The following is a 144,179-nucleotide window of genomic DNA, read 5'->3' on the forward strand; positions in this document are numbered from 1 at the left end:
CCCCTTTTTTATGAATCACAACATGGATATACATACAAATGTTTTGGAGCTATTCTAGGAAACTATTAAAAAAAGTCTAATTAATATTTTAGGATTTTTTTTAGCTAGCATATAAATACAAAAAGAAAAAAATGATAAAATTAGAATATCTAATGAATCCGAGAAAGAATGTCAATATTTCCCGATCGCCTAGAATAGACTTATACAAAGCTATCACGAATTTAGTTTGTATTTGATCATGTCCCGATCTATTTCTATGCATGTAGTATGATCTCCTGACTTGTTGTACTTGATAAATCTTTCTAGTTTTATCTCCACATATGAGAGAATCAATAGATTTTAGATCAGCTTATACATATATTGAGTCACTGATCTATATTCTACCACAGCACTTTCTCTAACGACTGCACATTGCTTGTTGCTTCTCCATGCAATTACTCTCAGCGAAGGTACAACATGCACTAGTGGATCTTTAGTTCATGATAAACCCAACCTGGTTTGCGTTGGACTTGATTTTTTCCTTCCATTTTCTCATTCATTTTCTGAAAAGGAAAACAAAGCAAAAAAACACCTTTGCCAAGGACTGACTATACTTAAGAATTTGGTATGCAAGTACATGCATAAATTGATTAATTAAGCTTGCTATTTACGCTATTTCTGGATAATAGTCATCCAAAAGCGTTGACATAAACGATGACATCATTATTTGAGGAAATATTCGTTGGACATTGCTTCAGCTTCTTAATCTCTTCTTCTTGAACATTTTATGTCATAACGTTGTAGTTGGAGCTTTCTGTTTCGTAAGAGTGGGTCACTATTATTATTTCTTTTCGTAAGAAATAAAATAATTAATTTCGCTGGAGGGAAGGAATGAACATAAAGAGTGTGTCATCACGACAAATTTTATCTATATCTGAACCTTACCATAACCTTTGATTGTATAGTGATTTTTTGAGATCACAGTCTTTTCCTTGTTGCTTTATTATTAAAACTAAGTGGAGTCTCCGTGTAGACTTCCCCTGTAGATCTCCGTATATACTAGCATTTCTTACACCAAACTATTACAAGGTCCAACCCACTTGAGTAGCAAGAGAAATCAAAATCCTTATTCTTAGTGCTATACAACTTGGCCTGTGGAGTAAAATGTTTGACTGTGACCATTAATCTAGCTTTATAAAATTTCAGAAAACTTCAGCTTTATGTTTGATTGTGATATCAAATCTATTATTCTTTTGGATATCGTGTGATAGTGTATAGTCTTTTCCCTTTTGTAAGTGCAGTAAGAATAGATAGAAATGAAATAGAAAGAAAAGATGGTATTGATTGAAACAATACATAATACTTTATATTTATACATATTTAGAAGGAAGAATTTTTCTCAACAAAAGAGGATTTTCCATTGTTGAGGTTGTTATCACGGTGCTTCTGTCAAGGACGTCGATCTTGGACCGATGTGATGAAAGTGATTTGCGGATGAGAAGCTTCATGAGGGAGTTCGCTAGTTGATTAGTCGTATATATGTGAGAAACAAATAGTTAATGTATGACAACTTGTTTTCGCATCGATGGCGATGTATTTCATGCGTGAGTGGAATACCAGATTGGTGCATAGATAAGTAGCTCTGACATTGTCACAATATATTATAGGAGTAGAGTTGATGTTGATGCCAAGTTTCTTGAGGAGATTCATGACCCAATTGAGTTCTGCAGTAGCAATAGTAATGGCACGGTATTCAGCTTCAGTTGCAGAACATGCAACTGTCCTTTGCTTCTTAGAACTCCAACTGATTGGATTAGGTCCAAGAAAGAGAATATATCCCGATGTGGATGTTCTGTCATCAAAATTCCCTACCCAATCAACATCAGCAAAAGCATGGAGATGAAGGGGAGAGTGTTTGCGAAAAAAGAGGCCATGATTGATAGTCCCGTGAAGATATCACAATATTCGTTTAACTGTTGACCAATGCATAGTAGATGGTCGATGCATGAATTGGGATAATTTATTGACCGCAAATGAGATATCTGGATGGGTGAGAGATAAGTACTGTAAGGAGCCAAGGACTTGACGGTATTGAGTTGGGTCTATAGTAGGGCTTCCATCACATAGTTTGAGCGACTCGCTAATAGATAGAGGTGTTGTAACTGCCTTTGCATCTTCCATGTTCGTTTTAGATAATAGATCTTGAATATACTTTCATTGTGATAGGAAGAGTCCGAAAGATGTCTATATTGCTTCCACTCCCAAAAAATAGCTCAAGGTTTCTACATCTTTAAGGGAGAATTGATCTACTAAATGCTTGAGGAATGCCTTGATTTTCATAGGATTGTTGCTTGTGACAATAATATCATTCACATATACCAGAAGATATAATATATTGCTACTTTGGTGACGAAAAAATAAGGAGGTATCAGACTTAGAGTTGATGAAGCCAATTGATGCAAAAAATGAGCCAAGTTCAATGTACCAAGCTTTTGGAGCCTGACAAAGTCCATAAATAGCTTTTTGTAGTTTACAAATATGCTTTGGATATTGAGGGTGGATGAAGCTAGGAGGCTGCTACATGAAGATATCATCAGTTAGGGTCCCCTGTAGAAAGGCATTGTTAACGTCGAGTTGATGTAAATGCCAGCCTTTTGAGATGGCCAAACTCAGAATAAGTCAGATTGTTATGGATTTAACAACAAGGCTGAATGTCTCTATGAAATCAATACTAGGTCGTTGATGAAACCCTTTGGCCACTGGATGCGCTTTATATCTGGCTACGAATCCATCTAGGTTCCGCTTAATTCGAAAGACCCACTTACACCCGATGATGTTTTGTATGGGATGAGAGGGTACAAGAGTCCATATAAAATTATGGATGAGTACATCATATTCTTCACACATAGCTTTACGCTAGTAGGGAGATTTTTGGGCTTGAGTAATTGTGATAGGTCAAGTGGTCTCTGACGAGGATGTTGTTATGGTATATAGGTCAAGGATTTGTCGTGATTTAAAAACACCACTTTTTGAGTATGTTGTCATTAGATGTCCAAGGGCTATAGAGGGTGTTGTAGGTATAGGCGGTGGAGGGGCACAAATTAGGGTAGGCTGAGAGACTTCAATGTTATTGGTCCCAGAAGAGGATAAGGTAGTGAATGTGATTCCGAGGGAATGCCTTCAGTCATAGGGGAATCTTGTGAAGAAGGGAGAGGCACAATGGAGGGAGTGAGGAGCTGTTGCACTGGGAGAAGGAGAGAGTGTGGATCATGAGGAGAAGGACTAGATGATATTATGGGAGACTCGGTTGACGGGATTGATGGCATACTCCAGTGATGTATATGTGATGGAGTAGGTCGCACGGTAGGAGACTCAGGGTTGTGAAACGGAAAAATAGTCTCTATAAAAATAATATGACGGGACGTAAAGACTTTTCGAGATTGGGGTTCATAGCATCAAAAAGTATTATGGTCAAGGGAGTATCCAATGAAAATGCAAGGTTTAGATTTTTATGTTAACTTATGTGAGGCATAGGGATGGAGCCATGAATAACATAAATATCCAAACACTTTGGGTTTTTGAAGGTTTAGGGATTTGTGAAATTTTTTTTCAAATGGTGACTCGTACTCAATGATAGGAGTGAGCATACGATTAATGAGGTAGACGACAGCTTGAAATGCTGCAGTCCAAAAAGTTGGTGGCATAGAGGCTTGGTGTAGGAGTGTGAGACTAATTTGAACTATATGTCGATGTTTGCGTTCAGTAAAGCCGACGAGTTGAGGAGTGTGTAGAGGTGACTTAAGGTGTTGTATACCACAAGCAGATAGGCAGGATGTGAGAGCTTGATATTCATCGTCACCATCGGAGTAAACAATTTTAATTTTATACTGAAAAAAATTCTCGACAAATCTTCGAAAGTTGGTAAAGACTGTTGAAACTTCAGATTTATGGTGAAGAGGGTATAACCATGTATATTTGGTAACATAGTCTATGAAAATAACATAAAATCTGAATTTGTGAAAGAAAGTGATTGGAGTGGGGCCCCAAACATCAGTGTAAATAACCTCAAGGGGTTTAGAGCAACATATGGAGGATTTTCCAAAGGAAATTCTATGACTTTTATTACTTAAACAAGCATCTAAGTTATGATGTTATTGGTTGTAGGCATAGGAAGAGAATAATGGGAAAATAATTTTTGCTGAATAAAAGTTTGACCAAGACGACGATGCCACACATCAGTTGAAGCTGCGACCGAAGAGTAGGCAGTGGGTTGGGTGATTTGTAGAACTGACGACCACTCGTAAATGTTGTCTTTGCTCTGGCCTTGGACCAAAGATGCCCCCGTGCTCAAATCCTTGACAAGAAAGGAGTTAAGGAAAGAATTCAATTAAGGTATGATTCTGTTTGCAGAATTGAGAAATAGAAATCAGGTTTCGTTTAATGTGGGGTGTACACAAAACATCATCTAGCGTAAATGAAGTGCTATGTGAATTAAGCATTGTGGAACCAGTATGAGTAACGAGGAGTCCATTACCATCATTGATGATGATGTCTTCGTTTTTGCCATAGTCGTTATGGATGGACAAGTTTTATAAATAAAAATTGATGTGATGAGATGCGCCAGAGTTCACAATCCAATTTTGATGACCAATAGTCGGAGTAGTTGTAAGATTTGTGCGAGGCCAATGCGAAGGAGGAAGTCTAGGTCGAGTTCTACAGACTTTTGCAAAGTGGCCAACTTTGTTACATAGTTGGCAGATAACTCTTTGTTAATTTGTGTGATCAGGATGCTAGGATTGAGGATAATTGAAGTAGACGCCTTGATGGTTGTAATTGAAATGTTGAAAAGGGGAGGTTTGTTTGGAGCCCACAAGTGCACGCATGCTGGCCAATTTGTTATATCGGTCGCTCATCTTCTTAGATTTTTGACTGACTTAAGCTGTGATGGATGGTCCTGGCAACTTGTCCTCACGCTTGAGATATATCTTATAATTAGTCAACTTGTCATAGAGTCCTTCAAATGATACTAGTGAATCACATACATATATTACTGCTGCCAATTCCTTGTACTCGTCTCCTAGGCCGTTGAGGATATGAACATTAACTTCTTCATCACTGAGAGAATGACCTGTCAAGTCCAAGTTATCGATGATAATCCTTATGTTATGTAGATAATCAGCAACAGTACTTCCCTCTTATTTTATCGTTATGAGACTGGATATGAGACTAAGCATACGAGTGTGAGAACAATTGGCTAGGGTGGTTTGCAACTTGCACCAAGCTTCGGCAGCAGTGTCACGTGAAGAAATGAGTAGGGCAATGGATCCAGTGACCGAGACTTGAATAGCTTGAAGGATGAGACGATCTTGATGTAACCATAATTTGTGGTCTGAATTTGGTACTGGACTAGGTACGCATGGAATGTTGAGCATTGCCAGTAGACAATGAAGAGAGCCATCGACATAGCCTAGAAGATCATAGCTAAATAGTAGATTAGAGAATTGAGCACACCAGGATGCGTAGTTGTTGGATAATTTGAAGGGGATGAGGGTTACTGCATTTATGGAGATAAGGCCTATATGTAGGAAAGTACTATGGTTCCCTGCCGGAACAGTAATGGGAGCATTAGAGATAGATGACGAGGACATATAGAGGATATGTACCAGGAGCAATTAGAAGTCTGCAGCGATGACAATGATCAGGGAGGAAGTGGTGTTGGTGGCAAATGGGGGGTTGTGGGTTATGGTGGCAAATAGGTTGTGGGTTATTGATCAATATTGACAATGATCAATATTGTGTAAAGTTGTAGATCTCTGTGCAGCTATAGTCTCTGTGCAGCAGTTCTGCAGTTGTGAACTTGGAAATGGTTCCGGATGCTGCTTGTCGAGGCGAAGAAGGTGGAGCAGGGGACAACAGCTTGGGAGAAGAGCAGATCACTACTGCTACAGCTACTGTGGCTACTGCAACTACTGTGGTAGAGAGGACTACTACGGTAGAGAGGGCTACTGTGGCTGCGAGGGTTGCTGCGGCAAGGACGACGGCAACGACACTTCTCGCTTGAGTGAGATGTGGGAACGAGGAGGAGAGGTCGCTGGTCGGGGAGCAGAGCAGTTCTGCTTCTGTAGGAAGAGGCAGAAGAAGGGCGACAGTAAAAAATGCCACAGGGATGAAATAGAAAAAAAAAAGATTGTATTAATTGAAACAATACATAATACTCCATATTTATAATGTTTAGAAGGGAGAATTTTCCTCAAGAATTTTCCTTCGATTTTTCTTGATTTATGATATCTCATCGTGTAGTTGAGGAGATCTACGTTATTATATCTTGACTGTTATCATGAAGTTATCATGAATGAACCGTAATTAAAAGAAAAAAAAAGGGGATGAATGATACCTACTTCTGGCTCAATTGATTGAGCATGCATGCATAGGGTCCACCGGTGACTTTTTCTTCCTTAAAAGTCCTCCAATGGAGATGGCCGAATTTGGTCTCCGGCTAATAAGTTTAATCGAACGAGTGCATGTTTAGATTCAAAAATGGGTCTCCAAATCGAATGTTCTCGAAGGAGAGAGGAATTAGGATTTGGTAAAGATTTTAATAATAATATAAGAATCATATTGATCATTTATGTCTGCATAGACATTTTTTCCAGTAGGATAATCATTTATGCCCCTCTTATATGCGGATGACTGGTCAAGAAAAATATATTTAAAGAGTTTTGAATTTTTTTTTATTGATCGAAGTTTCTTTTTCTTTTGAAAAAAAAAAAAGAAGAAGATATATTAGGAATTAAAAGTTTTAAGTTCAACATCATTAAATTCAAGACTTGAGAATGGGGAACGATGGTAGCTCATCTAAGGGCAAAAACATTCATTTCTCTACCAATATGCCTGCCTGAATTGACATACATCGATTTCCACCGCAAACAAACAGTAAAATATCATTAAAAAATGACACTCACGATTAGCAAATAGACGTATTGTTAAGACTCGGAAAGTGTCATGATGTTGCTAAAACCCATCCTTTTTTATCACAGGATAACCCTCCATACCAGTTGAAGGGTTAGCCGAAGCACGTCTATCACATCCTGCAACGACCAAATACTTTGCATGTCCATCAGAGGTGTGAAACAGGCCGTTGCATTCTAAGCTACTAACATCAAAGCAAGGAAGGAGAAGACACTTGGACACTCGTTGATTCAGAGATCATGAATTGATTAGGAGCGTGATCAATTACTTGGAACCAGGAGGAGGACCTTACGTTAGCTTGGTTGTTGCAAAAACAAGAGTCATTCTGATTAACCATAAAAGCCGTAAGGAATAATTAGTAGTGAGACTGTGTGTATCAACTCTGTAAAGTTACGTGTCATTATCGTTGGAAAAGTAGGACAAACTTAAATCTTCTATATTTCTCTCAAGAAAAATACTTTATGAATTCAGAAACTCTATCTATCATGACCCAACATATGGGATTTATATAGTTCCCAAAGATACATTACATTAATTGTATTCAAGAAGAATTATTCTCTTTCAAAAATCCTTTCAAAAACTAATAATCAATTTGACTTATCTTTTTATAAATTTTTAATCTATTTTTTCTTCTTGATACAGTGAATCTCCCTCTTGATACAATGAACCTATCTTTGATAAAATAAATCTCTTTATCATATTTAAATAAGTTTAATTCCAACAATTATTCCATAAGAAATTTTTGAAATCTTTCAAAGTAAAAGATCACTCAGACACAAAGAGTAATCTACTGATTAAATAAGTGGATTTAAAAAATAAAAAAGAAAATCTATTAATATATTATTACAATAACTTCCCGCATAATGTTTTTTGAGATTTCATTTGGTTAAAGTACATCTCTTACAAATTCAAGTATCAGTTTTTCTTTTTTAACGAGGAGTACTTGTACACGAGATCTATTATTAAACCATGTCAACATCAATTAGAGAGACAAACCATGAATTGTAATACATTTTCCTTTTACGTCGGTATGAGAAAGACGAAAATGTATTGAAAACCTTTTATTTGTCGAACGAAAATTAAATCAATGAATATAGTTTGCACAGTAAAGAATGAAGTATGCCAATGCCTTTTGTTTTTTTTTTTGGTTAAAGAATGAAATCAAATTCCTTAAGTGAACAAATCAGACTCGAAACAATGACATCTCCACTCGTTGTCTTAAGGTAGCAACGTCCATCTTTTTCTTTCTTTAGCATGCTCAATCGTCATTCTTTTCTTGATATCGTACAACGCTGTGAGAGGGAAAGAAAGACATTTAATGAACATTTTAGATCGTCGGTGAGGTTTATGATGGAGATCACATCACGTGTGCTATGAACATGTTCTGGTCATGCGAATTTAAGGTTGTACTCATCCTTGAATTTAAATGTAAATCATATTTGAATTTTGTGATGGAAGTTGCCTAATTAAAAAGCAACATCAGAGAAGTAGGTAATCTTTTAAAAATGTCCCTTCATTTATGTACCTGCATTAGGTACATAAAATGTCCCTTCGAAAAGGATGAAACAAACAATATGCATCTATTTTAGACCTATCCTTACAAATTGGACAATAGAGTGTTGACCCCTACCAATTTTGACATATACTCCAAGTTATAAGATCATCTTCCACACATATCCTCTTCAAATTATAAAACAGTAAATTTCCTAGAAACGCCTCACATTTCATTCTCTTTTTTTATTTTTTTTGCCGGTGTCACTTGGGTGCGATATAACTTCCTACAAAGAAAGTTGAAAAGTATATAAGATGTCAAACAAATGCCATGGAGATTGGAAGGACACAAAAGGATACAATGGAGTGGTTGCTGATCTCTAAGCAATCAAGCTAGCTCTTGTGGAGGGAATAAAAGATCCGTATTGAAGTCGACGAGCTCTTGCTGATCTCTGCGAATTTTGAACTAGCTGAGGACTCTTTTATGGTAGTAAAATAATTTATAAATTAATTATGTAACAAAATATAAAAGTACATGCAGCTGCTGCAGCTGTAGTTGTCTAACAATAAACTTCAGATGCACTCAAGAATAAGTATCTTTTTCTTGTCTATGTCTTAAGAAATGTTAAGGATATATATTTCTTAATAAATAGTCATACCTTTATAAGAACTAGACAAATAGGAATATCAAGGGAGGAAAAGAGATTGATTTCCCCATCTTAGTCCTTGTCTCATCTTCTATTTCCACCTCTCATTCCTCATTTAGACGGGGGTGGGGGCGAGGATGAAAAATCTCCATTTAGGATGGAGAACCGGTAGGTTCTTCGTATTATTTTAATTAATCTATTTTATTTTTTTAAAAAAATAAAATTATTATCAAAATTATTTATGAAATTATTTTGAGGGTGTTAGCTAGTTTAGCTACTAAAGACTTTGATAGTATAACGTAAGGTCCTAGGCTCAAATTTCGTTTTTGAGACTTATCTTTTATAAAATAAAATATATAAAAATAATATTATTAATATTTATAAAATTTATATGTAATAATAATATTCAAATATAAATATATCCAAATCTAACTAATAATAATTATTGATACTATTTCATTTGATTCAATCAAATCAAATAACTCGTAATTGATTTACAATCTACTCAATCAAAGCTTACTCCAATCTAATTTGAATCAGATAGGTTGGGCGTTTGGGCCCAACCTCTCGACCCATATATAGATGGATGGATAAGGGTATGGGATGAGAAATGTTTTACTCATCTCTGCCCTATAACTATATAGGTAATAAAAAATATTATATATTATTGATCTCATCCCCGTTTACACCCGTCGTACTTACCCATTAGAAATAAGTCACTACAGTTACTAATAACCGACACTTTTGTTAATTCAGTATAATTCATGAAATACCTAATGCATTATCCGTAATGATTTCATACATCATCAAAGTAATTTAAGACATTTTAAGTAACTTTCTTTTTTGTGACTAATAAAAACCATTTTATCTGGCTATTAATTTTATTTGACTATTAATGTTATATAACTTATATCATCATTATCATGATAATAATATAATTGAAATCAATAATTTGACATGTGGACCATCTATATTATGGGATTTCAATAATTTTTAAAAATTTTAATATTCTCTTACTTAGTCTATATGTCACAAATGAAAGTTAACATCTTTATATGACCAGAAAACTCTAGTCACTTAATGTAAAGGCTACTGTAATACATGAATGTTGTATCCAATTAACAAAATATTTTCTTCCTATATTATAATATATAATACCCTCTAAATGAACACTTTAAGAGTTAATTACTTATGAATGATCCTTAATCACTCAGGTCCAACAAACTTTATCCATGCATAACATAGAATACTTTATTATATAAATTTAGAAGTAATGTATCATATCAAATAGCAAATGAACTAATAATTCTCATATGCTTCACATTATCTTTATATTGTATTGCCAACAGACCCTTACTCATGGGATCCATAATCATTAGTTGGAAGCTATTACGATGAATATTTACTTCATGCATCTTTATGTAATCCCTAATAGTAAGATACTTTATATTAATATGCTTGTTATGACTTTCCCTTTTATCATTCTTAGAAATGCATATAGTGGTTGAGTTGTCACAATAGATCCTTATACGTTAAGTAATTGAATCGACAATATTTAACTATCAGATAAAGTTTCACAACCATAATGTTGTGTAATAGCTTCGTAACAATAGTAAATTTAACTTCAATAGTAAATGAAGCAACTATAATTTACTTATTGCTTCTCCGAGATATTACACATATAGGTAATAGAAAAATATATCTGGAGATAAATTTTCTTGTGTCTAGTATCCATCGAAATTTCAATCTGAATATTTGATCAACTCAAGTTGATTTGAATATCCAAAAGTCATTATATAACTTTTGATTTTGAATATCCAAAAGTCAATATATAACTTTTGATTTTTTATAAATATCTCATGACATTCTTTACAGCTTTCGAATGAATTATTCTTAAATTACTTTAATATCTGTTAAGTATCTTTACTATAAATGCTATATTAAGTCGTATGTAGACTTGTACATACATTAAGACCAATGGATATATATAACACATTTTTTATCTACTTGTTTTCTAAATCATTTTGTGGATATTAATTTTAACAGAATTTATCATCTTTCACAATGGGCGCTACTAAAGGAGAATAATTTTGTATTCAAAATCTTTATGATAAATTATTTTAAGATAATCTTAATGATCTTTAATATCTATCTTTATGAATCTCTGTATTAATAACATAAGAGGCTTCATCCAAATCTTTCATCTCAAAATTTTATGAAAGTAAATATTATGTTTCATGTAATACACTAAATTATTGCTTGCAAAATGTTATCAATATATAGGACTAAGAAAATTATTTTTCTCCCATTATTCTTAACATATACACATTAATCCATAATATTTCTAATAAAATAGAAAATAATAATAACATTATGAAGTTGGTGTACCACTATTGGGAAATCTATTTTAGTCCATATATTAACTTCTTTAACTCACATACTACATGAATTTAGTTCCAAAAACCTTTAGGCTAATCCACATGCACTTCTTTCTCAAGGTGTTCATTTAAAAATATTATTTTCACATCTATTTAATTTATATCTGAGTTAAAATAAACTATAAAAGCTATAATTGTTCTGAATAAGTCCATAGAAATATGAGAGAATGTGTCATAATAATTAATGTTTTCTTTCTAAGCAAACATTTAGCCACATGTCATTTTATATCTCTTGATATTATCATAGGCATCCTTTTTCATCTTATCAACCTATTGACGGCAAATGGTTATAGTTGTTTTTGGTGATTTGACAAGATCCTAAACTTGATTTTTAGTCATAAACTCTAATTCCACTTTTATGACATTATACCAAAGTTTAAAGTCATCTCTACTCATGGCTTATGAAAAAAATTAAGGATCATCCTTAAATCCAATATTAAAATTAGACATATGCAAGGGGACCATTTGACTCTGTTTGAAGCAGTTTCTCAATATAATAAAGTTGACTAATAGGAATTAAACCAATATTATCATTTGATTTCTTATATTAAGTCTTTATTTTCTTAAGAAATTTAGCAGTTTCAACAATTTTAGGTGTATGAGAGAGACAATAAAACCAATATCCTTTAGAGTTAAGAACATAACAAAAAACTATTGACTAGTTTAGGCTCCAAATTTTTTATATGAGGATTATAAATCTTCACTTCAATTGGACAATTGTAAATATATGAATAACTTAAATTTAGTTTTCACCCATGCAACTCAAAAGAGTCTTTTGAACAACTTTAGATGGAATCCTATTTAAGACATATATAATGATCTTTAATATTTTACTAAGAAAGGATAAATCTAAATTAGAATTACCTATCATACTAATTACCTATCATACTTCTTACCATATCCATAAGTATGTAGTTTCTTGTTTCAGCACCCCTATTTTATTGAGGTGTGTGTATATTACCCAATAATAACTTCTTCAAGAAACTTAGCAAATGAAATTATTATTTATTCTTTTTTTATATACCTTCCATAATACTCTCTGCATCTATCTAGTTGTATAATTTTAATCTTTTTTATCTATTTCTTTATTTTTGCTTTATAAGCATTAAAGGTGTTATGAGCCTCAACTTTCTCAAATATAAAATAGAGACACATATATCTTGTATGATCATCTATAAATTAAATAAAATATCTTTGACCTTTTAGGAATAGAGTAAAAGGCCCACATATATTAGTATGTATGATTTCTAAAATTTTAAATTTTCTCTTGGTATATTTAGTGGACTTTAGATAGCTTACGTTTTATACAATCCACACAAATTCCAATAAGATCTAGTGTTTTTAGAATATCATTTACTAATCTTTTTATTTATTTTTATGGAGATATGACATAATCTCATCTGTCATAAACTAGAGGAATGCTATGCTTAAGTCTTGTATTTTGACCATATATAGTAAAATAGTTAAGCTCAAATATTGAATCTAAATTAAATTTAAATAAACCATCAACTAAAGATCCAATTCTAATCTCTCTTTTACTCAGTGAAATATAAAAAATGAGATTTTAAAATGAAAAGAAAAGTCCACTTACATAAATATCGAAACTGAAACCAAATTTCTTGAAAATGATGAAACATAAACAGTATTTTTCAAGATCCAAAATATATTTGATTTTTAAAATTAGTTTAAGTATTCTTATGTCGTCTACATTAGAGCACATCTAAGTATCAGAATAAATGTTCTTTATTTTGTCCTTGACTTCCTTAGGTCAAAAAAGCTCTACCTAGTATTAACAATATAAATTTATAAATAAAAATCAATTCATCAAGTATTATCAATAAAAAATGATTCATAATTCATTAAAGATATATGAATACCTTTCTTTTAAAGCTAACTTCGGTACTTTTAACGATCCTTCTTTTATGTGTCCCTTTTTCTTATAAAAGGAATAATAAACTTTACTATCTTGATATTTTATTGGTAATTTTTTATTTTTTATTTTTTATTTTTTATTTTTTATTTTTCTGTACAAACACCTTTTCCCTTTCACTTATAAACCTTGTGAGTCCTTAGATGAGCACCATCTCTTTTTCATCAAGTTTCTCATATTTTAATTTTTTTCTCTTATACACACATAGTTAAAAGTTTATTAATTGATCATTTTTCTTTATATGTGTTGTAGAAAATTTTAAATGAGTCAAATTCTATAGGAAAAAATTTCAATATGAAATGGAAGAAAAGATTATGATATCTCACTCTCCAAGGGTTTAAGTAGGGTAACAATATTTCTTATTTGTATTATGTGCTCATGCATATCTTTGAAATTGTCAAACTTGGTGCTTGAAAATCTTTTTCGTTAGAGTGTTGCTAGCAAGTGTCTTATTTGAAGTTACAGATTATTTTTTAATAATTTTTATAAGATCTTTGATCTTGTTGCATTCAAGAATAAAACCTCAAGTGCTTTTATTTATTATCATGAGATCTAGTTAGCATTATACTTAAGTGATTTGATACCACTCATATATTGTTTTCTCGACAAATGTACTTGATTATGTAAAAATGGATGGTTCATCCACATGAAGCACCTAAGAGTTATAAGAACTTTTTATTTTCAATCAACATAATTATCACCACTTAAAATTAAGAATATCATTCATAAGAACAAAAAGAAAAAACTATGAAGCCAAGAAACATAATATACTTTATGCTATGAAACAAAATAATTCATATTAATACAAATTCTAACATTCCTATGGGTAGAGGTGCATCATACATAAAAATTTATTTCAAGCTTTAATTCTTTAATTAGTAAGACTGATAACCAGAGCATGAAAATAATTTTCCAAACCTATAAGTTTAGGAAAATTAAATACTTAAATCGTTATCTTATTCTACTTAACTAATAAAAGATAATTACTTTCCTGTACAACCAAGTGCTTACCCTTGTCATTTGTTCTTTTGTAGTCATCTTAATAAATATTTTATAATAGATGTGACTATCATCAATCGATATCCTATGATAACTTAAGATGTTATGACTACTCATTACAAATATAGAAATTTTATATGACATCTCATGATAAACTCATTAATAGATATTCATATGAATGCTTAAGACAAGAAATAATTGCAATCACCATAGAGCACATATATGTACTACAAGTCAAGTAATCACTTTTAAAAGAATCTCAACATTTGTAACACAACACGACTTTAATATGTGAAAAGAGACTTGTCAATTATGAATCATATATGAAAATCCATTCATTGTGCCTGAAAAAAAATTAATATCAATATATCTAAAATAATCCAAGACATAAAAGAATCCTTTTAATTTATATGCCCAAAACCAATTGATAGTTTCAATAATGATAGATATATTTCATAATACATATATACCATAAATTTGATTTTATCTTGATAAAACTAATAAATCCATTATATAATTATTATAATGAAAGAAAAAACATAAATATAAGAAACTAGTTTTGAAATAAGAGGAACGAAAATATATGTTAGAATAAAATTTACAATTGAATTAAATAAACAAATTCCATTAAAGAAACATCTCAAAATATGCACTTTATGTTCTGAACGTGGACTAATTACATTTTACCTATTATATTTAGGTCATGTTAGTATCTTAATCTCTATATTTAAAAATTTATATTGGGATCGTTATAGTTCTGAAAGTAAAATAAAGAATCCCATTTCCCATAACTATCATTTTAAATATCATGTTTGTAGTGTGAAAAATTAATAAGAACCATTTTCATGATATTTGCTAAAGAAGTTTGGAGTTGATTTTTTTGCATCACATTTCTTTTTTTAATCATAAAACTATTTTCTAATACAATCTACCATATAATTTCATCAAGACAATCTATCAAACATTTTTCATATTGGCTAGGATAGTATTCTTGCATTAACAAATTTGCTCCTTTTGGCACTAACTTTATTTATTTATGCATATGAATTTTCTTTTATAAAAGATAAATGATGAAGTTAGGATTTGAGCCTGGAACTTTATGATAAACTATCAAGATCTTTATTAGATAAACTAATCGATACCTTCATACATATAAATAATGTATTTCATACACTTGTTTATTTATTATCACAACTATTCATAAGAAGACAAATGTGAACGTAATATTATATCTTCATGTGCATGCATATAGAAAATCATTAAATTGATTTATCCAAATAGGATCGCAATAGTCCAACATAATTTCTATAATTGTTCAAGAGTTATCACTTATACGTGCTAAAACTTTGTTTTAGAGATAAAAATGAATGATTAAAGAAATCAAACTAATTTCTTTGTTTTACATGAAACTGTGAATCATCCAAACTTTTCGTTTTGGACTACGTTTTTAATGCATTACTTAAATTCATCAAATACAATAAAAGCAACAATCATTTTGATGACATTTCTCGTATATAATATAGAATATTTATCAATTCGAGATAAAGGAAAAAATCCCAAAAATAAAGAGATTTAATAAAAATAAATATTCGTACATATGATTATACATATAAATATTTTTTTTAGAAAATTTCTATTGCATATATTTGAATTCATTGAGTACAACGAAAATAATTACCATTTAAAAGGCTTAGTTTGTATTAAAATATAAAAAATAAGAAATATTGACGATGACAAAAAACAATTTTCATGATATCAATAAACAAAAAAGGTTGGGAGATGATTCTCTTATTTTTCAATACATTTCGTTGCTAATTAATCAACTCTTACCATGGCATCTTTACACCAACATAATTGCTCCTCATGTCAACTCAAAAGAACTGCAAGGCCTTGGATCTTTCCTTATCAAAATTCTTCTCTACGTTTCAAATGTAGTTGTTTATTACACATGAAGATCACAACAAGAGCAGGCACAAATAATTAGGTTGATGTGTTAATGCTCTTATTACTGTCTTTTTTTTATTCTCTCTTTTCTAATGAAAAGAGAATATTAACAATATGTTTAAAAAAAGGATTCATGAGATCAAGAGAGATGAAGCAAACTAGAAGATTGGACACTAAGGTAAGAGTTTAATATTATTATTATTATTTTGCAATGTCACTTAGAATCTTGTGTCTTTATTAATTTTCTTTTATATGTTATAATTTCAGCTGGAAAAATGTTCTTGAGATGATCTAAGTCAAGCTAATCAACACCATCCCCTTGGGTCAGCATCAAATGATACTTAACTTTCGCGTATTATGTAATAAATTTTGCAATGTCAATCCTATCAACGGATCAAATTCTTCTCTTTCTCTCTGTTTGTGAAATTTGAGGAAAGATTACATAAAATATTGGGTCACAATTAGGCATCTTGATTATTTTTTTTATTTTCTCATCGTAAATAACACTTTTTGACTTATCTATAAAATGTTTGATCACAAGACGAATCTAAATCACAAGATTTTGCATATGGAATATCAATATACATAATAACATCTTTTTAACTAGAAACAATATTTTTGTAAATTGAATTAATCACCTAGGTCAAAAAATTAAGCATGGTAGAAAAGTGGAGTATTAGGCAATGAAAAGTAAAATATGTAGGGATACTATGACGATTTTACGTGTGAGAGATGCTCTTATGTGGATTCAAATACTACAAGAAAATTATTTATTAGCCATGGATAAGAATCATCAAGATATGCAATGAATTGTCACTAAATGATTTAATAGCGAACGAAATGCCTATGTCTCATGGTTGAAAGATAGATTTATCACTGAATTACTATTTCCAGTGACAAATTATATCTATAATCAATTTATTAAAATTTCATCACTAGAAACATGTTATTTGACACAATAATAATGATGTTGAGGCAACATCTAATTTTGTAGCTATATTTTAATATGAAACTTTTAGTAACAGACTACTGAAGTTTGTCATTGAAAGATTCCAATTAGATACAAAAAAAAGTAATGATCACCATAAATGTAATTGATAAGACCATGCTGATGTTCACAAAAAAAATATATATATTAAAGAAAAAAAATTCAATACTATAAGCTCATAGAACACCACCACTACAATCAAATATTAACAAAACCCACACCATCAAGTTTATACAAGTTATGTTGTCTACAACATTTATATATATCTAAAGCCTATAATTTGGATGCTTTCATGCCATAGTTGAAACACGGAATCCACTGAACAAGTTGAAGGAGAAGCGGAATAACTCACTGTTCCCCTCCTCGAAACCATTAGTTGGCCACCAACTCGAACTCTCCTTTTCATCATGCATTTCCATAGGATTCTCTGTTTACAACATAAAGAACCAACTTTTGCCATCGAACATTTCATCACATTCACCTGTGTGTTCTTCGTTTGCACAAACTAAATCAAACAATATTATAAATGTCAAAGCTTTTTCTATTAGTAGCTACATCTTACAAAAATGAATTAGAAATTAAAACCAAACTCTAAATCAGTTCTCTAACAGTTTTACAAAGCTTATTTTGCATTATGGTGTTCATTATTACTACTAATACTCAAAGAGACGAATAAAAGGACTATTATATGTAACTTGGGATTTCTAGTCAAATCCATCCTAACATTGGAGTTGTATCGATAGAATTTCTTTACAGTTGAATAGCTTGACAAACTATCTTAGAAATTTGTTGGACAGGAGCCGCACCTCACAAAAATACAATGTTCCATGGGAAAAACCTAGAAGAGCAATCTTTTCCATAAGAATTCGAGATTAGCGCAAGCTAATACTCAACTATGATTTTTGTCTTCCCTTAGCATTTTTTATGAAGTCCACGTCTCGTAGCAAAAGAGAAAAAAGATCATACATTATTGTATAACTAAAAGGTAATATATATAATGCTCCTATTCGTCTACTTTGATTTCTAACATGAAAGCACATTTCCAAAGAAGAGAAACATGCAATTTTATAAATAAGCTTGATCAGTGCTAATTAATTTAACAGAGTCCATGCACAATAATTTATCTGTGTTTATTTTGGGTTGAATTCTAGTTGAAACATTCCATTTAATTATGGTTTAGGGTCTAAGGTAGAAATCTTCATAAGCTAATTAATGTAATATCCTACTCCTAATCCCATCGATACCCTTAAAAGTAAAACATACTAATTTACTAATCTTAAAAGTAAAACATACTTAAAAGTAAAACATTTACCCATAAAGTAAAATATATAGTTAATGATCACACAGTAAAATAAAGTTATAAGTCTTTATAACTTTATTTAGGTAAGCATGTGTTATGTCATATATACAATATTTTAAAATCATTGACATAAAATATTTAATAGTAAACACCTCGTCCTATGATTTTTTTAACAAACATAACCCTACAACATAGCATATGCAAAATAAAGAGACAAAATTCTACATAGAAATAATTCAAAAATATTTATATGCACATATAGAAAACACAACAAGTTCATGAATTTCTACATCTCATATCATAACATATATGTGCACTCTCACACCGCACGTCATTATAATATATACGTGTACTCTCATACCGTATGTCATAGTATATATGAGTATTACATATCGTAACATATATGTATACTTCCACACCATAAGTCATAGAAAACATATGCACTCTCACACTATACATCATCGTATATACATGCATATAATATATTTTTATGCTTATCAAATATATACATTCATATTTAGCTCATGTTTAGCTAATGACAATAATATCATTTGAAACATGTCTTGTAAAATATATTATGAATATGATAATTTATACAACCACTATTTTATAATAATTAAACTTATAATTACTTAATGTAACTCAAAAATAAAGATGATAGTGAAAGACTATATTCCTTAATATGATCGAGTATATTAGGGAGTAGTACACGTTATCATATATATACATGCATATACGTTATCTCAATTCATATAATTTTTATGCTTACAAAATATATACATTCATATTTAGCTCATGTCTAGCTAATGACAATCATATCATTTAAAACATATCTTTCAAAATATATTATGAATACAATAATTTATACAACCACTATTTTATAATAATTAAACTTATACTTGATTTAACTTAAAAATAAATATGATAGTGAAAGACTATATTCCTTAATGATCAAATGTGTTAGGGAATAGTACATCTATCAAATTAGGAACATATGATCATGAAATGCCTTGATTAAAAATCTACCTTTTGAATTATTGATTTATAATCCCTAATAAAATAGACTATATTTTTTAAAAAAATTATCTAAAATTTAATATTAATTTTTTAATAATTCACTCTATAATTAAATGAACTAGTTAGTATCACTCAAACCATTACATAATTCTATGAAGAAATTTTACTTCACTATTTTAGATGACTAAACGATATTAAATTATTATAAAATTTATAGGAAACTAAGAGACATATAAAATAAATACATAATAAGTTTTAGCTTTAAAAAATTATTTGGAGGTTAACTACTATGTTAATTTACTACCAACACTAATTCTATTATTCTGAAACTAGGTTGGGACTATAAGATCCTAGCTAAAATTTTGGCTAATAAAGTAAAATATTTTTTAAATTCTATGATATCTTAAACCTAATTAGCCTTTGTCCCAAGCCACAAAGGAAAATATGCTTTAACTTATATGAAACTTAACCTATCAAATGCATATGATAGTCTCCTAGACTATTATTATGGAGATTCTTACTAAAAGGGCTTTCCTAGGTGTATTTATGGATTGGATCAAAAAGTGTATAGCTTCCTCTAGATCCACTTATCCCGGTAGTCATAGGTAATTTGATTGATTCTAAGACCATCAAAGTATTAAACAATGGATTCTTTTATCGCCTTACATATTCATTCTTGTTTAACGAATACTATTTAATCTCATTAATGATTTGACGTGGAAAAATCTATTCAAATCTTTCAATATGAAAGGGCTTAAGGTTTCTCATTTGATTTTTGCTATGGACATTCTCATTATGTTTAGAGCCAACCATAAAACCTATGCTCTTTAAGAAATTTACTAGAATTTTATCCCTCTCTAGTAAATGTTAACATCGATAATTTTGAATTTAAATTATTTTGTTCTAAAATAGTGTAACCCATATGTTAAACATAGTATTTATGAATCTTTTGATATTAAGGAGTGGTTCTAACTTTTTAAGTACCTTGGAACCTACATATCCTATGGTAAAAGCCCTCTCCCTTTAACATGGCTTTGTAGACAAAATGTTGAACAAACTCTAGTGTTGACATTAAAATTACATATGCTAAGCCGGCAAACTGGTTTTTATCAACTCCGTTATCAATGTTATTCCCATATACTTCTTACTAAATTCTAAGGTCTCTGGTCAGATCCTTCAATGATTCTCTAAATATGCTAGAAAACCGTTTTAGGAAAAAAATTTTAATTCTAATGGGTCTAGCCTCCTAGAAAACCCTTTTAGGAAATTTTTTTTAAATATGCTAGAAAACTACATTTAGAGAATCCTTCAATGATTCTCTAAATGTAGTTTTAATTTTTTAAAACTACGAAGCCTTGAAGTTTGAGGTCTTACAGTAACTAGGGATTCTATTTGTATCAAGAGACTCTTATCATTCTTAAATAAGGAGAGTAATATGTTGACTAAGGTCCTTACCTCTAAGTATAGGGTAATGAACCCTTTGGCAAGTTGTTGCAAATCTAATGCATCTCTTAGTTGGAAAAAACTATGCTCCACTCGTATAAGTTTAAAAGAGGTATTTTGAAAGCTTATTGGTCCATTTATATAGCTTATGATCAAATAACTAGAGTTTGGGAGGATATATATTAAGAAAATATATATTTCTATAAATTGGCCACTTATGTCACTGCATATTATTTTGATAAAATTTAAGATTTAAGGTTCTTCTTGAAGTGGCATGATTTTAATTTATATTTTTATCCGTTTATAGTTTATACGATTTTTATCATTCATTTTTCTAATTATCCTAAGGAGGATTCTTAGATTTGGTATTTTACTTCAAGTGGTATAGCCATAATTATTAATGCTTATCGCATGTTGAGAGAGAAAGATAACAATGATGACAATTTTTGACCTGGTTTGTTATGGAATCTAAACATCCGACCCAAAATTAAAATCTTTTTCTGGAAACTGTTATGGCTATTCTATTTTATGATCTTATCTTTTTAAGTTCCTATATAGTTAATTATATTTATGTAATTTATTTTTTAACTCAGCTTTATATTTTTTTTTAATGTAAACTTATTTTGGAGTTATAGGATAAGAATTAGTGCTTTGTTGGGGTGAGTTTCATGTTCTTTCAAAATTCAACAATTGTGGCTTGAATTAACGAAAGGGTGAATCTAGGATGCTTATTACTATTTATCTATGACATCTTAGTGCAATGTCTTTATGGTATTTATGGTTAGCTCGAAATGATATTCATTGTTAGATTAGTATATACCTATTTGGAAGAAAATAGTAACCACTACTAATGACTAATTTTATTTAACTAAGCGTATTGAGGAGACTCAATAGAGCTTATGAAGTTAGAAATAATTGGTGTTGGAAATATTTCTTTCAGACTATAATAACCCTTATGACTTGGTTTCTAGTGTAAGTGTGGGCCATCCCCTAAGGAATGAATAAGTGTAACCGGTTACTGTAAGATTTGCAGTAAGATTTGCTGACAATTATGAATGATCACCCATTCAAGATAAGGGATAATATTTATAGTAAATTTAAATCATACAAAAGGGTTGAATCTATCTCACCTAAAGATATACTAAGATTATCATAATCTTATAAAAATTCTCAGGAGAGCTATATTTGTTTCTCGGATAATATTAGATAGTTGATTGATGGGATAACTCAACTGAATTTGGAGAGGCTATCTCTTGATAAGTTTCAGATTATTACCCTCTAAATTTTATTCAGTCTAATCTTCATGAGTGAGTAATCTATAGATATTTCCTTTAAAACATTATCTCTTGATAAGTTTCATGTAGAGATTATCACCCTCTAAATTTTATTCAAGTCTAATCTTCATGAGTGAATAATCTATAGATATTTCCTTTAAAACATTATCTCTTGAGAAGTTTTATGTAGAGATTATTACCCTCTAAATTTTATTCTGTCTAATCTTCGTGTGTGAATAATCTATAGATATTTTCTTAAAAAAAAAAACACTTGTACCTGTAGATTGGCACTTGGCCTGTTGAGAACTACTATCAAATTCCAAGAACATTGAAGAATTGCCTTTCGGAAGTAGGTAAAATTGTGGAAGGTACGATTCCATCCTTCCCCAAGTTCCTCGTTGCCCCATACTAAAAAAGATTTCATCTGTCACAATGATTCAGCATCTAAAAGTCTTCACAGTAAGTAGCCCAATATTTGGGTTAGGCAAAAGAGTGAGGAACTTACTAACTAAAGTGATTAAGAACTAACTCAAATATTTCAGCATAAGTGTTTTAGAAAATGCGCAACCTATTATTTAACAAGTTGCTCCAAGATGTAAGAAGGATGTCATCTTGGTTTTACTTCGTAGCTGAAAGAACCAAATCTGTATCCGAATTGACTTGTAACTCTTACACATTTGATGGATTTCATATAAATTCGAGTATATATAATGTCAAAGTCTAATCTGACTTGCACGTGAAAGGAAATGATAGATTTTAATATACATACGGTTTTTTACTTGTAGCTGAAAGCACCACATTTGTCTCCAACTCTTACTGTTAGGGTTCAATACACTTTGATGGATTTCATATTAATTCGAGTACATATAACGTCAAGTCTAATCTGACTTTCACGTAAAGGTTTTTCTGGGATCACTGGTCATCCAATCGAGATCAGTTTGCTTCCACCAAATGCACTAAATTAGGCAATTGATCTTTCTACTACTCCCTCACAATGCTTACATAACATATTTTTCTTCCACCCATTGATCCTTGCTTGCATCTAATCTTTGCTCTAAGTTGCTGTGTATGTTCAAAACAGATGAAGTTTGAGGTTGCTACAGTATTCTCATGCCTGCATGCATCAGTGTCTACTGAAACAGGTGACTTATCATAGCTAACCTTACCTTTGAGGGTTGCTACAGTATTCTCATGCCTGCATGCATCAGTGTCTACTGAAACAGGTGACTTATCATAGCTAACCTTACCTTTGAGGTTTTGCTACAGTATTCTCATGCCTGCATGCATCTGTGTCTACTGAAACAGGTGACTTATCATAGCTAACCTTACCTTTGAGGTTTTGCTACAGTATTCTCATGCCTGCATGCATCTGTGTCTACTGAAACAGGTGAGTTATCATAGCTAACCTTACCTTCGAGGTTTTGCTACAGTATTCTCATGCCTGCATGCATCTGTGTCTACTGAAACAGGTGACTTATTATAGCTAACCTTACCATTTTACACCCTATGGTTTTCTTCGTGAGAGAGATTAAATAGAGACAAATTTAAGAATAAACTGTATATCTGAATAGCAAACTCTCATACGAACATGTATGCATATATTATATAATTTTTACAAACTCATCATAATAATGTCATCATAATATAATGACAAATTATGAATTATGATTCATGATTATGTTAAATGTGAGCAAGGTTTCATGGTTGGCGCCGAGGCATAAAAACAAAATCACTACAAAATTTAAACTTTTAACTATTGATGGCAATGAGATTAAATCTACGAAAAACTTTTTTATGTTTTTGACTAATGTTGTTCCTAAAGTTTCCACTCTAGTCTAGAGTGCACATCATTTGAAATGGTGACATTTGCTTATGTATAACAAGATTTATAAGATCATATACATTGAATATATTCGTGCTAACGAGAAACACAAAATATCATTGAGAAAATATACATAAAAAAATTATCACGAACTAAATACGGAGATGAGGGAGATGATGAAGAACCAAATTAAATACCTAAATTCAACTGTAAATACTCGATATATATGGGAGTTCTTTTTGTTTTTCATGTTAATAAATATGTTTTTTTTTTCTATTTATGTAAATAAATTTACTAAAAATTATAAATAAAGATTTAAACATTATAAATTCGATTGAATAGGCTTTCGTAAAGCCCGAAAAGAGTGGGAGAGCCCTTATTCAACCCTTGCATGATATCTGGAGTCTCTCAATCTCGATTGCTACTAAGATAGATGGAAACAGTCAGTTAATTTAGTAGCTCATATGAGACTTGCTTCATAAAATAATAACAGCGTGCTATATTTTTTTAACAATAAAAAGAAAAATAAATAAAAGTACTCATAAATTTCGCCCGATTCATTCCCCAACTCGATCGATTAGTTTTATATTCAAAGTACCCGTAATATCTGAAGTCGAACATGAAACCAAATCAATGCCGACCTACTTTCATATTCAAAGGCATTTTAAATCCAAAAAATAAAAATCTAGTTTAAGTAGGTTAAATGCAGCTACATAGCAGAAAAAAAATCTAACTCATTAATTAACCTCTCTACCAAAAGGGATCGAATGCATATCCAATGCGTTAAATTTGTCGTGTAAAATAAAAGAACTGTACCATGCACTACTGACGATAATTTGTGCATACAAGCTGCGAAAACATCGATGGTATAACGATGATATTAATAGAGCCTAAATTAAAATTTTCCAGAATTTCTAATTGGCTACAGCCATCTCGAACTAAATGGAAAATACCTCGAATTAATAAAAGAATTGATGAGACACGTATAGAGTTATTAATTAAATTAATATTTAATCATCATTGATGCGACTTAGACTCGTGAAAAATTTTGGACGTACCCATATGGTTTTGTACCGGACTCGTGAGCCCCAAAAATTATTCTTGAGGATAAAAGTAACCCGACAAGTTTATAAGTTCGTGGTTCTTCTACTTCTCAATTAATATGAGACTAAATATCCTTATTAGTGCTCTCCTCATGAGGGAGCTAAGGGCTCATGGCCCTCATTCTAATGTCAATCTAATAAATCAATATTTAGTCATCATTGATATAACCACATAGACTCACAAGAAATTATCTGCTTTGGGTATGTCCGTACGATTTTGCCTTTTCGAGACTCCTGAGTCCCAAAAAATATTGATAGGGATAAGAGTGACCCGTCGACCTTATAAGCCATTTGTTCCTCTACTCCTCAATTAATGTGGGATTGATAAAAATATTTAATCCTATATTGATTGAGGAGTAAAAAAATATTTAAGAGTAAGGGTGACTCGACAAGCTTACAAGTCCTTAATTCCTTTCCTCCTCAATTAATATGTGACTAAATATCCTTATCAATGCTCTCCCCATAGGGGAGCCAATGGCTTCTAAACCTCCTTCTAATGCCAATATGACAAATCAATATTTGGTCATCATTTATATAATTTTATAGACTCATAAGGAATTATCCTCTTTAGGTATGTCCGTATGATTTTACCTTTTCGAGACTCATGAGTCCCAAAAAATATCTATAGGGTAAGGATGACCCGACGAGCTTATAGGCCTTTGATTCCCCTGCTCAACCAATATAGGATTGATAAAAATTTTTAGTTCTATATTGATTAAAGAGTTAGAGAAAAATATAAACTCGTCGAGTCATCCTTTCTCTCAAATATGTCTGAGCTCCGAAAGGATAAAATCATATAGCCATATCTACAACGAATAATTCCTAGTGAGTTTATTAAATCACATCAATAACAATTAAACGTTGACTTATCAATATATATTATATTTTATAGATATACAAGCATTCCTTTGCCGTGAGTAGGTTCGTGGATAAGAATGGAATCATATTTGATATAAAGCGTCAAAGCATTCCATGTTCTAAATTCTCTCTAGTCCAATCATTCATGTATGAGGGGTTTATCTCCTTCCATGAAAAATAAATAGAAAAGGAATGAATTAATAAAAGTAGGCCACTGTGTGTTGACGGACTGTTGTGGGCTCTATCCATTTAGCATCAGATGCACGCCTTTCCAAAGGAATCCTGTATTACGCGTAGGAATCCCGCTTTCGCACTGTCCCACAAACAGATCTGCCCTGGAATCTTTCACATGTACATGGACACCACCCAACTGTATCAGCACGAATCTTGAAAGCAACATGTGAATCTCCCCTCCCCGAGCCCCCCAGATTCGCTGTCCGGGGCCCCGCACCTTGTCCCGCCGCACCCCGGAAATCGCACGTGCGCCGTTTCGCGGCCCGCCGTCTCGCTTCATCGAACGAACCTGATCCAGTCACGCCTGTCAACGCGCCAAGCGACGGCTGTCGGCTCGCCACGTTTCATTCTTCTTGTTGGTCACTACCCATGCCGCGCTAGCGGGCCCCAATCGTCGTTTTGCTGACAGGGAGCATCGAGACCGTTGGTTGCGCGTGTCGATCCGCGATGTCTATGCCACGTGAGCGCTCGCCGAAAGAGTTGCCAATCTGCTCACCGCAATTCACCTCACACCACCCACCCGACCCCACCACACACCCCCCACCCCCGCCGCCCGGACAACTCCGAAGCTATAAAAAGGTCCCCAACCCTCGCCTCGTTCCTTCCCTTCGTATCGCGTGCTCGCTGGCTCGCCTAACCGTTCCATCCAGTTAATCTTTCCTACGGTGTCCGAAGTGCGAGAAAAGGGGAAGAACCCTAATTTTTGACGCTTCTTTTCATGTTTTGCCCCCTGGTAATCGATGATTTCGGTTGAGGAACCCTAGATTGGGATCAATCTGTGCTCTAAAATGCGGTTTGTTTCTCAGGCGATCGGAGATTGCGGAGGAATTCGAGGTGTTTCTTGGATACTGGGCTCGCCATGGCGGAAGCCGCAACCCCTCGTAGATTCGTGGTAGGATATGCGCTCGCCCCCAAGAAGCAGCGGAGCTTCATCCAGCCCTCGCTCGTCGGTCTCGCACGCGAGCGCGGCATCGATCTCGTTCCCATCGATACCTCACGGCGCCTTGCTGATCAGGGTCCCTTCGATTGCGTGCTCCACAAGCTCCATGGGGAGGACTGGAAGGCCCAGCTCGAGGATTTTGCTTCCAGGAACCCAGACGTTCCAATTGTCGACCCGCCCCTTGCCATCCGGCGCCTCCACAACCGCATCTCCATGCTCCAGGTCGTGTGTGAGCTCGATATCCCCCAGGAGAGGGAGACATTTGGAATTCCTAGGCAGGTGGTGATCTATGATTCCGCGGCCCTCACAAACTCCGGGGACGTCGGGGTCCTCCGCTTCCCGGTCATCGCCAAGCCCCTGATAGCTGATGGTAGCGCCAAGTCCCATAAGATGTCCCTTGTTTTCTGCCGGGATAGCCTCCGAAAGCTCAAGCCGCCACTTGTGCTGCAGGAGTTTGTGAATCATGGCGGGGTCATCTTCAAGGTGTTTGTGGTGGGGGATTACGTGCAGTGCGTGAAGAGGAAATCCCTTCCGGATGTCTCCCAAGAGGAATTGGAGTGCTCTGAGGGGTCTTTCACCTTCTCGCAGGTTTCCAATATGACGACGCAGGATCCAGTGGGGGTTGACTATTACATGAATTTGGATAAGGCGGAGATGCCTCCATTGAGCTTTGTCACGGAGATAGCAAGAGGTTTGAGGCGGCTCATGGGATTGCACCTTTTCAATTTTGACATGATAAGGGATTTGAAAGCAGGAGGAAATCATTACCTTGTGATTGACATTAACTACATTCCTGGGTATGCAAAAATGCCATTCTATGAGAAAATTTTAACTGACTTCCTCTGGAACATCATTCATGAGAACAATGAGCATGATGATGTGGACTCGGCTGTTAACAGTCACTATAAAGAGAGCAAGCTCTTGATTGATAGTCATTGACAAGATTGCACAAGATATAGAGAATGTCGGATGAGGGTTTTAAAGCTGCCATCCTTCTAGAAATTTAGTTTTCCTGATTACTTGAAAGGTACAAGAATTTTCACCTTTCTGCTAAGGTTATCAGTCTGCATGTTGTTGTGTTTGGCTGAATAAGTAGGTCAGTCAATTAGGGATTCATAACTTTGCCATAAGTTCATTTGGTTCTTACATTGACTAAACATCCTTACTTTGTGGCTGTGATTAGATATGCCACCTTGTGACATTGCTTTCTCTCTGTAGTTAGAAGAGTAATAAGCCTGGTGGTCCATTCAAAGGGTTATGATCTCATTCTAATCAACCGGGCATTTATAAAACATGGGATTTGTTATTTGTCATTTGTAATTGTTTTGCTTAGTGCATATGAGAGTAAAGATTGTTCTCTCGCATGAGAATTTGACTCTTGACTGTTCTGGCAATTGTCAACACTAAAATGCTATGCAGTATGTAAATATGTTGATTCTCATTCTTATATATATATATATATATATATATATATATATATATATATGTGTGTGTGTGTGTGTGTGTGTGTGTGTGTAACACATGGAAAGATCATAAAAAATGAAATAAAGAATAAAGCAAAAAAAAAAGAAAGAAAAGTATATGTTCCTTATAGGTTGAGGATAGGAGAACACAGAATCCAAATGAACAAATCCAAGCTATATATATATATATATTTATATACACCTTAGACAAATTGTACGAAAAAAAGGTCATGATGATGATGAATCTAATGACTGAGGTAGAATCCTGTTGAAGCATTAAGCTGCTGAAGTCAAACCACCGTGTTATATGCCACTGGCATATAACACAGTGGCATGGCAAGGCTTGATATAACACAGTGGTTCTTGTCCACACAAGAACCCAACAGAATTTACTTGTATGCTTATCTCTAAGTCCTCTCATATTTCTCCAGCCTTGAGAAGTTGCTCAGCAGCAGTGAGGGTTGACTCAGAGAGCTGGGTTTCTTCCCAACAGTGTTGATGATACAAATGAAGCATGACCCGTCTTAATCATCAGCCATGGACCAGAACTAGTCCTGTTTTCTTAATAGGTTAACTTAGAATTTTAACGAGCTAGTCAGTAATCCCTATTCTTGGGTCCCGAAACATAGTTAGCTTTGCAAGTTTCGGGTGATATGCCCAAACCTGACTTGGACTTTTATCCTTGGTCCTAGCATGTTTGTTCCTAATAATGTATTCAGAAAAGCATTGGTCAAATTCAGACCTGGATATATTCCATAAGAGCATATATTATATGATGCTGAAAATTTTCTTTTATGAAGTCAATATATTATGACAATAAAGTGACATTAAACTAGTACTAATGCTGTATCACTAAATTGTTGTACATGTTCAAGGTTCCCTCCCACAGCACAGAATATGAATGATGACCTGTGAATATTTTTGTGTGTATAAATTTTGAACAGGATATGCATGTGTATTTTTTTTTTCGGTTATGTGTTTTTAACTACGTAGTAAAACTATCAAACACTACTATGTACAGGAAACCTATCATTTTGTTTAGCAAGTTAGCATGTTTCAAAATTATCCACTTTTCCACTATACTATTTTTTATAACATTAGTAAACTGAAAGTTGATATCCTATTCTTAGTCCTGCATGTAGAGTATGTGCGGAACTAGACTTTTATCATACAAGTTGCAAATGCCTTATTCTGGTGCCTAAGCTGGACCTTTGACTTCGATTCTAATGCCAATACAGTGAGGATTCCTTTCTTTTAGTTATCTTCAAATATGTGAGCATTGAATTTGTAAATTTTCTTTTATCCATTCCCCTATATGTTGAGACAAAATGTACCTAATGTAGTGTTGAATGATGCTAAGAACTTGTTACATTCCATATTTTGATATTTCTGTTTCTAACACTTAACATTTTGCAAGAGAACATTGGTCATCTATGTGCACAATATTGATTTATCCTTGGTGACCACCTGCCAAACTAAAGCTTTTACTTCCATAGTTATCCTTTTGCTGAACAGAAAATTCATGGTTTTGAATGATTGTAGGCAGCAATTGATTGGTCTGGAAGCTGCCTAGGTTTGATACTGGGCAATATCTTAATTGATCCTATGTTCTGCTTGTAGTAACCCCCCATCACAGAAGCAGCACTAATGGTGGCACTCTGCTCCATGGTCCATAGATCATTGCTTCCATCTGCAATGACCGCAGATGATAATGATGCATGTCCTAAATGTTAGAGAAGAGAAAAAATTAAAGGAATGATGAGAAAGAGAAGGAAAACAAGTTTTCATTTGCTGTAATACATCTGCATAACCAAGGTTGTAAAAATTGAAAGTCATAGGTGGGTTTTTAAGTCATATTTGGTGCGTTTACATTATAATGTAGTGAATATGAGAACAAATATCAAATGGCACTACTTTAAAAAAGAAACTTTACTTGGCTTTGAAATTTTTTTATTTCTAGTACAAATAGAAGCACTAATGTGAGATACGACAAACTAGAGGATGCAAAGATTCAAGGTACTGGGACTAAAATGAATGATAAAGAGAAGAAAAGGATAAATAATGAGAATACTTTGATAGGACACATATGATTCATAGGAAAACCATATCGACTATGAAAATATAAGCAGAACAAGTTCAACCGCATACCAGTTCTTGGTTGATAGTGGACAATGATGGCACCCTTCCCGAAGAGCTTTAGTTGGTCCCTAAGTTTGAACCATTTGTTTCTTTTCAGTAGTTTGGTTTGGTTGTTTGTGTAAAGCTTAGAAAAAGTATATATATATATATATATATATATATATAGAGAGAGAGAGAGAGAGAGAGAGAGAGAGAGAGGAGAAGGTAGAAACTAGTATTCCTTCAATCTTACTTTCAGTGCAAAATTTGTTGGTATCTCACATTCATACTACCGTACAAACTATGGAAAAAAGATTTTATTCATCCATTCATTTGTTCAATCAAGGAGGAACTATACACTTCCCTTATTAGATACACACAAAATGCAAATCTACAATAACATTACTTTAGAAAATTGTAATTTAAAATTGTAACCCTTGAATCAAGGTTTGTTGACCTACTTTTTTTTCAGGATGATAAACTTTCAAATGTATTTTGAAAGATAATATGCCCTTTGAGCACAATATTTGATTGACATAGGTTTATTTATTTGTGGATTTTTTTCAACCAATCTTGAACTTCCATATAGTGATGAAATCATCGAACGGACCTTGTAATCATCTTCCACCAATTTGAATTTTAACTTTTGCATTCCATTTGACTTTCTTTTCCTTTTCCTTGAGCAATCAAGGAAATATATGAAATTTAAGTGGAAACATACGAAATGTTGCCGTGTGACAACTTATGGTGTTTATATAAGCCTCCTCCTTTATAGTACCAAAATCATTCTTTCAATAGAAAATCATGGTGAAAGTGAAAAGTGTGGTCAATCTGAAGCCAAATTTATGTTCACTACCATTCTAAAGGGGGTTTGGATTGGTCTTTCTACTTTCTTCATTTAGTAGATATGGAATGTGCCTTGACATCCATTGAATGCTTTTACTTTTGTGGTCATCAATAATTTTGTTCATGATTAGAATGAGTAGGTTTATATATGTTTCACATTAAATGATTATTGTTGTGTATCGGTACTTTCTTTTCATTCTAGGTTGATATCTCTGCATCCTTGGGTGAGTGCATCCTGGATTTCTGTATTCCTATAGTATATCTTTTATTAATAAAACACAATTAATGTCTATGTTTTGTTCCCTCTTCTCTTTGTTGGCATTTTTGTATGGCAGCAAAGTGCCTGGGTAATATGTGATTGCCTGATCATAAACCAAGATATCGTGTATGCTTTAGCATGTGGCAAGCCCAGGATACCACGACACAAGTATGTTGCATTGACCAGCACAAATATGCCATGTTGTGTCTACTTCTGGTCACATACTCTGGGCATGAATCTGGTAAATTCCAGTAAAACATACTGTTAATTTGATTGTTCTTTTTATTTTCTGTCAGCAGCTGCTATCTAATGATACAACAGCAGAAACCTGCCATTCAGAATTTCAATCAGACCTCTCAGCATTTTTGTTATCTTTTGATTATATATCTTGGTAATCAAAATGGATCTTATCCTGTTCTTTTTTATTTGCTTCAGTTGCTTCTCTTGAATTGGCATTATTACAATGTTTCTTTGTGACTACAGCATGTTCTCTACATCTTTCTTTTTGATACAAGCGCAGAAAACCTGGTGTTTGCATTTCCTTTTTCTGTGGTTATATTGGTTATCCAAACGATTTTCTTCGCCTTTTCTTTCATATTTCTCTCTTGTTTTCTTCACAGAATCATCACGACAGCAGATTATTGGTGTTCCTGTTTCTTCTTCTTCTTCTTCTTCTTCTTCTTTGTGCTACCAGTCTCCATGATCCAACGTGCTTATGAATTTTTTGTGGAGCTAGTTGTTAATACAATTGCCAATACGTTATTTCTTGACAAGGTATATGCTAGAGGGCTGCTTGTAGGCTTCACAAATGTCATGCAACAGATCCGAACCCTGATCACATGATCTCAACTAAATTAAGATGCACACTGAATGATTAGAAACGCTGGATCATCTAACTCATATTAGCAGTTAAATACTTAATGCTGTTCATTGACATTTATGCTTTGTCAACCACAAAATACAGAAAAAAGAAATCAGCAAATTGAGTAACTTTGAGCTGAATGACATCATAATGCATAGTTTGACAACAGTCGGAAAGAATAGTTGCAGTATGGCTATTATTATCATCATAACTAAATATCAACCATTTTCAGATATTAAGATAATTGCATCGAGGATTAATATGGCAAAGTAGGGCTCAGTCTTATATACCAGCAAGACGAGCTCGTGAGTGGCAGTTAGAGTCTGGTGCATATCGTCTATGCGGTGTTCTTATGTCATAGATTGGGACGTCAAAAATGACCCCTACTCTTCTTCAGCTTCATTGCATCCTCTACTAGTGCTTTTGCTGCAAGCTGATCAACTTGAAATAGGCACCATTCCTGTTCTCAACCAGAGTGGAGTGGCTCCCCTGTTCCACGATTCTCCCGTCCTGCAACACCGAGATGACATCAGCGTTGTGAATGGTGGAGAGCCTGTGCGCCACCATGACGGTGGTGCGGTTCCTCATGACCCGCTCCAGCGCGTGCTGGACCACGCGCTCCGACTCCACGTCCAGCGCGCTGGTGGCCTCATCGAGCAGCAAGATGGCAGGATTCTTTATGATGGCTCGGGCGATGGCGATCCGCTGCTTCTGGCCTCCCGACAGTTGGATCCCTCGCTCCCCTGCCTTGGTCGAGTAGCCCTCCGGGAGAGCACTGATGAAGGAGTGGGCGTTCGCGAGCTTTGCAGCCTCCACAACCTCTGCTTCTGTGGCACCATCCTTGCCGTAGACGATGTTGTCGTAGATGGTTGTGGCGAAGAGCACGGGCTCTTGCTGAACCATGCCGATGTGCTTGCGGAGCTCCTTCAGTCTCAGTCTCCTTATATCTTTGCCTGCAAACCACACTCACTCACAGAGATCAAGACCAATAAAAGAAAGAAGAAGTACTTGGGAAGAGGAGACAAGCAGACCGTCGATCATCACTTTTCCAGCAGTCGCATCATAAAATCGTAGTATCAGAGACAACACCGTGCTCTTGCCTGATCCGCTCATTCCCACCAACGCCATGCTCTTCCCAGCCGTCACTCTCAGATCGAACCCTCTGAAGATTAAGACATCCGGCCTTGAAGGATAACAGAATTCTACTCCTCTCATCTCGATAGCGCCCTCGACCCTTCCAACGTCCTCCCCGACCTCGGGCGGCACCTCCGTCCTTCTATCAAGCACCTCGAAGACCGATGCTGCCATTTGATTTCCTTTGATGATGTCCGGAGCCAGAGCCAACGTTTCTCCCATGGCTAACGCCGTCACTATGAGGACCATGAATGATTTCATCACCGACTTGAAGCTGGCAAGCCCTTTGCCCATCAGGACTGAGCCATACCTGCACAAATCATAGATTGCACTGTCACCATTATAACATACAACCTCTGATAGCTGAAACAGATCGTAGCAATTCATTCGAGATTAGGCTATACGTGAAGCACAAGAATCACAAAAGAAGAAAGTGCATCCATTGGTTACCACAAAGCAAGCCCGTACGAAGAGAAGAGGAAGCACTGGGAGACGCCGTAGAAGATGCCCGCAGTCTGCCCGCGTCGGAAAGATCGCCTGGACGGTTCCCTGAGCTCCTCGACGTAGAGATCGATTACTTTTTGTTCCGAGCAGAAGGCGGCCACCGTTCGGATGTTGCTCACAGCCTCAGCAGCTAGCATGTTTGCTTTCAGGTACGTCTTGCTCAGGTTTCCTCCATACCCCCTCATGAACAGCTTCTGCAGTGCGTCGCATATGAAAAGAAGAAGGAGAGAACGGCTGACCCTACGCAACAACAGGCAAAGACTGCATGCGAGGGAAAGGTGGGTGTACCTCACTGATATGCCCACTGACCATCAAAGGGTATGTGGCCAGAACCACCAGAGTTATTCGCCAATTCAAGATGAAGGCAATGATCAAGGAGGTTACGATCATTCCGATGTTCTGCAGGAGGATTGTGGAACGATCCACCACGATGGTCCGCAGCAGAGTGGCATCCGTCTCAAGGCGCGACGTCAACATCGCGCTGGTGTTGCTCATGTCGTCGAACCAACCGATCTCGTTCCTTAAGATCACTAGCAGAGCGAAATGCAGAGGTTATTTCAAGCAGTGATGAAGACGGAACACAACACTCTTTATAGCTGGTTGGTTCTGTTCAAGGACTTTACCTCCAAACATCCTTTCCCTCACCCGAAGAGTTAGCCTTTCGCCCATGATGCCAAAGTTGAGGTGTTCGATGACGTGGAAGAACACAGTGAGAACGGCCCCACCGCAGAACAACAGTGCGATCTTCTTCACCTCCCTCTGGGTGGTTTCCCAAACCATGTAATAGGAAACAAGCGCCTGGGTAACTCCGAGCGCAAAGAGCGGCATCTGGGCACCTGCAACGAAGGCACCTAACGTGCCAATGACTCCAAAGATCCAATCAGGCCTGACCATGGAATACAACTTCTTGAGAGACACAGGCTTCGCTTTTGCCACATCGGTTGCTTCAGGGGCATAACGACTGCCGGAGTCCTTATCAGACCTGAAGCTCGCCCCCAAGCTTGTGTTTTTTGCGGACAGCTCTCTGGAGTATTTGATGCTGAGATCACCAGATGGAACGAATCAGAATCCTGCGCATCAGCAGAACAGAAATAGTCCGAGCCGAAGTATAGATGGATGTTCGTTCACCTTAGCGGTCGCCCGATGCTCGGGCCCTCCGCCGGCGATGGCCGCTGATGGTGAGCAGTCTCCTGGAGCTTCACAAGTGAAGCGTAGGCACTGGTGGGATGAGACATGAGCTGGTCGTGAGTTCCCGTCTCGACGATCCTTCCGCCCTGCACGACCGCAATGATGTCCGCATTCCTGATGGTGGACAATCGATGCGCCACCACCACCGTGGTACGGCCTATCATAACCCTGTCGAGCGCCTCTTGCACGCTCTTCTCGGACTCAGCGTCGAGGGCACTTGTGGCCTCGTCGAGGAGGAGGATCGAAGGGTTCTTCAGGATGGCTCTTGAGATTGCGATGCGCTGCTTCTGCCCGCCTGATAGTTGAACTCCTCGCTCACCCACCTGCAACAGCATGTTATTCATTAATAAGAAGATCGAGACGTACCGAGAGCCGCTTATGATGCTGAGTTCCAACACCGAACATCCGAATCAATCACCTGCGTCTCGTATCGGTCAGGCAGGTGTTTGATGAAATTAATGGCCTCAGAAAGCTTTGCAGACTGCGCTATTTCGTCGATGGTGGCATCATCCTTCCCGTAAAGTATGTTTTCTCGGATGCTTGTTGCGAAGAGGGCAGGCTCCTGATTCACCAACCCGATTTGCTGCCGGAGCCACTTGAGATCCAGATCCTTGATGTCATGCCCATCCAACAGGATATGGCCTCGTTGGGGCTCGTAGAACCGCTCGATCAACGAGATAACCGTGCTCTTCCCCGACCCACTTCCACCAACAAGTGCAACGATCTTTCCCGACGGGATGTCTAGATTCAGCCCATTAAAGATGAGGACGTCGGGACGTGATGGATAGCTGAAGCGAATATTGACAAACTTGATGTGCCCGTCCACGCCGGCCAGTTTCCGCCCCGTCTTGGCACTCGTTCTGCTAACCGTGTTTCTCTCGATCATCTCAAAGATGGAGTACGCGGCAGTCCTTGCTCTCAGAAACGTGGAGATGTTTGGTGCTGCCTGGCCTAATGACCTGTACAACAAGGCATCTATCTGTGAGATCACGACGACCTACAAATTGTGACACTGAAGACGAGAGACGAGGAAAAATAGAGAAGAATCTGAAACCAGAGATGGGGAAAAATAGAGAGAGCATCGTGACACTGAAGAAGAGAGGTACATCAGCATTGGAACAGGAGAACGAGACTTACAGCCCAGCGATGACGACGTTGAGCATGGTGGTGAAGGATTCTCCTCCGTTTGCTATTTTCTTGTGGACGACGATGCTGGTGAACCAGACGAGGAGAGCCCAGGAGAGGAAGAGAACGCAGTGCATGGAACCAAGGCCGAGTCCCTTGGCTAACCCACCCTTCTTCCCATACTCGTACGTATTCATCAACGCACTTCTGTACGACCTCACCGCCTTCTCCTCCCCCACAAACGCTTGCACGGTGCGCACATTGCCGATCACCTACCCCGAGAGAAGCACTGAACACACATTAAGAGGAAGAAGAAGAAGAAGAAGAAAAAGAAAAGATGGTACTGAATCTAATGGTTTCAGAATGGAGAACAGAGACCTCCTCAGCTATTTCTCCGGCCTTGACGTAGGATTTCCGAACTCGAGCAATTAGGCCAGTGGCGACGTAGGCGTAGATTCCACCAGCAATGGCGATCAACGGGACGATGGACAGTGTGACCAGACTGATCTGCCAGACGCGAGCGAAGCCGATGGCAAATCCTGCGATGAATCTGCTGATGTAGTGCATGAAGTTTCCCACCTGCATGCGGTGCCATACGTCAGTCATATTCGGGAACGAAAATATTCATGGAATCATATATGCCCTTGCTTGCATTCGCAGTACACGAAGAATCAAAATCCGCATCATCCACAATCTAATGCAAGTACGTATCATAGAATTTACAAGCAATTCAGCATGTTTTTTTGTTTTTTGGGCCAGACAACTAACAGACCGAACAAAGGACCAATCTACTGTGGATTTTTATCAGCTTCAGCTAAAATACCCCATCATGCAAATTAATTAACCCTTCTCACGGTGAGAGATGGTTTTCCCTACGCCTGAGCCCAATTCAAGCCTTCCATAAAAGCTTCACAGGCCAAGCATAGATTTGATGACACTCGATGGCTTCGAGTTCCGCAGTGAAACAAGGAAAGATACAATGCGTCTCGTGCATATGAGAATAAATGATGGCAACATGACTCGTCGAACACCACGGCATGCGGAGGTAGAAGAATTATTTCTGCAGCATTTTCCCGCGATGCAACTTAATGCGCAACAGTCAAGTTGCACCCCCTCTCTCTCTCTCTCTCTCTCTCTCTCTCTCACTCACTCTCACTGTACGATGACCTTGATTTCTGCGTTGAGACAGAGCAGACTCCAGCGTTCCAGCTCAGCTTGGGGGCACGGCCATTAAATAAGGGAAGAGGGAGGTCACAGGATGAGATGAAAGATTCATATGCTGTCTTTCGTTACAGTAAAAAAAAACAAATGCATTAGGTTGGTAGCCGTTTAGATTATCGGCATGTAATTGCTACTACGGAATAGATGATGACTAGTACTTGAAAAAGGAGGACTGCAGCTATAAGATTTAGATTATTAACATGTAGGAAACTAACGCTCGAGAGAAGTAAAATAATATCCATATCCAATTTTAAAATTCACAACATGTAGTATTTGATCGGTGAAGCATTCACCAAACCATGTAATCTGTCTTGTTTCTGATGTCAACCAGGTTTTCCAAAGAAAGTGATGTCCCACATTACTCGGTCAATCACAAATGTGGCATAGCATTTATGAACCAAACCTACCCCCGGAAGGCACTCGGACAGTTCTATAAAGTAAGATTTGCAGGCGTAGCCAAAAGAAGAAGAAGAAGAAGTAGAAGAAGAACAGTGAGATTAGCAGATATTTATTAGGTCACTAAGATGAGTTTTAGAGAAGAAGAAGAACAACAACAACACCACCGAGATTAGCAGATATTTATTATTAGGTCAATAATGGAAAATATATTTTTAAATTTTAATTAATGATGCTACTCTGTATAATGGTCGCAATCAGTCACATTACAAATATATTTAAGATTAAATTAAACAAAAAAAATTCACCTTCCTATTGTTTTTTGTAATGGTCGCTCGCAGAGGACTCATCTTAAAGTTTCAGGTTCCATGTTACCTCCCAATCGTGACTTAAGTTGCGATACGAAACAACACACAATCAATTCTGAGGAGGTTTCTTTGTGATTTTGAACGTTTCTCTCCTTGCCTTCACAATTAATGCGTGCAACAACTCCAATTTATTTCCAAGGCACAGGAAATATTTGTGGCAGGCACGCACAAGGAAAGAAACACGCCATTTAATTTACAAGATGGGGAGGTGTTTCCTTCGATTTTATTTTATTTTCTTGAAAAAGCATCTGCTCAAAATAATAATAATAATAATAATAATAATAATAATAATAATAATAATAATAATAATAATAATAATAATAATAATAATAAAGCGGCTAAGCCACCATAACCAAAATATAAATATTTAGGAAATAAAGATGCATTCATGGCCCACTAAACACCAGCCTCAACGTTCAACAATCTCACCTAAACACTATCATGAGTATATGGAGGACATTACATGAAAACAAATCATGGAAATTGTACGTACCTTCTCGGAGATGGCATCCTGCACCACAATAATATCGCTTGTAATGGCTGCAATCACCTCTCCGGTGGAAGCCTCCGTATCAAACACCGCTATGTCCTGATCTAACATGGAACGCAGGTAAGCCAGCCTCATCTTCGCCGCCTGTCTCTCTCCTGTGTGCATCCAACAAGCCACCTCTGCAAAACACCAAGAGGCTCATCATCGTCAAGCTTGGTCCAAGGTCCTTCCAGCTTTCCATCTCTCTCTCTCTCTCTCTCTCTCTCTCTCTCTGTCGTCTTACCGGTCCACGAGGAGAACAATATGGCAATGCCCAGATAAACGAAATCCAGCGAGTACTGCAGTGAAAGGATCGGAGATCTCAGGCCAGATGTTGCATGTATCGTTTGCAGCTGGGCGCAGTCGTGCGTACCTTGGCGACCCGGTGTGAGACCGTGGTGGGGAAGAGGAAGGCGACCCCGATGATGTTGATGAGCTTGCCGAAGAAGATGAAGAAGACGGGCACGGACGCGCCGTGCGCGCAGGCGCCGATGGAGCCGAGGGCCATGAGGACGTAGTCCCATGTGTCGGCGAAGGCGAAGAGCTTGAGGAAGGGGACCTTGTGCACCTCCTTGCTCGCCCCGTCTTCATGGCTGCTCTCAGGGCCTACCACCGAGTTCATCTTCTTTTCTGGGAGGGGGAGAGGAGAGGGAAAGGAGAGAAATAAGGGGGGGGGGGGGGGGGGCGCGAGGGAGGAGCTGTGCCAGTACTAAGCTACATAGCTCGGAGGGGGAAGGCTATGAGGAGGCTTTTGGGTTCAGTGGTCGGGGTGGCAATTGAGGAAGGTTGTGCCATTACTGCGCCCAAACAACCGGCTTGACCCATGATTTCGGAAATATGATTACTTACGACTTTATGAGTCATGAGATGTCACGAAGCATACGAAGGCCGTGCATGGCCAGCTCAAGTCGAGAAATGTAGGTGAAGTATGATGGCCGTGCATAGGAAGGCCGTGCTTGTCCAGCTCAAGTCGCGAAATGTAGGTGAATTATATATGCACACCAAACTCCTACTTTACTACATCTCATCTGGTCCAAGCTATAGCTGAAACCATCCAACTTACTAACCCAGTTCTATCATTCAATTAATAATCGGACTGGATGTGGATGAAAACCGTGCTCAACGTCTTGATGTTGCCATGGCTTTTGGATTTGGATTTGGATTAATTGGGGGAGAACAGCTTCATCGAGACTCTTCTTCTCCGCTGCGCGTTTTGGTTTGCGGAGATACTGTTCTACAGCTTACTAATTAAATGCCGAAGCGAGGACAGTTGAGCAGCGGATGGTTGGGGAGATGATGAACATTGGTTTCTTCGATCTCACAGAGCCGTGGCATTAACTGCAGAGAGCGAACGAGGGAGAGATTTAATGTCGTCCCACGTGACACTACAAATAGTTGTCATTGCGTTCGGATTAGACTCTAGACATCAATCATTCTGGATTTCTACTTAAATTGTAGGTAGAAAAGGGGTTCCTGATTAGATTCGTTGCAAGTAATTGGAAATCAATGAATATTTTTGTTTAGCTACGGTGGATGATACAGGAAAGAAAGGGATAACACGTAGATAAGCCTACGCCATGCAAGCATCTCCAACAGCAGCAAAAGACGCGTGCATCGATTCGTAGACATTGGACAGCCTGCTTTTTTTAACCTCGACTGGATTTGGTAACACCATCACAGTCCTCCCCCATTATCCACTCTATCAACAAACTGAAGGACCACAGCCGAGCACACGTCACTATATATATATTTCATCTCAGAATCTAAAACTTGCAAGCATTGAAATCGTTAATTTGCAGTGGGCCTCGCTTCAATAAAGGATGACAGAGAAAAGTGCACTGAACTCCTTCTCTACCTTAATTAATAGACATGATAGAGAGAGTAATCTGTCACTTGCTTTGCAATCCTGACATCCAACCGTAAGCCGTGGATGTTGGGGTAATTAGGCTGGTATTGCATCAGCCATCAGGTACAGCTAGTGCAACTACCTGTCTCCGCAGGCCTTAACTGCATCCTAAATGCAGACAAACTCCTCCACCTACCCAACTCATGGGGCAGCTTCGTTTTCCCTTCACACAGGGAAGGCCGGAAGCTGCTTTTGTATCTTCGGCTTCTGTTTAGAGGACGAATAAAAAGGACCCCAAGTTATGGCACTGATCTTACGACAAGCTGTCGCCATGGTTTATACCCTTTTATCTCACGAGTCACCACCACAAAGGTACCACTTCCAACCCATAATAATAGGTTTGGGAAGATTGCTCATTCCTCATCACAAGTATTAAAGAGCACAAACACTACTAATTAATGCACATTAGCATTAACCAAGTTTCTAAATCTCTCCATCCGACAAAGAACAAGCATCTGGTCCACAAGGCATGTGAAAACTTAAATGAGGAAGCTTATTTTCAATATACAGAAAACAAATTCGATGGTATGTGTCTAATTGTTTATAGGTTATATAAATCAAGTGAATCTTTTTAAATCCTCGGTTGATTCAAATGGCTATCTATACACTCTGACACGCAGAATTATCGGCGCCAAGGATCCTTCTGTTTTGAGCAACCAGAAGGCTACTTGTTTCTTTACACTTGAGATATCTGGGAATATGCTTCTCTTGTTTCCTCCACAGCTTGGAAGCCAGCACTTTAAAAAGGTCTCTCAAGTAAGCTGCCACTGCTGCCACAATGTTTCTGCACAAGAAAACAGGTTCATCATCAAAGGAACATGGAAAAAGGGAGACAGACAAAAAAAGAACATCTATAATATATGGTAGGTAATTCACATGTTATTAATTCTCAAAGCCTCCACATTTTGGGACGTTGGCATGGCAAATACTTTTGTTGTTTCTTATACAATGTTCACATTTGAACGCTATTTAATTCGTTCATGGTGTGTATATTTCAATCACTAACAATCACTTGGTTTTCTTTAATATTCTCAAAAAACTATGTCCAGAATAAGATCAAAATTCGAAAGTCTTAACGGGTAAGAAAAGAACTAATTTAATTGAGATAGGATGCCATCCTCAAATAAGCAATGACAAGAAACATATTTTAAGATCTATCTGATGTGTCTCATGGTTGAATAATTATGATGATATCTGGTTCATAACTAATTTTGATACGGAAATGGGAACACAGTGCCAATTAGTACAATGAAGCAGTGATGGATGGTAAAAATCAGTTTAACTATTAAAACACGACTAAGCTCCTCATTGTGTTCTAAGTTGGTAAATGCTTCTCGTTGTGTACAAGGCATAGGTTGTATTAGAACTTTGTGATAAGTGTCTTTTCATTTTTGGGGTAAAGAATCTAAGTGGGAGATTCAAAAGAGATATAATTGATGCAACATCATGCAAAGTAAAATGTAAATTTTACCAAATAAATAAAAACTATCATTCATAAGACTTCAGCAACTCAAATGGAGTTAGTTATGAATAGAAAAAGGTATCTTAATCAGAGGTCATAAACCGAATGAATGATTTCTCAAGAAGCACCTGTTGTTTCCAAGTTCATAGCCCAGTAGTATGCACTAAAGATTTAGCAAATGCAGAAGAGTTGATAAAACTTTTTCACGGAATCAATGACTAAATTCTTCACCATATTTACATATAGTTGGACTTTCGAATGCCACAAATGACCCCAATTAAGAATCCCAAATTCTTAAAACAAATACATGTCTACCAGCTAAATTATCATAAAATTTGTATGGAGCAGGAAACAGAGCAGTATCTGAGTCAATTAGCAGTTCAAGCATATTCAGTGATCCCATTTAGGCATAATTATCACGGCTAGGATGGTCAAAGTAATTCAACACCAGAGACATGTGAAATATGTAAATATGCAAAGTTATCATGAGACAAAAGCAAGGAACTTTCTCCAAGGAAACAAAAAAAGCAAATTCTACTGCTTAATTTGCATGTTTCTCATACAATAAGCACAAAAATTTTGACTAAAAAAGATCCAAGGTATCTAACATACAAGTAACATGCATCACTTCCCAGATTTAAATTAAAACGTAGAGAAGGGAACTCACGCAAGCTTTTCTCGTTGGTAGTTGTAAAAACAAATGAGTAAAAGAAATATATTATTTATATATTATTTACATGCAAATCAATAGATGAACACATCGCATCACCAAGATGACTAGTAAAAGGAATATATGTAAAATACACAACTATTAGTAAACCACACCATGTTTCCTATCGGAGATATATACTTACAATGGAGAGCAGAGAGAATGGCCACCATTCACATAGTAAACAAACAGATATGAATCATAATGCTGGCCATTAATGTAATAAAACTTCTGCAACCGTCTTACGCACGCAAACGACATCTTCTCATAGAAATGTATGGCTGGCAAGTTGTAGGAAATGACATGCAAATACACTGCTCTACAATTTGTGATGCTTGAAGCATATTTGATTACCTCGCAAACAAGCGAAGTAGCTGCAAATGCCATAGTGAGATTAGCATAAAACACTATCTGGTGCATAAAAGCAATTAATAAGCTAGACAAGGTATTGACCGATCCCATGGTTTCTATAATTCTCCACCACACCAAGTGTCAAGATATAGACTAGCATTAGATCTTGCCTTGAAGCATTATACCTAAGCAAATCTGAAATCTGCATGACCAACATAGAACAATACAATTGTTACTGTGAGAAACATGTGCTGGAATGAAAATAAACATTAATCTCAGACACCTCGCTTTCTCTTGCTGACATAAGACGTGTTGTGACGAATCCAACTAGTTTATCACGGCCGCCATCCAACCTGCTAACATCAACAGCAGCCCAAGAGACTATTCCATGTCCTTGCACCACACTGAGGAAGAAGTCTCTTTCATACCTGCAAACATTGTGAAAATTTATCCTGATATCCATGACCACAATGACGACTTTAGGTAAACAAAATTTCTTCTGAAGTGCTATTCTGACAAATCAAACACTAAACACAATAACACATTAATGGGATACCTTATAGGAAATAAAGCTACATGGATCTCCTCAAGGACTTCAAGATCAGAAGGTAGTATTGGCCTATATATGATAATTGGTTGATGAGCACCTCTTGGTTCCAACATTAGAAATTTCACTATTATTCACTGGTAGTGAGAGAACATTGAAGAATAGAGTAAAAAGCTCGACTTCATTGATGCCACATCTAACTGATGAGGTTGAATCTTTTTATCTCCCTGCAAGAGTATGAAAATCATCAAATCATTTGAATCTCCTAAGAAAAAGTGGCCAAAAAAATATCCTCCTAAGAAAAAATAATCATGCTTTTCAGACCCTTAGGCCTTATCTCACAATTTGGTTAAGATATTGGTCATAAATTATAAATAGTGTTTACCAAAAGTATATATCTATCACCCATGAAGATCAAAAAACCCATGCGTGCTTCTATAAACAACACAAGCTACAAAGCATACCTAGACAACACCTCATACATCTGATGGTATATTTGAAAGTGGCTTAGTTAGTGGCTAAATAAATTTGAATTATAACTTCATTATGAGATGAAAAATGCTCTACCTCACATACAACATCATGTTGGCCAAAACTCACTACAAAATGAACTTTCCTTCCATAAACACATGTTCATGACTAAATTCTAATAACTTCCTAAGGTGGTTGCATGCAGCTCCACTGAACTTGTCAACTCTAAATTTCAAACAATATTAACAAAATTAATGTCTGATATTCCTTATTTCTCAACATAAATAGATACTATATGTATGCTCATTCGTATAATGAGCAATCTGAATCTAAGTGTCCATATCCCAGTTATTGTTTACACATTAAATCAATAAAAAACACTATACATAGAGGATTAATTTGATTGACAGAGGTGATCCATTAAAGTACACCATTTTACAGAAAATTCCTCTGGTAGGCAAACTCCTACAGTTGAATTAATGACGACTTGTCTTTTCCCAATGTAGGTGAACTATACCACATCCACATATTCTCTCATATGACCACATCACACGATGCTTGCGTGGTCCCCATGATTAGAACAGAAAGAGAAATAGAGGGAATGAGAAGAGTGGGATTAGAGAGGAGAGTAAGACTAGAAGACAAAGGATGCAATTTTTTTCATTCAATTTCTGAACTGTTTCATTCAATGAAAAGCTTCATTATTTATAAGAGTTTAGGAGCCTTAATATAATCTATGAATACAATGATTCCCAAGAGTAATCTCTTAGACTCCCTTTATTTGACTTACAGGAAACTTGTATGCTTTTTGAAAATACAAAATGTGACTTCTAGAATCCCTAAATAGATTTTAAAAACTTATTACAGCTGATAAGAAAAAAAAAGTTCACTTAATATAAAAAAGTATAATCCCAAGGTTAACACCTAGAAAGACCAAAAACTCTTCATTTTTCCACAACTCTTAGAGTTTCTAGACTAACTAATTTATGACTTTTTGTTGATTTCTTTGCATGGAATAAACTCTTCTAAAGTCCTTTATATACCTAGATGATTCTCCATCATTCTCTCCCAATGAAAACAAACTCAATCCTACAGAGTGGTCTGCAAGGTACTAATCTAATAAGTCTAGTGCAAAGTCATGTAAGTTCTTCCAAAGTAATCCAAGTGGCATCAAAAGTTGAACGGTCATGCCATTTGATAAGAAAATGTTGAATGACACTAGTGGCAAACATAACAAGGTGATCATCAAGAATGGCCTCTACATCATCCCTGTATTGTGGGAGAGTTGGTGTTTTAAGAGTATTGGCACCTACAGGAAGACTGTTAGACATAGAAGGAGACTCAAAAGCACCATAATATGGAGTTAAACCCTCCACATTAAAAATTAGACTAATATTTAAGTCAGAAAGCAAATCGAGAATATGTGTATTCGAACCCAATTTTTTGATAATGGGGAAATGACTAATGCCTCAAGCATACAACTTTTTGAATGAGTTTTTTAGAATCTCTTAGGGCAAATGCGAATAAAGACAATCACCAACTTGAAACTCTTGACTTCTATGATGTGCATTAACAGCAAATTTATAACTTCCATTAGTAATTTTACGTCGAATCTCAACATGCAAATCATGAATATGTTGAGTGAAGTGGGTTGGTTCTAAAACATGATAGTCAAATGGAAGGGGTGCAAGGTTAATGGGTGTGCAAGGAATATAGTCAAGTGGGAGGGGCGCAAAGTCAACGAGCGAGCAAGGAGTATCGTCAAGTCAAAGGGGTGCAAGGTCAATGGGTGTGCAAGGTGTATAAGCGATGACAACTTCAAATAGGTTTTTTCTAGTGGAGCAATTGACTGAGTTATTATATGCAAACTCTATCGTGGATAAGATTAAGACCCAGTTTTTTAGTTTTCTCCTAACTAAACATCTAAGAAGATTTTCCTAGGAACAGCTAACCTTGATTTGATCATCAGTCTAGGGGTGAAAGGCTGAAGTGAACTTCAACATTGAGCCAAATAGTTTCCACAAAATTTTCCAAAAGTTGACTAACAAATTTTACATTCTTATCATGCACCATGGTTAAGGGCAAACCGTGTAACTTAACCATTTTTCACAATCTTATTGTACACCATAGTTGAGAGCAAACCGTGTAACTTAACCACTCCTCGAAAGGACAATTTAGCAATATATGAAGCATCATCAATTTTGTTACATGTGAAAAATGGTTCATTTTTTAAAAGCAATCAATAACATATATATGATATCAAAAAATTTATCTAACAAAGATTTAACCTCAAGAGTTGGGTCAAGAGTAGTGTAAGGGCTAAGAATTTTTCTAGCGATGATGGGCACACACAACTTGTTATCTAGGTTCTCTACTTCAAAAGGCTTGAGATCTAGTGTGCAGTCCTTAGCAGTTAGGGCTCATGGAAGGGACTTAGAAGTTCTTGATTTGTCCTCTTCTGATGATTTTGCTAGTCACAGGATGATGTTTTTACCTTTGAACTGAAAGGCTTAGGTGTTTTCTCTCTTATAATCGATAACATCGAGATCATATAATCAAGACCGACCCAGAAGAATGTGAGCAATGTTCATTGGTAGAACGTTACAATAAATCTCATCTTAGTAATCACCCATTTTTATTGGTACTGGACACCTCTCAATCACGGGTCAAGTGGTTTTGTCAACCTAGGCTACCTTATATGGCATCAGATGTGACTCTACCTTAAGGTTTAATTTTTTAACAATAAATTTTAAAACTATGTTCACAGTGTTACCCCCATCTATAATCAACTTGCACATTCTCTCTCCACTCGGATAAAAGTATGGAAGATACTTGTTATCTTCCATTCATTAGAACCACTAGCGATTGAAAAAACGATACTTCCATTCATCTTCCATTCTCTCTCCGCTTCGGATAAAAGTATGGAAGATACTTGTCATCTTCCATTCATTAGAATCTTTAATTTCTAGTGCATATTTAGGTTTCGGGTTCAAATACTTGGTGTACTTCCTCCAGTAGATCCTTTGATTCTTGTTTTAGGGTAAGGGTACATTGAGGATATTGAAAGACAATGTGACTTCTATTATGACAGAAGTGACATGGGATTGAAGGCAAATTAGTTTGAAAATCAAGAACCGAACAAGTTGGACAATTCATGATTGGGCCAAGGGTGTTGCTAGTAGTGGGGGTTTTTTGACTTGATAGAGTCACTTCTCGGAGTAGATTGGGAAATGAATTTATTATCAAAAGGTTAAGAAAATACTCGATGACTTAGAGTTTAAGGTAATTCTCAATCTCATGGGCTCATCGAGAAGCTTCTTCCATGGTGTTAGAAAAACTAAGGGGGGCTTCTCATTGGATGCCAAACCTTAATCTATCAACAAACTTTCGAACAATGATGATTTGGTCCTTCTTGATTTCACACCTAAGCAAAAGTTCTTCAAATCGAGCCAATATTCAAACATACTAGAAGTTAACTACTTATGGTTTAATAATCGTTTAATTAGTTAGTTCTGAAAGTAGGTTGGTAGATATTTTTCCTTAAGATTTTGTTTCATCACTTCCTATTGAGTGATTGGAGGTTCTCTACGACGTTTAAAACTACAATGGGCATGTTGCCAATGCTTCCTAGCAAACCCTAACTGTTTCAATTTTGGAAACCTCACACCTTCAATATCAATCACTCTGTACCACTCAGAGAAGTCCTCCAAACTATCTAACCATTCAACAAACACAATTGGGTCAAATTGGCTATCAAAGTCTAACATATCCACTTTGACTCCTCTAGCTCGTTTCCTAAATTGTCAGCAAACCGTTCTTGTTAGCCCATTACTCGGGTTGGGGGATTTTTAGCATGTTCTAGGAATTCATCGTTAAGGTCAACAACTTAGTCATCAAGAATTGTTGGAGCATGGTTGTGAATAGGTGCCCTATAGGTAGACTTAGGATTTGTTCACAGTAAAGCTTAGGAAGTAGGCAAAATTCCTTAATTTAAAGCTATAGATTATGGAGAATCGATCATTTGGTCAGATAATCAATTCAACATTGTATCATGATCTATAAGTTTAGTCCTAAAGGTGTCGTCTACCTACTTTGTTGGCTTTGGGAATCAACAAGATTGGATTTGTTTTCACTTCGCCTAGACAGCCTAATCATGATTCTAATGCTATCGATAAATTGCTTTTTGATAATGATGTTATTAACTGCTGCAATGCAAAAGATAGAGGCATAGTGATTCAAGTTGTTCTCTCACTTTTTTTCACCTTTTTGGATTAGGGGGCAACTTTCAAGGTTTTAAAGTTAGTTAAAAGGGGGAGAGAGAGAGAGAGAGAGAGCTCGAGGGCGATAAATGAAAAGAAAGGAGAAAATGAGGGGAGAAAAAGCGTTGAAAACCATCCTCTAACAAAATATATAATTTTTTCGACAAAAAATATTAGCAAAAGTTTTCAAAAAATTACCAGGCTTCAAGAGCTAAGTGGTCCACCAATTCCATAGGGACAATGCAAGGATCTGTGAGTAGCCTCACTGTTGATTAAAGCTTTTCCTGCTAGTTGGGACTTGATGGGGTGCAGGGCAGGTTTCTTGATAAGCTCTAATATCAATTGATGTAGAACAGAAAGAGAGGAAGAGAGAAAGAGAAGAGTGATATTAGAGAGGAGAGTGAGACGAGAAGAGAGAAAATACAATTCATTTTCGTTCAAAATCTAAATTGTTTCATCCTGGGTCTGCCGTACCGAGCTGTACCGCCCGGTACGGGTCCGAGAGTACTGTAGCACTGTAGCAATGCTACAGTGCTCGGTACACCTGGGTGTACCGCTCTGTAACGGACAAACTTCTAAACAAGATGTTGGATGTAATGCTTATGTCTGTCCGTTGTCTTTTGGCATGTTCATGCCTTGTATAGCAGGTAGAGGGGCGGCCGAAGGCTTATAAGTCCCATTTTAGTTGGGTTGGTGGCCTCTTTAGGCTTGTAAATAAAGGTTGTATCATGTGGACACGTTCGAGAGCTTTTCGATCTGTAATGGACCATTTTACCCTTTGTTGTGCAACTATTCAGAGCTTGTAAAGTCTGTTTGTAATTTGCATTGTCTATGAAGTGTTTTTCGGACATGTTTGCTTGTGGATCCCGATTGAGGCGTTCTCTTTAACCCGTTCTCTCTTTTGTTGGTCCTAAGGGACAATGGGAGGCTTCGGGGAGGCTGACCTTTGCGGACGGACGCGCGAGGGTGCCGCACGTCTTAGGCAAAACCAGCTAAGGTCGTGACAATATGGTATCAGAGCGGGACAAGCACTCATAGAAACACTTGACATGCAAACGTGGGGGACCTAGCGGGGCTGCGTTGAGGGCAGTCAGCACACGCGCGATCGTTTGAGGGAAAACGGGCATGGAGATGTAGGGAAAAGAGTCGCTCAGAGGAGCGGGCATCTAACATTGGCATTCAGTGGAATGGCCAACCCTTCGCGCAAGAGGCACCACGAGAACAGGCAAGCTTGGAAGAATTCGGAGCGCACAAAGGTTGGGATAGCTGAGTTTGAGCTACGGCTCAACGTTGACAACTATACTTGATGGTGCTCTAGGCAAGCGAGGCGCTTGGCAAGAATGAGACCATCCAAGGTGGAATGAGTTGCTCAACGACCAAAAGAGTTATGCAAAGCTCACAGAGGTGAGGGGAATTGCTAACTCGAAGAATTTGGTACTCATGTATGGGCTTGTATGCGGACGATGGAATGTTCGTGGCCATCCCAAGGCGACCGAGACTCGGCGCCATGGAGCATTGAAACTTTCTCTTCGGCAGGCGAAGGATACGTCCGTAGAAGGCTGAAGTGTGCAACGAGTTCAGCATGTTGCTAGGCCTTGAGGGGTGCAGTGGTGGCTGTATTGACGTGGAGGCACAATCTAGCAAGTGCGTTTGCAAGAGGCAGAACAATGAACAGTTTGTTCAGCAGATCGGAGTAGTCCAAGGGGATGGTGGTCTCCAAAACGAAGAGAGATGTTGCTCCAACGGGACAGTTATCCAGGAGGGATAAGTCTCGGCTCTCCAGAGGGAGAATCATGGGAGATGGAACTCACAAACAACAACTTCACGAAGCTCGATGGACCGAGCAAGCGGCGAGGAGTTGTCGCTTGATCTCGCTCGAGAGAAAGCATTGGTGGATGCATTGCGAGATCAAGTGGGGGAGCGACCTGAAGCAACTTAAATGAAGGCACACTTAGAGTCGATATGGAGATCGGACTCAAGGGAGGGCTGACCCGTGAAATGGTGGGCGCGAGGGCCACCATCGACTCAATGCAAAAAAAACGAGGAGCGGAGCAACTTGGGTGTAACTTGGCGAAGTACCCAAGTCGCCCGAAGGGAGCCAGCAGAGAAGTTGGAACATGGAGCAGAAGCACAGTGCTTTCCTTAGACAGAGGTCAAAGACATGAACTCTTGCAGAGGCAAGGGAAGGATCATGTTGTTCCATGGGTCCTTCATCCTGACGGAGCGGACTCATCTTGCATGGTGCCAAAGACGAAGGGAGCTTCGCGGCACATGCACCTTAACTCGGAAGAGCATTTGATAGAGGAACTAAGGCGACTCAACTTGCGGAGGCGAAGTTGGGTTCAGAAGGCCTTAGCACGGGGCAAGAGGACGCAAAGGCGGGTACTCTTGAAGAATATGCCACAGTGTTGCCATTCAAGTTGCTATGAAGGAAGCAGTGCGCAGCGGTGATTGTGCTGGTAGGGGCAGAGGCCCAGGATCCAGACAATGGTGCACAGATTACAAGTGAAGTCGGTGGACTTCGAGAGCTACTAGGCGACGGACTGTCCTAGAGCGGTGCTTCATCTAGGTGTGACCCAGGAGTGGGTGGATGAAGGTCTATTGCCAAAGGAGCGAACAAAATCGAAGGTGGAAGGGACCCTGCGATGTATTGGCAGAGGCCACACATGGAGGGTTCACAATTCGAGTTTATTCCACAAGGATCAGAATGCAATGGAGATGTCACCAGGAGGCGACATGGTGCAGCGGATCGTGGTGGAACAGTTCGTGGCAATGCGATACACACAATCTGTCCCGTGAGGGATGAGATCATATGGAGGTATGATCGGGAGCTACTGGAAGCTCCACTTCGGTGAACAACACGACGACAAGAAGGGCTATGGATTCAAGGAGTGAAGGCCATGGTACCGCAGAGGCGGGTCTTCCGGGCGTGCATCGAATTTTGTATCGGATGAAAGCCTTGGTCGTCAGCATATGGGGGCTGTGTTCCACCAAGGGAAAAGTTCGAATGCAAGTACCAATGAGTTCCATGGGAGGGACTTGATCATACAGAAGTATGATCGAAACAGCTGGAGAGTTGGACTGCTCCAGAGCTCATATTCGCTTAAGGGAGCCCGACAAGTCAGAGGACAAGGTCGAGTAAGCGAACGTTGCTACCAAGGAAGCTAAGGAGAACAGAATCGCTGCAAACTCTACAACGTGATGGCAGAGGCCATGCATGGGAGTTGCAGTCTGTCTTTCCATCGACCAAACGGACTGCTTGGAGGTGACAGTGGTGTTGAAGCAGGGGGTCGAAAGGGGCGAGGAAGCGACGACGAGTCCAGAGGGACTTAGCTACCCAAAATCAAGCATCAGTTAGAATGGAGGTGGACTCAGAGGAGTGCCATGGAGACATCTCTACTGATTGTGAAGAAAAGGGATACAGAGGCGAGGCGACGGAAAGTAGGGCCATGGGCATGGCAGCGCCATGGTACCGCAGAGGCGGGACTTCCGTGCAAGTCATTGATCCCTTGCTCTCATGGAGGGAGAGCGCTTGGTCGTAAAAGGGGCCGAGGAGGTGGAGCATGCAGAGGCAATCTCCAAGTACCGAGACAAGGCTGAAGGGCAGAGGCCAAGAAACTTCGTAAGACCGGTGTCAATAAGTTTCTCATCAAGATAGCCGTAAGTGAAGGACTTCGGGTCAAGCAAGAGTGCACGACCAAGGAACGAAGCAGGCAGTACGCGGTGCTGTACCTTTGCTACTCGGTGGAGTAGGCGGCAGGGTTGATGGAGAAGACGGTACAATCCCAAAGGCGACCTCATCTATCAGAGAATTACTCCACGTTGGGGTGAAAACTTCCCGCATTCCAAAAGTTCGATGGCATTGAGAAGGTGAATCACAGTAGCCAACTCAACGCAAGGAGTGCAAACACTTCAAGTGCTTCAGAAGTGTGAGCAAAGAGCAGGCGAAGACTAGTAACCAGCTCGATGCATGAAGTACGACCTCGAGGAGGCGGGCGAAGTCAAAGTAACCTTTGCCTTCTCAACTCTTAAGAGAATGGGCGAAACCGAGTACCCCAGTTCTCTTATCTATCCAGCAGAGGAGCTCTGCACAAGTTCAAAGACCCTTCGAAGATAATGGAAGACAATAGTTGTCAAATCCTCACCAACGGTGATCAGTGCTACTGAGAGTAGATCGTCCGCTTCATTTCCCAACGAAATGCCAATCGAAAGCGGAAGTGATGCGAACCTACTTGGATGTGACAACTAACTGAAAGAAGAGTCAATGAGCAAATTTTGTGGAGGAAGGACCCAAAACTTCAGAAGTTTGCGAGGCGATGCTCGTTAAAGCTCCAACAAGCATCCACCCAGTTCAAGCAGCATGTGGAAATTTTGAGAGACTGGCGCAGAAAAGATGGTCTTTTCCTTCATTTGGTGGATTCACAAGAATCGACAAGGATCAACACAACTCAGCCAACCCCCCCAACAGAGTCAGAGTCATTGGTGAGTTTTAGCAGCATGGTGGATTAAAGGGTCGACTACTCAAAAACAGCAGCGTAGAGCAGCTGGGAGCCAGGAGGCGCATTGCAGCTGGAGCGGAAGATTGAAGACTCAGCAAAGGCGAAGAGTTGCAGTGTTCACAAAGGCTTCGACGAGGACGTCGAAGGGATAAGTGGGGGAGAATGTAACGGACAAACTTCTAAACAAGATGTTGGATGTAATGCTTATGTCTGTCCGTTGTCTTTTGGCATGTTCATGCCTTGTATAGCAGGTAGAGGGGCGGCCGAAGGCTTATAAGTCCCATTTTAGTTGGGTTGGTGGCCTCTTTAGGCTTGTAAATAAAGGTTGTGTCATGTGGACACGTTCGAGAGCTTTTCGGTCTGTAATGGACCATTTTACCCTTTGTTGTGCAACTATTCAGAGCTTGTAAAGTCTGTTTGTAATTTGCATTGTCTATGAAGTGTTTTTCGGACATGTTTGCTTGTGGATCCCGATTGAGGCGTTCTCTTTAACCCGTTCTCTCTTTTGTTGGTCCTAAGGGACAATGGGAGGCTTCGGGGAGGCTGACCTTTGCGGACGGACGCGCGAGGGTGCCGCACGTCTTAGGCAAAACCAGCTAAGGTCGTGACAGCTCGGTATACCATACCGTACCAGTATCGAGCCCAGGTCGAAATATCGGTACGGTACGGTATTGCGAACCTTGGTTTCATCCACGGACAAACTCCACTGTTTATAAGGGTTTAGGAGCCTTAGTACAAGCAATGAAGACAATGATTCATAAGAGTAACCTTCCTTTGACTTCTAGGGAATTTGTATGCCTTTTGAAAACCCAAAATGTGACTTATAGGATACCTAAATAGCTTAAAACAGCTTATCACAGCTGAGAAGAAAAAGAGAGTGCACTTAATACAAAAGTAGAGTCCCATGGTACCAAAAATTCTTCATTTTTCCACACAACTCTTAGAGTTTATACGTTAATTACTCGATTACATTTTTATTGATTTCTTTACCTAGAAAATCCTCTTTTAAAATCCTTTATAAATCTAGATGGTTCTCCATCACCCCATATGATCAATACTCTGAACAGGAAAATTGAAAAAATGTAATGATACCAAATATGTGGTACCCATATGCCAAACCCATGTACTTACGTAGTGTGTCTCGCAAGTGTTATTGTATATGTTAAATATGAGACTTCATAAGCAAGTCAAATATGTTTACGTAGTCGCATATGCATCCCCCATAAGCATGAAGTGGGTCACACACACTTTTATTGTTCCCTCACTATATTATTGATTACTATGGTCTATAACAAATTAATAATACCACATTAATCACTTAGACAAACCTACTATTAGTATTTATTTAATATATTATTAAATGAGTATGAATATTCATCCACATGTTCCAGATTTTACCATAGTGTGGAACTACCTATTAATTATTTTGCAGTTGACTATTTCTTTGTTTGTAATTAATGATTAGATTATTTAAAGTGTTCTAATATAAGGTCTAGGTGATATCATGATTGTTCACGTACCACTATCATCTATTGTGGCTGCAACAATTGCCTATCAATACCTAAAACCATAATTATCAAAACCAAACTCTTGATTGACTTGGTGAAGCCTCAAGTCATCGGGTCATTGATTGGACTGGTGGGTCAATTGATTGAACCACATGGCTAATATAAAAATATATAAATAAATAAATATATAATACAATATAATATTAGAAACAATAAATATCTACAAATGCTAAACTGTTTTTATTTTAGTTTCGATACCAGAAAATACTGAAAACGTTTTAGAAAAAATATTTATTTCATTGGCTGTTCATTCTCCAACAGAATATTCTTACATGATGCCATAGTATAATTACGTAACATACAAATCAATGAGAGAGAGATCTGAATAAATACTAGAATACAGAACCAAACTAAAACATAAAATGGTGGACAGTTGAAGCTTTTAGCAAAGCAAACAACAAATCGCATTAAAACTACTAAGAAAGAAGCAGTAGTTCTAACACCAACTAAAACCAGGAGGAAACAAACTTGACCAGCTGACTTAGTGTTAAAAACAAATTTAACGATGGGATGTATCTAAGATCGAAGAAAAAGAATTTGTAATCAACAGATAAATAAAGGGACAAAGAAAAAGGAAAAAGAACCACTTTTCTGCATCTTCAGCTAATTCAATGCCAAGAGCTCATCGCGACCTGCAGCTTTCCATCGAGGCGGGAGAGGGCGGAAGTTGGGGCATGAGGAAGCGAGCGATAGAGATAGGGTGTCGACATACGGCGTGAGGCAGCTAGAGAGGGAGATAGAGCGGCTGAGTGAGAGGTAGAAAGGAGGGCGGCGACGCGGCGGAGAAAGGCGGTAGCCGGGTAGGGCACGGAGACGAGAGGACCATCGATTACCCCGTTCTGGCAATGGAAAAGACGAACGAAGACCGAGGTGTGCCCGTGTGCGGTCTGTCAAAAACATGCCGGTTCATAGGTGTCAGCCGTTTTAATCCGGTTTTCTGAAACAAACGAACCATAAAATAAACCGAAGCGGACGGCAGCTTAGACCCCGGTTTATCCGGTTTTAATGACGGCCTAAAAATTCGTTATATGTGTTGCTAAATATAACGATCGACATTCAAAAAAAATTTTGATTATAGATTTTTTTTTTTTTACCTTAAAATTTATATTGAAATTGAGGATAGGGCCAATACTATCGAAATTGATAAAAATATTAAGACTCATTAAAAAAAAATTGATTGAATGGAAATGAATAAAAAAGACCATGATTCTTCTCAAAAAAACAATTAGTCTATTCCTTCCTTTACATGAATATATATATATATATAGCCGAAGAAGAAAAATGAAAGGTTATGGAAGAAGAAATTAAAGAATCTTTATTTAGACCAACAACTAAGATAATAAACAAAAACAAAATTGATGAATTTGGGGGAAGAAAAAGAAAGAATAAATAAATTGATACCTCTACCCGCTTTAATGTTTGTTGCTCGTTCGTTCTTCGTTCCTTTACAAAATATCTAAATTACTCGAAACATTTGAAATAGGAGAGAGCACCTTTCGGAGTAGAAAGAGAAATCTCATAAATTAATAGTTAAAATATACATAAAAAATCGATAGAAAATTTATCTGATTTGACACTTAAAAAAAAACCTAATTCTTCTTCAATTACAGGTACACTTGAATTAATATCAATTCAAGGACAAATCTATTCTTAAGTCCTCACATAAATTCAATTTTTTTTAATCTCCTAAATTTACTGTAGAAAAAGTCAAGAGTACAAAATATTTTCTCAAATCTTAACACATGAAGCATTTATATAAAATATATAAATCTTAATTTTTAAAATTTATTTCTCTTTAAAAGAAGTTTTTCTATAGCAAATTTGCTTTAGAATTTCGAAAATACCTGTGTAAATATTTTATTCATTTTTGTGTCTCTTTAAGAGAATATTTTTTTTCAAATTATTTTCAATAAATCTCTTATTAGACTCTGATATCACTTTATTGGATAAGGAGAGAAGACATAAAAATAAATAAATCTAAGAGATTAATAATCGAATAATATATTAGAAAGAAAATTGACGAAAAATGAATGTGATTCAACACTTCATATCTATCTATGCAGAAAATCAAATTCTTCATAAATAAATTATTCATACTCTAACCCAATTTAAACATAAAATCCCTTATATACTCTCTCACATGACCCCAAAGAATTTCTTTCATTTTTTTTCTTGCTATCTTTAGATTCAATAAGAAAAAAATCCAGAAGAACTCAAATTATTTCCTTGTATCTTACTCATTAAAACTCATAGATACATGATATATTTATTAAAAATAATAAAACCTTAATTTTTAAGTTTCATTCCTTCATAAGGAATCCTTCAGTATTAGGATTTCTTATCCTTCTATGACACTTGATTTCATAAATTCAAAAATACTTACTGACCCCAACAAATACTTAATTCTCATCCATTTTACTCAAGAAACTTAACAATATCACAAAAAGATCAAGCAAAGTCATATAACTCATTTAATGAGTTCAAACATTTAAACACCAAATCATTCATTTGAATTTTACCATTTGGTCTTTTATGAAATGGAAAGGTGTGATTTTTCAAAATACCAAATTGATACATTTTATTTGTCACTAGAAACTAAAACCAAAGAATCATGAATCCAACTTAGAAAACTTCTATAAATAAAAGAATTTTGAGCTAAAGAATCCCAAAACACAGAAAAATTATAGCTTAAAACCAACAAGAAAAGAGGATCGAAAAGAAACTTGAAGAAATTCATTCTTTAGATTGATATCAACTATTTCAAGACTCCATACAAAGCATCCATAAGCACGTTCTTGATATTAAGAGAATTAAATTTAATTTAAAAAAAATTAAAATCTGTCTCTAGAACATAGGGGTAAAAACAATTGTAGCCTTTAAAATTTTAAGAAATAAGAAAGGTTATACAAAATTAAAGATGCTCGTGAAGTCGGAGGTTATAAAACTAATGAACTAATAGTGAATTTAATAGACTGTACATAATAAAAGTATATAAATATTGCATTCAAATTTGAGTCTCTCATCTATAAATAGATATGATTTGTTAAAAAGTTAAGAGACTTATCTACCAGAAGAAATAAAATTTTATTTGCCTCTTGCATAAAAGATCACTCAAATTTTCCTGAGATGAGAGATGAGAAAAATAAATTATAAGGATAAATTATGAGGAGGTGATAGAAAGAGGTTACAAGGAGACTTAAGATGATGTCATTTGTAGGACGAACCAAAGAGACTCATTAAAGGATTTAAAGAAAATGGACAAGAATATACTCTTCCTCATCAATCAAGGGCTAACTACACCAAGGGGACTTTAAGAAGGCTGGAGCCGTCAACACGCTTGAGAGATTCTTTAAAACTCTTTCTTAGAAGTTGAGAAGATAAGAACAATTTCAATCACTTGGAGTTAAATTTGAAACTTCACAAATAAATTATTTGAGTCCAAGACTATCTGAAATTACTTTTATTAGAGTTCTCACCATTATCAATTAACCGAGAAGAAACAGTAAAAATCTAGAAGATGTTGTTAGGATTAGGAGTCGGCACTAATAGGGGGGTGAATTAGTGCAGCGGTAAAAACTACGTCGGTTTGAAAAACTTCGTATGATAAAAATCGTTTCCGATAAAAAATCGATTTTAGAAACTTAACTTGAAAGCGTACATAATGAATTGAAGGCAATAAGTACTTAAAGAGATTTGCAGTAAGGTAATAGTAAGAATCAAATGCAAACCAGAGAACACAGCAATTTTAGATTAGTTCGGTCAACGTGACCTACATCCACTTTTGGCTTCCACCTCCGACGAGGTCACCGGCGTCTATTAGAGGCCTTCCTTCAATAGGCGAAGGCTAATCACCTTTTACACCCCTCTTCTCCTTTTACCGGGTTTAGGAGACAACCCTTACAAGCACTCACTTACTCCTCTCTCAAACTAGTCTAACACTTAGAAGAGGGAGAGGAGATCACACAAGATTTTAGTAGCGTTTCTTTCTTTTTAAACTCTTTGTGCTTGTGTGCTTTAACTAGGGATGAGAGAGGTATTTATAGGCTTCAAGTTGATTCAAACTTGGAGCCTAAAACTTTCCCATCCCGGGTTCCCCGGGCACGGGCGGTACCATCGCCAAGGCCTAGCGGTACCATCGCCTAGGGGGCAGTGTTGGGCGGTACCACCGCCCAAACTGACGGTACCACCACTTAGCACCCTGTCAAGGGTGGTATAGCCGTCCAGACTGGTCGTAACATCACCTGACATAGTCTCGAAGACTGTGCCACGATGGTGAGACTTCTTGGAGCACTGTTTAGGCCTCTTATTGGGCTCAACACAATTCTTACATAGGCCTAGCTAGCCCCTAATTGGGTTGGCCCAAATCGAAGCATAATTACGTGCTAACTATGAAATCCTAAGACATTTATTAAGCTAAACAAGTCCCTATGTCTATTTGTTGGGAAATCGTGGACCTATGACTAGCACTATTCTTCTGGCGATCTTCCGGTGAACATCCGACGATCTCTTGGTAATGTTTCGGTGGCCTCCCGACAAGCTCCTGGACTTCACGACGATCTTCTTAGTGAGTTCCAACGGCTACTCTGGCAAGCTCCGAGACTTCTTAATTGGTTCCGACAGAACTTCCGACGAACGTCCGGATTTTTGACGAACTCTTGAACTCCCAACGAAATCACATCCTTGACTCCGAGACTTCATTTTGCTTTATGCCTTGCTATCATAGTTAATCCTGCACATGTAAAACAAACTTCAATTTAGGCAATTAATACTAAGTATTAGTCAAGTTGTCCGGTATGTCATTGGTCCCTCGACGCTTTGTCCGATTCTTCAGCGCATCATCCTCTCTTGCGGCCTATTGCCCACTTGGCCAGTTGACTCCGCAACTTCGATATCCTTACCGCAATATCCGCTCTTCTTGGCCTGATGCCCGAATCCACGGCTCGAAGCCTTCTATCGATACGTCGACCGATCCACCAACCCGATGTCCAATCTTCTGACATGTTCCTCCGGCCCAACATAATTTTTCCTGCTTTAATTGTTTCATCTTGATCGAAGCATTCTACGTCACTCAAAATGTAGATTAAAACATAAACACATATCGATTGGTTTCATTATCAAAATCCAAGATTCAACAATCTCCCCATTTTTTATGATGACAACCAATCGATGACGGAGTTAGCAAAACTCCCGGAGTTTAAACAAACTCCCCTTATCAATATACCATATTGATAGAAATTCTTAGATTCAAAAATTCAAGTAACATATCATGATCAAATTATGCATGACATCAACATACTTCTCCCCCATTGTCATCAACAAAAAGAAGAAGTTTCACTTTCTAGGTGTTTGACATAATAGTTTCAAATCGTTGCATAATAAATCTTCAAGCTCTACCATCATGCAATTTTGCTATCATCATGGATATGCAAGGTAGTAAGATAGCAATTTTTATAACATACAAGCTAGCAAATTTTACAACATTTTAGAACATAAGAGCTAGCAGTTTTGAGATGTTCAAGAAAGCAACACTTACTTCTTTAAATATGCAAGTTGCAAGCTAGCAATTTTTTGCTTCCTTTGTAATGTTTGAGCTAGTAATTTTGCTTTCTAGCACGTTTTGCTCCCCCTTTGTTATTGTCAAAAAGAAGGGAAGACCATTTACATCAAATTTCAAATTATGATAAAGGTAAATAGTATAAATGAAAATTTAAGTCATGAATTTTAAAATAATTATTTTATCATGAATATTTCATCATTGTATGCATTATTATCATAAGTTATATTGCATGCATAACACCAAATCATTATGTATATAAAACATAAAATCATCATTGGATTCCAAATCATCAGTATTATTTCATAAAATGATAATTATTGATTTTCATATTATTTCAAAAATTATAGTGTTACATGCATTTTTATATAAGGGAAAAATCATAGTGTTGCATGCATCATTCCAAAACATTTCAAGCCATACAAGCCATAAATACAAAGAAATCATGTTATAAAAGATATGATTCATATAGTAAATCTCTTCTTTAAATATAATATAAAAAAATTGTAGGTGTACGAGATCTTGATAAAAAAAAAATTCATGTAATTTCAAGAAATCAAGATCATGATTTTAATAAAACTTATTCAAATTTAAATCATTAAAATCATCAACATCTTTTCAAGAAAACTTAACGAAGACAACGTAAATAGATTCTTATGAGAACTCGATTCATGCATAATGTCTCAATTTTTCATTAATATCATAAGACATGATTTATTTCAATAAATCTCTTTTTATAAGTGGATAAAAGAAACATAAGAGATCTTGATTGGTACATAAGAAATCTCAAGTTATAAATTTTGAAAAATCAAGATAAAACTCATTTAAATTTAGATCATCAAATCAAGATCATTTTCAAGAGATTCACAAAAGTGACACAAATAGATTCACTAATCTCCTTTTTGAAAAAAATGATAAAGTTGGAAAAATAAATTTTTCAAGAAGAAACCTTTCCTATTTTTAGTTGTCTTAATTCATATGATTTTATTTCATTTCTGCTAAATAAAAGTATGTATCATTTTTAAAACCAAAGGTGTAAGATTTATTACAATAAAGATCAATAAGATACTTTCATTATGGTAAAAATCGATAATCCGTAAATCATAAGATTCATCATGAATTATAAAACCATTAAACATGATTTCAAATCAATATGCTCAAGTTTTTTATGAAAACCATCCATCTTGTTTAAAACCAAAAAAGCAACATTTCATCGTGAATAACTTCAAAGTCTCATGCATAGAATAAAATCGTGAAGTATGATTTCATTAAACATAAATCATCTTCAATCAAAATCATGAAATCATCAAGATACACAATAATGCTTCTTAAACTAATCTTGTTAGGTGTACAAGCATTAGATTTATATCTATCATTTTATTACATTATTACATCATTAAAACATCAAGTATGATTTCATAAGATATTTTTAATCAAAATCATTTTGTTTATCATAAACATATAATTTTCATGATCATTTTTAAAATTCCTGATTTTTTGTATTTTCATTATTAAACATATAATTTTCAAGAAAAATAATTATTCTAAATAAAAAATAAATAAATGCATCATGAAATGCATCAAGTAATTTCGAAATAAATTAGGGGGATTTCGATTATCTCATCGTTGAAAGCCGTTAAGACGTAGTTTGCCTTCTCGCATTTGTTGATTTTCTCCTCATCTTTGGAGGAGCTCGATTTGTCTTTTGGCAACTTCTTCTTGCATTCATAGCAAGTAGTTTTATTCTTTTTGTTCTTTAATTTTTGTTTCATTAACTTTTTAAATTTCTTAGTGAATTCATGTTCATGTTCACTATCACTTGAGCTTGTGCTCGAGTGGTCTTCAAATGTTCTCAGTTCGAAATCCTTCCTATTCTTTGGAATGTGGTTCTCAAGTTCTTTACGTACATTGCATATCATTTCATAGGTCATTAAAAACCATAATAGTTTTTCAATCATAAAGTTATTCAAAATTTTTAATTCTTGAATTGCTGTTACTTTTGAATCTCAACTTTTATTAAGAGAACGCAAAATCTTGTTTACAAGTTCAAAATTTGAAAAACATTTGCCAAGAACTTTTAAACCATTGACGATATCCGTAAAACGGGTGTACATATCAACAATGATTTCTCTCGGCTTCATTCGAAAAAGCTCGAAATCATATATTAAAAAATTAATTTTTGAATCTTTAACTTTCCTAGTTCCTTCATGTGTGATTTCAAGAGTGTACCAAATATTGAAAGCTATTTTGCAAGTAGAAACACAATTAAACTCATTTTTATCTAGGGCGCAAAACAAGACATTCATATCCTTTGCATTTAGAAAAAATATTTTTTTCTCCAAATCATTCCAATGGTTCATTGAAAAAGAAGACATTTAAAAACTATTTTCGACCATATTCAATAAATTTAAATCAATCGAAAGCAAAAAAACTCTCATTCGAGTTTTTCAAGAAGTGTAGTCTGTCCCATTGAAAAAGCGGGGACGAATGAGAGAGTGACCCTCTTGAAAGCTGAAATGAGTCATTTCTCTTGAGTGTTAATCCAAATGAGAAATCATGAGGCTTTGATACCAATTATTAGGATCAAGGGTCGGCACTAAGAGGGGGGGGTGAATTAGTACAGTAGTAAAAACTACGTTAGTTTGGAAAACTTCATATGATAAAAACTATTTCCGATGAAAAATCGATTTCAAAAACTTAACTTGAAAGCGTACGTAATGAATTGAAGGCAGTAAGCATTTAAAGAGGTTTGCAGTAAGGTAATAGGAAGAATAAAATGCAAACCAGAGAACACAATAGTTTTAGAGTGGTTCGGTCAACGTGATCTACATCTACTTTTGGCTTCCTCCTCCGATAAGGTCACCGGCTTCCACTAGAGGCCTTCCTTCAATATGCGAAGGCCAATCACCTTTTACACCCCTCTTCTCCTTTTACCGGGTTTAGGAGACAACCCTTACAAGCACTCATTTACTCCTCTCTCAATCTAGTCTAACACTTAGAAGAGGGAGAGAAGATCACACAAGATTTTAGCAACGTTTCTTTCTTTTTAAACTCTATGTGCTTGTGTGCTTTAACCAGGAATAAGAGATGTATTTATAGGCTTCAAGTTGATTCAAACTTGGAGCCTAAAACTTTCCCATCCCGGGTTCCTCGGGCACGGCGGTACCACCACCCAATGTCAGTCTGATTGACATTGCCCTGAGCGGTACCACCACATGGGGGGTAGTGCTAGGCGGTACCACCACCTGGGGGTAGTGCTGAGCGGTACCACCGCCCAAACTAGTGGTACAACCGCCTGGCACCCTACCAGGGGTGGTACAACCGCCCAAACTGGTGGTACCACCGCTTGACATAGTCTCAAAGACTATGCCATGACGGTGAGACTTCTTGGGACACTATTTGAGCCTCTTATTGGGCTCAACATAGTTCTTACATGGGCCTAGCTAGTCTCTAATTGGGTTGACCCAAATCCAAGCCTAATTACGTGCTAACTACGAAATCCTAAGACATTTGTTAAGCTAAATAAGTCCCTATGTCTATTCTTCTGGTGAGCTTTCGGCGATCTTTCGGTGAACTTCCGACGATCTCTCGGTAATGTTCCGACAGACTCCCGACAAGCTCCTGGACTTCACAATGATCTTCTTGGTGAGTTCTGATGAGCTTCTCTACCAAGCTCCGAGACTTCTCGGCTAGTTCCGACAGAACTTCCGATGAATGTCCGGACTTCCGACGAACTCTCTAACTCCTAACAAAATCACGTCCTTGACTCCGGGACTTCATTTTGCTTCATGCCTTGTTACATAGTTAATCCTGCACATGTAAAATACACTTCGATCTAGATAATTAATACTAAGCATTAATTAAGTTGTCCGGTATGTCATTGGTCCCTCGACGCATCGTCCTCTCTTGTGGTTTATTGCCCAATCGACCAGTTGACTCCGCAACTCCAATATCCTTGGTGTAGTATCCGCTCTTCTTGGTCCGATGCCTGAATCCACAGCCCGAAGCCTTTTGTCGATACGTCGACCGATTCATTGGCCCGACGTCCAATCTTCTAACATGTTCCTCCGGTCCAACATGATTTTTTCTATTTTAATTGTCATATCCTGATTGAAGCATCCTGCGTTACTCAAAACGTAAATTAAAACATAAACACATATCGATTGGTTTTATCATCAAAATTTGAGATTCAACATATGTTTGTGTGATAAAAAAAAGTACTTCGATCACTATATTGAAAAGTTCAACTTTATTACCATCTTTATCCAATAATCAAATGATTTAGGACTAAATAACTATTGATAGATTAATGGGTTCTTAGTAAGCACATAAGTATTTGATTAACAAGAAGAAACCGATGAAACTAGTCCTTGAAACAAATATAAGTTTAAAAGAAATAAATAAAGGCTCAAGTGATTATGGTCGTGATAGAGGATATAGCCAAGGAGGAAGAGGAAGAAACAATAAGAAAGATTCAAATCTAAGACAAGAATAAGAAAGAGAAGATATAAGAGGCCAAAGATATAATCATTTAAAATAGTTTTTCATTAAAAATATTTTTATCATACGAACGTCGTTTTAAATCGTCGAAAGTTTTTCGTTGTACTAATTCACCCCCGTCCCCCCTTCTTAGTACTCTTGATCTTAACAGGAGGAAGAGAAAGAAATAATAAGAAAGATTCAAATATAAGATAAAAGACAAGATACAAGATGCCAAAGATATAATCATTTACAAATTCAATTCTATTTTTGTGAAAAATATGATTATTATGTTTCTGAATACCATTGCAATAATAATAATCAAGTTGAGAAAAATACTAATTATGTTGAAGAAAAAGATTCATTTTTGTTTCTAGCACGTAAAGAAGAACATATCCTCATGTACAACAATGAAACTTGGATAATAGAGCTAGCAATTATATATGTGGTTATAGAAATGTATTCATAGAGTTGGATGAAATTGTGAAAAGGATAAGTTTACTTTGAAGACTCCTTAAAAGTCCCAATGAGAGGCAAATATAATATTTTGATAAGCCTCAGAATAGAAGTCATCAATTTTTTTTAATATTTATTATATACTGAATATAAGAAATAATATTCTTAATCTTAACATATTAAACATTGGTCTAACAATGCTATACTAAACTCTCTTATTAAAAGTTGAGAATTTGAGACCTCAATAGATAAAATTTTGAAGGTATCAACTAGTCAAGCTAGACTTTAATAGTATATAGTAAGACTCGAATCCTACCTTAGTCATTTACCCTTTACATTAAAAAAATTCTTAATCTTGGATAATTTTTAAAAAATATTTATGATATTTATATAAAAGACAAGAAACTCTTTCTTGGAAGGAACATAAATTGCTTATTACTCAAATGAAGATAATAGATTATTTATATTAATTATTAACTATGATATGACATCAAATTTAAAGACTCATGTGAAGACTCATCATGGCTATGCCACTCGAGGCTTGAGGCTTGAAGATATCTCAATATACTATGAATCAGAAAGTTGGTGATTGGTTTTCTTTATATAACACTTAAGTCAAATATGTGAATAATGTATTTTTGCTAAACAACCAAGAAGAATCTTTTCATATGAGGCAAATTTTAGAGCCAAAATATCACTTTAACTTATTTATACCAATACTCACGGTTACTCTAACATTTTTAGTAAGCATCATTATTTTCTAACTTTTATTAATGATTATTAAAAAACTTGAGTTTATCTTTTGGAAAAAAAAAAGAAGTTTTTAACATGTTCAAGAAGTTCGAAAGTTCGATGGAGTTTATATTAAAACCAACTACTTCAATCAAGGTGGTGAATTCACCTCTAAAGCATTCGAAGACTTTCGCGATGAATATGAAGTTCAACATCAACTAATATTATTGTATTCTCTCCAACAAAATGGTGTAGTAAAAAGGAAAAGAATCAAACAATCCTGAACATGGTGAGAAGCATGATATAGATTAAAAATATACCTAAAGAATTTTATATTAAAGTGGTGGCTTATATCATCTACATCTTAAATTAATACCCTACATCAAGCTTGAAGAACAAGACTCAACGAGAGACATTGACCAAAAGAAAATTAAGTGTCTCACACTTCAAGATCTTTAGATACATTAGTTATGTACATGTACATAATGAAAGAAGAACTAAGTTGGAAGACAAGAAGTCCAAACTTAGTTTTATTGGTTATGCTATAAATTATTTGATCATAATAATTCAATGATTGTTATAAGTAGAGATGTATAGTTTAATGGAAAAGATATATAAAATTAGGAGAACAATGAAGATGTACAAAACTAAGTTTAAAATTATTTCACCACCATCATCATCAGTATCGCCAAAATCTTTTTTTTCTAAGTAATAAGATAGTCCAGCACCTCAAAAGATAAGAAGTATAAAAAATTTACATGAAGTAACAAATGAATTATATCTTGTTTATCTCCTTGTAAATAGTGAACCAATTTAATATAAAAATATCATGAAAAATAAAAAGTGTAATGATATTATGGATGAAGAGATTAATTTTATTGAGAGAAACAAAATTTGGGAGTTGGTATCATTACCTCAACTATAAGATGTTATTGGTGTAAATTAGATTTACAAAATCAAGAAAAATGCATAAGGCTAAGTCGAGAAGTACAAAATTAGATTGATAACAAAGAGTTATAAGCAAAAATCTAACAATGACTACGATGAATGAAAATTATTAGATTGATTATATTCATTGTCACACAAGATAATTAGTCAATCTATCAAATGGATATTAAATCTATATTTTTGAATGAATTTTTTGAAGAAATGTATATAGAATAATCATTGGGTTACATTAAAATGTGACATGAAGAAAAAAATTTTAAGCTAGAGAGAGTTTTGTATAGCTTAAAGGAAGCACCTGGAGCATGACAGAATTGATTTCTACTTTAAGCAAAATGGTTATAACTAATGTCCTTATGAAAATGCCTTTTATAAGAGGATAAACAAAAATGAAGATATCTTATTTGTTTGTATATGGATGATCTTGTCTTTATATAGGAAGCAACTCACTTAGTTTAAAGAATTTAAGCAAAGATGATTCAAAAAATTTAAATCGATCGATATTGGACTTATGCCTTATTTTCTTGGCATCATCAAACTGAAATAAAATAAGGAAGATATATTCATTTCATAAGAAGGACATACAAATAATATTGAAAACTAGTTGGCACTGAATATGACATCAAAATTTTAAGACAAAATGATGGTGATATAATTGATCTAACCTACTTCAAAATCTTAGTAAGAAAATTGAGATAGCTAACTTGCATTAGATCATATATTTTATATAAAAATAGATAGTAAGCCAGTTTATGAAAGAATCAAAATCAACACACATGAAGGTCACTAGAAAAATTTTACTTTACATCAAAGATAACATAACTCATGGTCTATTATATTTATATTCTAATGATTTTCAACTTATTGTTTATTCCAATAGTGATTGGGGTGAAGTGCTAAAAGATCAAAAAGAGTATAATTGACTTTTGTTTTTTAATGAGCTATATCGCTTTGACTTTATATTTGAAAAAGTGATCTATTGACGTGTGAAAAGGAATTTATAGTAGTATCATCATGTGTATCATTCTATATGACTAAGGAAGCTCTTGAATAAAGCCAATCATATACGATATCAAGCTACAAAGATAAATATTGATAACAAGTTAACAATTGTCTAAGAACTCCATCTTCCATTGAAGGTTGCAAATATATTGATGTTCACTTTCATTTTATTCGATATCAAATCAATGAGATGAAGATTTCATTGGACTACATAAAACCTAGTTATCAAATCATGAATATTTTCACAAAGCATCTTAATTCGAAGGTATTTTTCAAAATAAATGTATCATTTGAAATATATGATAGAAATAAATTAAATTTAAGAGAGTGTTAAACAAAAAATTAATTAAAATAGATGATTGAAACCTCTCTCGTGAACACTTAGTAAAAACAATTGTAAGATCTAAAATTTGGAGAGATAAGAGAGGTTATATTATGTTAAATATGCTTTAAAATTTGAAGAGATAAGAGGGGTTTTTATATATGCTCAAGAAGAACGAGGACATGAAAATAATAAATCAATAGATAAGTTTTACATAATAAAAATATATGAATAGAATCTTAAAATTTGAGTCTTGTAATTTTGATCCATGAAACTATATGTAGATTAGATTTCTCATGATAAAATAGAGGAAAAAAGTAATTACAAAAAATGATAGAGACTTATCTATAAGAAAAAAAGAAATTGTTTTTTTTTTGTCTCTTACATCGAAATCCCTTCATCTCCGCAATTAAATTATTGCCTTCACGGCAATTATTGTGCTTGCTTGTCGCCATAGGTTGCGTCACTGAGCCTAAAGGGATGGTGAGAGAATGAAGTTGAGGTTCTGGTTAAGAAATGGGATCAACCCTGTCGAAAGGGGGAGAGGGAGACGTTGGCGTATGGGTTCCACTGCAGAGGGAAAACGAATGAGAGCGAGAGAGAGCGAGAGAGAGAGTAGAGAAGTGACCAGTGGTGGAGTTCGGGACTGGGAAGTGAACGAGAGAGAGAGAGAGAGAGAGTAGAGAAGTGACGAGTGCAGGAGTTCGGGACTGGGAAGTGAACGAGAGAGAGAGAGAGAGAGAGTAGAGAAGTGACGAGTGCAGGAGTTCGGGACTGGGAAGTGAACGAGAGAGAGAGAGAGAGAGTAGAGAAGTGACGAGTGGAGGAGTTCGGGACTGGGAAGTGAACGATAGAGAGAGCGAGAGAGAGAGTAGAGAAGTGACCAGTGGTGGAGTTCGGGACTGGGAAGTGAACGAGAGAGAGAGAGAGAGAGTAGAGAAGTGACGAGTGCAGGAGTTCGGGACTGGGAAGTGAACGATAGAGAGAGAGAGAGAGAGAGTAGAGAAGTGACGAGTGCAGGAGTTCGGGACTGGGAAGTGAACGAGAGAGAGAGAGAGAGAGAGAGAGTAGAGAAGTGACGAGTGCAGGAGTTCGGGACTGGGAAGTGAACTCGCTCGAAAAGCATTGTGAGTGCCAACGGGGACCGTATTCGGTCCCACGACGCATCCAATCGGATTACTCACCCAGTAACTTGGAAGCACTATGACTCTTTCCACGACTTTAGACGCCCATAACTCTCAACGTGGCCCCAGCCGTCCAAAGATATCCACATATATTTCTCATAATAGCGGAACTATCCTTTCGCTACCCGCCTACGTTATTATGGATAAAGATGGGGTTTAATCTGTATGCTCCAATGTCCTACCACGGGAAAACTCGATGGCGTCGTCGGTTCGCGAACGTTCGCAAGGTGGGGATCCTCTCCAGCGGAACTGGGACTTTTATTCGTCAATTTGCCTCATCGTGACCGTCCATTTATATAGACCCTACTCAATGACCGTCGGTTCGACCATTGATTGTGAATTCATCAGCATTGTAGAGGATGGTGCTCCAGTCCTCATACCTTGCTCTTAAAATACCACCGGTCGCATTCCAGAAATCTGCCCAGGGAGGAGGGAAAACCCACCCTTCTGATGGCTGTACCCTCTCGGGAGATCCGATTATTGCTTCTGTAAACCCTAGCCTCCGATCTCATCTACGGAAGATTTGTATGCCCGCCTGATTGCCGTGAGGGTTATCTTGTGGCCGGACGGCGTGATCCAGGGTGGGCGGGGATAGATGGAACACAGCAGCGGCAGCGGCGGGGTAGATGGAGGGCAGGGGGCAACGACCGCAAAAAAGGAGAGAGCGTCGGTACCGAACCCCGGATTGAACGGGAATGTGCCTCCCCCTTTCCTCAGCAAGACGTACGACATGGTCGATGCCCCGGCCACCGATGCGATCGTGTCATGGGGGCCTGAGAATAATAGCTTCGTGGTGTGGAACCCGCCGGAGTTTGCTCGTGATCTCCTGCCTAAGTACTTCAAGCACAACAATTTCTCTAGCTTCGTTCGGCAGCTTAATACATATGTAAGACCTCCAGTCAACCCTCTTCAGTTTATTCTAATAATTTTTTGCTTCCTGTTAGCTTATTTCAGTTCCATTTGTTCAATCTGTTGTATTATTATCTTTGTGACCTAAATAAAGTTAGAATTCGTCAATCTTATACGACTCATTTGGCATTATTGTGATCCAATGAATTCCATAGTGTAAATAGAACTTGCTAGATTAAAAATATGAGTAGTCTGGTTTGAATTTGACTTTTTTAGATTTAATTTGATCATGCAAAGTTGGGTTAGGTTTTTTTGCATGAAGCTGCACCACTTGACTTCAATTGCATAGGATAACTTAGTCCAACTACCTTCGGCTGTTCTTCATACTGATATTATTCTCATAACGTAGTTATAGAGTTCCTCACAGAAGAGTCTACTTCTAGGCATTGACCCAATTTATGAGTGTCAAGTATCCAAGTGCAACAGTCAGACAAATAATCTGCTTTTGTCCACTTTTGTTTGAACAGCCCTTAGTTTTAAGGATATTTTATTATTCACCCCTTTTGAGTATCCAATGAATTGTAATTGTCACAATTAGTTCAAAGGATGATCTAAGAAAATGCAATTGTGGCCCTTCCGGCCTCTGTGCATGAAGTTGATTAAGGCATAATGGTGAAATTTACTAAATTACTATTTTTTCCTGTCTGATTCTATGTTTTCGAAAATCATTTCTCACAATATTTTTTGTGAATTGTTCACTAGATTCAGATTGGCCTTCATGAACTTCCTTGCAACATGTCACTTCCATGGCATCTTGATCTATATTAAATTATTTTTTCCTCTGAAGTCTCCTTGAATTCACTGAATTTTCTTTAGATATCTGTTTTGTGGTCTCCTCTCAATGATATTTCTGAAATTTGTTTGTTGATTATTATGTTAGTACTTCTTTTCTTCTCTCTTAAACACATTTTTGTACTGTTAAAACTTCCAAGTATTTTCCATATCGGACATTGTAATATCGGACATTGTAACATCTTTGTAGAAGCTTAACACTTGTATTCAACTCTATTTTTACTAACCTTTTTGGTTTGTTGTTTCACTTAGATTAGTAGACATTTTAGCATTTCTTCGTTAATCTTTGAACCATCTCATTTGTCTAACTTTCTTTTAACTTTTAATAGGTGGCTGGTATTATTATTCATAACCCATTCTAGTTGTCCTCATTCAATACTGTAGACTCTTCTTGTGCATCTCAAGTTTGAATCCTGATTGAGTTTCAAATATTCTACTGCTATCAATCAAATTATATTTCCTGTAGCTGATATTTAGTAAAAAAATCTTGTAAATTAATATCATTTTAGAAATACATACAAATGGGAGAACTCTCAAAGGAAGGGTCATGAATTATGGATTGAATGTGATGATAGAATTTCTTGGCAAAATCAGAGGTTCCTGTGCCACTTTCATGTAACACAGGTGGTTTTTATTGCAAAGAGAATTTAAATTGTTCGCATTGTTAAGGGTAAAAGCAAGACATTGGTATTGTTTGACAGCAAATAAAAAATGTTTTAAAAGGCTTTGGGCTAAAATATAAAATATTCTAGTTTTAAAAAGACAATTTTGGGAGTTGCACTGATTAGTGATTACTATGTGTCATGCATATTTTGATTTGCTCAAGCATGCCTCATGCAAGATGACAGCCTTGTGCCAATAAGGAAGTAGAAAAGTTTTAATTAATCTTTTCATCATCTTCAACATCACAACTAATTACATTAAATTGTTAGCCTTTATATAGCCTCACCAAGCATACTAAGTAAGAAAACTTACCAAATAAAGTAAATATAGTAACTCTTTAAAAATCTACTACAGGAGCCATCTAATTCTATCAAAACTTCTCTTTGTGGCTTAAAGACACTTCCTAGCTAATCTGTCATAAAATAGGATGCAAATTCTATAAATTTTAGGGATCCTTAACATATAAAAGAAAATTAAAAAAAGATACCCATTTAGCTAAATTTGTTTTAATCCAAACTTAGCTAAGCCCTAGCTAACTATCTTCACTCACATATGCTCCATAAGTAACCATGTTGCTGTCAATTATGTAATCATTTGACACTGTTGTGTCACATTTCAATGTATTCTTAATTAGTTTCTTGCTCAGCTTTTGTAATGCGAAGTATGATCTTCACCTGCATTTAGGAGGATGTGGTTGTTTGCTTATGTTTGACATAAACATGACCTAAGTTTCATACAAGCATGTAAAACATTTGGCTTAATTGTCACTTTTCTGTACAATTCTTTTGTGCATTGTTTAACTTCATTGATTTCCAAGAGGGGGTAAATCAGGTGGAAACAGTATGAATTTTTGCCAACAATTTTGGATTTTCCTGAAGATTAAATGTTTAAGAGCTTCAGATCACTGAAGAACCAGATGACATACTTCATACCTATGAATACACAGTTTTGTTTTCCTGAAAAGTTGAATATCCAAAATCAAGAAAAATTTAACCATTATTGGAAATTAACACTGAATTTTTTTCAAGTTATATGACAATATATAATCTAGTTGTTGTATTTACATCCTCTTATTTCTTTTATTTTTGTCTTAAAGAAGATAAGAAATGTAGATTTTCATATCCAAAGTTGACTTCTTCATCTATTTTTTCTTTTTTCAAGTTACACTGTTCCCATTAGATGTTTGAATCTTCAAGGCTACCAATTTACCTAATGCTCAATTCATCCTGAGTTATGTATCTAGTACATCTCTCTAAGTATGAGGTCTTTAGTTATAGAATGATTCACAAGATTGAAAGCTAGCCATGTGCCATGATACAATTGCCCCTTTGCAACTTAGGGAATAGGGTTTGCCTCATGGAATACCCTTTTGGTTTGTAGGGGGTAACAATGTGTATATTGACCCTCCCTAATCCTGTGTTGGTGGGAATTTTATGAACTATGCCACCAGAAACATTCACAAGATTGAGATTGAGATCAATACATTAATCATGTGGAGATTAGGATCAGATTAGATACTAATCTAAAAATAAAGATATAAAAGTCACAAAAATAGCAGGACATTAAAAAAATGTAAACTTAAAAATTATTGTAAAATAAAAATTAGATATCTTGTAAGATTCTTTTATCTTCAAAATTTATAAGATTCCTAACTTAAAAAAAACATGGATCTGAAATATATAAGATAAAAATTTGTATCGAATGTAATAATGAAATATCGAAGTAAATTCATTAAAAAATACATCTTTTTGAAATGTTGACAATTAAACTGTGACTCCAGCAAGCCTTACAATCAAACAATCAAAGAGTCCACATCGAGACTGATGATGAACTTACGATTGATATTCTCTTGAAGAACAACGAATCTCCATGGGAACTCCTTAACACTACTTGATGTATTTTTGATTTACTTGCCTCATTTTCTGCATTTTGGATCTCCCTCATTTTTTGCGAGGGAAATCAATGTGCTGACTGCTTGGCGAAATATGCTTACTCAACCATAGTTGCTTTTTTGGGAACGGATACTGGTCGGATCCTTTCTCTTCTTTTTTGAGTGCTGATGCTATGAGCACTGCCTGTATTAGGCCTCTTTATTAATATAGTTGTTTACTGCTTTTTGGAAAAAAAAACATGTTAAATAACTGTTATATATTGTGTTTTGGGAAAAAACTGTTATATATAGTTGTTCACTGCTTTTTGGAAAAAAAGCATGTTAAATAACTGTTATATATTGTTTTTACCAAAAAAATCCGAAACTCAGTTTCCCTCTTACCATTCTAATCACTATGTTTATTGGGTAATGAGAAGACAATCAAGAAAAGGACTCTAGCAAATAACCATGGCTTTATAAGTGAAGATCCCACATCTCTTGTCTTTGATGAATCCGTATGCATTTTTAGATGTTAGTGCTACTTAGGTCTCTGTCCTGTGGTTTCTCTTCTCTTTGTCCTTCTTTCTTCATCTCTTGCAACAATGTGATGAATCCCTATGTTATAGAACTTAAGTACTACTCACTAAGTCTCTAGACTCCCCTTTCTCTATTCTTTCCTCCAACACTTGCAACTATGTCAGTTCCCTTCAACAGATTTTTCTCAGATTTTCTTCTTTTAAGCTTGACAAGTCATAGAATTAGCCAAAATTGGTTGATTCCAACCATGTGATTTTTACTGATTTTTGTTGATTAGTTTGATCAACATATCAGCTTTGGATGATACAAATATGGATCAGGCATATCGTATTGGAAATAGTGTCAGTACCTGTGAACTATGACTTATAGATCCAATGTCAACTGACAGAGTCGATGATTTTGGTTTTGAATCTTCTTATGTATTTATATGAAGGTCCCATTTGTTATTGAGTCTTGTCATATATAATCTATTATTTTTTTCTCCTTTTTGCCTCATTTATGCATTCAACACTTACATATATGTCTGGTTTTAATTCTCATGTACATATCCCTCCAAAACTCCAGGATTTTGATGAGTTTTTGGAAGAACCTTTTTATCCAGTGAAAACCCATAAATTTCCTATAAAGAGTGGAATTCTTACATTTAGACTTTTGATTCCATTGCTTGATTTTTTCTGAAATTCTTACACACTACGTATATGTTAATCTAATTAATTCCCCTTGTTGCATCATCTTGAGGATGCTATGTTGAGCTATAAAGTTCTAAACATCAAATGTTGCACCATCCGCATTTTAGAATGTTACAATGAAAAGCTAACAATCATTGTAACGTGTGTACCCACCAGGCACAGAGAAGCTGTCTTTTTAATCAAGGTGTCATTTTTCTTGAGTTGTCTCCAAAAAGTATGTATGATATGTACAAAGTTTTAAAATTGTTTCTTAAAGTTTTTGATGATTAGAGGATCATGGTCCACTACCAAAATGTTTAAAAATTGAAGGAAAAAGATAGTTTATAGGGTGAAGTTATTAACTGCTTCATTAGTGATGAAGTCAGCATAGAACTAGAAATAGGTTGTACATGGAGTATATCTGATCTGAAGTCTTTATTTATGATCTGAATGAAGACAACAGAACAAAGTGCATTATAGTTAATTGTTTATTAACAGAAATGATTAATGGGCAAGTTTAAATTATGAGAAGATACCAAATTTCCGTGGAATGGAGAAATCGGCAGTTAACATGTATGAAATGGTTAATGATTTCTATTAGTTTTTCCATGTATGGTTGTTCGACTGACTTGGATAATTATTTCTGTATTTGAAACATCTCATGCTTTTCTTCTCAAGTTTATGTTGGCAGATATCACAGAGAATCATGTCATTGTTTTCCATTTGTGTATTCAACAAAACCATTCAAATAATTGATGCATGCTTATTGATTTAGATCAAATTTGAAAGTGTCCTGCCTGTTTTTATGTATGATATGTATATTTTACTACTCCAAGGACTGGAAATTAACTTATTCTGTTGATCTTTTTATTCTTTTTCAGCATTTAGTCTATAGATTCTTACCATATTTCTTTTTGTGCTACTGTGCTTTCCCTACCTATTCCTTTTTGTGGTTTTTTCCCTTTATTATTTCTCTATTCCATGTTCTCTTTCTATTTATTTTTCTGACAACATTCATGAAGGCATCTTTGTTTCTTCTACAAAGGGAAACAAATTTATCTATTGGTATCAAATGACAAAGTTATAACCTTAATAGAATAGCTTTACCTATCATAATACACAGTTTGCATTTTTTTTCTTGTCTGATTTGTTAAATTTTATTCTTTTACTATGAAAACACAGTTTGAGAGTGACATGTCTGTAACCTTCAAACAAGGCCTTTCAGAATATAGTCTGAGATGAATGCTTGCAGATAACCTAAAAATTCTTTATGCATCAGGTAATTGTGTTGCTTTCTAGTTTAATAATAGAGCTTGCGTAGAATGGCCAAGAAGTGAAGATATATGAAAATAGATGTTTTAAATTTTTTGTCCAGATTATATATGCCCAGCGCTTGTTCTGGATTATCTATTCTCAGTGTCAGTAGGGTTTCTCAACTCAGACTCCTGAGTTAGCCTTTTTATCTCTCAAATTCTTGACTTTCCAATATTCCCCATTGGATTGAGTACTTGTCTGAAATATAAAGTCAATGTACGATGAAATCTTTGCCTTCTAGTGTGAGCTCTTCATTCTATAAAGTCCAATAGCACAACTTAGGTGACAAATTTCACTGATTGTTTGTGGAGGAGTTGCCCAAGCAGCTCTATTGAACTCGTGCATTTGGAGCTGCTAAATCTTCTCTGCTAAGAAATTTTAAGCCACTACGATGATGTGCCAGAGCTTCTCAACCTCCTTTGAGTAAAAACTTTGAAATACAAAATTAATGGCCTCTGCATCCTGTTTCTTATGTTGCTAGCAAGAATTTTTGTGGCTATTGGCACATATTGGGATTGGTCAAAACATACCATGCCGGATAGTTTCGGCGCATGTCAGGCTAACCTATATGAGAGATGCTAACACAGCTAGGATATTTTTTGGCATATTCTAGTTAGTGAGCTGTGTGCTAACCAGCACGATACAGTTTTCCGCCATGCTGAACGGCATTGGCACACCTCCATGCCACAAAACAACAATCCTTGGTTGCTAGGCCTATTGATGCTTGGGATAGTTCTCCAATAATCTAAAGTCAATGTTGATGCCAAGCATTCCTTTTTTTCTCTTTTAAAATGTGATTTTTTTCTTTCTAAATTATGTATTTAAGGGTGTTAATATTTCCCTTTGTGGTGGTTCTTGATGACATTTGAGCAGGGTTTCAGGAAAGTCGATCCTGATCGCTGGGAGTTTGCAAATGAGGGATTTTTAAGAGGCCAAAAGCACTTGTTGAAGACTATCAACAGGAGAAAACCCTCCCATGTTCACGGGCATAGCCAGCAAGAGCAGACTCCATCTCAGAGTGCTTCAGTTACAGCATGTGTTGAGGTGGGCAAATTTGGGTTAGAAGAAGAAGTTGAGAGGCTAAAGAGGGACAAGAATGTACTTATGCAGGAGCTTATTAGGCTGCGGCAGCAGCAGCAAGCTAGTGATCATCAGTTACAGACATTAATGAAAAGCCTTAAAGGAATGGAACAGAGGCAACAACAAATGATGTCATTCTTGGCAAAGGCCATGAGAAGCCCTGGGTTCTTTACACAACTTGTGGAGCAGAATGATAGAAGCAGACGCATAACTGGAGTTAACAAAAAACGAAGGCTGCCGAAAGAAGGCAGTTCGGATGGCGAAAAGCCTGAAGGGCAAATAGTTAAGTACCAGCCATTGATCAATGAAGCAGCCAAAGCAATGTTGAGACAAATTCTAAAAATGAACACATCTACTATGCTGGAATCTGTGGGCACTTCAGATAATCTTTTCATAGAGAACTTCCATTCTCCATCTGAAACTTTTGATAGCACTTCAAGTCTGAATTCTGCTGTTACTCTTTCGGATGTCCCTTCAAATTCTGGAGTTTCATTTATGCCTGCGAGCTCTGGCTTTTCAGCAATTTGCTCAGCTTCGGCTGAATCATCAGATCAGTCTTCTGCCGTAGATACAAAAATGATGGGAGCAGATGAATTGACAGACATGGGAGTATTATCTGCAGTTCCGGAGGACATTTCTTTATCTCCAACTGATATTAGCATTCCTGAGTTTCCTGAGCTACTCGAAATAGTGGCCAATGATGATACTATTAACATTCCGGTTGAGAACTTGGTTGTGCCAGAGCCGGAGAACTTGTATGTTAACCCAAATGTTTCGGCACTGCAAGAGGCTGTGCCTATTGAGACAGATGATCACTCAGCAGATTGCAATGTCAACTTTCATAATACTGATGAGAAGCTTCCGGGCATTGTTGATGCGTTTTGGGAACAATTCCTCATGGCTAGCCCTCTATCAGGAGACACAGAGGAAGTCGAGTCCACCATACAAGAAGCAAAGGAGTATCAGCAAAGCAATGTCGACAGCGAGTGGAACAGTACTCACCACATGAATCATCTTACAGAACAGATGGGACTTCTTTCTTCAGATCCCAAGGTTTGATGTGGGTGTTACATAGCTTTATATGGCTATCAAAATCCCTGCCCTCCTTTGTGCTTGTAGGTGACAATTTCTGTATTCTGATTTGTCCTTCTGTGTTGCTTTCTATCAGGCCGGGAACTTTTCCATGAAATATCATTTATATATATCTGGTTTTGTATCATAGCCGGCTCCAATCTTTTTTTTTTTTTGCTTTAAGCATTGATTTATGTTTCTTGAGCAACATTTTCTATTCTAGTACCTTATAGTCATCAAGCATGTAACAAAATGACCAGTATTGCATTGCGGTAATTTTCCTACCTTCTACAATTGTTCTGTCAAAACGGAAGAAAGCTGTGGGTTTTCTTTTAGGAATGTGAGCTATAAAAAGTAGAGCAATCGAAACGGACAATTCTGCGGTTACTGATTTCTTCGTTTCTTGGTTTCGTTAAGGGGTTTTGTTTACTTTGTTTTCTGTTTCCGAAATCGAAGCTTGCCTTCATCAAGAATCTTGGATCGATTGCAGTCCAAAAATCAAAACTAAATCACAATTATTGATTAAGTAGAGTCCAACTTTTAATCACTTCAAATCCATTGGCTAACTCCATTAGCTTTATTAAAAGGCTATTTAACATGTAGAAATAGTACAGTTGGATATTGATGCATGCAAGGTTACAAGTGGAAACTCCACTAGAGAAGTTGTGAAAACATTTTTGGTTGTTGGAAGCCGAATTGATTGATTCGAATTAATTATCAACTTGGTGTGTCTTAATACTCCTCATTTCATCCCACTAATGTATATATATATATATATATATATATATATATATATATATGAGTTTGATGAAATGCAAAAAAAAGATTAAAAGTATAAAATGATTCAGAATTGTGGTCCAAATACCTTAAACAAACTTCAAGTATATTAGAGAGATGATAAATAAATAAATAAATAAATAAATAAATAAATAAATAAATAAATATATATTATTCAACGTCATTACTATCATCATTTCCAATAAAATCAAATCTTTATTTCTCTTTTGTCGCTCAATGTTCCATCCACATTATCCATAGCCAAAGTAAAATTAATTATCCAGAGCAAAATGGAGAGTGGTATCCAATATCGCATTAGTATACCGCTTGTTCGGTCTCTTCAATTGCCTTCTCATTAACAATGGATACATCATTTCCAAGGCCGATCAAGTTTTTACACTTTTGTTTTGATAGGCACCCACCAATCTTTGTCAAATGGATCCTTAATATAAAACACTTGTTGAACTTGAAATTTCTTTTCAGCACCCACCATTCTTCTGCTATGTATACTTCTATAATAGAAACTTCATGATGTGCTTTGTTACGCACGTAGGACTTCAATGTTCAAAAAATACCTATCAAAAAATATTATGCATTAATATTTTAGTTAAGTGTGGTAAAAAAAATTAATTAACCACATAGCATTTGTATCGTACCTCTCAATCGGGTATATCAAAGGATAATGTATCGATATCGATCCGATAATCTTTGCCTCTTCCACTAAATGAATAATCAAGTGGACCGTAATCGTAAAGAAATTCAAAGAAAAAAATTCTATCAATGTTATAAAGAGTAATAGTGATGCGAGATTGAAGTTTCTCGATATCAAGAACGATAGACCAAAGCACTTTAAAAAACCCACAAAGCTCGATTCAAATTGATCTTATTTTCTTAGTTAAAAAAACTCCACACAATACTACCGGTAAAGGATCTTGTGTTAATACATGACAATCATGACTTTTATGTTATTTTAAATTAATACAACAAGATATATTTGAAGAATATCCATTAGCAACTTTGATTCCTTTTAACAATTTATGAAATTATCCTTTTGTATTAAAGATATATATGGAAGCATGCACTTTGTGGGGATGAAGTTTGTATCTTATACCCAACTTGAGAAGGTCAAGACGTGCCTTTACGTTGTCTTTAGTCTTACCTTCAAGATTCAATATTATTCCAAGTATAAAATCACATAAATTTTTCTCTTCTCTATATGCATCGTATCAAGATCATATCGTAAGATATTGTACTTCAAATAAAGTAACTTATAGAATATACTTCTTTCAGTCCAACGAAGGCTCTTCTTATCCTCGTTTATTTTCCTCCTTCTAGATCTTTCTGAAATAATATTTCCACAACAAAAAATTCTTTTCATCGAGTTAGCTTAAAATCATAATTCGATGATCTAGTAGGAGCTCGTCTTAACAATAATAATAATAATAATAATAATAATAATAATAATAATAATAATTATTATTATTATTATTTATCATCCAAAGAATGTCTATTATGTCGGAATATATGATTTTGCTCCAAAAACCTACGATGCTAATGTAATAGTATTTTCCCCCCATGTCTTAACCATTTTGAACGAGTTTCAAAGTTGTTCGAATGCTAGATGACCATTTGTATTCCATCCAAGTAAATTACCGTACACAAAAAAGTCATTCATAGTACATAATTATGCATCATGCATCTTAAAAGTTTCTTTTCTTGAGACATCATATGTATCAACACCAGTCTCTCACAACTCTTTTAGCTCAACTATTAAGGGCATTAATAATACATCAATATCATTTCCAGGTGATGTTGGTCCAGGGATAAGCATTGATAAAATTAAGGAATTTTGTTTCATCTGCACATCCAAAGAGGGAGATTATGTGGAACCAAAACAATCCATTGTTCTAAATGGATTGAAACCATCAGCAGCTAATCCAAGCCAAACATTGCCATCAGCAAGGTGCCTGATCTTCTTCATGTCATATTATATATTAAAAGCCATTTTTGAAGCTAAGGAATTAATGGAAAATTAACGCATGACCTTAGATGGTTGCATCTTCCATTTATTTTTTGCATTATTATCAACATATCTTTCATTCACTTCCCATCATTTTTGATGCACCACATTTACAGCATGATTCAACGTTTTTTTTTTATTCTTTCTAGTACAATATACGATAATTAGGGTAAGCATGAATTCAGTCTCCAATATACTTCTTAGTTTCATAAGTTGACTTTGGTAATCCAACCCCTAATGGTAATGCAAGATTTAACAATTCAAATATGACATTAAATAACTTATTACTGCACCCATAAAAACACTTTAAATGAAAAAGTCGTACAATGGAAAAAAAAAGCTTGCTAAAAGATGACCATCTTAGATACAATTCTTTGCCAGCATCACTAATAAGATCTTCTAGATTTTGTGAAGATGTTGTTCTTATGCTTCCACTCCATGGAAGATTGTTCATGTCGAATATCATGTAATAGTTTATCCATGTAATGCATAGGCAAGTTATCTTCTGCCGGTACAGAGTTGGAAGATGAAGATATAAATTCAGAATTCAATCCAGATTCTCTGTGATAAACCCAAGTAGTGTGCCCTCTTAAAATTCATGAGTGTTGTTGAACAATTTCTTGATTCAGATAACAAGAGTTATAACATAATTTGCATGGATATAAATTTTTTTTCATTATGACCCACTCCCTTGTAGACACTCCTTACTAACTCTATTTTTATTTTGTATCCAACTTTTATCCATACTTCTCATCAATCGAAAAAGAGATGAAAATAATAGTTTACCTAGATCCAATTATAATCCAATGCGTAAGAACGCATTCAAATTAGAGACAACATGAATATAAACATAATGATATCTATGACTCTTGCATCTATGTCTTGAATTTTGATTTTTAGGTCATATGATATGTTCTCTCTTATATCTATGTGAGTCACTTGTTGAGTTTCGTAGTTCACCATGTTACTATATAAATTTAAAAGATTAGTTTATCACTTACCCTAATGTTAGGTTTAGGCAAAAGCAGTGGAACTAGAAGATTTTGACAAGTCTTTGATGGTTTTATATGATGTTATTGTAAAAGTATATTTTGCTTGTAATATTATTTCAAATAAATCTAAATTGATCTATCTTGTAAAGGTTAAAGGACCTCACATGCTTCAAAGTTTTGGATTATTAAGTTTGATGTTTTATGTTGATATGAAAGTATGATAAATAGCTGATTTTGTGATTGTGTTAATTCTTACTCTTGTGGATTTATAGGTGGTTGTTAATAATTTTTGAGTTGAACTTAGGTTTTATGAAATTATCAAGTGATGTATTGAATAATTATAAATTATATAGTTTTCATATATGTGAATAATAATTTAATATTTTTAATGTCCTCAAATATTATATCTTGTCTTGGATCTTGGGATTAGATTGTGGATGAATAATAATTTTTTTGATTTAAAATAGGTTCACACCTCTTGAATATTATTTTGGGGGTGTGACATCTAAGAGCTATTGACTTATTAGATAAACCGTAAGATGCATCAATTTTCTCAAAAATTAATTTGAGTTGTCATATCACTACTTTAAAATAAAAAAGTAGTCATTCCCAAATCATGCTTTCGGGACTTGATATAAGTATTTTAAATTTTTTGCAATGTGATATGATTTAACTAATGCGCTGACAATTTTTTATAGACTTAATGAATAAAGTATTCAAAGAGTGTCTAAATAGTTGTTATCGATGATATTTGATATACTCATACTTTTGAGAAGCAACATCTCTATAAACAACTCTGAGTATTTTGAAAGAAAAATAATTATATGTAAAGTTTAAAATATTATAAACTATTCTTTGGACTTAATGTAACTAAAGAATCTTAATGGATCTAGTTGAGGTGAAAATAGTTAGCGATGATCTAAACCAACTAATATTACTGAAATAAGGAGCTTTTTTGGGATGATATATTGTTATAAACATTTTGTAGAAAGATTCACTAAAAATGTTTCACCACTCACTTACGAGCATAGTTTCTAATAAATAAAAAAAATTAATTTTAACTCTAATTCTTGCTATACCATTTAGGTCATGAGAATTCATGATTTATAGTGATGCATCCAAAAATTCATTTTGAATGTGTTTTAATATAACTTAAAGGATAATAAGATAAACTACCTGACTCATGATATATAGAATTGAGAGGGGTGGTGTTTGTACAAAATTTTGAAGCATTATTTTTATGGTGAGAAATGTAAAATATATATTGATTAAAAGAATTTGAAATACTTTCTTACTTAAAAGAAGTTGAACATAAAATAAAGAAGATAGCTAAAATTAATCAATGATTATGATTGTATATTGAGAAAGCAAATGTAGTTGTTCATGCTTTAAGTAGATAGTCATTCAATTATCGACTTTATCGATAGGTTAATAGCCTTTGAGATAGAAATGTGGAAGTTTGATTTAGATAAGATGCTTAAAAGCTTAACTAGGAGACTAGTAGTTTTGTCACTCTAGCTAACACTATTAGGAAAAATCAAAGAGTTATATATATTAAGGATTCTTAATTAAACTAGTTAAGACCAAAGATTGAGATAGAAAAAGGAAAAGATTTTTGAATTGCTAAAAGGGTAATCAAGTTTTGAGGTTTATTATGTGTACTTAAGGGAGTTGGCATAAAATAAGATTTTTTAATAGAGGTACATTCACTCTATATTTAGTGTATCTTGGAACAATCAAGATATATAGGGATCTAGAAGAATACTATTGGTGGTAAAGAATAAAGAAGGATATGGGCTAATTTATTAAAAGTGTGTCACATATCAATAAATAAAAATAGAACATTGGAGACCAAGGTACATTGAAATCATTAAGAATATAATAATGAAAATAAAAAATAATCAACATGGATTTTGTCATGGGTTTGCCCAAGACCAATAAGAGATATGAGAGAATTTGAGTCATGCATAGATTAACTAAGGCATCCCATTTCTTATCTATTCAAATAAATTATGCCATTGATCAATATATTTAATTATATATATGATATGTCAATATCCATTTCATCAAATAGAGACTCAAGATTTACATTACGATTATAGAGAACTCTTTATAAGGCAATGAGAATAAGGTTAGCTTTTATCACTATTTTCCACCCTTAAATATATGGACAATCTAAAGGAATCATTAAAAAATTAGAGAATATGTTAAGAGCATGTGTTTTGGATATTAAAATATTATGGAGCAATTATTTACCTTTAATAAAATTTACCTATAACAATAGTAATCAAACAATAGTTGAGATGATACCATTTAAAGTATTATATGTATAGAAAAATAGATCACCTATGCATTGGGATGAGATGGGTGAAAGAAAATCCTAGAGTCCAGATTTGGTTGAAGAAATAACTAAAGCATAAATAGGCACAAAGTAGGCATAAATGTCATGTAAATATTATGAAGAAATCTTTGAAAGTTAAGGTAGGGGATAAGGTATTCCTATAGGGGGTGTGAATGAAAACGGGTTATGAGATTTAGGAAGAAAGGTAAGCTAAATTTTGATATATAGGACCATATAAAATTTTTGATAAGGTTGATGATGTGACCTACAAACTTGTCTTACCTCTTGCATTAGCAAATGTGCATGATATATTCTATGTATCGATGTTGTGGAAATATATTTCAAACCTTTTTCATGTCTTGAAAGAACAATAAAAAAATTAGGTGAAAATTTAACATACAAAAAGTGAGCTATATCAATTCTTGAAAAGAAGAAGAAAGAACTTTATAATAAGATCTTATTAGTTAAAGTACTATAGAGAAATTATATAATAGAAGAAACAGCTTGGAATGAGAAGAAAAAGTATGAAAGAAATATCTAGAACCATTGTTCTTTCAAGACATGAAAAAGGTTTGGAATGAGAAGTAAAAAATTTTGAGCATAAAATTTTTATTAGGAGTGGATTGTAGTGCCCAAGTTTCTCACATACAAAACACACCTAATATGCTAATGAAAATAAATATAACATACATATATTATTATTATTTAAAAACATAATTTGTAATATCTATGCTTCATAAATATGATATTTGACATGTTCATGTTATTGGCCTTTAAAATGAAGTACATGCATTCGAGAATGTTATGCACAAAGTTTTTTCAAATACTATTTTAAATATATAAGCATTGATACCAATTTTAAGTATGTTTTACAATAATAATACATAATAAGCCTAGGTATACTAGTGGACGTGATGTTAAGTTTGTTAGGATCAATGCAGCACTAAGAGGGGGGAGTGAATTAGTGTAGCGATAGAAATGTCATTGATTTAGAAAATTTCATTCGATAAGATCGTTTCGACAAAGCCCGTATAGGAAAGTAATGAAAATAATGACTTAGAGTAAATATAAAGTGTAGAGTGCAGCTAAGTAGTGAAATAAAGTAATAAGGATAAGGAAATATCATACTGGATTTATAGTAGTTCGATCATTGTGACCTATGTCCATTTCCAATTCCTCTTATGTTGAGATCACTGGCATCCACTAATGGTCTTCCTTCAATAGCTAAAGATCAATCACCTTCTTATAAAGCTTTCTCCTTTTTCATGGGTTTAGGAGACAATTCTTACGACCCTCACACATCTTCTCTAATGATTTTAAAGCTAAAAAAGGAGGACTCTTAGCTCTTTTTACAATACTTTTACACCCAAATACTTAAAATTTCTTTCATACTTTGTTATAGCCTTTGTTACCCTTTTATACAGAAAGGAGTGAAGTATTTATAGGTTCCAATAGCTTCAAAATTAGAGCTAAAAAGTATCTCATTTCAGATTTTCGAGGTATTGATAGTACCACCATTATTATTGGGCAATACCACTATTTGATACTCTAACACTAGGAGGTACTACCGCCTAGTTTGGTGGGACTATAATCTGACAGAGCCTCGGAGACTAGGCTCTGGTGGTACCATTGCCTGACAGCATTAACTGCCGACGGTACCATCGCCTAGACCATCTGGGAGGCTGAGTCTCAAGCGATTCCATTGCCCACCCTAGGTGGTGCCACTGCTTGGCAAGGCTCCAAGTGGCCACGTGGGCCTTTCATCTGGCCCAACTCAGTCTTGTTTTGGGCCCAATTGGTTCCTAACTGAGTTAATAGGATTGTCTCTCAATCCTAACTCAATCTTAGTTCTAACTATGATAATTAAGGTATTAACTGAGTAATCTTTATCCGATATGTCAATCGTTCTTTCGGTGAAGTCTTATGAACTTCTAGTGAACTTTTTGATATGCTTTTGGTGAACTCCCGATGAACTCTTGGCGAACTCCCAATGAACTCTCAGTGAACTCTCGACGAACTCTTGATGAGCTTTTAACGAACTCCCGACGAACTCTCGATGAACGCCGGATGAAACCTCGACGAACGCCGGATGAACTCTCGACGAACGCCCAATGAACTCTTGGCGAGCTTCTGACACATTGTTCGAATCTTTGATATATCATCCGATCTTTGACTCCAGGCCATTATATGCTTTATACCTTATACATTATCATAGTTAATCCTGCAACACTTATTTCAACATATGGATTAGATTATTTATTAATTGACTTCATTATCAAAATTTGAGATTCAACGATCTCCCCCTTTTTGATGGTGACAACTAATTGATAATGGAATTAACCTTAACTCCCCCTATCTATATGCCACATTGAGATAAAGTAAACTTGAATTCAAAAGGAATCACAACCTTTGAATCCAAGTTAAACACTTTCGATCATAGTGATCAAATGCAATATATTATATCAACATATCAATATGATGTGCATCAATAAAACATGCATAATTTCAAAATCAATGTGATATCAATGTCACTTTTAGGCATAACATATATGATATTAAAGTATTCATGATATATCATTTTAGGCATATCATACATGATGCAAAGAAATTAAAGTTTTAAGTATTTAACACTTCATGCATTAAATCAATATTTTGAATATGATACCATTTATCATTTCATGATACCCAACATTCATCGTTTCCATTGTTGAATCTCGTATTTTGATGATGAAACTACTTGATATATGTTTATGATTTAATCTGCGTTTTGAGTGACGCACGATGCTTCGATCAGGATGAGACAATTAAAGCAGGAAAATCATGTTGTGCCGAAGGAACATGTCAGAAGATTGGACGTCGGGCCGGTGGATCGGTCGACGTATCGACAGAAGGCTTCGGGCCGTGGACTCGGGCATCGGGCCAAGAAGAGCGGGTATTGTGCCAAGGATATCGGAGTTGCAGAGTCGACTGGCCGATTGGGCAATAGGCTGCAGAAGAGGACGATGCGCCGAAGAATCGGACGAAGCGTCGAGGGACCAATGACATGTCGGACAACTTGGTTAATTGCTTAGGATTAATTGTCTCGATCGAAGTTTTGTTTTGTTGTGCAGGATTAACTACGATGAAAGTTAGACAAGCAGCAGGAGTTGCGCCGGAGTCAAGTTCATGATCACGTTGGGAGTTCGAGAGTTCGACGGAAGTTCGGACGGTCGTTGGAGGTTCAGCGAGAACAGATCCGAGAAGTCTAGAAGCTTGCCAAGCGAAGCTCGTCGGAACTCGCCAGGTGGATCGTCGCAAAGTCCAGGAGTATGCCGGATGTCCGCAGAAGGATCACCGAGGGTTTATCGGATGATCGACGGAAGTTGGCCGGAAACTCGCCGGAAGAAGCGATTGACGCATCGGAGCAAAGCTGCAGAAGTTGTCTTAGAGTTAATCGTAGTTAGCATGATGATTAAGCATGAAAATGGGAGGTGATCCCATTAGCTTAATCTTGGGGCAATTGGGCCCCTGAAAAGATTCAAATTGGGCCGAATGGAGCGAACCATTCGGACCCTGATTGCACCAGGAGGTGCAACCGCCCCAGCCAGGAGGTGCAACCGCCAGGGCTGTGAGGTTGGGCGGTGCAACCGCCCCAGCTGGGAGGTGCAACCGCCAGGGCTGCGAGGCTGGGAGGTGCAACCGCCCCAGCCAAGAGGTGCAACCGCCCAGAGCTCAGTCTTCGAGCTAGACTGGGCGGTGCAACCTCCTCTGTCAAGAGGTTGCACCGCCAGAGCTCAAGTTTCGAGCTCTGCCAGGCGATGCAACCACCGAGCTCAGTCTTCGAGCTCAGGCAGAGAGGTGCATCAGCCTGAGCTCAGTCTCGAGCTCTGCCAGGTGATGCAACCACCAAGCTCAGTCTTCGAGCTCTGGCAGAGAGGTGCATCAGCCTGAGCTCAGTTTCGAGCTCTGCCAGGTGATGCAACCACCGAGCTCAGATTTCGAGCTCTGCCAGGTGATGCAACCACCGAGCTCAGTCTTCGAGCTCTGCCAGGTGATGCAACCATCGATCTCAGTCTTCGAGCTCTGGCAGAGAGGAGCAATCGCCTGAGCTCAGTCTTCGAGCTCTGCCAGGCGGTGCCACCTCTCCAGTCAAGAGGTGCAACCGCCTGATCCCAGAATTATGGGATTTGATCGATTTGATCGTTTTGAGCTCGAATTTTGAATTGGGTTGGGGCCTATAAATACCCCACCCATTCAGCACTGAAAAGATACAGACCTACACCGAAATCTTGATCTTTTCTGTGATTCTAAGAGCTCAAAAGTGTTGTAAAGCCTTTAAGTCTCCTCCTTCTGTTCTTCAAGTTTTCAGTTGTAAAGTGAGGAGAGAAAGGTCTGTAAAGGTTGTCTCCTGAGCCTGTCAAAGGGAGAGAAATTGTAAAAGGGCAGTTTGGCCTTCGCCTATTGAAGGAAGGCCCCTAGTTGACGTCGGCAACCTCGTCGGTGGAGGAAGCCAAAAGTGAAGTAGGTCAAGGCTGACCGAACCACTCTAAATTTCTGGTTTGCATTTATTTTTGAGTACTCTATCATTACTGCAAACCTCCTTCATTACTACTGCTCTCTGCGCTTTCACGAACAAGTTCTAAGTGCTGTTCTTCCGAATCTGCATTCAGACGTAAATTCATATTTTCATACATTACAGTTTACGTTTACGTTTGATTCTGCAGAACTGTCTTCCGTGCTTTTACGAATGAGCTTCTTTACAGTTTACACTTACATTTTGATCCTATTGATAACTGCAAACTGTCCTCTACGATTTTACGAACGAGTTTCAACATTTAGACGTAAAACTGCATTCAAACGTAAATCAGCTTTCCTCGCTCAATCATCAGATCTCAGTTCACGTTTACGTCTTGATTTCAACTGCATACTGCCTTCTGCGAGTATACAAACAAGTTTCAAAGTTTAGACGTAAATCTGCGTCTAGACGTAAAACTGCGTTTAGACGTAAATCTGCGTTTAGACGTAAATCTGAGTTTAAGACGTAAATCTGAGTTTAGACGTAAATCTGCGTTTAGACGTAAAACTGCGTTTAGACGTAAATCTGCGTTTAGACGTAAATCTGCGTTTAGACGTAAATCTGCGTTTAGACGTAAAACTGCGTTTAGACGTAAATCTGAGTTTAGACGTAAACTGCGCTTAGACGCAAAACTGCGCTTAGACGCAATCTGCGCTTAGACGCAAACTGCACTTAGATACAAACTGAGAATTTGCTTTTGCATCATAATAGTTTTTGAACGAACGCAGCTTTTGGTTTTTAATCGCTGTAAGATTTCCACTGCACTAATTCACCCCCCCCCTCTTAGTGCTCTCGATCCTAACAATTGGTATCAGAGCGGGGTATTTCTCATTTCGGATTTACACCCGAGAGAAATGGCTCTTCAAGAAGGCTTTTCGGTCTTTCGTCCACCGTTCTTTAACGGATTGGACTATACTTATTGGAAAACTCGAATGAGAGTCTTCTTGATTTCTCTAAATCTGGATTTATGGAATATCATTGAAAACAGCTTTCAACTTCCCTCTAAACCGACGAACGAATGGTCGGTTTTGGAGAAGAAGTATTTCTCTTTAAACGCAAAGGCTATGAATGCCTTATTTTGCGCTTTGGACAAAAATGAGTTCAATCGGATTTCTACGTGCGAAACAGCTTTTGACATTTGGCGAACACTTGAAATCACGCACGAGGGAACTAGTAGTGTCAAAGACTCGAAAGTTAACTTTTTATTGCATGATTTCGAGCTTTTTCGAATGCAACCAAGCGAGACTATAGGCGACATGTACACCCGTTTCACGGATGTCGTCAATAGTTTAAGAGCTTTTGGAAAATGTTTTTCGGACTTTGAACTCGTAAACAAGATTTTGCGTTCTCTTTCTAAGAAGTGGGATTCAAAAGTAACTGCAATACAAGAAGCTAAAAACCTAAACAACTTACCACTTGAAGAACTAATTGGGTCATTAATGACATATGAAATGGTATACAATGCACATGATGAACATGTTGAACTCTGGACAAATGAATGCCACTTGAACGATGACTCAAGTGATGAGGACAATGATGAACAAAACAACCTTCCAAAGAACAGGAAGGATTTGGGACATAGAACATTTGAAGACCACTCGAGCCTAAGCTCAAGTGATGGTGAACTTAAACTACAGATGAAACGAAAATTAAAAAGCAAAAAGAATCAAATTACTTGCTTTAAACACAAGAAGAAGAACAAAAATTGGGATGAATCGAGCTCCTCCGAAGAAGAGAAAGTCAACAAAAGCAAGGCGGCAAACTACGCCTTAACAACCTACAATGATGAGGTAATCGAAATCCCCCTAATTTACTTCGAAATTACATGATGCTTTTCATGATGCATTTTTCTTTTTCTTTAAATTTTCTTGAAAATTATATTTTTAATAATTTAACAATGAAAATGCAAAAATATGATCATGCTTGTAATCTTGAAAATGATAATGAAAATTGCATGTCTTATGTTAATGCAAGATAGAAATCTAATGATTTTACACCTAGTGAGATTAATCTTATTTATGTGCTTGAGAAGCAAGAATGTATATTTTGATGATTTTCATATTGCTTTTCAATGACGATACATGGCTTTTGTCTGGAAGGCTTGATATTTTTCATTGTCTTTGTTTATTAAATGTAATGTATGGTTTTGACATAAGAATAAAGATTTGAGCATGCTATTATAAAGTCAATCATAAATTAAAACTAAAGAAGTTTTAGGCATTTATAAGAATCATTCAAAATTATGTTCAATGAAACCTTGCTCAATGTTGCAATGAAAATATTAAAGTTATACTTGATGATTTCAGATTTGACAAATGCTACACTTTAAATATGAATCATTCTTCAATCAGATTAAATGCTTCAATCATTTTCTAACTCTAGAGTTCTCGATTTTGGTGAAATACAAGTGATAAATTCATTTATGATATCTTGTAAATCACTTGAATTATGAATGAGTTTTTCTTTTTTATGATGTGTTAAAAGAATCACTTAAAAAGAAAATGTTTTTCCCATTTTATCGAGATTAATGATTTCATGATATTATGTGAATCTCGAAACTGATTTTGATGAAATAGTAATAACGTTATTCATGTTATGAATCTTAAAAATGATAATATGCTTCATGTGATAATATGAATACATGAAACACTTATGATATTCTGTGTATTCATAAAATATTTATCTCATCATCCAATAACTCTTCTTGATATTCCTTATGAGATGAAATGAAATAATGCATGAAATACAAATGAGGAGTTAATGATCATGCATAATAGGATGTAATGAATTCTAGATACCATCGTTTGAATATCTATGATCATGTTGCCAAAATGATATATCATGAATGCTTGAATATCATGTTTGATATGCTCATGATGATGATTGATTTTTCGGTATCATGCATAAAATTTTTTGAAATGTAATGTTAATGAATTTGTGCATTGAAACTATAATGATGCACAAATAAGAATGATTACTTACCTTTGTCATGATTTAGAAATTGATGTAAAGGGTTTTTCCCTTGTTGACAATGACAAAGGGGGAGATAGCTAGTTTGCACAAGTCAAGAAGATGCAAAAACTTGATTGCCAGCTTGCCTATCGTAAGTAGCAAAGATTGCTAACTTGCTTATTTCAAGAAGCAAAAGTTGTCTTCTTGAACATCACCATCTTGAATATCTCAAGAAGCAAGACTTGCAACTTGCACATTACAATAGGAAGCAATAATCATGAGCCTACACAAGAAAGTTATCTTGCATTTGCTTTCGAAGTTTTTTGCTAGCTTGTATATTGTGAAACTTGTACATCGTAAAAATTGCTAGCTCGTAGTCTAAAGAGAAGCGAAAAGCTGCTATCTCAAAAGAAGCAAATGTGCTATCTTGCCTATCTCAAGAGGCAAAAATGCTAACTTGCACATCTAGCAAAACTTGACAAATTTGCATATATCAAGAAGCAAGAGTTGCTTTCTTGAACATCTCTAGTTTGCTAGCTTGCATGATATAGAACTTGCTATCTTGAACATTACCAAAAGTGCTATCTTATATGTTATAAAACTTGAATATCTAAAACTTGATAGCATGAATGTCCTAAGCATGATATAACACCTGCTAAATCTTCTAGCTCCAAGATTGCATGATGATAAAACTTGATACTATGTTTTTCATGCAAAGAGTAGAACCAATATCACACACAAACACTTGATTGTAGTACTTCTCCTTTTTGTTGATGACAAAGGGGGAGAAGTATGTTGATGACATGACATGTGATGCATAAGTTTATGCATAAGTTCATGTTGACGTGTTGCAAGTATTCATGATGAATATTGCAATGACTTGAATTCAGTTTGAATTCAAGGTTCTATCAATATGGCATATTGATAGGGGGAGTTTGTTTAAACTCCGGGAGTTAAGTTTAACTCCGTCATCAAGTGGTTGTCATCATCAAAAAGGGGGAGATTGTTGAATCTCGTATTTTGATGATGAAACTACTTGATATATGTTTATGATTTAATCTGCGTTTTGAGTGACGCAGGATGCTTCGATCAGGATGAGACAATTAAAGCAGGAAAATCATGTTGTGCCGAAGGAACATGTCAGAAGATTGGACGTCGGGCCGGTGGATCGGTCGACGTATCGACAGAAGGCTTCGGGCCGTGGACTCGGGCATCGGGCCAAGAAGAGCGGGTATTGTGCCAAGGATATCGGAGTTGCGGAGTCGACTGGCCGATTGGGCAATAGGCTGCAGAAGAGGACGATGCGCCGAAGAATCGGACGAAGCGTCAAGGGACCAATGACATGTCGGACAACTTGGTTAATTGCTTAGGATTAATTGTCTCGATCGAAGTTTTGTTTTGTTGTGTAGGATTAACTACGATGAAAGTTAGACAAGCAGCAGGAGTTGCGCCGGAGTCAAGTTCATGATCCCGTTGGGAGTTCGAGAGTTCGACGGAAGTTCGGACGGTCGTCGGAGGTTCAGCGAGAACAGATCCGAGAAGTCCAGAAGCTTGCCAAGCGAAGCTCGTCGGAACTCGCCAGGTGGATCGTCGCAAAGTCCAGGAGTATGCCGGATGTCCGCAGAAGGATCACCGAGGGTTTATCGGATGATCGACGGAAGTTGGCCGAAAACTCGCCGGAAGAAGCGATTGACGCATCGGAGCAAAGCTGCAGAAGTTGTCTTAGAGTTAATCGTAGTTAGCATGATGATTAAGCATGAAAATGGGAGGTGATCCCATTAGCTTAATCTTGGGGCAATTGGGCCCCTGAAAAGATTCAAATTGGGCCGAATGGAGCGAACCATTCGGACCCTGATTGCACCAGGAGGTGCAACCGCCCCAGCCAGGAGGTGCAACCGCCAGGGCTGTGAGGTTGGGCGGTGCAACCGCCCCAGCCAGGAGGTGCAACCGCCAGGGCTGTGAGGTTGGGCGGTGCAACCGCCCCAGCCGGGAGGTGCAACCGCCAGGGCTGCGAGGCTGGGAGGTGCAACCGCCCCAGCCAAGAGGTGCAACCGCCCAGAGCTCAGTCTTCGAGCTAGATTGGGCGGTGCAACCTCCTCTGTCAAGAGGTTGCACCGCCAGAGCTCAAGTTTCGAGCTCTGCCAGGCGATGCAACCACCGAGCTCAGTCTTCGAGCTCAGGCAGAGAGGTGCATCAGCCTGAGCTCAGTCTCGAGCTCTGCCAGATGATGCAACCACCAAGCTCAGTCTTCGAGCTCTGGCAGAGAGGTGCATCAGCCTGAGCTCAGTTTCGAGCTCTGCCAGGTGATGCAACCACCGAGCTCAGATTTCGAGCTCTGCCAGGTGATGCAACCACCGAGCTCAGTCTTCGAGCTCTGCCAGGTGATGCAACCATCGAGCTCAGTCTTCGAGCTCTGGCAGAGAGGAGCAATCGCCTGAGCTCAGTCTTCGAGCTCTGCCAGGCGGTGCCACCTCTCCAGTCAAGAGGTGCAACCGCCTGATCCCAGAATTATGGGATTTGATCGATTTGATCGTTTTGAGCTCGAATTTTGAATTGGGTTGGGGCCTATAAATACCCCACCCATTCAGCACTGAAAAGATACAGACCTACACCGAAATCTTGATCTTTTCTGTGATTCTAAGAGCTCAAAAGTGTTGTAAAGCCTTTAAGTCTCCTCCTTCTGTTTTTCAAGTTTTCAGTTGTAAAGTGAGGAGAGAAAGGTCTGTAAAGGTTGTCTCCTGAGCCTGTCAAAGGGAGAGAAATTGTAAAAGGGCAGTTTGGCCTTCGCCTATTGAAGGAAGGCCCCTAGTTGACGTCGGCAACCTCGTCGGTGGAGGAAGCCAAAAGTGGAGTAGGTCAAGGCTGACCGAACCACTCTAAATTTCTGGTTTGCGTTTATTTTTGAGTACTCTATCATTACTGCAAACCTCCTTCATTACTACTGCTCTCTGCGCTTTCACGAACAAGTTCTAAGTGCTGTTCTTCCGAATCTGCATTCAGACGTAAATTCGTATTTTCATACATTACAGTTTACGTTTACGTTTGATTCTGCAGAACTGTCTTCCGTGCTTTTACGAACGAGCTTCTTTGCAGTTTACACTTACATTTTGATCCTATTGATAACTGCAAACTGTCCTCTACGATTTTACGAACGAGTTTCAACATTTAGACGTAAAACTGCATTCAAACGTAAATCAGCTTTCCTCGCTCAATCATCAGATCTCAGTTCACGTTTACGTCTTGATTTCAACTGCATACTGCCTTCTGCGAGTATACAAACAAGTTTCAAAGTTTAGACGTAAATCTGCGTCTAGACGTAAAACTGCGTTTAGACGTAAATCTGCGTTTAGACGTAAATCTGAGTTTAAGACGTAAATCTGAGTTTAGACGTAAATCTGCGTTTAGACGTAAAACTGCGTTTAGACGTAAATCTGCGTTTAGACGTAAATCTGCGTTTAGACGTAAATCTGCGTTTAGACGTAAAACTGCGTTTAGACGTAAATCTGAGTTTAGACGTAAACTGCGCTTAGACGCAAAACTGCGCTTAGACGCAATCTGCGCTTAGACGCAAACTGCACTTAGATACAAACTGAGAATTTGCTTTTGCATCATAATAGTTTTTGAACGAACGCAGCTTTTGGTTTTTAATCGCTGTAAGATTTCCGCTGTACTAATTCACCCCCCCCCTCTTAGTGCTCTCGATCCTAACATCCATAACATGCATGATGTTAAAACTTCGATTATGATATCATTTATCATTTCATGATATCCAACATTCATCATTTCTCATCCTTAAATCAATATTTTGATACCAATCATCATTTCTTCCCCTTTGTCATCAATAAAATGGAGAATCATTCAACAATGCAAGTGTTTATAGGCATGTCAAGAAAGTTTTACACTAATTTATCCAAGTTAGCAAAAAATAAGAAGTTAAGCAAAAACATGGCATGAAAAATGAGAAGCTAGCATTTTTGCTTGGGAGTTTTTTGATTTTTCTTAATATGTGCAAGTTTCTTTCTTCCTTTATCATAAAAAGATAGGAAGTAGAGGAAGAAGAGTAAGGGAGGAATTCATTCTCCACAAGAAAATCAAGAACCAATTTCATGAAAGGATTTGAACCAAGTCAAATCCATAATAAATGAGTTTCATTGAATCAAGCTTCTATTTTAGCAAAGAGAAAAGATTCCTTAAAATAATCAAGATGTCCATACAAAATTAAATTCTTATTCTTGCAAATGATCATCACGTACTAAAATCCATGAATAAAAATTCTTCTTTCGTGAGAAGAGTAAGGATGAATTCATGGGAAAGGAACATCAAATGAAAGATAAAAAATCTATGAATAAAACTCATAAATCAAATCCCTTTTCTTGTAAATAGAAGGAAGAAAGATTCATAGGAATTGATAAAAGATCAAGTTATTAATAAAAAATCCATGAATCAAGGCTCTTCTTTGGCAAATAGAAAGACAATCTTGATTTAAAAGGAAAATTCAAGTTATGAAAAGCCGAGAAGTCCAAAAAAGGAATTCATACATTTGGAAGATTTAACATGCCTAATTCTCTTCTAATGAAATCAAACTGTTCCTCATTAAATGGTTTTATAAAAATATCTGCTAATTGATACTTTATATCAATAAATTCTAAAGATATGTCATGACTATTAACATGATCTATAATAAAATGATGTCTAATATCAATATATTTAGTTCTAGAGTGTTGAATAAATTTTTTTGTTATATATATTGTACTAGTGTTATCACATTTTATAGGTATACTTTTCAAAGTGAATTCCATAATCTTCTAAAGTGTTCTTCATCTAGATAACTTATGCATAACATGCACCTACTACTATATATTCTACTTTGGTTGTAGATAATGCAACCGAGTTTTATTTCTTGGAGGATGAAGAGATAAATGGGTGACCTAAGAAGTGACATGTTTCGGATGCGCTTTTTCTATCTATTTGACAACTAGCAAAATCAACATCGACATAAGCAAGTAACTCAAAGTTTTTAGAATTAGGTTACCATAGTCCTTTACCATAGTCCTAGATTAGGAGTTCCTTTTACATATCTAAAAATCTTTTTAACAGCTTTTAAGTGAGATTGCTTGGGATTAGATTGAAATCTAGCGCATAGTCCAATACTAAATATGATATTGGGCCTAGTTGCTATGATGTATAATAAACTATCTATCATACCCCTATAAGTCTTTTGATCAAAACATTCTCTATTAATATCCATATCTAATTTTGTAGAAGTGCTCATTGGAATATTAATAGCTTTAGCACTATCTATATTAAATCATTTTAATAGATCTAACGCATACTTAGTTTGACTAATAAAGGTTCCATCACTAAGTTGTTTGATTTGTAATCCTTATAAAAAGATTAATTCCCCCATTAAACTCATTTTTAACTCTTAGCTCACACACTTGGCAAAAGACTCACATGAAGACTCATTTGAAGAATAAAAAATAATATAATTAACATAAATTTGAACTATAAGAAAATTATTTTTAAAATAGTTAACAAATAATGTAGTATCGATCTTGCCTTTCATAAAATTGTTCTTAATTAGAAAGAAACTAAATCTCTCATACCAACCCCTTGGGGCTTGTTTCAAACTATAGAGAGCCTTAGAAAATTTAAAAACATAATTTAGAAAAATGGTATTCTCAAATCCGGGTAGTTGTTTAACATAAACTTCTTCGAAAATAAAACCATTAAGAAAAATACTTTTAATATCCATTTAAAATAACTTAAAATTATTACAACTAGTATAGGCAAGAAGAATCCTTATGACTTCAAGTCTAGCCACAGAAGCGAAGGTTTCTTCAAAATCGATACCTTATTCTTAGTTGAAACTTTTGGCCACTAATCTAACCTTGTTTCTAACCACGATACCAAGTTTATCTTACTTGTTTCTAAAGACCCATTTAGTACCAATTATCAAATAATCATTAAGTCCAGGAACAAGCTTCCATACCTCATTTCTCTCAAATTGATTTAATTTCTCATGCAATGCGATAACCCATGAATCATCTTTCAAGGTTCGTTAATATATTTAGGTTCAATTTGAGATAAAAAGGCTGCATTCACACAAAAATTTTTAAGAGAAGAATAAGTTTGAGCCCCTTTTGATGTGTCTCCAAAATTTAGCTCCTTAGGATAAGCATCTATATACTTCCAATCCTTGGTAAGGATTCTTTAGAAGAAGATGCATCCAAGTTGCTAGTGGGATGCAAGGGTTCACTCAAATTTAAACTATCAAAATCAAAATCATCATCAAAATTATTTTTCTTAGATTCAGAAATCTTATTGAAAACAACATGAATAGATTCTTCTATAACTAAAGTTCTTTTATTAAACACACAAAATACTTTAGAAGTAGAAGAATAACCAAGAAAAATGCCTTTGTCAGATTTTGCATCAAATTTTCCTAAAGCATCTTTTTTGTTTAAAACAAAATATTTATAATAAAAACTTTAAAATATGAAACATTAGGTTTCTTGTTATTCCATAACTCATAAGGAGTTTTAGAAAGTAATAGTCTTACTAGAACCTTATTCATGATATAGCATGCCGTGTTAATGGATTCGACCAAAAAATATTTGGGTAGGCTATGTTTGTTTAACATGATTCTTGTCATTTCGTGTAAGTTTCTATTTTTTCTTTCAACTACTATATTTTGTTTTGGGTTTCTTGGAGTAGAGAAATTATGGTTGTACCCATTTGATTCACAAAAGTTTTAAAAATCATGGTTTTGAAACTCATCACCATGATCACTACATATAGATGCAATCATAAAGTATTTTTCATTTTGAACAAGTTTACAAAATTTTAAAAAATTACTTAAAATAATCACTTTTGTATGTCAAGAAGTACGTCAAAGTATATCTACTATAATCATCAATAATTATAAAGGCGTATTTGCTACCTACTAGGCTAGCTGTATCAATTGGTCCAAATAAATTTATATGGATCAATTGCAATGGTCTAAAAGTGCTTATTTGATTCTTTAACTTGAAACTACCTTTTATTTGTTTTCCTAATTGACATGCATCACACATTTTATCTTTGACAAACTTGATGCTAAGGATTCCTCTTACAAGTTCTCTAAATGAAATTTGAGAGATTAGTTTCATGCTAGCATAACCTAATCTCCTATGCTAAAGTCAAGCATCATCATTTAAAATCGAAAAGCAAGTTTCATTACAAAACTCATCAAGATCAATGGTATAGACATTTTTGGTCCTTAAGGCAATCAAAGATCTATTTATGTGTGGTATTTTTATAATGCAAATATTAGATTCAAACTTGATGTTGTAACCTTTATCACATAATTGACTAATGCTTAACAAGTTATGCTTGAAACCATCCACTAACAAAATATTTTCAATCAAAAGGTTTGATTTATTACCTATACTTTCTTTTCTAATAATTTTTTCTTATCTCCAAAGGTGAGAAATCCTTTGTCTTGGCTAGTGAGCTTAGAGAAGTATGTTGGATCTCCGGTCATGTGCCTTGAGCATCTAATATCAAGGTACCATCTCTTGCTCCTAGCTTGATATTATAGACATATCTCATTATTGAGCACCATTAGAGCATAATTCGTGACTTTTTTGTTGGTTGGCTCCTCGTCTTCGAATGTGCTCGAATCGTTTAAAGTAGCTTTTATTGCTTTCTTCTTCTTTAGTTGCTTCTTCTTCATTTGGGGACATTCACTTTTGAAGTGCCCTAGTCTTTTGCATTTGTAGCAAATTATTTGGTCATTTTAAAGTTTATTTTTGTTTTTAGTGTCATGTTTAGTTTTGTTCCTTTTTATAAATTTTTTAATTTTTTTTTTAGAAGTGCCAAGTCATTATCATCATCATCATCATCATCATATCACTTGAGTTTTCTCTCAAGTAGTCTTATTGAGTTCTAAGTGTCAAATCCTTCATATTCTCTAGAAGGTTATTCTCAAGTTCTTCATGTATATTGCATATTATTTCGTAGGTCATCAAAGACCCAATAAGTTCTTCGAGTGGAAAGTTGTTCAAGTCCTTAGCTTCTTGAATTGCAGTTATTTTAGGATCCCAACTCTTTGGAAGGGATCTTAATATCTTGTTAACAAGTTCAAAGTTAGAAAAACTTTTACTAAGTTCTTTTAAACCATTGACGACATCCGTAAATCGAGTGTATATATCTCCAATAGTCTCGCTTGGCTTTATGTGAAACAATTCATAACCATGAACTAAAAAAATAATTTTTGACTCATTAACTCTACTCGTGCCTTCGTGTGTGATTTCAAGTGTATGCCAAATATTATAAGTCATTTCATAAATAAAAACTCAATTAAATTTATTTTTATCCAATGCACAAAATAAAGCATTCATAGCTTTAGCATTTAAAGAGAAAGTCTTCTTCACAGAAGAGAAGACTTTTGAAATCCATTTTTGATGATATTCTATAACTTGAAATCTATAAAAATCAAGAAAATCCTTATTCTAGTTTTTCAATAAGTGTAATCCATTCCATTAAACATGGGAGGACATGTGATAGAATAACCCTATCTCTTTTGGGTTTTAAACTAAATCGAGAGTAATCTTGCTCTGATACCAATTGTTAGGATCAATGTGACACTAAGAGGAGTGGGGTGAATTAGTGCAATGATAAAAACATCGTTGATTTAGAAAATTTCATTCGATAAGATCGTTTTGACAAAGCCCATAGTAAAGTAATGAAAATAATGACTTAGAGTAAATGTAAAGTGTAGAGAGAAGCTAAGTAGTGAAACAAAGCAGTAAAGAAAGAACACATCGGATTTGTAGTTCGGTCATTGTGACCTATGTCCACTTTCGATTCCTCCTCCATTGAGGTTACGATGTCCACTAATGGTATTTCTTCAATAAGCAAAGACCAACCACCTTCTTACAAAGCTTACAACCCTCATACCTCTTCTCTAATGATTACAAAATTGAAGAAAAAGGACTCTTAGATCTTTTTATAACACTTTTATACCCCAATACTTAAAGATTTTTTCACACTTTGTTATAGCCTTTGTTACCTTTTCATGCAGAAAGGAATGAGGTATTTATAGGCCTCAATGATTTCAAAATTGGAGCCAAAAAGTGTTTCATCCTCGATTTCTGGGGTACTGGCGGTGCCACCGCTATTATTGGGTAGTACCATCGCCTCATACTTTGATACTAGTGGTACCACCACCTAGTCTGGTGGTACTACCGCTTAACAGAGTCTCGGAGATTGGGCTCTAATGATACCATCGCTTGACAGGGCGGTACCATAGCCTAAACCACTTGGGAGGTTGAGCCTCAAGCGGTTCCACTGCCCACCCTGGCCGGTGCCACCGCTAGGCAAGGCTCCAAGTGGCCGAGTGGGCCTTTCATCCGACCCAACTCAGTCTTGTTTTGGGCTTAGTTGGCTTTGAACTGAGTTAGTGGGATTGCCACCCAATCCTAACTCAATTTTGGTTCTAACTATGACAATTAAGGCATTAACCAAGCAATCTTTATCTAGTATATCAATCGTTCTTCTAATGAAGTCTTGACGAACTTTCGGTGAACTTTTCGGCATGTTTTTAGCAAACTCCTGATAAACTCTTAGCGAACTCCCCATGAACTCCTGACGAACTCTCGATGAGCTTCTAGTACATTATTTGAATCTTCGACATATCATTCGATCTTTGACTCCCCAATATCTGCTTTATGTCTTATCCGTTATTGTAGTTAATCCTACAACACTTATCTCAACATATGGATTAGAACATTTATCAATTAATTTCATTATCAAAATCCAAGATTCAACAAAGTTTTGATAATAAATAAATATATAGTTATTAGAAAATACTTTTACATTTAATAAGAATGACTTTGATTATATTTAAAGCAAGTTTGTGGTTATATATATATATATATATATATATATATATATATATATATATATATATATATATATATAAGATAATAAATTACTTATGTATGGATGGAGTAATGGATGATTAAGTGGAGTTAGAAATCGAATATGAGTTACACTAAAAATGTTAGGATATACAAATAGGATTGAAGGATGAATTTAGATCAAAACATATTGTCTTTGTTAATCTAAATTAGGCTAAGTTAAGTTAAGTTACTACAATCCAAAATTATGTTAAAAGAAGAAAAAAGAAAGGAAAAAACTTTAGATGAGGCCTAATGGGAATCAACTCAAGACCTCTTGGATGCCTCTTAAGCAGCTCAAAAACCACCTTTATCATATTTTGGCTTTATCCTCCTCACTAACCTGATAACCCATAATGATTTCTCGTCATCTTGAGCCATTCTTCTAGATCTTCACCTTGTCTTTACGGAGGCCAACAACCTAGGTCTAAGGAAGAACAAGGTAAGAAAATCTAATCCTTCATTGGATATAACCCTTGGTTTAGTTTAGCAAATTGTAGACTAAAATTTTTAGCTACTTTTGAGTAACATAGAGTTTGATCTAATCTCTAATTTTTTTGATATATTTATATGAATCAGTTATGATCCCAATGCCTTTTGTATCGCTTTAATCTAAAATTTATTCTTAAGAGTTATGGATGTTCTAAGTTAAAGTACTTAGAATTACCTATTTTTGATGAAAGAATTCTATTCAAGCTAAATTGATATCCTTAGGGATATAATTAGCTCTGGTTCGTTTAATATGTTGAAAAGGACCTCTTATGATTCTTAAGGCTTTGGAATTAAGTAAATATCGATTCTATTTTAAGTTAAAATTATATATATATTTAGTTTTATATATTTGTTGATGTCTATAAAATTTTATGATAATATAAGATGGTTTCGTCAGCAATAATAGTGAAATAAGATTATTTATAGAATCATATAGTTGTTTGATTGATAGTAACAAGGTCATTTATTTACTAGTGAAATTATTAGCAAATTGACGATAGAATTAAAATGAGTTTAGAAATTTAGAAAGGAAACTACATTCTGACTCAATGAATTATTATCCTCATAATAATTCACTTATCTCATGGACTATAGACATACTAGGCCATTATGTCATAGTCCTCAGACGATACAGGGGGATCTAATCCATTTGACATATTTGCCCTCATTTATAATGTATCTATAGCTTTTTATCCATCTAATATCCTAGAGATTATATACCGGGTATGGTGTTATTAGGCCTATATGGATTCCATCTGAGTAGATTCTCTTGGAGAACTCCTTTTCTCTCTATCTGAGTGACCCTAGCCAAGGATTTGCTAGAGTGAGAATACATAAGATATTTCTTTCATGATATCAAGAGTGGATGATCCTTTATTGACACCAAATTATCTTCGTAATGTTGATTGTCATTCTCAATGACCATTTATACTAAATCTAAAACTTTCTGACTTATAAGTCTAATATCAAAGAATATAGTACTCAAACAAGGCATCATTGGAAGTCTCAAGTCTAAGGACTAGATACGCAATTGGAACTATGAAATCGTTGTCTAATGATGAAGTATCATTAACCATTTAGTATTTCGTAAGTGAATCATTCAGTAAACTCATTCTCCAATAAGCACCTATACTATATTCCTAGTGTCCCCACACAGCAACTATGAGACCAATTGCCACCATCATATGGATAAGTATATAGTACATCGATCTATTCGCTTACCTCGATGTCCTTCTCGACTAACCTATAATTAGAAATATTTAGGATTTGTATTTAAAGGCAAATTGGTTTCATTATCAAGATCTCATCATGATCAAATTTCCATTTCATAAATTCAAAAATATCACAATATATTCATCATATAATATAAAGTGAGAAAAATATTATTTATTATACAATGAATTATATAATTATACGTGCCATCACTTATATAATTAACTCGCAAGATACTTCTAACTAGCAAACTAACATATATGACACGATATACGCTCACCTAAATAAGTTTATCAAAGTTTATACTTATTAAATTATTACTTATCGTAAGCCTCATTTTACAAGTGAGGACACTAATGCCCCACTCATTTGATGGGTAGGGAGGTGAGCAAGTGTTGGCCCATGCTAGTGCAGATATAGATAATGATATACTAGTGTTTGTATGTATGTAAATTTTAAATAGGATATGCATGTGTGATGCTTGAGTTTATATGTTTATAACATAAATACAACTATCAAACATCAATATGTACGTAGAAAACCATGTCGTTTTGTTTGACAAGTTTGATAAGTGACATGTTATAAACTTGCCCACTTTTCCACTATATTATTATTGCTAGCTTAAGTAAATGAAAAGGTAACATCCTCTCTCAGTCCTACATGTAGGGTATGAGTGAAATTCAGAGTAGGGTGTTACATAAATTCATTGAGTTCTATCAACCACTTAAGTGTTGACCAATTGTATTAGACCTCAAGAGGATTTTTTACATTGGTCGATTTTGTTAGGATCAAGAGTCGGGGTCAGCACTAAGAGGGGGGGGGGTGTGAATTAGTGTAGTGGTAAAAACATGTCTTCAAAAACTTTCGTACGATTAAAATCATTTCTGACGTAAAACCGTTTCGTAAAGGTAATACTTTGAAAGCGTACGTAAACGTATTGAAGGCAGTAAGCTATTAAAGAGGTTTGCAGTATGTAAATGGTAGGAAGTAAATGCAAACTAGAGTTTTAGAGTGGTTCAGTCAATGTGACCTACATCCACTTTCGGCTTCCTCCTTTGACGAGGTCACCGGGGTCCACTTGAGGCCTTCTTTCAATAGGCGAAGGCCAATCACCTTTTACACCCCTCTTCTCCTTTTCATAGGTTTAGGAGACAACCTTTACAAGCACTCACACTCCTCTTATAGAATTCTAAACTTAGAGTGGAGGAGGGAATTCTAGAGATATTGCAGTAGCATTTTCTCACTTTTGAATACTCTATGCCTGTGTACTTTAACTAGGGATAAGAGGGCTATTTATAGGATTCAAGTTGATTCAAACTTAGAGCCTAAAACTTTCCCATCTTAGGTTCCCTGTATTGGGAAATCTTGGGGGCGACATCACATGCGTAGCGGAAGAACAAGAAAACAAAATCCTTGATTCCCAAAGAGATGTTCGTCGTCATGCGAAGATTGGTGCGCAAAATCCGCGAAACTTAAAACTACGTATAAAGTAGATTGTGTTACCTAGGGAGATCGTATATCCCTGTTTCCTTGCAGATCTTTAGGAGAGGGTGAAGGAGGTCAAGCGTCCTCCTCTCTAGCAGTGATCCACACAACAGGGCTGCGACGACGCTCCTCAAAACTCTAGGCCTGCTCTGAGGTGGAGAGGGGGAGGAGAATATGAGAGGCAAGCAAAGGCTCTAGCCTATGAGGCTCTGAATCCCTTCTATTTATAGAGGTTCCTTGTCAAACCCTAATGGATCCTCCCTTAGTGGGTATTGGATCTGCATTCAATAACCCAAGCCTTTTAGATTAGTGGATCTCTATCCAATAATCTCTCATGGGCTCTTATTGGATCTCGTCCATGGGATCCAATAATTCAGGGGCTTATTGGATATCCAATAAGACAAGGGCTCCGTTAGATATTTCATATACAAACCTCTACTCATCGCAATGCCTACCATATGTGTGTGACCCTCTAGGCCCAATATCGAGCTGGCCGTGAGTCAAACCTGTCAGAACTTCTTCTAACTCAGTGAATTATTATCTCTGTAATAATTCACTCGACTCATCGACTACGGACGTACTAGGCCACTACGCCATAGTCCCCAGACGATACAGGGGAATCCAATCCATTGGACCTGTCTGTCCTCAGTTATCGTGTACTTATAGTCTCTCATCCATCTAATATCCTAAAGATCGTATATCGAGCATGGTGCTGTCAGACCTATACGGTTTCTACTCGAGACTCGCTCTCTCCTTCTCTCTCAATCCGAATAACCTTGGCCAGGGATTTGTCTGAGCAAGAACACATGAGATATTCCTCTCATGACATCGAGAGTGGATGATCCTCTATCGACACTCAATAGCCCTCGTAAGGTCCACTCTCAATGACCAGTTGTACTAGATCTGGGACAATCAAACCTATAAGTCTGGTATCAAAGAGTGGAGCACTCATACAGGACATCCTTGGTGTCTCAAGTCTAAGGACCAGATACACCACTAAGACTATGGAATCACTGTTTGACAATAAGACATCATCAACCATCCAACATTCCATAAGCAGATCAATCAGTGAACTCATTCTCCAATAAGCACCTGTACTATATCCCTAGTGTCCCTACACGAGCAGCTATGAGACCAGCTACATCCATCATATGGACGGGTATACAACATACTAGTCTGTCCAGTTATCACAATGTCCATCTCGAGTAACCTATGATCGGGATTATTTAGGATATGTGTTTAAAGGTGAATCGATCTCATTATCGTGATCTCATCACGATCCGATTCCCATTGCACAAATCCAAGGACATCACAATATATATATGCATATATGCAATAGTTATAAAGTGATATATGCCAAAATATAATAAGCAAAAAGATTCTGTATCAAGTTACACGTGCCATCACTCACATGATTGGCTTGTTGGGCACCTATGACTAGCAATCTCCCATTTGACCTAAAGTCAATCACCTATGTGTCTGACCCCCATCAGACCCCTATGATGTGTTGGGAAATCATGGGGGCGACATCATATGCGCAGCGGAAGAACAAGAAAACAAAATCCCCGATTCCCAAAAAGATGTTCGTCGTCGTGCGAAGATTGGTACGCAAAAATCCGCAAAACATGAAACTGCATATAGATTGTGTTACCTAGGGAGATCGTATATCTCTGTTTCCTTGCAGATCCTTAGGAGAGGGTGAAGGAGGTCAAGCGTCCTCCTCTCTAGCGGTGATCCACACAGCAGGGTTGCGACGACGCTCCTCAAGACTCCAGGCCTGCTCTGAGGTGGAGAGGAAGAGGAGAATAGGAAAGGCAAGCAAAGACTCTAGCCTATGAGGCTGTGAATCCCTCCTATTTATAGAGATCCCGTGTCAAACCCTAATGGGTCCTTCCCTAGTGGGTATTGGATCTGCATCCAATAAGACAAGGGCTCCGTCGGATATCTCATATCCAAACTTCTACTCATCGCAATGCCTACCATATGTGTGTGACCCTCTAGGCCCAATATCGAGCTAGCCGTGAGTCATACCTGTCAGAACTCCTTCTGACTGAGTGAATTATTATCTCTGTAATAATTCACTTGACTCATCGACTACGGACGTACTAGGACACTACGCCGTAGTCCCCAGACGATACAGGGGAATCCAATCCATTGGACCTGTCTGACCTCAATTACCATGTACCTATAGTCCCTCATCCATCTAATATCCCAGAGACCGTATATCGAGCATGGTGCTGTCAGACCCATACGGTTTCTACTCAAGTCTCGCTCTAAACGGATTCTCCCGGAGAACTCTTTCTCTCTCAACCCGAATGACCCTGGCCAAGGATTTGTCTGAGCAAGAACACATGGGATATTCCTCTCATGATGCCGAGAGTGGATGATCCTCTGTCGACACTCAATAGCCCTCGTAAGGTCGACTACCACTCCCAATGACCAGTTGTACTAGATCTGGGATAGTCAAACCTATAAGTCTGGTATCAAAGAGTGGAGCACTCATACAGGACATCCTTGGTGTCTCAAGTCTAAGGACCAGATACACCACTAGGACTACGGAATCGCTGTCTGACAATAAGGCATCATCAACCATCCAGCATTCCGTAAGTGGATCAATCAGTGAACTCATTCTCCAATGAGCACTTGTACTGTATCCCTAGTGTCCCTACACGAGCAGCTATGAGACCAGCTGCATCCATCATATGGACGGGTATACAGCACACCAGTCTATCCGGTTATCACGATGTCCCTCTCGAGTAACCTATGACCGGGATTATTTAGGATATGTGTTTAAAGGTGAATCGATCTCATTATCGTGATCTCATCACGATCCGATTCCCATTGCACAAATCCAAGGAAATCACAATATATATATATATATGCATATATGCAATAGTTATAAAGTGATATACGCCAAAATATAATAAGCAAAAAGATTCTATATCAAGTCACACGTGCCATCACTCACGTGATTGGCTTGCTGGGCACCTATGACTAGCATGATGCTCAAAGACAATCTAAGACAATGGCTTTGTTAGTGGATCTGCAATGTTATCTTCGGATGAAACTCTTTCCACTGCTACATCTCCTCGGGTTACGATCTCTCTGATAAGGTGGAACCTCCTCAGAACATGCTTAGATTTATGATGAGACCTAGGTTCCTTCGCTTAAGCAATCGCCCTGTTGTTGTCGCAATATAAGGAGATCGGCTCCTCGCTACCCGGCACGACTCCCAAATCTGTGATGAACTTCTTCAACCAGACTCCCTCCTTTGCTGCATCTGATGCAGCAATGTACTCCGCCTTTGTGGTCGAGTCAATAGTAGTATCTTGCTTGGAACTCTTCCAGTACACTGCTCCTCTATTCAAGGTGTACACATACCCTAAATTTGACTTGCTATCATCGACATCAGACTGAAAACTTGAGTCTGTGTAGCCTTCAACCTTAAGGCTACTACCTCCATATACTAGTAAAAGATCCTTAGTCCTTCTCAAGTACTTAAGGATACACTTTACTGCTTTCCAGTGCTCCAAGCTTGGATCCGCATGATACCTGCTCGTGACACTCAGAGCATGCACTATATCAGGCCTAGTACATAGCATGACATACATGATAGACCCTATTACCGAGGCATAAGGTATCATATCCATGTTCGCCCTTTCTTTTGGAGTTTTTGGGGACATACTCGTAGAAAGCGATATCCCATGTCTCATCGGTATGAGATTTCTCTTGGAATTTTCTATGCCAAACCTTTTGATAATGGTTTCTATGTACTTGGACTGGGACAAGCCAAGCATCCTCTTGGATCTATCTCTATAGATTCTAATCCCCAAGATATAGGATGCTTCCCCTAAGTCCTTCATAGAGAAGTGTCTAGATAACCAAGTCTTTATTGTGGATAGCATTCCTACATCATTCCCAATGATCAGGATGTCATCCACATATAACACCAAAAAGGTGATAGTACTTCCACTTACCTTCCTTACACACAAGGCTCATCTTCATTCTTAACGAAGTCATAAGATCTGATTGCCTCATCAAATCTTATGTTCCAACTTCGGGAAGCTTGCTTTAGTCCATAAATGAATCTAAGCAACCTACACACCTTATCTGGGCAGTTCTTGGACATGAATCCCTTAGGTTGCATCATATACACCTCCTCCTCGAGGTTCCTATTGAGGAATGCAGTTTTCACATCCATTTGCCAAATCTCATAATCATAGGGTGCTACAATAGCCAATAGAATTCTGATGGATTTTAGCATTGCTATGGGTGAGAAGGTTTCGTCATAGTCAACACCTTACCTTTGACGATACCCCTTAGCCACTAGCCTTGCTTTATAGGTCTCTACCTTTCCATCTACTCTGATCTTTTTCTTAAAGATCCACTTGCAACCGATGGGTACAATACTTTCGGGCGTATCAACTAGGTTCTAAACCTTGTTGGAGGACATAGAATCCGTCTCAGAATTCATGGCTTCTTGCCACTTCCCGAAGTCTATACTCATAATAGCCTCCTCATAGGTCTGAGAATCAATATCCTCAACATCATCTCCTCTAATATGTCCTACATATCTCTCAGGAGGATGGGATACTCTATCAGACCTACATAAAGTTGAAACTTGTGTGTTAGGTACCTGAACAGACTCGGGCTGTAGAGTGGTGCTTGAGCTTGGTTCTCCAACCTTGCTCAACTCTATCATTCTCTCACTATCTCTACCAAGAATGTGTTCCTTCTCAAGGAACACTGCTCTCTTAGCTACAAAGACCTTTTCATCCTCGAGATGATAGAAATAATACCCACAAGTTTCCTTGGGGTATCCCACAAATTTGCATCACTCTATCCTTGATTCTAATTTATCGGGGTTGTATCTTTTAACATAGGCAGGGCAGTCCCAAATCTTAACAACCTTAAGATCAGACTTCTTCCCTTTCCATATCTCATATGGTGTAGACACTACCGACTTAGTTGGAACTCTGTTCAGAAGATAAGCTACGGTCTCTAGGGCATATCCCTAGAATGAGATAGGTAGGTCAACGAAACTCATCATGGACCGTACCATGTCTAAGAGCATACGATTTCTCCTTTCAGGGACACCATTGAGCTGAGGTGTATAAGGAGGTGTCCATTGGGATAATATCCCATGGTCCTTAAGGAACTGAGTAAACTCTGTACTTAAGTACTCACCTCCTCGATCTAATCGAAGAGTTTTGATACTCTTTCCAGTCTGGTTCTCCACCTCATTCTTATACTCTCTGAATTTCTCAAAGGCCTCGGACTTGTACTTCATTAAGTATACATATCCATACCTTGAGAAATCATCAGTAAAGGTAGTGAAGTAGGAGTAACCACCAATAGTATAAGTTGATATGGGTCCACATACATCACTATGTATGAGTTCCAACAACTTAGTGGCTCTCTCTCTAGTTCCACTAAATGGAGAGTTGGTCAGTTTTTTACGAAGGCAATACTTGCAAGTTACATATGACTCATAGTTGAATGGATCTAGATATCCATCATTTAGGAACTTTTGAATCATTCCCTCATGGATGTGACCTAGCCTACAATGCTATAGGTATGCACTATTCACATCATCTCGTTTCCTCTTAGACACACTTACATTCATGATATGTGGAGTAGTGTCTAGCATAAACAAACCTTTATGTAATATTCCTCTTGCCAATCTCCCCCCAGCTTTGCTAGAATTTACAATCAAATACCAATGCATTATCACAAAAACCTGACAATTGGAGATTGATCATGAATGTACCTGAAGCTTCTCCAAGCTTCTATTTCGCCCTCTCTACAAGGTACTCTTTGCAGTTCCTCTTCCAATGCCCATCTTTGCCATAGTGAAAACACTGGCCTTTATCTTTTGTTGGGTCTGTTAGGATCAAGAGCACTAAGAGGGGGGGGGTGAATTAGTGCAACGGAAAACTTTCGACGATTAAAACTATGTTCGTACGATAAGAGTGATTTCGGTAGAAAAGCCGATTCGTAAATCACTTTAACTTATGATCAAGTAAGATGCAGTTAAAGCAAATCTATAAGGGCAGTTTGCAGTTATGATGGAAATCAAAATGTAAGCACAAACTGAAATATGATGTTCGTACGATAAAACTGATTTACGTCTAAACACCGATTCGGAAAATAATGAACTTTAAAACATGATCGTAAATGCGCAGAAGGCAGTAAGCTATTGAGGAGATTTGCAGTAAAGATAATATGCTAAAAGTAAATGCAAACCAGAGAAAACGAGAGTTTGTAGTGGTTCGATCAATCGTGACCTACATCCACTCCTCCGATTCCTCTTCCGTCGAGGCCACCGGCATCCACTAACGATCTTCCTTTACTAGGTGAAGATCAATCTCCTTCTTACACCCCTCTTCTCCTTTTACCGGGTTTAAGAGACAACCCTTACAAGCACTCACTCTCCTCTCTTAAACAGAATTCTAACACTTAAGCTAGGGGAGGGATTTCTCAACTGATTTCTACAGCTTTTCTTTCCTTTTTTGCTCTCTGTGCTTGTATCTTTTACCCAAGGATTGGAGGGGTATTTATAGGCTCCAAACCAGTTTGAATTTGGAGCTTAAAACTGTCATCTCCCGGAATTCCGGGGTCTGGCGGTTGCACCGCCTGACTGGGGCGGTTGCACCGCCTGGCAGAGCTCGGAGACTAAGCCACTAGGTGGTGCCACCGTTTGTTAGGGGCGGTTGCACCTCCTGCTAGAGCTCGGAGACCGAGCTCAGGCGGTGCCACCGCCTGACTGGGGTGGTTGCACCGCCCAGCCAGAGCTCGGAGACTGAGCCTTGGGCGGTGCCACCGCCGACCCAGGCGGTACCACCTCTGGCCAAGTAATCTGGGTCCGAATGGGCTGATTCATTCGGCCCAATTTGGGTCTTTCGAGGGCCCAATTGCCCCAAGATTAAGTTAATGGGATCACCTCCCATTTCTAACTTAATCATCATGCTAACTACGAATTTCTTAAGACATTTACTGCAACTTGCTCCGGTGCGTCAATCGCTTCTTCCTGCGAGCTTCCGTTGATCATCCGATGAACCCTCGGTGATGCTCCTACGGACTTCCGGCAAACTCCTGGACTTGTGACGATCCACTTGGTGAGTTCCGACGAGCTTCTTTTGGCAAGCTCCTAGACTTCTTGGATTTGTTCCCGCAGAACCTTCGACGACCGTCCGGACTTCCGTCGAGCTCTCGAACTCCCAACATGATAATAGTCTTGACTCCGGCGCAACTCCTACTGCATGTCTTACTTTCATCGTAGTTAATCCTGCACACTTAAAACAAAACTTCGATCGAGACAATTATTCCTAAGCAATTAACTAAGTTGTCCGACATGTCATTGGTCCCTCGACGCTTCGTCCGATTCTTCAGTGCATCGTCCTCTCTTGCAGCCTATTGCCCAATCGGCCAGTTGACTCCGCAACTCCGATATCCTTGGGCAATACCTGCTCTTGTTGGCCTGATGCCCGAGTCCACGACCCGAAGCCTTCTATCGATACGTCGACCGATCCATCGGCCCGACGTCCAATCTTCTGACATGTTCCTCCGGCACAACATGATTTCTCATGCTTTAATTGTCTCATCCTGATCGAAGCATCTTGCGTCACTCAAAACGTAGATTAAAACATAAATACAATTATCAATTGGTTTCATCATCAAAATACGAGATTTAACAATCTCCCCCTTTTTGATGATGACAACCAATTGATGACGGAGTTATCCTTAACTCCCGGAGTTTAAACAAACTCCCCCTATCAATATGCCATATTGATATAACTTTGAATTCAAACTGAATTCATGTCATTGCAATATTCATCATGAATACTTGCAACACGTCATCATGAACTTATGCATAGACTTATGCATTAACATGTCATGTTATCAACATACTTCTCCACCTTTGTCATCAACAAAAAGGAGAAGTACAACTATTCTTTGTGTTTGTAATATAAGTTCAACTCATTGCATGAAAAACATAATATCAAGTTTATCATCATGCAGTTTTGAAGCTAGAAAATTTAGCAAGTATTACATCATGCTTAGAACATTCAAGCTATCAAGTTTTAGATATGCAAGTTTTATAGTATACAAGATAGCACTTTTGGTAATGTTCAAGATAGTAAGTTCTACATCATGGAAGCTAGCAATATTATAACATTTTAGAACATGCAAGTTAGCAGTTTTGAGATGTTCAAGAAAGCAACTCTTGCTTCTTGAAATATGCAAATTTGTCAAGTTTTGCTAGATGTGCAAGTTAGCATTTTTGCCTCTTGAGATAGGCAAGATAGCACATTTGCTTCTTTTGATATAGCAACATTTTGCTTCTCTTTAGACTACAAGCTAGCAATTTTTACGATATGCAAGTTTCACAATATACAAGCTAGTAAAAATTTTGAAAGCAAATGCAAGATAGCTTTCTTGTGTAAGCTCATGATTCTTGCTTCCTATTGCAATATGCAAGTTGCAAGTTTTGCTTCTTGAGATAGGCAAGATAGCACTTTTGTAATTTTTGTTTCTTAAGATAGGTAAGCTTGTGATGTCAAGATAACAAGATCTTTCTTCTCTTTTGAGAAGTGTCATTTTTGCTTTCTTTGCAAAGTGCAAGCTAGCAAAATGTCAAACTAGCAAGAGATAATGTTTTACATGAGGTAAGCAAACAATTTGACAAATGTTACATTTGCATCTTCTCTTTTGAGAAGTGCAATTTTTGCTTTCATCTTGAATTATGCAAGCTAGCTAGTTTACCTCTTTTCATGATGTCCACGCTAGAAATTCTTGCTCCCCCTTTGTCATTGTCAAAAAGAAGGGAAGACCCTTATATCAATTTTCATATTATGACAAAGGTAAGTATCAATCTTATTTATGCATCATTATATATTCAAATTAAAACATACACAATTTTAAAAACCTTATTTTTCATGCACGATACTGAAAAATAAATCAATCATCATTAATAGGCATATCATTGCATGCATATTTCAAGCCAAAACATTTGAACTTCATGAATATTTCATCATTGCATGCATCATACCAAAACATTTCAAGCCATGCAAGCCATAAATACAAAGAAATCATGTCATGAAGGATAAAATCATTTGAATACCAAAAGACATGATTCATATAGTAAATATCTTCTTTAAATAAAATATCAAGAAAAATCATAGGAGTACAAAGAAGAGACCTTGTTTTAAACTTTCTCAAGTAATAAAATATCAAGGAAAAATCATGATTCATTTAGAAAATCTCCTCTTAAGAGAATATCAAGTAAAATCGTAGAAGATCGATTAATGAGAAATTTTGATTTATAATAAAATCTCATGTATCGAATGTCGAGAAATCAAAATGATGATTTATATAAAAAATATCACAAGTTATATTCAAGAGAAAAATCATCATTCATTTTCAACTCATTCAATTTGTCACATCAACATTTCTTAGATATGCATGATACCAAAACATGGTTTCAAATCTTCAACATATAACATGCATAAATTCAAAAATTGAAAAGAGAAGGGAAGAATTCAACGGTACGAAGATTTCAACCATCTCATAAACAAATGTAAGACCAAGTCATGAATCCAAAATTCTATGAATCAAAATGATCATCAAAGGTAATCTCATGCTATTCCAAGAAATCAATATCATGATTTTGATAAAACTCATTTCAAATTTAAATCATCAAAATCACTTTTATGGTTCACAAAATTCATAACATAGGTAGATTCATGATTTCATTGATAATATATTTTCCCTTTTTTTTTAAGTATTTGATTTCATGTTAGCATGCTTTTTTATTTATGTTAAATAAAAACATGCATCAACGTTTAGGATTGAAAAATGAATTTCATCATAAAACCATCAAGATCAATAGATTCTCAAAAATGAATTGTTATGGTCAAGAAAATCCAAAAATGAAATTTAACACTTTCATGCATTCGGACATGGTTTTGCCATATGTTTTTCAAATACACTCATGAAAATAACAGATGCTTATCATCATGTATAACTTAAAATCTCATGCATAAAATTGTCAATCATTGTATCAAAAATATTTAATATTTTCATTACATCATTATGCATTACTTCAAATCAAACATGATTTTATTTAACAATGTTAATCAAACATGATACACATTATTACTTCTTAACCATGATTTCATATTTTCAATCAAAATCATTTTGTTTGTTTATCATAAAATATGCAATATTATCATTTTCGAAATTACTAGCATGATCATAATTTTTGTATTTTTATTTTTAAACATGTAATTTTTAAGAAAATTAATTCTAAACTAAAAAAGAAAATACATCATGAAAGCATCAAGTAATTTCAAAATAAATCAGGGGGATTTTGATTACCTTATCATTGAAAGCGGTTAAGGCGTAGTTTGCCACCTCGCCTTTCTTGATTTTCTCCTCGTCTTCGGAGGAGCTCGATTCATCCCACTTTGTGTTCTTCTTCTTTGGCCTCTTCCTCCATTCAAGTTCATTGTTTAATTTAGATTTTTGTTTAATAAACTTATTAAGATTTAGTATTCGAAGTTCAAGTTCATCATTGTCCTCATCACTTGAGTCATCGCTCAAGTGGTATTCATTTGTCCAGGGTTCCAAATCCTTCTTATTCTTTGGAAGGTTGTTTTGTTCATCATATTCATCATGTGCATTGTGCACCATTTCATATGTCATCAATGAACCAATTAGTTCTTCAAGTGGTAAGTTGTTTAGGTTTTTAGCTTCTTGTATTGCAGTTACTTTTGAATCCCACTTCTTAGAAAGAGAACGCAAAATCTTGTTTACGAGTTCAAAATCCGAAAAACATTTGCCAAGAGCTCTTAAACCATTGACGACATCCGTAAAACGGGTATACATGTCACGAATGGTTTCGCTTGGCTTCATTTGAAAAAGCTCGAAATCACGCATCAAAAAGTTAATTTTCGAATCTTTAACTCTAGAAGTGCCTTCGTGTGTGATTTCAAGAGTGTGCCATATGTCAAAAGTCGTTTCGCACAAAGAAACATGATTGAACTCATTTTTGTCCAAAGCGCAAAATAAGGCATTCATAGCCTTTGCGTTTAAAGAAAAATACTTCTTCTCCAAATCCGATCATTCATTCATCGGTTTAGAGGGAAGTTGAAAATTGTTTTCAATAATATTCCATAAATCCAAATTCATAAAAATCAAGAAAACTCCCATTCGAGTTTTCCAATAAGTGTAGTCCAATCCATTAAACAACGGTGGATGAACAACCGAAAAACCCTCTTTAAAGCCATGAAGAGCTATTTCTCTCGGGTGTAAATCCGAAATGAGAAATACCAGGTTCTGATACCAATTGTTAGGATCAAGAGCACTAAGAGGGGGGGGGGGGCGGGGGTGAATTAGTGCAGCGGAAAACTTTCGACGATTAAAACTACGTTCGTACGATAAGAGCAATTTCGGTAGAAAAGCCAATTCGTAAATCACTTTAACTTGTGATCAAGCAAGATGCAATTAAAGTGAATCTATAAGGGCAGTTTGCAATTATGATGGAAATCAGAATGTAAGCGCAAACTGAAATATGATGTTCGTACGATAAAACTGATTTACGTCTAAACATCGATTCGGAAAATATTGAACTTTGAAACACGATCGTAAATGCGCAGAAGGCAGTAAGCTATTGAGGAGGTTTGCAGTAAAGATAATATGCTCAAAGTAAATGCAAACCAGAGAAGATGAGAGTTTATAGTGGTTCGGTCAATCATGACCTACATCCACTCCTCCAATTCCTCTTCCGTTGATGCCACCGGCATCTACTAACGATCTTCCTTTACTAGGCGAAGATCAATCTCCTTCTTACACCCCTCTTCTCCTTTTACCGGGTTTAGGAGACAACCCTTACACGCACTCACTCTCCTCTCTTAAACAAAATTCTTACACTTAAGCTAGAGGAAGGATTTCTCAACTGATTTCTATAGCTTTTCTTCCTTTTTTGCTCTCTGTGCTTGTATCTTTTACCCAGGGATTGGAGGGGTATTTATAGGCTCCAAACCAGTTTGAATTTGGAGCTCAAAACTGTCATCTCCTGGATTTCCGGGGTCTGGCAGTTGCACCGCCTGGCAGAACTCGAAGACTGAGCCTCTAGGCGGTGCCACCGCTTGTCAGGGGCGGTTGCACCTCCTGCTAGAGCTCGGAGACCGAGCTCAGGCGGTGCCACCGCCTGACTAGGGCGGTTGCACCTCTGTCAGAGGCTGTTGCACCTATGTCAGAGGCAGTTGCACCACCCAGCCAGAGCTCGGAGACTGAGCCCTGGGCGGTGCCACCGCCGACCCAGGCGGTGCCACCTCTGGCCAAGTAATCTGGGTCCGAATGGGCTGATCCATTCGACCCAATTTGGGTCTTTCAAGGGCCCAATTGCCCCAAGATTAAGTTAATGGGATCACCTCCCATTTCTAACTTAATCATCGTGCTAACTATGAATTTCTTAAGACATTTACTGCAACTTGCTCCGGTGCATCAATTGCTTCTTCCGGCGAGCTTCCGTCGATCATCCGATGAACCCTCGGTGATGCTCCTGCGTACTTCCGACAAACTCCTGGACTTGCGACGATCCACTTGGCGAGTTCCGATGAGCTTCTTTTGGCAAGCTCCTGGACTTCTCGGATTTGTTCCCGTAGAACCTCCGACGACCGTCCAGACTTCCGTCGAGCTCTCGAACTCCCAACGTGATCATAGTCTTGACTCTGGCGCAACTCTTGCTGCATGTCTTACTTTCATTGTAGTTAATCCTGCACACTTAAAACAAAACTTCGATCGAGACAATTATTCCTAAGCAATTAACCAAGTTGTCCGACATGTCATTGGTCCCTCGACGCTTCGTCCGATTTTTTGGCTCATTGTCCTCTCTTTCGGCCTATTGCCCAATCGGCCAGTTGACTCCACAACTCCAATATCCTTGGCGCAATACCCGCTCTTGTTGGCCGGATGCCCGAGTCCACGACCCGAAGCCTTCTGTCGATACGTCGACCGATCCATCGGCCCAACGTCCAATCTTCTGACATGTTCCTCCGGCACAACATGATTTTTCCTGCTTTAATTATCTCATCCTGATGAAGCATCCTGCGTCACTCAAAACACAGATTAAAACTTAAACACAATTATCAATTGGTTTTATCATCAAAATACGAGATTCAATAGGGTCTTTCTTAGCAACTTTTGCTTTACCTAGTATGCCCTTGCCCTTTCCCTTCTTAAGGGACCTTTCTGCTTTCCTTTTCTTTCTGGTCTCACTAGTGTAGAGAACTAGCTTCTCTTTCTTAATAGTACTCTCTACCTCCCTCAACATATTGAGGAGCTCTAGGAGAGTCACCTCAAGCTTGTTCATATTAAAATTCATTTTGAACTGCGAAAAGGAATCTGGTAGGGACTGAAGTACAATGTCCACACACAAGTTATCCTCTAGGACCATTCCTAGACCTGTGAGTTTCTCTATCCACTCAATCATGTTTAGGACATGGTTCTGAACCAGTGTCCCCTCAGTCATCCTAGCGCGGAAGAGGCTCTTGGATATCTCATATCGCTGAGTCCTTCCTTGTTCCTCAAAAAATTTACGGACATGTAGGAGAATGGATCTGGCATCCATCTTTTCATATTATCTCTGTAACTCAGGAGGCATAGAGCCCAACATGTAGCATTGAGCAAGAGTGGAGTCATCAATGTACTTCACGTAGCGAGCGATCTCATCCTCACTTGCCCCTTCTTCGGGCGTAGGCATCACTGTATCAAGGACGTACACGATTTTCTCCGCCGTGAGAACAATTCTCAAGTTACGGAACCAATCCGTATAATTTGGACCAGTGAGGCGGTTGACATCAAGTATGCCACGTAAGGGATTTGAAAGCGACATTTTTCTAAAAATAAAGATGCAACAGAAATGAATAACATGCAGATTTTGCAAGAAATAAACTATCAAGATATGGACTTCTATCTTAATATACTCCCACTATTTTACTAACGAGTCACGCGACACCCTCAGCACATGAAACGGAAGTCTTCGGCAGACTTCTAGTGGGGATCATGATCCAATCAGCGTCTTAGTATAACCTCGAGGGACTCGACCAATCACACTAAGCCTAAAAGGTAGGCAACTCTTGCCAATCACAACTCCTTGTGATTCCCGTCTTGTTCGGCCTCTGAATCACCATGGCCTCGAGGGACTCGACCAAGCAAACCATGTTCTCAGGTCACCGGTGACATCTCTATGTCATAAGCAAGATAGCGAATCACGATATAGGTGAGTCTCGAGGGACTCGACCAACTCAACCTATACCGGGAATCGGTTCCTACTTATAACGATGGAAGGCCACGTGGGTCAATCTAATTACCTCACGTTTACCAACTTAATATTATCGAGATAGATGTTTCTATGATTTGGTCTCCTAATATGACATGTCCCACAAATACATATTTAATATATATCTACATCGCATGCAAATATATATACATATCTAGTATGTGTATAAGCAATCACACCAGATGATCATGGACCACAACCTAATGTGATTAGGCCCGAGCCAGTAGGCCTAATCACTCACATTAAGATCTATGTGTGCAACGGTGCATCTTCATACCCTATGATCGTCCATCTCGTCCTTGTCGGTTCCATCAACATCTCGATGCATCTTCATGCATCGCGATCGTCCGTCTCGTGGGTCCCGCTATCGCATCCACGCTCCCGCTGCGCCTCCTCATGTGATTACAACTTAATCATAGGCACGTAGGCCCGACAATAAATGAGAAATATAATGGAGGCTTGCATACCACAATAATAATAATCACAAGTACATACATCATACGGTCCATGATCATCCGTCCATACATCATGCATCACATGTATAATTAATCATCATCATGTAGGACTACTAGATAATGATAAAAATAATAATCAACTAAACCTTTTAATTAATTAGTATTTTATGAAATCAAGGACATATAGGGAGTTTCTGAATTCATAGGGGTATTTTTGTAATTTGGATAAAGGATAGAATTTGTATTTCTGAAATTCACAAGGGGTAAAACTATCTTTTTGCCCAAGAATTCCCTAATGCCCTACTCCCCTACTGCCGCCGTCGTCGCCACCCTACTAGCGGCGCCGTAGGGCAGCGCCCTCACCTGCAGGCGACACGCCAGCTTGCGGCGCTGCCGCTGTAGGTGGGCGCCCCCACGGGCGATTCTACCGGTGGGGCAACGCCCGCAAGCGGTGCTGTCCCGCCGGGCGGCCGCCCCTGTGGGGGGGTTTCGCCCGGGGGAGCAGCGACGGCAGGCGCCGCTGCCCTACGGCGCCTCACCCCACGGGAGAAGCGGCTGTAGGCGCATTTGCCCGCGGGCTACCAGCCCCGTTGGATGCAAGTCTACTGCAAGCAAGCCGTCGACCGGCTACTGCAGACGCAGCCCCTGTGCTACCTGCCTGCGGCTGCGCTGCATGCACGTAGATCAAGGGCAGCAACTGTTGCTACCCTTTCTCGCTTTTGCGTCAACGATTTTGACGTCAAAAGTTTTTCCTAAACACAACACACATTTCAAAACCAATCATTCGCACGAACAACCTGACTATGATACCATTGTTGGGAAATCTTGGGGCGACATCACATGCGCAATGGAAGAACAAGAAAACAAAATCCCCGATTCCCAAAGAGATGTTCATCGTCGTGCGAAGATTGGTGCAGAAAATCCGCAAAACTTAAAACTGCGTATAGAGTATATTGTGTTACCTAGGGAGATCGTATATCCTTGTTTTCTTGCAGATCTTTAAGAGAGGGTGAAGGAGGTCAAGCGTCCTCCTCTCTAGCGGTGATCCACACAACAGGGCTGCGACGACGCTCCTCAAAACTCCAAGCCTGCTCTGAGGTGGAGAGGGGGAGGAGAATAGGAGAGGCAAGCAAAGGCTCTAGCTTATGAGGCTTTAAATCCCTCCTTTTTATAGAGGTCCCCTGTCAAACCCTAATGGATCCTCCCCTAGTGGGTATTGGATCTGTATTCAATAACCCAAGCCTTTTAGATTAGTGGATCTCTATCCAATAATCTCTCATGGGCTCTTATTGGATCTCGTCCATGGGATCCAATAATTCAAGGGCTTATTGGATATCCAATAAGACAAGGGCTCTGCCGGATATCTCATATCCAAACCTCTACTCATCGCAATGCCTACCATTTGTGTGTGACCCTCTAGGCCCAATATCGAGCTGGCCGTGAGTTAAACCTGTCAGAACTCCTTCTAACTCAGTGAATTATTATCTTTGTAATAATTCACTCGACTCATCGACTACGGACGTACTAGGCCACTACGCCGTAGTCCCCAGACGATACAGGGGAATCCAATCCATTGGACCTGTCTGTCCTCAGTTACCGTGTACCTATAGTCCCTCATCCATCTAATATCCCATAGACCGTATATCGAGCATGGTGCTGTCAGACCCATACGGTTTCTACTCGAGTCTCGCTCTAATCGGATTCTCCTAGAGAACTCTTTCTCTCTCAACCCAAATAACTCTGGCCAGGGATTTGTCTGAGCAAGAGCACATGGGATATTCCTCTCATGACACCGAGAGTGGATGATCCTCTATCGACACTCAATAGCCCTCGTAAATCGACTACCACTCCCAATGACCAGTTGTACAAGATCTGGGACAGCCAAACCTATAAGTCTGGTGTCAAAGAGTGGAGCACTCATACAGGACATCCTTGGTGTCTTAAGTCTAAGAACCAGATACACCACTAGGACTACGGAATCGTTGTCTAACAATAAGGCATAATCAACCATCTAGCATTCCGTAAGCGGATCAATCAGTGAACTCATTCTCCAATAAGCACCTGCACTGTATCCCTAGTGTCCTTACACGAGCAACTATGTGACCAGCTGCATCCATCATATGGATGGGTATACAACACACTAGTCTGTCCGGTTATCACGATGTCCCTCTCGAGTAACCTATGACCGAGATTATTTAGGATATGTGTTTAAAGGTAAATCGATCTCATTATCGTGATCTCATCACGATCCGATTCCCAATTGCACAAATCCAAGGACATCACAATATATATATATATATATATATATATATATATATATATATATATATATATATATATATATATATATATATATATATATATATATAGTTATAAAGTGATATATACCAAAATATAATAAGTAAAAAGATTCTATATCGAGTCACACGTGCCATCACTCATGTGATTGGCTTGCTCGGCACCTATGACTAGCACCTCGGGCATGGGAGGTGCCACCGCCCAGTGTCAGTCTAACTAACACTGCCCTAGGCGGGACCACCACCTAGGGAGCAATGCTGGGCGATACCATCGCCCAGACTAGCGGTACCACCGCCTGGCACCCTGCTAGGGGTGGTACAACCGCCCAGACTAGCGGTACCACCACCTAACATAGTCTCAAAAACTTTGTCACGACGGTGAGACTTCTTGGGGCACTGTTTGGGCCTCTTATTAGGCCCAACATAATTCTTACATGGGCCTAACTGGCCCCTAATTAGGTTGGCCCAAATCCAAGCCCAATTACGTGCTAACTATGAAATCCTAAGACATTTGATAAGCTAAACAAGTCCCTATGTCATTCTTCCGGCGAGCTTCCGGCGATCTTCCAACGAACTTCCGACGATCACTCAACAATGTTCCGGCGGACTCCCGACAAGCTCCTAGACTTCACGACGATATTCTTAGTAAGTTCCGACGAGCTTCTCTAGCAAGCTCCGTGACTTCTCGGCTGGTTCTGCCAGAACTTCTGACGAACGTTCGGACTTCCGACATACTCTCGAACTCCCAACGTGATCGCGTCCTTAACTTCGGGACTTCATTTTGCTTCATGCCTTGCTATCGTAGTTAATCCTGCACATGTAAAAACATACTTCGATCTAGACAATTAATACTAAAGCATTAATCAAGTTGTCTGACATGTCATTGGTCTCTCGACGCTTCATCTGATTCTTTGGCACATCGTCCTCTCTTGTGGCCTATTGCCCAATCGGCCAATTGACTCTGTAACTCTGATATCCTTGGTGCAATATCCACTCTTCTTTGTCTGATGCCTGAATCCATGGCCCAAAGCCTTCTGTCGATACGTCGATCGTTCAATCGGCCCGACGTCCAATCTTCTGACATGTTTCTCCCGACACAACATGATTCTTCCTGCTTTAATTGTCTCATCCTGATCGAAGTATCCTGCGTCACTCAAAATGTATATTAAAATATAAAGACATATCAATTGGTTTCATCATCAAAATACGAGATTCAACAATCTTTCCATTTTTTATGATGACAACCAATTGACGACGGAGTTAACCTTAACTCCCGGAGTTTAAACAAACTCCCCCTATCAATATGCCATATTGATAGAAACTCTTGGATTCAAAAATCTAAGCAACATGTCATGATCAAATCATAATATACCAACAACATACTTCTCCCCCTTTGTCATCAACAAAAAGGAGAAGTATAACTATTCATGTGTTTGGAATATAAGTTCAACTCATTGCATGAATAACATAATATCAAGTTTTATCATCATGTAATTTGAAGCTAGAAAATTTAGCAAGTGTTACATCATACTTAGAACATTCAAGCTATCAAGTTGTAGATATGCAAGGTAGTACAACATACAAGCTAGCAAATTTAAAGATGTGCAAGTTGGCATATTTGCTTTTCTTTGCGATGTGCAAGATAGCATATTTTTGCATCTTCTTGAGATTTCAAGCTAGCAATCCTTAGTGATGTTCAAGATAGCAATTTTTTCTCTTTTGAGAAGTACGATTATTTTTGCTTCCTTTGCAAAAACGCAAGCTAACAAAATGTTATATTATTTTACAACATGGAAGCTAACAATTTAAGATGTTCAAGAAGCAAGTTCTTTCTTCTTTTTTCAGAAGTGCAATTTTTTCTTTCTTCTTGAATTGTGCGAGCTAGTATCTTTTATCTCCCCCTTTGTCATTATCAAAAAGAAGGGAAGACCCTTTTATATCAATTTTCAGATTATGACAAAGGTAAAGTATTAATCATTTTTCAATATGTTTGTGCATCATCCTAGTTTTAAATTAAAACATGCACAATTCCAAAACTTTACATTTGTCTCCTTACTTCATGCATTATACAAATAAATTAATCATTATGAGCATATCATACATGATATTCAAGCATTCATGATATATCATTTTGGCAACAAATCATAGCATTTTAAATCATGATGGTATCTAAATTTCAAATTACATTACATCCCATATTTCATGCATATTTTTATTTCATCACATTCATTTCATCTCATCAAAAAAAATTAATTGGGTGATGAATACAAGGAGTTATACAAAAATAAATCATATCATGAGAAATAAGATCATGTAAATACCAAAAGACATGATTCATATATTAAATCCCTTCTTAAATGAAATACCAAGAAGAATTGTAGGAGAACGATTAATAAAAAATCTTGATTCATAATAAATCTTAATTTGTAAATATCAAAGAATCAAGATCATGATTTGGATAAAAATTTATTCAAATTTAAATTATCAAAATCATTTTCAAAGTCCAAGAGATTCGTAAAAATAATACAAATGGATTCATTGAAAACAATAAGATAGACAAAATTAATTTTCAAAAAATATTTTCCTCTTTTTAGTTGTCTCAATTCATATGATTTTATTTCATTTATGCCAAATAAAAACATGTATCATGTTTAAAACTAAAAGTGCAAGATTTATTACGATAAAGATCAATAAGGCACTTTCATTTTGGTAAAGATCAATAATCCGTAAATCGTAAGATTCATCATGAATTATAAAACCATTAAATATGCTTTCAAATCAATATGCTAAAGTTTTTGTATGAAAACATACATCATACTGTAAAGCTGAAAAGGGCCACGTTTATTAACATAAAAATTGATAATCCATAATTCTAAAAAATCATCATACATCATTTTGAAAGATAAACTCATTAAACATGATCATTATGCATTAAATTATCAAGCATGATTTCATATTTTCAATCAAAATCATTTTGTTTGTTTATCATACAATATGTATTTTTTTATGATTATTTTTAGAATCATTGGAAAGGTAACCATGATCCAATTTTATTTTTGCATTATCATTAATCATGCAATTAAAAAAAAATTTAATTTTCTTAAACTAAATTAAAAATAAGTCATGAGAAGCATTATATAATTTCAAAATAAACTAAAGGCATTTTGATTACCTCTACGTCGAAAGTCGTTAAGGCGTAGTTTACCACATTGCCTTTGTTGATTTTCTCCTCGTCTTTGGAGGAGCTCGATTCATCCCAATTTGTATTCTTCTTCTTGTGTTCAAAGCAAGTAGTTCCGTTCTTTTTGCTTTTTAATTTTTGTTTTATGAACTTTTAAAATTTTATTTATGGTTCAAGTTCACCATCACTTGAGGTTATGCTCGAGTGGTCTTCAATTGTTCTATGTCCCAAATCCTTCTTATTCTTTGGAAGGTGGTTCTCAAGTTTTTTACATGCATTGCACATCATTTCATATGTGATTAATGAACCAATTAGTTCTTCAATCGAAAAATGGTTCTAAGTTCTTTGATTATTGTATTACCGTTATTTTCGAATCCTAATTTTTTGAAAGCGATCATAAAATCTTGTTAATGAGTTCAAAATCTGAAAAACTTCTACCAAGTGCTTTTAAACCATTGATGATATTCATAAAATGGGTGTATATGTCTCCAATGGTTTCGCTTGGTTTTATTCGAAAAAGTTCAAAATCATGCATTAAAAAGTTAGATTTTTGAATCTTTTAATCTACTTGTGCCTTCATGAGTGGTTTCCAGAATATGCCAAATGTCAAAAGCTGTTTCACACATAGAAACCCGATTAAACTCGTTTTTGTCTAAGGCGTAAAATAAGGCATTCATAGCCTTTGCATTTAAAGAAAACGTCTTCTTCTCCAAATCATTCCAATTGTTCATTGGAAGATAAGACATTTCAAATCTATTTTCGACTATGTGTCATAAGTTCAAATCTAAAGAAAGCAAGAAAACTCTCATTCGAGTTTTTCAATATGTGTAGTCCATCCTATTGAAAAAGGGAGGACGAATGAGAGAGTGATCCTCTTGAAAGCCGAAAAGAGTCATTTCTCTTGGGTGTTAAACCAACTGAGAAATCATGATGCTCTGATACCAATTGTTGCGATCAAGAGTCGAGGTCGGCACTAAGAGGGAGGGGTGAATTAGTGCAGCGGTAAAAACACGTCTTCAAAAACTTTCGTCTGATTAAAATCATTTCTGACGTAAAACCATTTCGTAAAGGTAATACTTTGAAAGCGTACGCAAATGTATTGAAGGCAGTAAGCTATTTAAGAGGTTTGCAGTATGTAAATGGCAGGAAGTAATGCAAACCAGAGTTTTAGAGTGGTTCGGTCAACGTGACCTATATTCACTTTTGGCTTCCTCCTCCGATGAGGTCACCGGCATCCACTAGAGGCCTTCCTTCAATAGGCGAAGGTCAATCACCTTTTACACCATCTTCTCCTTTTCACGGGTTTAGGAGACAACCCTTACAAACACTCACACTCCTCTTATAGAATTCTAAACTTAGAGTAGAGGAGGGAATTCTAGAGAGATTGTAGCAGCGTTTTCTCACTTTTGAATACTCTGTGCTTGTGTACTTTAACTAGGGATGAGAAGGCTATTTATAGGCTTCAAGTTGATTCAAACTTGAAGCCTAAAACTTTCCTATCTCGGGTTCCCCGGGCACGGACGGTACCACCGCCCAATGTCAGTCTGACTGACACTACCCTGGGCGGTACCATCGCCTAGGTCTGGTAGTTCCACCACCTAGGGGGCAATGCTGGGTGGTACCACCACCCAGACTAGCGGTACCACCGCCTGGCATAGTCTCGAAGATTGTGCCATGACGGTGAGACTTTTTGGGGCATTGTTTGGGCCTCTTATTGGGCCCAACATAGTTCTTACATGGGCCTAGCTGGCCCCTAATTGGGTTGGCTCAAATCCAAGCCCAATTACGTACTAACTATGAAATCCTAAGACATTTGCTAAGCTAAACAAGTCCCTATGTCATTCTTCTGGTGAGCTTCCAATGATCTTCCGACAAACTTCCGACGATCTCTCGGCAATGTTCTGGCAGACTCCCGGCAAGCTCCTGGACTTCACGACGATATTCTTGGCAAGTTCCGATGAGCTTCTCTGGCAAGCTCTGTGACTTCTTGGCTGGTTCCACCAGAACTTCCGACGAACATCCGGACTTCCGACGAACTCTCAAACTCCTAACATGATCGCGTCCTTAACTTTGGGACTTCATTTTGCTTTATGCCTTGCTATCATAGTTAATCCTACACATGTAAAAACATACTTCAATCTAGACAATTAATACTAAGCATTAATCAAGTTGTCCGACATGTCATTGGTCTCTCGACGCTTCGTCCGATTCTTTGGCACATCGTCCTCTCTTACGGCCTATTGCCCAATCGGCCAGTTGACTCCGCAACTCCGATATTCTTAGTGCAACATCCGCTCTTCTTGGTCCGATGCCCGAATCCACGGCCCGAAGCTTTCTGTCGATACGTCGACCATTCCACCAGCTCGACGTCCAATCTTCTGACATGTTTCCCCCGGGCACAACATGATTCTTCCTGCTTTAATTATCTCATCCTGATCGAAGCATCTTGCGTCATCAAAATATATATTAAAATATAAAGACATATCAATTGGTTTCATCATCAAAATACGAGATTCAACAGATTTATCATTATAATAATATGATTGAATTGGAAGTATAGTCTATGCTTCTTGGTAGCTAAGATTAACGCATCTGTGAGCTTCTCAAAGCCCGGATACCATGTTTTAACATCCTATAAAATATGATTGGTTTAATACATGAGGTTTTGTATATATTCCTTCTCTCATATTAATACTTTATGGCTGATAAGGTTATTAATAGATATAGTAAAAAATCATCACTAGGCTAAGGGTTTGAAAGTTGGGGCGATGTTGCCAAATACTTTTTAAGTTGTTCAAATCCCTCCTACATCGCTTGGATCACTAGAATTCCTTTAGTTACTTTAAAATCTTCAAGAATGGTAAGCATCAATCTTTAGTTTTTGAGAAGAAATAGTTTAGTGTAGCAATTTGACCTATCAATTACTAAACTTCTTTTATGAAAGTAGGATGGTTTAAATTTTTTTAGGGTTAACATCAATCCATCTTCGATGAATCATAAACCTAAGGAATTTAATAGAATTGATGCCGAATACACACTTAGACAAGTTTAGCTATATCTAGAATTTTTTTATGATTGTGAAGGTTCCTCGAGGTTAGACAAGGTGGAAGTAGAATGTTCAGCTTTTGATCAACATGTTGTCTACATATATCTTTATATTCCTAGAATATTTTATTAACCATAATTTGTTAAATTGCTATAATATTCTTGAACCTGAAAGGCATGACTTTATAAGAGTTCATGCCATGACCAATGATGAATGACATATGCTCTTTATCTTCCTCAACCATTTTTATTTGATTATACCTTAATATGCATCTATTAAAGTAAGTAATTCATGGCCAAAGGTCAAATCAATCAATTAGTGGATTAGGGATAAAGAAAAGCTATCCTTCGTATAGGCTTTTTTGATATTAGTATAGTCAACATTTATATATTATTTATTTTTTTTATAAAAACTATATTAGCGAGCCATTTTGAATAATCGACCTCATGAATAAAGTTAGCAAGCAATAGTTTCTTTTCCTCTGATAACATCAAGCTAACTCTGATTATTTAGTCGGGCCTAGTCAACTCTAGGGGAACTTTAATGAGAGGCTCGCTAGTTTTAGGATAAGCCGCCAAAGGTTTTGACTCCCTCGGAGCTAGCTAACAGATGAAAAGGGTCATCTTCTTTAGGAGCATCCCAAAGTTAGGTAACACTATCTAGACAAGCATGAGTCAATCCTAAGCCCCCTAAACCTAGTGCTAGTGGGGTGTTTCAAGGTCATATAATATGTGGAGATGATTGCTTAAAGCCAATTGAGAGTTGGACATCCAATAATAGCCAATAATAGCGTTATATGTAGATAAAATATCTACTATTAAGAATCTAATCTTTACTATCTTTAAATAGCTACCTGAACTAAATATAACGTATAAGTCGGTAATTTCCACCATAGTAAAGGAGTCCCCAATGGAGCCTATGACTATAGAAGAGATCAACTTTAGGTTTTTTGCAATTAGGATAATCTTCTAAAAAATAACATAATACACGATGGATAAATCACAATTGAGGCATAAGTTATGTAGGCAAAAGTACGAGATCCCCCTAATGTCGATCTACCAACTATCACATTCACCTACCACTCAATGGGTCCCTAGTAAGGTCTAGTACAAATGTCTCTCTAGATCAGTTCTATAATTTGTTGTTTTAAATCATAGTAACCTTTCGTATCATGGCCATACATCTAATGGAACCAACAATATTTGGATTATTTCTTTTTGTTAGAGGGGCTCATAAGGGATGAGGTGTATGGAGGATACCCTTCTCCTTTATTTGCATGAATATTTCATTATGGAAAGTGTTTAATGGGGTGAATTCATGATGAGGAGGGGCTTGGTCTCTCCTTGACCTCTCATTTCACGATCATTCTAGGGGGCTCGATCATGGGACTCTTTCCACCTTTGTCAATGTCCTTAGTTCTGAGCTCATTTTCTTAGCAATAATGGATTTGACTACTGTTAAATTTTAGATTTCGTTGATAAAATCAATTGATGAGTTTATTGACTAATATGATTTAAGATAAGTGACGTTGGAAATACTTTGATCACGGGTCTGAACCATTGAAGGGCAAATTATCGAAGTAGGAGAATTAAACATTGTGCCGAAAAAATATCATATAAAAAATTAGACATTGAGCTGGAGGATTGGTCAACATGCAAAAGATTAAACTTTGAGCTATAAGTTTGGGCATCATGCCTAAAGGATCGAATATTGTATCAAAAGATTATATATCGTGGGAAAGTTGACATACCGATAAATTAAATGATGTGCCAAAGAAAAGTATGAAGTGTTAGATGTTTGAATGAAGTACTAGAAGATTGGATAACATGCCATAATGGCATACAACATGCTGAAAGCTTCATAATTGCAGTAGATATATAGTTGGATTATTAAAGTTTTGATTGAGATCTTTTTGGGTCAAATTGTATTGGTATTGGGCTAAAACCATACCAATTTAGTGAGAAAGCCAATGAGCTGGGACCGGGGCCAGATTGGGCCCACTAGAAGGCCAAAAGAATGGCCTTGGCCTAGGTGGTGGTACCATTAAGCCCAAGTAGTGGTACCGCCTGAGTCAGTACCACCTAAGGCGGCCCCAAAAGTCTAAAATTATAGTGTCAAAATGTATTATGATAGTATTGCCCGTACCCTAAAATTTTTGGAGATTTAATTTTTTTGGCTCTATTTTGATGCTTTTTGGGGCCTATAAATACCCCACTAAGGCTTAATTAATGGAGTATTAAATTCTAAGTTTATAAATAGTTGTGGCTCTCTCTTTGAGCATTATTTGTATATTTTTTCTTCTTCCTATATTTAGAAGTGATTCTAAGTTGTTGAAGGCGAGAAATCTTATAAAAGAGTGAGTGTGGATGTTTTCTCCTAAGCTTGTTAAAAGGAGAAAAGCTATAACAATAGTAGTTAATCTTCACCTATTAGAAAGAAGATTGTTAGGACTCTAGCTTGGAGAGCCCTAATTGAGAGGGATATTTATGTAAAACTGTTAGGACTCTAGCTAGGAGAGTCCTAATTGAGAGAGGCATTCATGTAGGAGTTTTTTTTCTTAGAGAAGAATTAGGAGTTGTAAGGGAATATGAGTCTTGAGTAGGAGTCTTATTAGGAGTTGGTTAGAAGTAAGAGTCTTAAGTATGAGTCCTATTAGGAGTTAGGGTTTAGAAGCCCTATAAATAGCCATGTATTCCTTCTCTTTTGATAAGCAATAAATGAATCTTTTATGCAGCCTTTGAGCAGTAACTTGGAGGGAGGAACCCCTATAGAGTTCCAAGGAGGCCGATCCCCTAAAGAGATCAACCCCAAGTTTAGAATCTGCAAGGGTTCTAACACCTGGTATCAGAGCAGCGTTCTTAGCATCTCGCTGCCCTTCCACTGCCATCCATCAGCCCTCCACAACCGCCCAAAGCAATTCCCACAATTGCTTAAAAGGTCGTCGCCGAATTCCGCCATCATCTCCACCACCGCGGATCATCCTTTGATCTCCCCGTGAATTGCAACAAGTTCTAGTTTCCTACCTTACTACTGCTACAATTTAGTTATCCTTATTCGAAAATCCAAAAAAAAAAACTATTCCTATATTGCTGTATAAACTTTTCGTCATAAAGTTTTCATCTCTACGACGAAAGATACATTGTAGAATTTCAATCGTATAACACCATCTGTTTGATCTTGCTACTATGCTTTTTTTATCCAAATTTCTATGAAATTTTTATGACATCTTTGACACTTCCTAACAGTAGATTTCCCTTGGATTTTTCAAAAAATTCACAATATAAACCATTAGTCTTTCATGTCAAATCTACTATACTTGAAAATATGCACTGTAAAATTTCAGCCGCATAGCACTGTTTGTTTGATCTTGATACTACATTGTTTCTATCCAAATCTCTACGAAATTTTTATGATAGCTTTGACACTTCCTAACAGTAGATTTTCCTTTGGTTTTATCAAAAAATTCTCAATATAAACTATTGATCTTTTACATCCAATCTGCTATACCTAAAAATCTGTGCTGCAGAAAATTTCAGCCGCATATTGTTGCCTTAACCCATCTATTTGCAATCTTTTTTGAATGAAATTTATTATACACTTTATAGATTGATCCATTAAGAAATTCATCTCTAAAAACGATTTTATGTTGCTGCAAATTTTCATCGTAACCCGCTGAAATTTTTCGACGAGAATTCTGCAATCTCAACTTGCACCAATTTCCTTGCTGTTATACTGCCGAAATTTTCTTGATTAAATTAGATATCCTTGCTGTCATATAAACTATTATTTTTCTATCAATTCTCTCCTCAATTCTCTCAAGTGTTTGGTGGAAATTACGTCGAGAAACCGTTGTTTCTTCGACGACAATTCTACTCTTACAAGACAGCACATACTTGCTGCAACTTTCACTGATTTCTATCAAACCTTTGCTATCATCTACCACAGATCCAAAACATTCATCCATAGCCCTAAAACTCTACTAAACCACACCCTCAAACTGCACCCAAAACAACCACAAAATAAGCCTAAATCGTAGCCTACATCCATCGATCCACCAATCCTTTCGACCATCACTTCTCTCAACTATACATGCCTTTAACCTGACAACAAAAGAGAGATCTTAACATTATAGATTTGGAGACATATACTATGGCATCTAAGAAGGCAATCAATGCTAAATTCGAAGCCTTGGAAGCGCGAATGGAGGATAAGATTCAAACGCTCTTTACCGAACTCAGATTGGGCCGACCACTAAGCCCGAAAAAATCATATCTCGGAGAGAGCTTTGCCCAATCATACCAGGCTCGAAGAGATGAGTTCCATGGGAGGGGAGGCTCTATGACTGAACCCAACTATTCATTCATGAGAGTGGACTTCCCTAGATGGGAAGAAGGAGACCCGATTGGTTGGATCTCGCACGCGGTGCGATATTTTCAGTACCATAAAACTGCGGATGCATCTATGGTGAAAATTGCAGCTATACATCTTGAAGGGGATGCTATATAGCGGTTTGACTGGTTTGAACATACTTATGGAGTCCTTTCATGGCAACAATTCAAAGAAGGACTGCTGATCCACTTCAGACCAACCGATTACGAGAATATTGATGGACAACTAGCAAAGATCCGACAAACTTCCACCATTCAGGAGTATCAAACCAGGTTTGAAAGGTTATCTAATCAAACTCATGATTGGTCTCAAAAATAACTATTGAGGACCTTCATTGAGGGCTTGAAGCCGGAGATCCGAGGAGAAGTTAAAGCGTGACAACCGTATATGCTTATGGCAGCCATCTCTTTCGCACGACATCAAGAGGAGCAATTGAACCATGAAGCTTAGAGGACTAGGGTAGCTCCTCAACCAGTAATATTGAAGCCCTCAGCCCCCCCTACTATTGACCAAGTCCCTACACCAAAGAGGTTAACAAGAGAAGAGCTTCGTGTTGAATCTCGTATTTTGATGATGAAACTACTTGATATATGTTTATGATTTAATCTGCGTTTTGAGTGACGCAGGATGCTTCGATCAGGATGAGACAATTAAAGCAGGAAAATCATGTTGTGCCGAAGGAACATGTCAGAAGATTGGACGTCGGGCCGGTGGATCGGTCGACGTATCGACAGAAGGCTTCGGGCCGTGAACTCGGGCATCGGGCCAAGAAGAGCGGGTATTGTGCCAAGGATATCGGAGTTGCGGAGTCAACTGGCCGATTGGGCAATAGGCTGCAGGAGAGGACGATGCGCCGAAGAATCGGACGAAGCGTCGAGGGACCAATGACATGTCGGACAACTTGGTTAATTGCTTAGGATTAATTGTCTCGATCGAAGTTTTGTTTTGTTGTGCAGGATTAACTACGATGAGAGTAAGACAAGCAGCAGGTGTTGCGCCGGAGTCAAGATCATGATCACGTTGGGAGTTCGAGAGTTCGACGGAAGTTCGGACGGTCGTCGGAGGTTCAGCGAGAACAGATCCGAGAAGTCCAGAAGCTTGCCAAGCGAAGCTCGTCGGAACTCGCCAAGTGGATCGTCGCAAAGTCCAGGAGTATGCCGGATGTCCGCAGAAGGATCACCGAGGGTTTATCGGATGATCGACGGAAGTTGGCCGGAAACTCGCCGGAAGAAGCGATTGACGTATCGGAGCAAAGCTGCAGAAGTTGTCTTAGAGTTAATCGTAGTTAGCATGATGATTAAGCATGAAAATGGGAGGTGATCCCATTAGCTTAATCTTGGGGCAATTGGGCCCCTGAAAAGATTCAAATTGGGCCGAATGGAGTGAACCATTCGGACCCTGATTGCACCAGGAGGTGCAACCGCCCCAGCCAGGAGGTGCAACCGCCTGGGCTGTGAGGTTGGGAGGTGCTACCGCCCCAGCCAGGAGGTGCAACCGCCAGGGCTGCGAGGCTGGGAGGTGCAACCGCCCCAGCCAAGAGGTGCAACCGCCCAGAGCTCAGTCTTCGAGCTAGACTGGGCGGTGCAACCTCCTCTGCCAAGAGGTAGCACCGCCAGAGCTCAAGTTTCGAGCTCTGCCAGGCGATGCAACCACCGAGCTCAGTCTTCGAGCTCTGGCAGAGAGGTGCATCAGCCTGAGCTCAGTCTCGAGCTCTGCCAGGTGATGCAATCACCGAGCTCAGTCTTCGAGCTCTGGCAGAGAGGTGCATCAGCCTGAGCTCAGTTTCGAGCTCTGCCAGGTGATGCAACCACCGAGCTCAGTTTCGAGCTCTGCCAGGTGATGCAACCACCAAGCTCAGTCTTCGAGCTCTGCCAGGTGATGCAACCATCGAGCTCAGTCTTCGAGCTCTGGCAGAGAGAAGCAATCGCCTGAGCTCAGTCTTCGAGCTCTGCCAGGCGGTGCCACCTCTCCAGTCAAGAGGTGCAACCGCCTGATCCCAGAATTCTGGGATTTGATCGATTTGATCGTTTTGAGCTCGAATTTTGAATTGGGTTGGGGCCTATAAATACCCCACCCATTCAGCACTGAAAAGATACAGACCTACACCGAAATCTTGATCTTTTCTGTGATTCTAAGAGCTCAAAAGTGTTGTAAAGCCTTTAAGTCTCCTCCTTCTGTTCTTCAAGTTTTCAGTTGTAAAGTGAGGAGAGAAAGGTCTGTAAAGGTTGTCTCCTGAGCCTGTCAAAAGGAGAGAAATTGTAAAAGGGCAGTTTGGCCTTCGCCCATTGAAGGAAGGCACCTAGTTGACGTCGGCAACCTCATCGGTGGAGGAAGCCAAAAGTGGAGTAGGTCAAGGCTGACCGAACCACTCTAAATCTCTGGTTTGCGTTTATTTTCGAGCACTTTATCATTACTGCAAACCTCCCTCATTACTACTGCTCTCTGCGCTTTCACGAACAAGTTCTAAGTGCTGTTCTTCCGAATCTGCATTCAGACGTAAATTCATATTTTCATACATTACAGTTTACGTTTACGTTTGATTCTGCAGAACTGTTTTCCGTGCTTTTACGAACGAGCTTCTTTGCAGTTTACACTTACATTTTAATCCTATTGATAACTGCAATCTGTCCTCTACGATTTTACGAACGAGTTTCAACATTTAGACGTAAAACTGCATTCAGACGTAAATCGGCTTTCCTCGCTCAATCATCAGATCTCAGTTCACGTTTACGTCTTGATTTCAACTGCATACTGCCTTCTGCGAGTATACAAACAAGTTTCAAAGTTTAGACGTAAATCTGCGTCTAGACGTAAAACTGCGTTTAGACGTAAATCTGCGTTTAGACGTAAATCTGAGTTTAAGACGTAAATCTGAGTTTAGATGTAAATCTGCGTTTAGACGTAAAACTGCGTTTAGACGTAAATCTGCATTTAGATGTAAATCTGCGTTTAGACGTAAATCTGCGTTTAGACGTAAAACTGTGTTTAGACGTAAATCTGAGTTTAGACGTAAACTGCGCTTAGACGCAAAACTACGCTTAGACGCAATCTGCGCCTAGACGCAAACTGCACTTAGATACAAACTGAGAATTTGCTTTTGCATCTTAATAGTTTTTGAACGAACGCAGCTTTTGGTTTTTAATCGCTGTAAGATTTCCGCTGCACTAATTCACCCCCCCCCCCTCTTAGTGCTCTCGATCCTAACAATTGGTATCAGAGCGGGGTATTTCTCATTTCGGATTTACACCCGAGAGAAATGACTTTTCAAGAGGGCTGTTCGGTCTTTCGTCCACCGTTCTTTAACGGATTGGACTACACTTATTGGAAAACTCGAATGAGAGTTTTCTTAATTTCTCTAAATCTGGATTTATGGAATATCATTGAAAATGGTTTTCAACTTCCCTCCAAACCGATGAACGAATGGTCGGTTTTGGAGAAGAAGTATTTCTCTTTAAACGCAAAGGCTATGAATGCCTTATTTTGCGCTTTGGACAAAAATGAGTTCAATCGGATTTCTACGTGCGAAACAGCTTTTGACATTTGGCGAACACTTGAAATCACGCACGAGGGAACTAGTAGTGTCAAAGACTCGAAAGTTAACTTTTTATTGCATGATTTCGAGCTTTTTCGAATGCAACCAAGCGAGACTATAGGCGACATGTACACCCGTTTCACGGATGTCGTCAATAGTTTAAGAGCCCTTGGAAAATGTTTTTCGGACTTTGAACTCGTAAACAAGATTTTGCGTTCTCTTTCTAAGAAGTGGGATTCAAAAATAACTGCAATACAAGAAGCTAAAAACCTAAACAACTTACCACTTGAAGAACTAATTGGGTCATTGATGACATATGAAATGGTGTACAATGCACATGATGAACATGTTGAACTCTGGACAAATGAATGCCACTTGAGCGATGACTCAAGTGATGAGGACAATGATGAACAAAACAACCTTCCAAAGAACAGGAAGGATTTGGGACATAGAACATTTGAAGACCACTCGAGCCTAAGCTCAAGTGATGGTGAACTTAAACTACAGATGAAACGAAAATTAAAAAGCAAAAAGAATCAAACTACTTGCTTTAAACGCAAGAAGAAGAACAAAAATTGGGATGAATCGAGCTCCTCCGAAGAAGAGAAAGTCAACAAAAGCAAGGCGGCAAACTACGCCTTAACAGCCTACAATGATGAGGTAATCGAAATCCCCCTAATTTACTTCGAAATTACATGATGCATTTTTCTTTTTCTTTAAATTTTCTTGAAAATTATATTTTTAATAATTTAACAATGAAAATGCAAAAATATGATCATGCTTGTAATCTTGAAAATGATAATGAAAATTGCATGTCTTATGTTAATGCAAGATAGAAATCTAATGATTTTACACCTAGTGAGATTAATCTTATTTATGTGCTTGAGAAGCAAGAATGTATATTTTGATGATTTTCATATTGCTTTTCAATGACGATACATGGCTTTTGTCTGGAAGGCTTGATATTTTTCATTGTCTTTGTTTATTAAATATAATGTATGGTTTTGACATAAGAATAAAGATTTGAGCATGCTATTATAAAGTCAATCATAAATTAAAACTAAAGAAGTTTTAGGCATTTATAAGAATCATTCAAAATTATGTTCAATGAAACCTTGCTTAATGTTGCAATGAAAATATTAAAGTTATACTTGATGATTTCAGATTTGACAAATGCTACACTTTAAATATGAATCATTCTTCAATCAGATTAAATGCTTCAATCATTTTCTAACTCTAGAGTTCTCGATTTTGGTGAAATACAAGTGATAAATTCATTTATGATATCTTGTAAATCACTTGAATTATGAATGAGTTTTTCTTTTTTATGATGTGTTAAAAGAATCACTTAAAAAGAAAATGTTTTTCCCATTTTATCGAGATTAATGATTTCATGATATTATGTGAATCTCGAAACTGATTTTGATGAAATAGTAATAACGTTATTCATGTTATGAATCTTAAAAATGATAATATGCTTCATGTGATAATATGAATACATGAAACACTTATGATATTCTGTGTATTCATAAAATATTTATCTCATCATCCAATAACTCTTCTTGATATTCCTTATGAGATGAAATGAAATAATGCATGAAATACAAATGAGGAGTTAATGATCATGCATAATAGGATGTAATGAATTCTAGATACCATCGTTTGAATATCTATGATCATGTTGCCAAAATGATATATCATGAATGCTTGAATATCATGTTTGATATGCTCATGATGATGATTGATTTTTCGGTATCATGCATAAATTTTTTGAAATGTAATGTTAATGAATTTGTGCATTGAAACTATAATGATGCACAAATAAGAATGATTACTTACCTTTGTCATGATTTTGAAATCGTTCTAAAAGGAAAAGAGAACTACAAAACTGTATTCTCTCTTTCATTTTTACAATGACAAAGGGGGAGATAGCTAGCTTGTACAAGTCAAGAAGATGCAAAAACTTGATTGCTAGCTTACCTATTTTAAGAAGCAAAGATTGCTAACTTGCTTATTTCAAGAAGAAAAATTGTCTTCTTGAACATCACTATCTTGAATATCTCAAGAAGCAAAACTTGCAATTTGCACATTGCAATAGGAAGCAAGAATCATGAGCTTACACAAGAAATTTATCTTGCATTTGCTTTCGAAATCTTTGCTAGCTTATATATTGTGAAACTTGTATATCATAAAAATTGCTAGCTTGTTGGTCTAAAGAGAAGCAAAAAGTTGCTATCTCAAAAGAAACAAATGTGCTATCTTGCCTATCTCAAGAGGCAAAAATGCTAACTTGCGCATCTAGCAAAGTGAGCAAAATTTTCAAGAAGCAAGAGTTGCCTTCTTGAACATCTCTAATTTGCTAGCTTGCATGATATAGAACTTGCTATCTTGAACATTACCAAAAGTGCTATCTTATATGTTATAAAACTTGAATATCTAAAACTTGATAGCATGAATGTTCTAAGCATGATGTAACACTTGCTAAATCTTCTAGCTCCAAGATTGCATGATGATAAAACTTGATATTATGATTTTCATGCAATGAGTTGAACCAATATCACACACACTTGTTTGTAGTACTTCTCCTTTTTGTTGATGACAAAGGGGGAGAAGTATGTTGATGACATGACATGTGATGCATAAGTTTATGCATAAGTTCATGTTGACGTGTTGCAAGTATTCATGATGAATATTGCAATGACTTGAATTCAGTTTGAATTCAAGGTTCTATCAATATGGCATATTGATAGGGGGAGTTTGTTTAAACTCCGGGAGTTAAGTTTAACTCCGTCATCAAGTGGTTGTCATCATCAAAAAGGGGGAGATTGTTGAATCTCGTATTTTGATGATGAAACTACTTGATATATGTTTATGATTTAATCTGTGTTTTGAGTGATGCAGGATGCTTCGATCAGGATGAGACAATTAAAGCAGGAAAATCATGTTGTGCCGAAGGAACATGTCAGAAGATTGGACGTCGGGCCGGTGGATCGGTCGACGTATCGACAGAAGGCTTCGGGCCGTGAACTCGGGCATCGGGCCAAGAAGAGCGGGTATTGTGCCAAGGATATCGGAGTTGCGGAGTCAACTGGCCGATTGGGCAATAGGCTGCAGGAGAGGACGATGCGCCGAAGAATCGGACGAAGCGTCGAGGGACCAATGACATGTCGGACAACTTGGTTAATTGCTTAGGATTAATTGTCTCGATCGAAGTTTTGTTTTGTTGTGCAGGATTAACTACGATGAGAGTAAGACAAGCAGCAGGTGTTGCGCCGGAGTCAAGATCATGATCACGTTGGGAGTTCGAGAGTTCGACGGAAGTTCGGACGGTCGTCGGAGGTTCAGCGAGAACAGATCCGAGAAGTCCAGAAGCTTGCCAAGCGAAGCTCGTCGGAACTCGCCAAGTGGATCGTCGCAAAGTCCAGGAGTATGCCGGATGTCCGCAGAAGGATCACCGAGGGTTTATCGGATGATCGACGGAAGTTGGCCGGAAACTCGCCGGAAGAAGCGATTGACGTATCGGAGCAAAGCTGCAGAAGTTGTCTTAGAGTTAATCGTAGTTAGCATGATGATTAAGCATGAAAATGGGAGGTGATCCCATTAGCTTAATCTTGGGGCAATTGGGCCCCTGAAAAGATTCAAATTGGGCCGAATGGAGTGAACCATTCGGACCCTGATTGCACCAGGAGGTGCAACCGCCCCAGCCAGGAGGTGCAACCGCCTGGGCTGTGAGGTTGGGAGGTGCTACCGCCCCAGCCAGGAGGTGCAACCGCCAGGGCTGCGAGGCTGGGAGGTGCAACCGCCCCAACCAAGAGGTGCAACCGCCCAGAGCTCAGTCTTCGAGCTAGACTGGGCGGTGCAACCTCCTCTGCCAAGAGGTAGCACCGCCAGAGCTCAAGTTTCGAGCTCTGCCAGGCGATGCAACCACCGAGCTCAGTCTTCGAGCTCTGGCAGAGAGGTGCATCAGCCTGAGCTCAGTCTCGAGCTCTGCCAGGTGATGCAATCACCGAGCTTAGTCTTCGAGCTCTGGCAGAGAGGTGCATCAGCCTGAGCTCAGTTTCGAGCTCTGCCAGGTGATGCAACCACCGAGCTCAGTTTCGAGCTCTGCCAGGTGATGCAACCACCAAGCTCAGTCTTCGAGCTCTGCCAGGTGATGCAACCATCGAGCTCAGTCTTCGAGCTCTGGCAGAGAGAAGCAATCGCCTGAGCTCAGTCTTCGAGCTCTGCCAGGCGGTGCCACCTCTCCAGTCAAGAGGTGCAACCGCCTGATCCCAGAATTCTGGGATTTGATCGATTTGATCGTTTTGAGCTCGAATTTTGAATTGGGTTGGGGCCTATAAATACCCCACCCATTCAGCACTGAAAAGATACAGACCTACACCGAAATCTTGATCTTTTCTGTGATTCTAAGAGCTCAAAAGTGTTGTAAAGCCTTTAAGTCTCCTCCTTCTGTTCTTCAAGTTTTCAGTTGTAAAGTGAGGAGAGAAAGGTCTGTAAAGGTTGTCTCCTGAGCCTGTCAAAAGGAGAGAAATTGTAAAAGGGCAGTTTGGCCTTCGCCCATTGAAGGAAGGCACCTAGTTGACGTCGGCAACCTCATCGGTAGAGGAAGCCAAAAGTGGAGTAGGTCAAGGCTGACCGAACCACTCTAAATCTCTGGTTTGCGTTTATTTTCGAGCACTTTATCATTACTACAAACCTCCCTCATTACTACTGCTCTCTGCGCTTTCACGAACAAGTTCTAAGTGCTGTTCTTCCGAATCTGCATTCAGACGTAAATTCGTATTTTCATACATTACAGTTTACGTTTACGTTTGATTCTGCAGAACTGTTTTCCGTGCTTTTATGAACGAGCTTCTTTGCAGTTTACACTTACATTTTAATCCTATTGATAACTGCAATCTGTCCTCTACGATTTTACGAACGAGTTTCAACATTTAGACGTAAAACTGCATTCAGACGTAAATCGGCTTTCCTCGCTCAATCATCAGATCTCAGTTCACGTTTACGTCTTGATTTCAACTGCATACTGCCTTCTGCGAGTATACAAACAAGTTTCAAAGTTTAGACGTAAATCTGCGTCTAGACGTAAAACTGCGTTTAGACGTAAATCTGCGTTTAGACGTAAATCTGAGTTTAAGACGTAAATCTGAGTTTAGACGTAAATCTGCGTTTAGATGTAAAACTGCGTTTAGACGTAAATCTGCGTTTAGATGTAAATCTGCGTTTAGACGTAAAACTGTGTTTAGACGTAAATCTGAGTTTAGACGTAAACTGCGCTTAGACGCAAAACTGCGCTTAGACGCAATCTGCGCCTAGACGCAAACTGCACTTAGATACAAACTGAGAATTTGCTTTTGCATCTTAATAGTTTTTGAACGAACGCAGCTTTTGGTTTTTAATCGCTGTAAGATTTCCGCTGCACTAATTCACCCCCCCCCCTCTTAGTGCTCTCGATCCTAACACTTCGGGAACGATATGCGAAGGGGTTATGTTGGCATTATGACGAGCCGTGGAGCCGTGAGCATCGCTGTAGTAAAGGAGGACTTCTTATGATTGAACCGATAGAAGAAGATGTCATTGAACATTCAGAAGAGAGCCTTGAACATGAACAAAAAGATGCAGAAGAAGAGCCACAACCGACCGAAGTTACGGTACATACACTAGCTGGCTACTCAAACCCGCAAACGATGAAAGTTGGAGGCATTCTCAAACAACAACCGATCACTGTTCTCATCGACACGAGCAGCACTAATAACTTCCTAAACAGTAAGGTTGCTGTCCATATGAACTTACCTATTAAGAATTACAGCAGGTTTGTCGTTAAGGTCGCTAACGGACGGATTTTGAAGTGTGATCATAGGTGCCCACAGGTGAAACTGTTGCTGTAGGACCAAGAGATAATTGCAGATTTCTTCCTCCTCCCTCCGATGATCATGAGGCCATACTCAGAATTAAATGGTTGATGACATTATGTGATATTTCTTAGAATTTTATGCAACTATTTATAAAATGTTACAGTAAGGAGAAACAGGTGATACTACATGGGAAACGTGAGGGCGACGTAACGATGATTTGCACACAACAAATGGAGAAGGATTTACATAAAGCATGTAGGGGCTTTTTGGTACAACTTGAGCAGAAAATTAAAGGAGAGCCAATAGAATTTGAAGTTCTAAACCTATTTCCTTTGCTTGCTAAATTTTTAAATATATTTGACGAGCCGCACAACCTACCTCTTACTCGTCGGCATGATCATTGTATAATGATTTTTTCAATCAAATCTCCAACAAATACTCAGCCATATCGGTATCCACATCTCCAGAATGATGAAATAGAAAGAATTTTAAAAGAGATGCTTGAAACAGGAGTTATTCGGCCAAGTTGCAACCTCTACTTTTCACCGGTGCTACTTGTACACAAGAAGGACGGAACCTGGCAAATATGCGTTGATTACCGAGCTCTCAATGGCATAACCATCAAGAACAAATACCTTATTCCAATAGCAAATAAATTGCTAGATGAAAGGGAGCACAAATCTTCACAAAGCTGGACCTTCGATCCAGGTATTATCAAATACGAGTGTATGAAGAAGTCATACCGAAAACCGCCTTTCGAACACACAACGGCTACTACGAATTTTTACTTTCTTCAACAAAAGGTGAAATATCTTGGGCATATCATATCAGAGGAAGGTGTGACGGTGGACCCCTTCAAAATTGAAGCAATGTAAAACTGACATACCCCGAGGAACATAAAATTGCTACATGGCTTTTTGGGTTTAACAGGCTACTACCGTAAGTTCGTGAAAAACTATGGAAAGATCAGTGCACCACTTACTTCCTTACTGGAAAAAGATGTCTTCCAATGGTCGGACAGAGCCTCCACTGCCTTTGACAAACTTAAGGCAGCCATAACGACAACACTAGTGCTAGCGCTACCATATTTCAACCAACCCTTCATCATTAAGGCCGATGCATCTGGAGACAGAATGGGAGACGTTCTCATGCAAGATGGTCGACCACTCACATACATTAGCAAGACATTGTCTCCCCCCTATCAAAACATGTTAACATATGATAAGGAGATGCTCGCCATTGTGCACGTAACAACGAGGTGGAGATCGTACTTGATCAGGCGATGGTTTCAAATCAAGACCGACCATAAAAGCCTAAAATATCTCTTGGAGCAGAAGATATCTTCCCCCGAGCAGCAAAAATGGGTAATAAAACTTCTTGGATTTGATTATGAAATAACTTACAAAAGGTGGAAAGAGAATGTTGTTGTAGATACGCTTTCGTAGCTACTTAAGCAAGCTGAATTTTCGATCGTTTTACTTCCAACCAGCGACTTCCTTGAGGATATTAAGATAGAATGGCAGGAAGATTCGGAGACCAGTAAGATACAAAAAAAATTAGAGGAAGCA

The 144,179-nt window shown here is 37.1% G+C and overlaps 4 protein-coding genes across 6 annotated transcripts; 2 read left to right on the top strand and 2 right to left on the bottom strand.

Moving 5' to 3' along the window:
* Positions 1-27,031: 27,031 nt before the first annotated feature.
* On the top strand, positions 27,032-28,811 carry LOC103981823 (inositol-tetrakisphosphate 1-kinase 5-like). Its single transcript, XM_009398570.3, has 2 exons — positions 27,032-27,169; positions 27,243-28,811. Exon 2 carries the CDS (start codon positions 27,296-27,298, stop codon positions 28,313-28,315), a length of 1,020 nt encoding a protein of 339 aa, XP_009396845.2. The 5' UTR covers positions 27,032-27,169; positions 27,243-27,295; the 3' UTR covers positions 28,316-28,811.
* A 4,233-nt stretch (positions 28,812-33,044) lies between these two features.
* Positions 33,045-40,336, bottom strand: LOC135635967 (ABC transporter B family member 2-like). The gene is made up of 12 exons (XM_065147453.1): positions 39,763-40,336; positions 39,634-39,688; positions 39,354-39,529; positions 37,254-37,454; positions 36,888-37,147; positions 36,169-36,709; positions 35,691-36,073; positions 35,186-35,601; positions 34,851-35,092; positions 34,509-34,756; positions 33,956-34,368; positions 33,045-33,877 (listed from the first exon to the last, which is right to left on the bottom strand). The coding sequence occupies exons 1-12, from the start codon at positions 40,009-40,011 to the stop codon at positions 33,339-33,341; spliced, it is 3,723 nt and encodes a 1,240-aa protein (XP_065003525.1). The 5' UTR covers positions 40,012-40,336; the 3' UTR covers positions 33,045-33,338.
* Positions 40,337-41,751: 1,415 nt separating this feature from the next.
* Positions 41,752-56,062, bottom strand: LOC135584142 (histone acetyltransferase MCC1-like). 3 transcript variants are annotated; one of them, XM_065149798.1, is made up of 6 exons: positions 55,794-56,062; positions 44,374-44,591; positions 44,101-44,245; positions 43,920-44,019; positions 43,612-43,840; positions 41,752-42,079 (listed from the first exon to the last, which is right to left on the bottom strand). In XM_065149798.1, the coding sequence occupies exons 2-6, from the start codon at positions 44,478-44,480 to the stop codon at positions 41,896-41,898; spliced, it is 765 nt and encodes a 254-aa protein (XP_065005870.1). In that variant the 5' UTR covers positions 44,481-44,591; positions 55,794-56,062; the 3' UTR covers positions 41,752-41,895. The 3 variants fall into 3 exon arrangements, with proteins under 3 accessions (XP_065005870.1, XP_065005868.1, XP_065005869.1); XM_065149796.1 differs by having other exon boundaries at positions 55,749-56,062; XM_065149797.1 differs by having other exon boundaries at positions 55,746-56,062.
* A 14,089-nt stretch (positions 56,063-70,151) lies between these two features.
* On the top strand, positions 70,152-78,887 carry LOC103981819 (heat stress transcription factor A-1). The gene is made up of 2 exons (XM_009398565.3): positions 70,152-70,721; positions 77,462-78,887. The coding sequence occupies exons 1-2, from the start codon at positions 70,431-70,433 to the stop codon at positions 78,725-78,727; spliced, it is 1,557 nt and encodes a 518-aa protein (XP_009396840.2). The 5' UTR covers positions 70,152-70,430; the 3' UTR covers positions 78,728-78,887.
* Positions 78,888-144,179: the final 65,292 nt, after the last annotated feature.

This window comes from Musa acuminata, chromosome BXJ3-4, assembly GCF_036884655.1.
Source record: "Musa acuminata AAA Group cultivar baxijiao chromosome BXJ3-4, Cavendish_Baxijiao_AAA, whole genome shotgun sequence".
Taxonomy (NCBI): domain Eukaryota; kingdom Viridiplantae; phylum Streptophyta; class Magnoliopsida; order Zingiberales; family Musaceae; genus Musa; species Musa acuminata.

What these genes read in the sequence shown, in the direction of transcription:
- LOC135584142 (XM_065149798.1), bottom strand. Translation starts at nt 44,480, where the DNA reads ATGTTGGAACCAAGAGGTGCTCATCAACCAATTATCATATATAGGCCA. An exon ending in GTAGCTTTATTTCCTATAAG is followed by an intron (nt 44,246 to 44,373) that starts GTATCCCATTAA and finishes CAATGTTTGCAG; the next exon opens with GTATGAAAGAGACTTCTTCC. An exon ending in CATTCTCTCTGCTCTCCATT is followed by an intron (nt 42,080 to 43,611) that starts GTAAGTATATAT and finishes TTTCTTGTGCAG; the next exon opens with AAACATTGTGGCAGCAGTGG.
- LOC103981823 (XM_009398570.3), top strand. Translation starts at nt 27,296, where the DNA reads ATGGCGGAAGCCGCAACCCCTCGTAGATTCGTGGTAGGATATGCGCTC.
- LOC135635967 (XM_065147453.1), bottom strand. Translation starts at nt 40,011, where the DNA reads ATGAACTCGGTGGTAGGCCCTGAGAGCAGCCATGAAGACGGGGCGAGC. An exon ending in ATTGTTCTCCTCGTGGACCG is followed by an intron (nt 39,530 to 39,633) that starts GTAAGACGACAG and finishes GGTGTTTTGCAG; the next exon opens with AGGTGGCTTGTTGGATGCAC. An exon ending in CTGACCGATACGAGACGCAG is followed by an intron (nt 36,074 to 36,168) that starts GTGATTGATTCG and finishes ATGCTGTTGCAG; the next exon opens with GTGGGTGAGCGAGGAGTTCA.
- LOC103981819 (XM_009398565.3), top strand. Translation starts at nt 70,431, where the DNA reads ATGGAACACAGCAGCGGCAGCGGCGGGGTAGATGGAGGGCAGGGGGCA. An exon ending in TTCGGCAGCTTAATACATAT is followed by an intron (nt 70,722 to 77,461) that starts GTAAGACCTCCA and finishes ACATTTGAGCAG; the next exon opens with GGTTTCAGGAAAGTCGATCC.